The 101,726-nt window shown below is 40.5% G+C and overlaps 6 protein-coding genes and 1 long non-coding RNA gene across 10 annotated transcripts; 5 read left to right on the forward strand and 2 right to left on the reverse strand.

Moving 5' to 3' along the window:
- Positions 1 to 2,543: 2,543 nt before the first annotated feature.
- On the forward strand, positions 2,544 to 10,900 carry slc5a3b (solute carrier family 5 member 3b). Of its 3 annotated transcripts, none has more exons than XM_079356866.1 (2): positions 2,544 to 2,736; positions 6,636 to 10,900. In XM_079356866.1, the coding sequence occupies exon 2, from the start codon at positions 6,895 to 6,897 to the stop codon at positions 9,016 to 9,018; it is 2,124 nt and encodes a 707-aa protein (XP_079212992.1). In that variant the 5' UTR covers positions 2,544 to 2,736; positions 6,636 to 6,894; the 3' UTR covers positions 9,019 to 10,900. The 3 variants fall into 3 exon arrangements, with proteins under 3 accessions (XP_079212992.1, XP_079212990.1, XP_079212991.1); XM_079356864.1 differs by lacking the exon at positions 2,544 to 2,736 and adding an exon at positions 4,050 to 4,412; XM_079356865.1 differs by lacking the exon at positions 2,544 to 2,736 and adding an exon at positions 4,050 to 4,321.
- Positions 10,901 to 19,426: 8,526 nt separating this feature from the next.
- Positions 19,427 to 25,671, forward strand: casq2 (calsequestrin 2). Its single transcript, XM_079358218.1, has 11 exons — positions 19,427 to 20,061; positions 21,738 to 21,822; positions 22,313 to 22,413; positions 22,504 to 22,615; positions 23,068 to 23,141; positions 23,214 to 23,344; positions 23,443 to 23,488; positions 23,681 to 23,735; positions 24,651 to 24,751; positions 24,846 to 24,920; positions 25,068 to 25,671. Exons 1-11 carry the CDS (start codon positions 19,825 to 19,827, stop codon positions 25,350 to 25,352), a joined length of 1,302 nt encoding a protein of 433 aa, XP_079214344.1. The 5' UTR covers positions 19,427 to 19,824; the 3' UTR covers positions 25,353 to 25,671.
- A 387-nt stretch (positions 25,672 to 26,058) lies between these two features.
- On the reverse strand, positions 26,059 to 40,952 carry LOC306832664 (vang-like protein 1). The gene is made up of 9 exons (XM_079357517.1): positions 40,711 to 40,952; positions 40,011 to 40,179; positions 32,407 to 32,835; positions 32,127 to 32,302; positions 31,388 to 31,521; positions 29,018 to 29,168; positions 28,624 to 28,858; positions 27,054 to 27,963; positions 26,059 to 26,980 (listed from the first exon to the last, which is right to left on the reverse strand). Exons 1-8 carry the CDS (start codon positions 40,779 to 40,781, stop codon positions 27,703 to 27,705), a joined length of 1,626 nt encoding a protein of 541 aa, XP_079213643.1. The 5' UTR covers positions 40,782 to 40,952; the 3' UTR covers positions 26,059 to 26,980; positions 27,054 to 27,702.
- Positions 40,953 to 48,832: 7,880 nt separating this feature from the next.
- Positions 48,833 to 98,562, reverse strand: LOC306833280. Its single transcript, XR_013780329.1, has 3 exons — positions 98,456 to 98,562; positions 49,594 to 49,668; positions 48,833 to 48,901 (listed from the first exon to the last, which is right to left on the reverse strand). It is a non-coding gene; the product is annotated as an uncharacterized lncRNA (long non-coding RNA).
- LOC306833066 (ribosyldihydronicotinamide dehydrogenase [quinone]-like) lies at positions 56,402 to 57,830 on the forward strand. 2 transcript variants are annotated; one of them, XM_079358124.1, is made up of 6 exons: positions 56,402 to 56,510; positions 56,639 to 56,806; positions 56,895 to 57,025; positions 57,114 to 57,227; positions 57,309 to 57,410; positions 57,503 to 57,830. In XM_079358124.1, the coding sequence occupies exons 1-6, from the start codon at positions 56,507 to 56,509 to the stop codon at positions 57,800 to 57,802; spliced, it is 819 nt and encodes a 272-aa protein (XP_079214250.1). In that variant the 5' UTR covers positions 56,402 to 56,506; the 3' UTR covers positions 57,803 to 57,830. The 2 variants fall into 2 exon arrangements, with proteins under 2 accessions (XP_079214250.1, XP_079214251.1); XM_079358125.1 differs by having other exon boundaries at positions 56,423 to 56,510; positions 56,642 to 56,806.
- Positions 67,677 to 73,427, forward strand: ackr3a (atypical chemokine receptor 3a). The gene is made up of 2 exons (XM_079357518.1): positions 67,677 to 67,880; positions 70,565 to 73,427. The coding sequence occupies exon 2, from the start codon at positions 70,615 to 70,617 to the stop codon at positions 71,752 to 71,754; it is 1,140 nt and encodes a 379-aa protein (XP_079213644.1). The 5' UTR covers positions 67,677 to 67,880; positions 70,565 to 70,614; the 3' UTR covers positions 71,755 to 73,427.
- Positions 98,563 to 98,967: 405 nt separating the features above from the next.
- Positions 98,968 to 101,008, forward strand: rpe (ribulose-5-phosphate-3-epimerase). The gene is made up of 6 exons (XM_079358237.1): positions 98,968 to 99,165; positions 99,508 to 99,587; positions 99,720 to 99,859; positions 100,030 to 100,164; positions 100,355 to 100,441; positions 100,530 to 101,008. Exons 1-6 carry the CDS (start codon positions 99,044 to 99,046, stop codon positions 100,650 to 100,652), a joined length of 687 nt encoding a protein of 228 aa, XP_079214363.1. The 5' UTR covers positions 98,968 to 99,043; the 3' UTR covers positions 100,653 to 101,008.
- Positions 101,009 to 101,726: the final 718 nt, after the last annotated feature.

Consider the following 101,726-nt stretch of genomic DNA (forward strand, 5'->3'; position numbering starts at 1 on the left):
CTACATTTTCTTACTCAGCTTTAGCTATCAGTGTCAGTGATGATGATTTGTTGCTAGCCTTCACATAATAAAGGTGAGTGTCTATATCTGGAGTGTAGACAGGAAGACAGGAATTAGTGTCCACTAATATGACTGTTGATCTTGGGTTAAATGTACTTCCTATTATTTTTCATTTCAACATTGTGAAATTAATACATTTAATTAATACATATACACTATCAAAATATTCGACTAGCTTTCTTCCTTCTTTATTCTTGGACAAAAGTAGATTCATGTTGCTGTCCCTACACCTTGAAATTAGATTTTATGTTTAGCTCCTTTTGATGTCAAATATACACTGAAAGACTGGAAAGTACAAAGTTTAATCTCTAGATGGCGCTCCTGTGCTGTTCAAATATTTTTAAAACTGTCCAAAACCACATTTCTTCACTTCCTTTCTGATGAAATTACAGTACATGTAAAGATATAGGGAACAGTATTTTCATTTTATTTCATGCCTAACTGCTATGACGTTTTAAAGTTTTTCTTTGTAATACAAAAAAAAGGCCGCCACACTCACAGGAAACTTTAAAAATGTGTCTCTGAAGTTATTTTATTATGAGCTGACATCAGAGCATTTCTTTGTATTCTGTAAGAAATGTGCATGTAATTCAAAGTGACAAGTAACCAGTACACAGAAGCCTGCTCATAGGGAGACATTTTTACAAACCAGCTTGTAAAACCCAATATATTTCATCTGGTGTCTTCTTGTCTGCATAACCAACATGTCCTTTGACATAATCTTCATCATATGACTATTTAGAATGACTTCAAACAAACAGAAGGCAGCTATTGGGCCATTCTTTTTCTTGGTCTTTTGTGTTTAGTTCATGTACACTGGCAGTGTCAGAGAAGATCAGCTAAAATGAAACCTTTAAAAGACTGAATGATAGACTAGAGTATTAACTAATAGATAATATGTTTATTAATAGAAAAGCTATGTTTAGACAGAGTATGAAAACACATTATTTTGAAACTGCGCTCCAAATTTAAGAAAGCCATGACACTGTCATTTATGCAGTAATATCTAAAGTCTGTGCTCTGTCATCCCATCCAAGCCTCTGATGCTAAACAGAGCACTTCCCTGAAATAAATCTTTTTAACCTTTCAAACTTATTGCTGGTAATGCTTTCCTCTGTCCTGTGTTTATATAATCAACTTTTACCTATGGCTTATAAGATTTGAGTTGAATTATTATTAATTAAATTATTTGAATAATTTCAAGATTTTAGTAAAATGTATGAAAGTTCGGCAATGGTCCAAAGGAGAAGCTCTGGTTTGTTATTTACAGTATTTAGGCATCCATTTTGCACAAAGACATTTGCTACTGACCCCCTTTTTGCAAAGAGAAATGTAAATCACAACCTTATTTCTTGGATAATCTTTTACACAGATTTTCTCCCATTTCAACGTGTCTTCTAAATACTTTTTCATAAAACATATTGCCTAATTCTGTGAGACTCGGCCAATTGGCACAATCTAGCCTCTGTTTTTTTCACAATTATACAGAGCACAATTTTGGTGATGTGTGTTTGTGTGTGTGTGTGTGTGGGGGGGGGGGGTGGAAGACATCTGGATAATCACAAGGAAATATGTTTCTGCAGAGCTTTCATGACTGTAAGCTCCCTTATATTTTCCATTCATTTACTGTTATTTTACCACACCTATTCTGACAGGACTATTGTTACACACATCACTGCTGTAGTGGAAACTAAAGTTACATGCACAGACTCTTAAGTCTGCTGTGAGTCTGTTTTTTGTCTGTGAGGTCAGCTGGCTGAAAGACAGCCAGGCCGAGACTAATGTGACATAATGGCAGTGGGTTTTAGGCATGTGTATACTACAAATAGAAAGTGCTTTAAGTCAGTACACAACAGCCACAACAACACAATGGGTTTCTTGTTACCCTCTCCAATGGGGATTTCTATTAGTTAAACAGAAACCTCATACCCAACTTCTGAGATTTAAATCATATTTGGTGGAAACATAATGTCTGGATGGTTAGAGTTGTCCCCCCTCATGTCATGTCAGTGGTGTGAAATGTTTGCAATCACAACAAAGAAAGTTGACCTACTTCACATAAAACAGCAGGCAGCATATCTCTGCCAAAGGCTGTCACACTAGACTGTCTTTAACATTGAGATAGTCATCAACAATAGCATGCAGATGTAATGTGCATCTCGCCAAGCATCTGCTTCCCTAACGCTGTTGTCTGTTGATACCACAGCAATCATTAACTTTACTGTAACAGGTGAGGATGCTTAGTCACTAAGTTAGTAGATGTTTTTTTTAAAGATTGAAAGTATTAATATATCAACGTTTTAAACTACCTTTAGATCTGAAGTCATATTTCAACCCATACTTGAACTGTGGTTAAAACTATCAATAACCACGAGACAGTTAACTAATACGACTTGATATAGATTACTGCTCTTAAGTGGTTACTGCTGTTACATTGAGTTCACCCAACACGGTCAAAACACTGTATGCTTCCCAACACACCTGGATCCAATTACTTGGAGCCTTGGCTTTATGCACAGCTTAAATCAAGACTCCACCCAGTGGTCAGTGTTGGAATTACGCTCAAATATAAATTCAGTGCAGAATAAAAGTATTTTGGCTCCTACAATAGGCTCATATATGAATCATCTTGTGATGGTTTCTACTTTACAAGAAAAAACAGCCAGGCTACATGTGGTAAGCAACAAACAAACCGACTCCTTGAACGTGTTAAGGCAAATGGGAAATTTAGATCTTAGATTGGAAATCAACCAGTGAATGATCTTCGTCTGTCGTGTTGCAGGTTATAAGACACACCACATACTAATTCCCACCAAACGCAAAACTGAACAAGATGATACATAGGCATAGTTAACATATCATTACAATATATTAAAAATTACAATCAAAATAGATTCACAAGAAATACGTTAACTTAGTCTAATATCAACTAATCTGCCAGCTGCTTGCGATCGTACCTGCGTACCACTATAATATGTGTAGTTTATCATGGTACCACTGCGCCTGGTTGTCGCTGAACAACTACGCAATCGGATACGCCGCGCGTGGTTTGCTGGGAAATGCAGTTTTTATGAAATGGAAATTTCCAAGATATTTGTGTGGTGAGTGGAAATTTACTGTGGTTTCTTCCCCGCTGAGATATGCAGAGTTTTGTCTAACGTTTTATATGTTATAACCACTTTAAGATTTCTCTCATCTGACAATGTAAAGGCAAGTCTGCCTGAGTCTGATAACAGCAACATAAGTAGAATAACTACAAATGTTATAAAAAAATAAAATCTTGTTGTATTGGGTTATTTTCTTCTACTGCCAAATTTTATTTTTTTGTATGTAATGTTAATTCAACATCAGTACTGAAAAAGTCTCTGACAATATCTAGGCCTTAAATATCATTTGAAACCCAGAGGGAACAGTTTCAGCTTCTAGATTGTTCTGGATTAAAAGCCTCACCCTTAACTCTGATTAGAAATTCCCTTTTTCTAATCAAGCAGAGGAGGCGCTTCCAGTAATTTCTGTGATTTGCAGCTGTTTACAGAAACTGAAATGAATTATTGTGGTTTAGAAATGCGTTTGTCTTTGCAGGTTGGATAGGAACCTAGAAGTTTATGCATTTGATAGCTACTGTCAGCAGAGGTGGTTTGACTCCTTGATAAATTACCTAGGCTAGTATACATTTGGTATCCCCTATAGTAGCCTACAACAATTGACAATACATGCGAATATCAATTCAAACGCCATATTTATTAAAGTTCAAGTGCACTTCTGTTTTAAGGAGATATAATATCTTAATAGGCATTACTTTGCTAAAACTTTCAAATTCTGTTTTACTTGATGTAACATAAAACTGCGTTAAGACCATAAGACACGCTGTGTTTAGAGTCCTCTGGCTTCCTGATTTCATTGAAAAGTTCTTTTTTGGACACGTCGTTTTTCTTTAGATTACACAAATATAGCCCAAAAGGTCAGTGTAAGAGTCCCAAATAAGAACTGGAGTCATTTCTAGTCCAGTGTTTTGGCTGTCAATACGTAATGCTTGTGCAGCATGAGTGGGTGTGGCGTGGATCTGAATGCCTTGCTTATAAAGAGAGGCAGTATTGTCAGGCAGGCGGGCATCTCGGCTACCTACCTTGAAGCGAGGACAAGACAAACGAAGCGACAGCACGGTGCTGACGGCATTTCATCTCCAACAAGAAAATAATAAGGACCATTGAAGTTGTGCGAGGGAGACAGACACCTCATCGTCATTCACATCTGTCCTGTGGTGCGTTCAGGGTCGTTTTAGCATCTTTAGCGCTTCTGCTAACAAGGTCCCTCTTAAACGTCCAAATGTTTTTTTTCTTGCAGTGGAACCGGTGAGTCTGTGTAAAGCGACTGCCTGCATACCTTACTTTTTTAAATTCAATCTTTAGCAATATGTAGTCTTGTGTTGGTTTAAAGCATGGGTAGCTGTTTCCTTAAGGTCAGTTAAGGTTTCATTGAACATCTTGGTCAAACAGACCTATATGCCTTTTATTGTATTTCAACATCAACCAGGCATATATACATTTTTAACACTGGAGTAATATTATACGTCAGACATGCTTGGAGTGCTACTATACGAATATGAGCCCTAAAGAGCACTTATGAGAGAGCTGGAGGAAGAGAAGCTCCTTCAATGCGCAGCTTTTACAGTTGGATGACGAAGGATCACGTGTGCGTTCTAGAAATTTCATTTCGCCTCAGGTGCGTTCATACCATGTACTGAGTCCGCTTCACGTCTGCTGTGATGCCCGGTGTCCACTCTCTATTGTATTCAGTCTGGGGCTGTCATCATCCACATCTGGCCATTCATTATAGCGTCATTATAATGTCAGGAGCGTCAGTTTACCATATCTGATCTGCTAGTATGTGCATATTATGATTTAAAAGTACAGCCATCAGAATCTAATTTTAAGATGGACAGGAAAACTATTCATTTTAACATTTCTTTTCTTTGTAAAATAAAAAAAAGGTCCGCACGTTTTGCTCCTAATATTACACTTAGGCCTAATATTTAGTCATATGAAGTTTACATTTTGTTCAACATCACATTTATGTCCCAGCTTGCAGTCATGCCCTTTTTTCAGCTTAGGTACCTGTTTAATTTAGTCGAAGATGGATATTGTTTACCACTAGTCATGAAACTTGGCTTTGCTTAAATCACTATAATCTGTTGCAGAAAGGAGAAGTGCAGAAGTATTAATCTTTTGTTTTTCCTGTTCAACCCAAATTGATTGACAGAAGTAAGTGGCCTTGTTGAACTGGCAGCTCTATAACTATTATTTGGCAGTGGCTTGAGCTCTGTAAGTAGGTCTTGGCATACTCTGATTGAGTAGTTTAGGGTGAACACATGGGATGAAGCCCTTGATGAAGAGATGGTAAATGAAAACAAAGACTACTTTTAATGAAATGAATGGTTGTGCATAAACCCTGTTTGTGGAGACAAGTGCGTGATTAAGATTCATCATAGGCTTAAATCCCACGATAGTCCAGACATCCAAGTTTAAGGGTGTGTTTGTGTAAGATTGACACAAAACAGATTTTATACAGGGGTTCAATTTTATTTTACAGTTGTATCACCTCCACCTAGATGGAAAAGATTCATTGCCATTTCCTTCATTTTCAGCATGATTGCAGAAAATCAAATAATCTTATTTTCCATAAAACTTGGGCAAGGGGTGTAGCAAGACCCCGTTTAATTAGAATATTAATTGTAGATCAGATATTAAAATGCAAAAATATTGTAGGAAAAAAAATCCTATCCTTGTATGTGTTGACTTTAGTGGTACATTGGTTGCTCCTGTGGATATTATAGTTTGACAACATATTCTCTGAGTTTACTTTTTTATTCTTTTTCAGGTGTACAGTAGAAGAGATAAAGGATAATTATATGAAGTAAAAAGAATATAGTGTTTTTTTTCCTTTTACTCTTTACATTTTTATGTATTTGTGATCTGAAACAATTAGTGGAATATTACAATATTGCCATACAGTAGTTCCTGGCAGAAAAGGACTGTGTTGTTTTTTTTCAAATAAATCCTTTTTGAAAACTAACTACATTAACCTATAGTAAAGTATGTTTTTTTATCTTAAAGGGTGACAACATATGAGGATGATATTGCCCAATTCAGACAAAGTATTAGAAACATGCTTTAACAGCATACGCCAGGGGTACATATTTTTGACTCCTTGATTTCTTGCATTATGTAACTAAGCCTTTATACAGTGGAATGGCTTAAGTTCTTAGTTGTGTTAAAAGATTAAGGAGGAAGGTCATACGATGGAACACGTAAAGACAGTTGCTTAAGAAATCAGTGTTGCAAAAAGATTATGCAAAATCAATGTGTTCATGTGGTTTTTGGAATGATTGTCAAATTGTATATATTTTTTTGTTTGTTTATATAAAGTTAAGCTTGGGTCTTATCACATTAACAACCCCACTTCCTGTATCTATCTTGTCCTAAGAGAGGCTGATGTAAAAACTGTAAAAGGGTCATTGTTTTCCCTCAGATTAAGGCTCTAATGAGATGTTTCTCTTTGTCTTTGCTGTCTTGCAGGGATATTAACTCTAGGCTTTTCTAGAGCAGAGGCCTACTGAATCCTCTAAAACTAGAACGGCCTAAGTGCTGGTGGATAACCCCCTCCGAAGCACACCTAGTGAATTTGACCAGACGGTGGACACTACAGCTTCCATCCAGACAGCAAACCAAAGCAGTGCATTTTCATTTGCTCCTTTTTTAATTATTGAATCCAAAACTCGACCATTTGACTATTTTCGTTTTTGAAAGGATTTGTTAAACTGTTACATCTTTAAAAATGGGTCCCGGAATGGAGGCAGCGGACATAGCTGTGGTAGCACTATATTTTGTCCTGGTGCTAGTCATCGGGTTTTTTGCCATGTGGAAAGCCAATCGCAGTACTGTGAGTGGCTACTTCCTGGCTGGACGCTCCATGACATGGATAGTGATTGGTGCATCACTCTTTGTCAGCAACATTGGCAGTGAACATTTCATTGGCCTGGCTGGGTCGGGAGCTGCAAGTGGCTTCGCTGTTGGAGCGTGGGAATTTAATGCGGTTCTTCTTCTGCAGCTGCTGGGCTGGGTGTTTATCCCTGTCTATATCCACTCAGGAGTGTACACCATGCCTGAGTATCTGTTGAAACGCTATGGTGGCCACAGGCTAAAAGTTTATTTTGCTTTCATGTCTGTGTTACTGTACATTTTTACCAAGCTCTCGGTGGACTTGTACGCTGGAGCACTCTTTATTCAGGAGTCCCTTGGGTGGAACATCTATCTATCAATCTTCCTGCTCATCTGCATGACCGCCGTGCTCACTGTCACTGGGGGATTGGTTGCAGTACTCTACACAGATGCGCTTCAGGCAGTGTTGATGATCAGTGGAGCCCTAACTTTAACCGTCGTGAGCCTCAACAAAGTTGGAGGGTTCGAAGGCGTCAAAACAAAGTACATGCAGGCAGTTCCCAATGTCTCTGCGATAATGGCCACTGGAAATTTCACCTATTCTCCTTCCTGCCGCATTTATCCCAAAAATAACTCGCTAAGCATCCTTCGTGGTCCTCTTGATGAAGACATCCCGTGGCCAGGCTTCATTCTTGGCCAGACCCCTGCATCTATTTGGTACTGGTGTGCAGACCAGGTTATTGTTCAGAGAGTCCTCGCTGCAAAGAACGTCGTCCATGCCAAGGGCTCCACCCTCATGGCTGGAGTTCTAAAGATCCTGCCCATGTTTCTTATAGTCATTCCGGGGATGATCTCTCGTATTTTGTTTGCAGACGAGATAGCATGCATCGGGCCAGAGCATTGCATGGCTGTCTGTGGCTCTCAGGCTGGCTGCTCAAACATTGCCTATCCACGCCTGGTCATGGCAGTGATGCCAGTGGGACTCAGAGGTCTGATGATGGCAGTCATGATTGCTGCCCTGATGAGTGATCTTGACTCGATTTTTAACAGTGCAAGCACCATTTTTACACTAGACATCTACCAAATTTTCCGAAGCAAAGCATCTCAGCAGGAACTGCTGATTGTAGGTCGGATGTTTGTTGTCATCATGGTGGCAATTAGCATCGCCTGGGTCCCTGTTATTATTGATATGCAAGGCGGACAGACATATCTCTACATCCAGGAAGTTGCTGGCTATCTTACTCCACCAATTGCAGCTCTCTTCCTGCTAGGTGTCTTCTGGAAACGCTGCAATGAGAAAGGTGCATTTTGGGGAGGCATGACTGGTTTAACACTTGGCAGCATACGGCTGATCCTAGCTTTCATCTACCGCCAACCCCGCTGTGACCAGTTAGATGATAGGCCTGCCTTAATCTCCAAAGTTCACTACATGTACTTTGCTGCTGGACTTTTCTGGATTTCGGGGCTGGTGGCTGTGGTGGTTAGTCTCTTTACCTCTCCACCAGATGAGCAGCGGATTAAAACCACCACACTCTGGGGGCTCCGCAACATTGAAACGATTCCCCCGAAGAAACGCGATGAAATATACAGGCTGACTGAGGGAAGCCTCAGTAACGGCAATGAAAGTCTGCACAAGGATATTCCCCCAGATGTCAAAAGGGAAAGGTGTTTTGATGGGGCAGATGTCAAGCTCCTGGTACCATCCACTGACCATGACCAAGGCATCCCAAGTACAGAAACCTCCCCTGCCATCACCCCGGCAGAATGCGTTGGTAATGGGAGAATGGAAGAAGAAGGAGGCACTGCTAATGATGAGAGAGGCAGGTGTTTGCAATTACTGGGATGGTTTTGTGGTTATAAAAAAGAAGCAGAGAGCGCTCCATACAAAACAGTGCAGGAGGACAGTAGAGTCATTGCAGAATTGCTGTATGAACCACCCAGAGTGAAAGCTCTTCTTAACTGTTGTCTGGTCTTCGTCTGCTGTTTGGGGATCTTCATGTTTATTTTTTTCTCACTTTAGTAAAACCCTGCACTAAATTTACAGGGAACTGGCGTGAATGCAGAAGTTCTGTTGGGGATTGGGGCTGTTGCAAACAGTTGAATTTCTGAGATTTGGAAAGCTCTGTCTGTAATATTTACAGTTGTATTTTTTAGCTGTCTAACAGGGATCTAAGCTGATTCAAGATTTTTATTTGTCACATGCTCATATTGATGTGCAGTGACATGTAAGAAATGTTCTAGTTGTTTTTTCAATGATGTAATTTTATTCACATGAAAAAGGTTGTACTCCTTTATGACTATAAAGCTTAATTGGCACAGGGGTGTTCATTTTGTACAGAGCTTGTTAATCCTGCATTCAGAATATCTACTGGGAATTTTTAGAATTGTGTTCAAAGAAAATGTCAATATTTGCCTTACTTAACATATCCACTTGTCTTCTCTTTGTTATGTGAAAGGAAAAAAAAACAACATGTTTTCTGGGATTCAAGTGTTTCATCCACTCAGTGAGAGTTGAATGTGTTGCTTGTGTAGCATACATGTGTCTCTGGTAACCCAAAAAAACCCCAGTTTTCGTTGATAGCTAACAACATTTCGAGTTTTACAAGATGTTATTATGCTTTATATCATCAAAGTATTTAATTGCAATTTAGCTTGTGATCCAGACAGTCTTTTCAAGGTTGTTAGCAGATTACCAATTCAATATCACAAATGTGTTGTTAGAAAGATCATTTATATGATTAGGATTATTTTTTTATACATTGAGTGAACATTTTGACAATTGTGAACATGAGCAAAGTTAAATGCTTTGAAGCGTTGCTTCGCTTGTGCTGGTATTATGATAATGATGGGGTTTAATATACCTACTTATGGTATTACATCAGATTGATCTCATCAAGCTTAAAGTTGCAATCTGATGTTTCAAATGTGAAAGTTTTCTGCAGCACAGAAAAAAAGAGGCACTAAAGATTTTTTTTTTTTTTTTTTTTACATTTTAAAGATGTTTGCTTTGAAGAGAAATATATTAATATAGTATGATACTCTATATATGTCAATGTGGCTTTTGTCCAATCCGTTTTCATTGATGACCAGATTGAAGTTACAACTGGAGTTTTGTGTGTGGCTGTTATATATTACATTTCCAATCCATCGTACAGCTTTCTGATCAACTATTATAGCAGGAGAGAGAGAGAAACAACATAAAGACCAACTGTCATGATTCTGTGTGGGTTTCTATGTTTCTGACTTTGTTTTTCATGTTTAAAAGTGTGTTTAGTCAGTTAACATTGTGTGAAATAAACTTCAGGGCTATCTGTTACTCTGATTTATCTTCTTTTTTTGCAGTGGGCTTTCTTTTGTGTATTTGTCTATGTATCTTGAGTGAACATCAGTGCTGAAATGTCATTTAATCTGGTTTCAAGTGCATCTTCTAAAAACCTCCTGCCAATTGTGTCTTAGTGTGCAATGAGTAAGTGAACAGAAAGTCTAAACAAAAAAATATGGTCCAGTTTTATGCTGAAAACTTTGTACCGTGATAACATTTGTTTTAAGGTATCTTATCAATCCATTTTGTCATGTAGTAGATTGTACAATCGTTAGAGGATGAGGATGCAGAGCAGACATGACGTTTCAAAATTTCCCAAATTTTATCACAAAATGCTTGTGTTCACACATTTATTAATTCAACAGTGATGGATGACTTTAGTCCAAGTCATCAGGGCCATAACTTGACAATTCAATCCTAATTAATGTCAAAAATGATGCACAATAAATGATGATTGATATATCTGTATGTGAAAGAGCTTTAAACATGTCTTTTATTTCTGAGAGAGTACATATTGTTATTTTTATGAACTAAATTTTATTTTCTGAGACTGAAATAAAGTTTTGTTGGGATAAATAAGGCACATGTTGTTCTTCTTCATGATGTGACAGATAAAAGGTAACAGTGGGAGATAATGAACATACTTTAATACTCTTGGGCGATTATTGTAACAAAAAACAAGGTTAAACCAATAAAAATGCTTGGATCCTCATTTTACCAGTTTGTCTTAAAACATCCATAGAGCTTTCAAACTTCAAAGCGAAGGACTATCATAATGGTCTCTATACGTTTATGTTTACTGATTCACTGTTTTCTAAAATCAACACTTTCTCAAAATGTATCTCTTTTAGGAACTCACGAAGAGAACATGAAATATATTCAGAGTGACTCACTGTGACTTTCTACAACAAAATTGTTTCATTACCTTTCATTAAGGATAGCAGGTTGGCTCAAAATTGCTAAAAATGACCACCCTATTTGACATGTTATTGCAGGTATCTTGACTAAGGCAGACAAATTAACAGCTTCTTCTAAGATGAAACCTTTAACTTCCTGCCTGCTCTCTGAAAAGAAGAGCACATTTCTGTTATGATAGTGTAAAGCTGACTTAGAAAGTTTTTTGCATAATATTTAAACATTAACCTATCAAGGACGATAACGACTGCATGTTTTCACATGTGACCTTGATTAATCTCTAATTTTCCTGGAAAACAACATCACTGTCTGACCTTCAGGCAAACTTGAAACAAATGTTGAGGTTAAAGAGCTCACACATTATTTCCAGACTTATCATACACTCACTTATTTGTTTTTCTTCTTTCTAGTTTCTACATTATTTTCAGTGCCTTCATGCTTTTGGAAATAACATTTTGGCATATTGGGCTTTTTTTATAGAGTCTCTAAACTGCAAGTTTAGACGTGCACATGGCATACTATTAAAATACAATATATTTAAAAGTATGAGGACATGCAAGTAATGAAATGTAGTAAAAGGTTACCAAATAAGTAAAAAATGTAAGTGCTTGATATTACATGGATAGTTAAGATAAAATAATTAGCTTGATAAATATAGTTTTATACATAACCATTAGCAGTCTGTGCTGTCTTCACCCAGGTGCTATGACGTATGAGTTAAACACTAACACATATTTAGCTTGTTTGTATATTTGTATTACCACCATACTTACAACCAAGTATTAAGCGATGTCATCAGGATTTAATGCATTTGAGCAGCAACTATGAGATAAGAAATCATTCTGATACGGGTTCTCTTTTCAACAGTTGAGATATTTTACTTAAAACCACACATTTGAACCCGCTATTATCTCCAGAGGGCCAATCAAATTTTAAGAAGTCGGCGCCAGAGAATTGAGATTTGTACTGCATTTCATGAAAAGTAAATATGTTACAATAATTCAGAGAAAGGGGAGAGTGGCTAACTTCCAAAGTCAGATGGATTCTTTCTTTGAGGAACCATGATCACTGCAAAGTGTCCCTGCTTTCCATTTGAAAATACGGTTGAGATATTCAAATGTGAACATTATTCATTACTAATCCAAAGACTTTATCAGTAAATTGCTCAACATTTCTTCAAGTAAATGACTTTAGTTTTTCATGTCATACTCTCTTTAACTTTGTATTCATTGGTATAAAACAAAACAAGCAAAAGCAAAATGAAGGTCTAAAATAGGGATCAGTTGAAGAAATAGGGAAATAGCCTTTAAGATTGATTTTTTTGGTGAACAGAGAACCACTTTCATTTGCCACATGAATCTTGCACCTGCATAATGATAACTATTTTTGACAGTTTATTTTGTAGCTAAACGACTACACAAACTTTTGTACGACTCTGAATACTTCTTTGATCACAGTCTTTTTGTTGTTTACATGAACACATAATAGAACTTATCTAATTGATATTTAACAATTCACAATGACCTGAAATGTGTGTTTCCCTCCAATTATGGTAAGTTTTCATCAACACTGAAACACTTTGAGTGTGACAATGCTCCACTTCACACCAGTTTAAAATTTGAAGCTCACTTGTCAGTCCCATCTCTGACAGACCTTTCTAACTCCACCTCCAACCGTCACCTGACTCATACCCTCCCTCTTTTCCAAGAGGAAATGAATGATATTGTCCTTGTGGAAAAGTACTGGCATGCAGGCCACGCTTTGTTCATTGTCTATTTTGAACAGGGAAAACACAAACAATAGCCTGAAACAAATACTCCACATGACTTTACAGCTCTGTAACGATGATATTATTTCATGGAATTAATTAGGCCTTAAGTGTTAAATTATGTCAGAATCTATATGTGTAACATGCATTTAAAGATAAGTGTTCCCAAATGTAGTTGTTATTATGATATTATAGTATAGTATAGTATAACATGAACTCTGTGGATGACAAGATGGAGTTCCTTAAGGCCTCTTGAAAGGACAGAAACACCCATTAGTTAAACAATACCCACTTTGTCATTTGTTACAACTGGTTTTTCTGTGGCACTGTTTGCATTGTCAGTACCTTCTCCTTTAACATGAATATCTTCTTGGAAATGTTGTTTGTTTTAGGACGACAACATTCACACCATGGAATCCGCTGTGTACAAATACTGTAGCATGTAAACCTGCAATTCAAGAAAATAGTGTAGTTCCAGCAGCTAAATAAATGAAGGCCCCATGACTCTTTTTTTAAAAGTATAGATCCATAGTTTGTGTCAGTTGTTTGATAAGAGGTATTTTACCTCCTTTTTGTATTTATTAAGACTAAAGCAAGAGTCATTAGCTTAGCCTAGCACAAAGACTAGAAGAAAACAAGACATCCAAAACTGCTTCCAGACTCCTTTTTTTTTCTTTTGCAAATTCAGTGCACCACAGAATTTTGAAAAAATTATCATATCAAAGAGAGAATCTTTTACTTTTACAGTTATGCTGAGGTGTAGTAAACAATAAGTATTTACTTGTTTGGTAACTTCCTACTAAGCTAATTATATATTTTTTGTGTCAATCTGCACATTTAATGCTCAGAAATGTAATAATTTTACTTCCCATTGCCTGCCAAGGAAGTATTGTTGAAAGCTATTAACAAACAAGAGTTTTCTTGTGTTGCGTTGTAATGCTGAGATACTTGGCTGGCTGCCTGTAATAACACCACAGACCACAAAATAAATAAGCCCCGGTAATTCTTCACTCTATACACAACAAAGAGTTTACATAATTGCACGGTTGGAAATACCAACAACTCTGACAACAACTCTGATCAAGCAGCTACATCAAGGTGCAATAGTATTGAATTTGACCCAGCACACAGCACATTCAGCAAATGTCTATAACGCCATATGTTTCTGATAGCGTAGGAGCAATGTCATTCATGCTACAGCTTGTTTTAGCAAGGATAAGTGGAGGTTAGGCAGGGTAGTTATGTAACCTAGATGCTTGCCAAACTCTTGAATTTACAGTACTATCCAAAAATGTTGAAATATAAACCAACAGTCAGTACAATAAAAGCCCACATTTTTGCATGTGGACAAGTCTGATACAGTTAAGGCTTGTCTAGTCAGCTGCATCTCATTACTATAGAGCAGTGGCGTCCAAACCTTTTTTCTTGCGGGCCAAAATTGTCGCGTTAGAATCGCTCACGGGCCACAGTGTTTGTTTTTTGTTTTTTATATTGGAAGGACATGAAAAACATGAAAAAGAACATGAAAAAGAAAAAAAGAACGAAATATGCCATCTGATGAGGCCTCGGGCCAAAATCTTCTAATTCTTCGATTGAAGTCAAGGGCCACAAACAATCCACTCAAGGGCCAAAAATGGCCCCCGGGCCGCACTTTTGACACCCCTGCTATAGAGCCTGCTCATGAACACAACCGTTTCCTGGCTCTCAAAATCCTTTGTTGTTGACTATGGGACCTATGGACAGGTAGCTGAGTTGATAGGTTTCTGTGTTAGGATCGACATGATGCAAAGATTTGATGCCCATAGTAAACACAGAATCACTTTGTCAAAACATTGACAGCTTATGTTTGGTCTTTCAGAGTTTGTCATAAAGCTTAGTACTCTGTTAACAAGCATGCACGCCGTGATTAACACATCATTCATAGCCAATGTTTTTAATTCAACTATTTGAATGAAATAAACAAATCTCTGTTATTCACTCTAGCTATGATGACAGCAAAAGCAGCCATGTAAGGAATTTCCTTTCAAACGTACAGCAAACACATAGTGAATGCATTCCTATCATTCTCCATTCACTGCCCTGACTAAGCTGCCCAGCCTGCCAGATATTCGTGCATTAATCCATGGAAAATGGCTTCAATGGCAAAAGGAAATATTTACCACCCGCAGCAATAACATTGGGAAGAATAGTGTCTGTTGGGCTTGACACAATGATTAAGAGTCAAAGAGGCATACAGTATCAACACGGCTGCTAGGTTGTCTAATGGAAACTTTTAGACAGAATAGCCTTAGGTAGCCGAAGCCCTGCTGCACATTAATGTGATCCAACTTTATGCAAAACATTTTGAAGCAGGAGAATAGAACGGTTTGTTAAACCATATATACTTGAACAAAATTGCTTTACTTACATTAAACCTGGCTCGACCAGGACACAGCCCAATCAGTCAAATCTAAATTATACAATATTCCCAGACAACCCTGAGTTTTAAAACACATGAATGTAATTACAGAAGAAAACAGTCACCATTCAAATGTACAACCACTTAGTCGACACCGGTGTCAGACCCATCGTCTGGCGTTCCACTATCTCCACTACATTTGAGTGATTTGATAGTCAAGGTCTATTCTACTGTGCACTTGTACCGTCTTCACAAACTGAAGTACCATGTGCATGCATGTGGAAATGTCATGCTCACTAACAAATCAAGAATAATGATTCCACTGACAAAATGACATGATGCTATTGAATTGAAAAAAAGATGACTCATTAATAATCACCTTTTCTTGGCATTAGCTATTTAATTCCATCGTGAATAACTGATAAACTGAAAATCCAGAAGAGTCCTGGTTTAACATGTTCATGTTGAATGCTGTGACTCACAGAACACTGTGTATGAATGACATAACCTTGATGCCCACAAGCACAAACACAGGCATGATTGAGGTAACAGATTACACTTCACGAGTGGGTTCCTGCTTACACGTGCATAATTAAGTAAGCAAAGTAAAAAACAAAGTGTTGCTGTGTGTGAATGCATTTTACAGTTTATGTAACATTGAATACCAGCAGGGGGTTTATGGTTCATTGGATCCAGTGGCAATGGCTGTTCTGCCTGCCATATGTTACTCTCACTTTTGCTGTCTGGTCAGTCCCTGACCGGTGAAGCTGGATCAGGCCAGGACTGTGAATATGTCAAGTGGCCATTGAATAAAAGTCATTGCTTTGATTTCCTTTGGGGAGTTGTATTACCTTTATGACCTTTTGAAGGACTTTGTATTCACCACAAACGAGGGCCTTAGATATTTTCCTTAACCACAAAGGCATTGTAGTTTAAATTCTGTTCTGTTATAAACATTTAAGATTCTGTTACTAGTAAACATCTGGCAGGAAATTGTATTTGATTTTTCTTTTGAAATGTAATGATGACGTTTTAAACTCAACAGTATAAAGATGCTTTAATTATATTATGTTAAAGGTACCAGCACATGATACAACAGTCTTGTATGTTGGGGGTAAATATTTTTCAGCTTAAGTTGCCCATTGTTTGGTGTTATTATGTTCTAACTTTGTTTATCATTAAAGATCTGCTGATCCTTTATAGATAAACCCTTAATAGGACTACCTCTCAGGTTGCCAGGTACTTAAAATAATGTAAGTGTTTGGACTCAGTATCCTATGTAATGTGTCTCAATATAACCATAAAGTGTTTCAGTGTTAACATATTAACTCTATAGCTACACTTATACTGCAAACATTGCACATTTTTGCATCATACTCGGTTTTTCACAGCTCAGCCCCCCAAAGGCTCTTGACCTGAGTGATATATTTTTTTTCTACCTCATACACAACTTGGAAAGGTAAAAAAAAACCCTGTTAACTTTGATGCCATATTCTGGTCTTTTCTTGTGAAAGCATTAGATTGTTTTCTTCCCTTGGTGTCCTTTCATTTCAACACACACATTGTGTTGTAACACGCTTTATACAGTAACACTGAGCCCATAGAGACATTCTAGATCTTTTAAAAATATTATATTGTGAAACATCAGATTTCTTGCTGAACTGAGATACTATGAAGACGTGCCAAGGCTGAAACTGATTAGAGAGGTGGGAAAACAGATGGGATAAAACAGGGTCATGGGACAATGTGCAGATGCAAAAAAAACAAACAAACAAAAAAAAAACCTGAAATATTTGATAGTACAAACTCTTACCCAATGAGCAGAGCCCTGTATTTGCAAAATATACAACATTGTTTTAAAGACACACAGGGTCATTAGGGTCTTGATATCCCCCCCTTTGTGATGTGATCTCTCCACCACAGTACTTCTTAGACTGCAAGTGTCTATTTTCATTCTTCTCTGTGCTCTTTGAACACTGTGTTAAATTTTTCTCTTGTTTCACTTTGCAGCAGAGAGTTAACATAGCTTCCACCCGCTGGCACTGCAGAGAAAAAACATAAATGATCTTGGAATGATCGGAGGTGGTGGGAATCATCCGCTCCACCATTTCTCTGTGGCTCTGAGGGGGAGAGACGCCCCTTGACCCCCCCATCCCCAACTGCTACAAATGCATGATCCAGTTTCAAGCATTCTTGTAAGCAAACAGACACTATGCCTAAGTGTCATTGAGCAAGACTATGGATTTCTAATGACTTCAGGGTGCTGCTTTGTGGTTGATACTGACCTGATTTCACCTCAAATAAAACCCTGTTCCAATCATTTGCCTCATCAAATATCACATATTTGCCTTTTCCCCACACAAGCATAATAAACAATGTTAAACTCATATTGTGGGAAAGAAATAATTGTATATATTGTATAATAATAATAATTATTATTATTAATTATCAATAATAATAAATATATATATAAAGAAAAACAAAAATGCAAAACATGTAAGCTTAGTTCAAAATGTTTTGCGTTATACCTCCACCTAGTGGAAGCTGCAGTGAAACAGCCAAATATATGGTTCACCCCCTGTATGGGCATATTAGGAATTACAGGTAAGTAAATACAGCCAGCTTTTCTTGAAATTTGTTTGCTCATTGTAGGATTAATTTCCCTGTTTGCATATTTTTGTTACATGTTATTTGACTTTTGGCGCTCCCTCTTCTTGATCAGTTCAGAAAATATGAGGAATTTGTGTGTCAAACATGTTGAAAGTCTCCCTGCACACACACACACACACACACACACACACACACACAAAGTCTAGACCTGCTGTTCAGCCTAGCAGAAAGGATTAAAAAGGTGAACCTGAGCAGTGGTTGGCTGTGTGAACTAATGACCTTGCTTCTCTGAACAGTCAGGCTCGCTGTCATTGCCTCTTGATTTGTTGGCTGTGAGAGCTTTTGATCTACTGAGGGATTTAATGACCTCTTTCCAGAGGTTGATAGATTATACAAAAGCTGAAGAAATGTTCTTTTTGTGGTTGTCTGCACTTTGGATAAGGTTGATCGGGTGAAAACAAATACTTTGAGTTAAACATCACTATGGTAACCAGTAAATTGGGTGTTTTAAAGCTTCATTACTTTTTACATGCCACTGTAAAAGATCACATTTCACATGGCCACTCCTCAGTCCAAATCTGGAAGACACCATTGCAGCTGCAAAAAATGTGCATTGCTATTGACAAAAAAACAGTGTTCCCACATATGGTGTATCATTTGAAATTGGCAATATTAGGGATTAAAGGTGGAGTTAACACTGTATGGTGGGAACACTAAGAATAAGGGTTTACTTTTAAATTGAGTGTTATTCCAACAAACGCAGAGAGACATACACAATTTGTACCTGCAGAGGGCAGAAGAGTCTCCTTCAAAAGCAGCACACAAATTCAACCGAAAAGTGGAGATGAAGAAGACTGAAGAGGAAGGCAGAAATAGAGGTGAGGCTTTGGCTGCTCTAAAAGATGTGTAACTATGTTGTAAGTAAAGATTCAATGTAAAATAGACGAGCAAGGTATTTCATTCGAATTACAGGTTTTTGGAAGTATAAAATCAAAAAAGTCTTTTTTAAAAAACAAGAGCAAAAGATATAAAAATGAAAATTCATTTTGTTACAGTATCAAGTAGGAATACTTGATGCTCATGGTCAGTGTGCACATGACTCATGGAATGATCACGAGACCACATCTGCAGAACGACCACCACACTCAGATTATATGAGGTGCCCTTCACACACCTGTTGGTATCATGACCGGACACCACCATTCTTCTACTCCAGCACAAAACCACACATCCACCGGGTTTTTTTGATACCCACATATCTCAAAATCACGCAACCCATTAACCTGGGTCTCTGCTCTCTCCTCACACATCACTGACTTCCTCACAGACACATCACAAGGAAGGAGAAGAACTGTACTCTGTATCAAACCGCCCACTGTCCTCTACTATCTCTCTTTCTCACTTGCTGATTTATTTTTAGCACTCAAACAACTGGTCTCCTAAAAATGGGCCTGTCCTGCACGGGAAGTGAGAGAGAACTGCTGCTATGTATGGTATCCGCCACCCCAGAACCTCACAGAGCCAGCAGTGTTCCTCTTTTGCCTTTGTGTCCGAGGAGAGAGGGCATGAACGAGGGATCAGAGTGGTTGAAAGAGTTGTCGTGAGGATGCTTGTAAAGATTGGATTACTCTGCAAAGCTTGGGATGCTTAAGAACTGTAACTTACATACCAACTTTTACGTCTAAAACTCTCATTTCCTACATTTCCCTGCCCTCCACAGGGCTTAGGTGACCTTTTTGCTTGTACTGTTTTATTCCGTGAAACTTAAAGCTAACTCGAATTTTTTGGGGGGGTGTGTGGTTTGTTCTGGGCCATGCTCTCCCTGTGGTTGTTTCTGCTCCCTTGCCTGAGCCTCGTGCCCCTGGCCCCAGCTGAAAAGGGCCTGGAGTTCCCACAGTATGACGGCAAAGACCGCGTCCTAGATGTCAATGACAAGAACTACAAGAAAGCCTTGAAGAAGTACAGCATGCTTTGTCTGTACTACCATGAGCCTGTACCGGACAGCAAGGAGCTGCAGAAACAACACCAGATGACTGAGCTGGTTTTAGAGGTAAAGTATTGAGAAGTTATAGTGAGGTTATAATAAAAGGACAGAAAAACTGAAAAGACCAGAGTTGGAGGAAAAATGGTTAAGAAAATAGATTAAATGAGATAAAAGGGAATGTAAGGATATTAGAAGATGCAGTGGTTTTGCAGTGTTGTTAGAGACAGAAACATGTGGTCCATTTACAAGACTTACAGTATGTATACATGAAATATCATGTATTATAATTGTACATGTTCACTCCCATTATTAGGTGGGCAACTGTTGGGTGTTATTTTTTTTTTCAGCAATAGGCCTACATTTTAGGGGCACAAACATTGTTCTTAATTTATCATTTTTGTGGATAATGTTAGTCTATACATAAAAATAACAACAATAAAATAACAGCTAAGCCAATCAGCTGGAGATGTTGTTAATTGATAGGTTAATTTAATTACACAGTTTGAGTCCCATTAGAACAATTATGCACAGTGCTGTGTCTCATGTTGCACACGGCTGAGGGTGAGCTGCTCTCTGATCTGTAAAGGGGTAATCTGATCCCAGTTCTGATATTAGCTTCTCTTATTTTACACAGCACAGCTGGGCCATGTTAGCATAGTGTCAGGCATGGAAACAATGCACCTTGAAAATGTTAAAGCCAATCACAGTCTACAAGTTAGTTACTGCTCATGCTTGAAGCATAAGTAGTAGGCCTAGTGATCACACGGAATATATTTTTGAACGATGTTTTTTAAATCTGCTGTGAAGAGCTTTTGAGAAGGCCAAACAAAAAGATTTAAAACATAGCCTAAATTGTTTAATAAATGCTTGGTGCTAGCAAGTTTCACCGTAGCTATAACCATATTTTCCACTGACATCACATCCCACTCAGAGTGTGAAACTCAAACTGTGGAATAGCGATGTAGTATATTGCAAGTTTATCATGGTATAATGAATATAGCTAAAGTTAGGCCACCTCATGATTGCATTCAGCCATGTCTTAGGTAACATTGTTTCAGATTGGATGCCCTAAAGCTACACAAGCTATCTTCACCCTTTCCCTACCATGTAATGCTCAGTTTCAAGCCACTTAGCAAACAGTGAAGTAAGCTTAGTGGTTAAAAGCAAACATTAGCTAAAGGGTAATTTAGTGTGTTGTTTCAACTTAAAAACAGGTTAGTTCTCTCTCATAACAATGAATCAGATACTCTAATATCACTTACAACCTGAAACAGCAGTATCAAAATCACACCAAACCCTTTACAGGATACCTTTAACTTTGTTCCTCCATGAAAACAGAGTAATATTATTTGAAGAAGTGTTGCATGGACATGTAGCAGGTGAATCTCACACACTTCACGGATCAATTGGCGGAATAATTTCTACTGCTTTGGTTATATTTAGATCAAGGCAGTCTGGGTGATTATGTAACTGCGTCTCCTGTGCCCCCTGACAGCTTAAGCACATCTTTCATATTGCCAACTTTGGTATTAATTCTTTTCTCAAGACCTTACCTGGTATTACAGTCACGCTTTCTTCTGCCCAACCCCCCCTCACACACACACACACAAAAGAAAGAAAAAAAATGTCCTTTGCACTTTTTTAAACTAAGCTGGTAAAGTATGTTTCTAGTGCTCTGAGCCCAGAATAAACATTTTTATCTGACATGATTTCACTCCTGTGTGCTTTCTTTTTCTCTAAAGATTGCAGCTCAGGTAATGGAAGAGAAGGACATTGGGTTTGGAATGGTTGACTCCCACAAGGATGCAAAGGTTGCAAAGAAGCTGGGTGAGTTAATGCACACACTCTTACATGCAATGAACTAACTAACAATGTGTTGGGACCAAAACCGTGCCAATTTATGTCTTTTTGAAAGTTAAACAGTTTGCATGAACTTAATTTAGTGACTTTGACCATACATCTTGTTTGTGACATTCAATATTCAAGCTATTTGCCATAGCTTGATAATTGCCATTATCTTGTGTTCTAAATAAGACATGATTGGTGAATTTAAAATGGGTGAATAATTGATATTTATTCGTGTGTTTGTGCACACTTTAAAAAATGATGCCAAAATCTGTGAAATGATGATATTTGAGATTCCCAACAACTAACAATCTGTAAATGGCAGTACACAGCATTTGAGCTATGCACACTGAGAATGATGTCGGAGTAAAATTGATGCTGTTTGAATATGATGAATCACAGAATTTATTAAGGGTCAAATAACTTAAGGAACACTGTTTGAATGAAATGATATGTTCCCCTTAAATCTCAGATCTGGAGGAGGAGGGCAGTGTTTATGTTTTTAAGGCAGATCGTGTGATCGAGTTTGACGGCTTGCTGTCGGCTAACACCCTGGTGGAGTTCTTGTTGGATGTGAGTAAAGGATTTTTTAGGGCAAATTTCCAGTCCAATGAAGAAAAAGAATACATAGTACTCTTTTCTACTCTCTCTGTTTATCACTAGCTGTTGGAGGAACCAGTGGAGGTAATAGGAAACGCTTTGGAGCTGAGAGCCTTTGACAGGATGGAGGAAGACATCCGCCTCATTGGTTACTTTAAGAACGAGGACTCTGAGCGTGAGTGTGTGAGGCTTTTTGAATGAACATGTATATGTGAAAAACTGATTTGGTTTTTGGTCTGAACATGGCTCACTACCTTGTTAGATGAGCTCTCTATGGCTCATGACCTTCATTATAATCAGGAGTGCATTTTAACCCCCTCATCTCCATGGATTTACAGATCCATTTTTACCACTGCTGTACACCCAGCTGCCACTGCTATGTTCAATCTCACATGCTGTGGAAGAACTGAGTCTAGAGTAGTGCAAAATCCCATCTGACCAACTGTGGGAGGATTAAGCAGAGGTCAAAGCTCATCTATTTCCACTCCCTGGTGTGCAAAAGTCATGTAAACGACCACCAAAAGAAGTACAAACAGATGTGTGATCCGGAAAACAAAAGCACAGTGAACCACTGCTGTCATGAGCACAAAACACAATTTGAATATCTGTTTTCCCTTTGCTCCTCAGACTACGAGGCCTTTAAAGAAGCAGCAGAGCAGTTCCAGCCTTACATCAAGTTCTTTGCAACATTTGAGAAATCTGTAAGTAGCAAACGAACAAATTTACTACGAATGAAGACGTAGTATTTTTGTTAAGATTTTGCGTCTCTTCAGGTGGCCAAAGAGCTGACTCTGAAGTTGAACGAGGTTGATTTCTATGAGCCCTTCATGGAGGAGCCAGTCACTATCCCGGGCAAGCCTCACTCTGAGGAGGAGCTGGTTGACTTTATAACTGAACACAGACGGTAAACAAAAACAAAATGTTGCTGTATTATTTAATTTTTTCTCAAAGTAGAGCTTTTTTTTGTGGAAAGTACCCATACTGTATTTTTTGTGTCATTAGACCAACTCTAAGAAAACTGCGTGCAGAAGATATGTTTGAGACCTGGGTGAGTGATGACTGTTTGGCAGCTGAAATTAAACAACACTTACATTTTGTTTTCTCTGACCCATGTGTTAATTTTTCATTTAATTTGTGTTCCTATTCTTCTACCTCTTCTTCTTCGTACTTCGTACTTCGTACTTTTCTTTCTTTTCTTTCTTTTCTTTCTTTTCCTTTTTCTGCTTCTCCTACTTCTCAGGAGGATGATATTGAGGGCATTCACATTGTTGCTTTTGCAGAGGAGGAGGACCCTGGTAAGAACAAGTTATACATGATTGAGATACACTGAAGATTATAGAACATGTATGCTCTAAATCCCATCCTATTCTGACATTTGATAAATTCCTTAAACTTTAAATGTAAATCTCCATCAGGTCATTAATATTAGTGACATTTTTAATTTAAAAAAAACAAAACAAAATGAAACACTTTTAGGGTATTGCCAGATGTTAAAAAAATAAATGATAAAAGTGAGAAAGGAAACATGAAATTTAAAAGTAATATAATGGCAATTTAAACACTTGCAATAAATAATAAGAAAAAAATTAAAGTCAGGGCAAGGCAAGTTTATTTATTGAGCACGATTCATTCACAAAACAATTCAAAATGCTTTACAGAGTTAAAAACAAAACATTAAAAACATTAAAAAATGAAAATGCAATAACTGCTAATGTAAAGACTATAAGCAGCAATAGTTAAACATTTAGGTAAATGGGCCAGTTTTTATTTATGGAGAGACCAAGATGAGAATATTGAAATTATGTTCATGTTTTTAGGCTTTATATCAAGCCATGGCCACTATGAAGTAAGCTTAGCTTAGCTTAGCATAAAGAACAGAGACAGGAAGAGGAAGGGGGAGACTTTATGAAGTCACTGTCTCTGGCTGAACAGAAAATATAATGTGTTTATTTTTTAATTATTAAAACAAACAATTTGTACAATCACTGAGATCAGCAGAATTGTGCTATCTTTTGACAGACATTGGATCGCAGTTTCCAGTCTTTATGCTAACCTAAGTTACTGCTGGTTAGACCTATTTATAATTTACTGACATTGTGATGTAACGCTCTGAAAGAAAGGAAAAATCTTGTCAAAGTATTTCTTCAATTTAGTTTACATGTGTGCTCCTTGTGGATACTTAATTGATCGATGTGTGAAATTGCTGTCAGATGGTTTTGAGTTCTTGGAGATCCTGAAGGAGGTGGCAAGAGACAACACCCAAGTACCTGAGCTCAGCATTGTCTGGATTGACCCTGATGACTTTCCCCTGGTGAGTTATTCAGTCGCACAGGAAGTCAGAAGAGACATTTAGATCAGCTGCACGTCTAATGGGAACATACTTTTTTTGTCTCGTTGCACTTCAGCTGATCCCCTACTGGGAGAAGACCTTCAAGGTGGATCTGTTCAGACCTCAGATTGGAGTCGTCAATGTTACAGATGTAAGTCCCCGACAACATCTCTGACATGAATGTTGGGTTGATTGAAACATTATTTGACTTTGTGTGTGTGTGTGTGTGTGTGTGTGTGTGTGTGTGTGTGTGTGTGTGTGTGTGTGTGTGTGTGTATGTATTTGTGTTCGTGTGCAGGCTGACAGTGTGTGGATGGAGATGGACGATGAAGAGGATCTGCCCACTGCACGTGAGCTGGAGGACTGGATCGAAGACGTGCTCTCTGGTAAAGTCAACACTGAGGACGACGATGATGATGAAGATGATGACGACGACACTGACGAGGAGGAGGATGATGACGACGAGGAAGAAGAAGACGATGACGAAGATAACGATGAAAATGAGGTCGACGATGGCGACCAAGATGATGAGGATGATGAAGATGATGAGGATGAAGATGATGAGGATGAAGATGATGAGTAAACTGTAGCCTGAGAGAAGTAGATGGTTAACATTCAGTTTTTATTCTTCAAGCGTAGTTTAACAAATGTACAGTTAAATCACTTTTCACAAATCAAATAATTCCAAATACATTCAGAATATTTGCAGCTAGTAATAAAAATAAATCAATTCAATATCGAGAAAATTTCTTTTTGAGCATGTAAATAAGCCTGGAATGGGTTATGGGATTAAAATAAATGATGTCCACTTTGGTGTCTTGAGTTAAGTTTTATCCACTGATAAACATCACACACATGCACATCTCAAATATGAGAAGAGTAGTCTGTGTAAAAAAAAAAATTAAATAAAAAAAATAACTTTACTTCACTCCATTTATTCTTGGATATTGGTTTTTTGTTTATAGATGTGTTATTTTTTTGCTTTTAGAGATTTCACAGGTAGTGAAAGTAAATATATAATATCCAAGTATAAGCGCAGTTGAATCAACATTTTCTATACTGTTCCTGGTTAATAAAAAGTTCCTACAGGTGATAAAACGTGGGAATCCTTTATGCTGCTGATGACTGATTACTTTAGAAAAATGTCAGTTCTCTATCAACTTCAAATTATTTTTCCCCCAAGACTTGCTTTTTTAAAAGCTCAAAACAATGTGAAGGCAACTAAAAGTGGCCCATTTTTATATAAAAACCCTCTGATGAATCATAATAACAGAAGACACAAAAACAAGCACATGACTTGAAAATGTCAATACAAATATTTATTTTTTACAAATAAGACTTTGACACAGTTGTGGTGCCTTAACATGTTCTTGTGTTTAAAAATGATGGAGACAACTCAGACACATGACAAGTCGGATCTTTGACATGTAGGGACACAATCTCTTTTCTTCATTATGTTCCCTTTTCTTTTCTTAACCTCTCATTCATACACACAGTCAAACATCACACACGCACACAGTCAGTCAGTCACAAACACACACATAGTCAGTCAGTCAGTCACAAACACACACACATACACGCACACAGTCAGTCAGTCACAAACACACACATACACGCACACAGTCATTCACCAACACACACGCACCTAAAAACTGCACATGTATATAAGTATAACTGAGGCACATGTGTAGTCTACAACTATTTTCAACCATCAACACTCTAAAGTCCTAAACAAAACTACACCATCAGTAACCATAGCAACACTTTTGTAAATATGCATTTACAGCATGACAGGCATTATAAATACAAAGAGTTTTTGCTAAAAATGCACATACAATATTTATACAAATAAAGAGTTTGATTGGAGCAGTTTTTGTTCCTGTAGCTGCAGATAGGGGGCAGTATTGAGACGCTCAGACCAAATACTGAAAGCAAAAATACTGACATGGAGCTGGGCTAATTGTCTGTAAATTATTCCTTTCAAATGCTTGTTGAAACACTCACCAGCATGAGATAAGTGATTTTTCAGACTGGTCAGGGAGTTAGAAAAAAATGTGTGAAAACTTTTCTGTATAAATCTTCCTTCAAGCTCATGGTGAGTAGATTTCACTTTGTGGGTTCAATTTAAATAAAGAGGAGTTTGTAGCCTAAACATTAGGCATCAAAAATGTGTCAGTGCTACGCTTAAAAAAAAAAAAAATCAAAGTACAGCTCACCAGTGAGACTGAGCAAAGACTTAACATTTTGTTCAGATGATCATTTGTGTGTAATTTGACAATCACACACATCTTTCATTTACAGTCCAGCAAATACAGCGCATGTTAAAACCAAAGGAAATCTCTGATAAGTACAAAAAAAATCAAAGAAATGCACAATTCGGATATAAAAAGTCTATTAAGTATATTCACATATAAATACTGTACAAACATCTGTTATACAGAAATGTTTAAAAAAACTTCTCAAATACTAAAAAAAGAGGAAAGCTAAAATGGTTTATGGTATATTCAATTTCCAGGTCACTATAGTAACGCTAATGGAGGAAGAAGACACACGTTATGACAGATCCTGGGTATTCACTTAAAACACTAATGCATACACTTTTGCACCCTAAATCAAACACACTCCTCCTAAGTCCTGAACTCTCCCACACAGGCACACACTGGCACATGCAAAGATATGGAAGAAAAACGTTTGAGCGTGTGATCCGTCGTGCATAGAGGAATATCTGAACAGTGTTCTGCAAATGTCAGGACAAAGAAATCCAAGCATAATCCCTCCTCTCTTCAGTCCTTTTTATCGCCTTTCCTTTGACAAAGACAATTACACAAAGATACATTATGTAAGAAAATTACATAAACAGAAGTACAAAAACCGTACAAAAAGTGTTTTTTGCTGAAAAATCCAGAAGGGTATTCTTAACAGTGTACGTCTGGTTAAACGGAGGTTTCTGATTGGAGCAGCAGTATAAACTTGTGAGACTTGGGGTCGATGTACTCCTCAGTCAGTCGGATGTAAGGGATGCTTTTGATGGTCACAGCTAAGCTGAAGTCTAGACACTTCAGCAGGAACTCTGTCCCCTCCTTAATGCCGCCAGTGACGGACGCCTCGCTGACCAAAGTCCACTGATCGGCCATCCAGCGCTCAGGGCCGTACTGCAGGGTGGGACCAGGGGCCAAGTATGCCTCGAGGAAGGCCTGGAATTACAGAAACAATCGAAGATACTCCAGTTTGCTGAGAACATCCTTAACACATTTGTTTTAAACATAATGATTTGTTTAAAGCGGGGGTTGTCAAATAATGGGTCGGGACCCAAATGTGGGTCACGGAGCAGTTCTTAGTGGGTCGTGAAAAATGTATTTGTAAGCATTTTTTGTTTTGTTAAGTCTCTTTTTTTTGTACATTTTGTACAACATTTTTGAATAAACTAAAATCTGATTGGTTGAAAAATATCCACAATTTGGGTCAAGATTTTTCATGAAGGAGTTGGCGGTGTTTCCTAAGGATAGACCAGTTGAGAATCACTGGTTTAAATGATATTGACTGTTAATGGAGTCTTTTGGGGGTTCTAGTATAGCTTTCTTTTTCTAAAAACATAACAAATAATGAACTGTGAAGACCAGATTGTCACAATCCCAGTTTAAGAGTAGTTTGAACTATCAAGTTAGTTTTAGCAACTTTTAACAACCAGTTTGCTGTTCAAAAACAGAAACAACAATCTCAACCTGTTGTTTGTAACTTTGTTTACAGCAACAAGTGTTTTCTCTTCTAGATCTTAGAAACGCCATTTCCTGGAACATTTTCAGACTATAAAGACTTGATAGCACGATTGGTGAACAGAGGAAGTTTAAGCTCACCTTAGGGCTCATGTTATTGATGAGGCAGAAAGCGAGGTGCTTCTGGATGCTCTCCATGCTGTGGCAGTGCTGCCTCCTGGTGGTGCGGAGGTATTTTTGCAGAGAACGGGCCATGGAGGGAAATATAGCCAGAGCTGCTTCACGCACATCCATGATGTCAGACGGCGTTGCGCGCTCGTCTTCTTTCTTCATCCTCCGGACATGAGTGAAGGCCTCCTCCACAGCAACGACCAGCCTGACAACACAGCAGTCAACTTCCTGCTAACTCTGGATGCAACTTTTACTTTTTGACAATATGTGGATTTGTCCCTATTAACTTACAATTAAAAGCCCATTGTGTGTGGTTCTTTAAGAGGCGTCAGAGAGGAATGCCTTCATTTGATGTGGGACTCACCTGGCTCTGCGTTTCCGGACTCTTCTCTCGTAGTCGGCCTCTTCGTAGTACAGCTCACTGTGGGCGTTGTCTTTGCGTTTGCCAGCAGCTGTAACCATGGCACGTGATTGATTCCCATTACTGGGCTGTGCTCCTGCTGTGCTCCCTGGGGCTGCACCACAACAACAAAACAGAGGAATAATGGTTTATATGAGATCGTGCTTGACGGAGCAGTCGCTGACCCCATGAGACTCTGATTAATGGGCTGAATCTCAATCTGTATCCTTGACAGGAGAGGTCAGGTGGATGGAAAGCTGAGGAGATTTCACACATCACAGGAGGTTCAAAAGTGTATTAAATCAACGTATTTGGTCTACACTGTGTCCATTTGGACTCAAATCACTCAGAAAATGTTTAAGAGGATCTGGGTTATCCTGCCACGCAGATCATGTGTCTCAGTCAAAATATGAAATAAAAATTCTAAGAAGAGAAAATATCCACATTTCAGCACCGACATTCTGATGCAGAAACCTTTTTGTTACAGCGACGTGGATTACATATTCAGCGTTTTACACTTCAAAGGCCAGAACTCTTGTCTGATCTGTGAATTAACTGGTTTGTGTGAGAGACCCAAAAAGCTACTGGAGCTTGTGTAGCAGCATCTGAGAGATCTTTTTTTTTTTTTTTTTTTTTTGTAGTTGTTTTAGGGGTGTCAGATCTGGGCCACAGAATATAGAGACTGAATGCTGCAGGTCAGGTGAGGATATTAATCATTAATGATCTGATGTGCATCTGAGTGTTCATGCAAACATGCACAGGTGAGAAATAGACTCTGACTCTAGCCAACAACATGGATTTAAAGCGTCCTAGTGAGTACTGTTAAAAGAATACTGTCACATTATTAGCAGAAAGAGCATTTTGAATATTTTCCTTTGGAGACAGGAGTAAACAGCAGCCTTATCTGACAGCCAGGCGTACATATTCATGCTCTGAGAGGAGTGCAAGAGAATGACTTTGGATGTGAGAGAGAGAGAGGCACCGGAAGAAGTGAGAAATGAAATACGGGGTGGGGGAGAAAGCGAGAGCGAGCCGAGGTGGAGTCAGGCTGAGCAGCAGGAAGGAGAAATGTGGGAGTGTGTGAAGAATGAGCGTTACTCTGATGAATTATTTAAGACTTGAAATTCCACGACTCTCTGGAGGCCTTTCTGCTGCTCTTTGATAGAGAAGGGGGGGGGGGGATGGGGTTGGGTGGGAGGTGCTACGAGGACAGCATTTCCCATAATGCATCCCTGCCATCGATCATGAAAACCACAGTATTCTTCGGCAGACGAGGGATTGATGAGCGGAAGGGAGAGGAGACTGTTTCAGAAAGAGTGCAATTTGTGGCATTACAGGAGGAGTGTTTGTGGCCGCAAGGAGGGGACAAATCAAAGGCATTGTAGCACCACAGCTGGAGCGTGTGTGCGTGTGTGTGTAGCTGGAGTGTGTGTACACACGTTATGTCAGGCACAGAGGCTTCTGAGTGCACTAAAGATGGAGTGAACCGAACCATGAAATTGGCTGCGTCCTGTAACAAAGTGCCGTGTGGAGCAGAGCAGAGGACTTTCATCTGTTATATCTGTACTTACTGTCCAAAAGGTATGTTCTCAGTTTGTTTTTAAAAGCTGCTAGTGGAGGAGATGGAGATGGAGACAAGAGAGCATCAGAACAAGGAAGCAGAAAGAGCAGAAAACCAGGTGACCCAGGTGAGGGAAAATCACAACAAAGAGCACGACGTCAAAAAAAAAAAAATAAATAAATAAAAAAAAAATCCCAATATTATACTTTAGGCCCTGATAGAAACATTTTGTGGGTTAAAAGGGGTCAGTCTTTATTCGGAGATTGGACAGTCTTCACTTTGTCACATTTTCTAACTTAATGCATGCAACAAGGACATAAATGTACCGTCTCTCCTATACTCCAAATACTATACGTCTTTGTGATAAAACTACAGCTTCCTATGCATCACAGTATTCTCACTGATTTGTACATTTTTTTCTGCAGGATTATCTGAATATGTGGGCTCATCATCCTGCGAGGTTACACTGCCTCAGGTTGAAAAGCATGACGGGAATTGTCTGTATTTCTAAATAGGAGGAGGGGGCTAGTAGTGGCTAACTTGAGCGTCATCTGCCTGCATCAAGGTGGTGTGAAATCCTTCTACTCAGAAATCCATCCACTTCTGGATCTGTTTATTGCAATAAGGACGAAATTGCAGCAAATTGCAAAACCTGACGATGTCACTCAAATCCGTAAAAAGAAAAGCAACAAATTAGCCTCTGCAGGAGCACTTCAAAAGTTGGAGGATAGAGACACAGCGAGTTGACAAGGGAAAACAAGGAGGTGACTTACCGTCTACGTTATAAACCTTTAACCCGGCCAGGTGTTTGGCAGCCCGGTGCTTTGAAGCAGAGAGTAGCGCCGGGTTATGGAGTGTAAAATCTCTGTAGTAAAACTCCAGAATGGACAGAGCAGCCTTCTGAATGCTGCGAGAGGAACGAGAGAGAGAGAGAGAGAGAGAGAGAAGAGAGAGAGAGAGAGAGAGAGAGAGACAGAGAGAGAGAGAGAGAGAGAGAGAGAGAGACTTTATGGCTTACTCAAATGAGACAACAGCATAAAAACTTCCTTTTACATCCTATCAAGACATTCTAAACCATAACAAGCTCATGGGAGTGTTTAGCTTTGTACCACAGACCTTTCTAATAAGCATTGTTTTCTCCTCACTGTATTGTAATTGCACAAGAAGATATATATATATTAAAAAAAACAGTAGATGCGGCTGTGTCCGGCACTTTTTCCTTGCCCCCCCTAAACGCTGGAAATAGCTCGCCCTGAGCGAACCAGACGACGAGGCTGATGAGTAACTCAATTATTGCCCCTGTCAGTCTCCCCTGTGGACATAAACCTCCAATTACACACACACACACACACACACACACGCTTCGACATGACAGAGTGTAATGACTGTGACCAAGTGCCAGTGTGTGTTTTCTCAGCGTGAATTAGACAGAGAGGTCATATTCACATCTTCAACCCAACTTTTTGATCATGAACTTGAAGTCCACAGGAGACAATTACAGAGTGACTGTACCTGAGCTGTCCTATGCTGTAGTGACGTGTCTCTCCATCAGTGGACCGCATCACACACACGCTGTAGCACGGCTGGAGGTGACGGAGCTCCAGCAGCACCACTGCCAGGTAGTGGACAAACAGCTGGGAGTCGACCAGAGACACAGCAAACTGGACGATACCGTGGTAATCCTCATCCTGATTGGACAAAAACACAAGTTTCATAAAAAAAACTCTTTAACTCCAGTAAATGGGTGAGGATTTTTTTCTAAGCTCTAACAATAGCAAAGTTTGAAACCCACCTGCGCATCAAGGATTCGGACCCCATAGAAGAGCCAGTAAGACATGGTGAGGAGTAGTGTGAGTGTGGTGAGGAAGGCACGGTACACACACACTCGGGGCAGACTGGCTCGACCCTGTCGGAGGAACAGGGCCCAGATAGCCACCAGGAGGATGAGCAGTTTGAAGGAGATGGAGAGGAAGAGGCCCTCGCAGGCGGCCCCACAAGTCTGCAGTCTGTCGGGCCACATGACGACCGGGAGAAGAAGGAAGACGAGGGGCGTGGCCACCACCAGCAGCCCCACGCACAAACCCACAGCCAGGGGGAGATAACGACGAAAGCCTTGGGTCCGGTCCTGAATTTCCTTCCCCAGACCGACCACGTCCTCCTGAGAAATACTCAGTTCAGAGGTGCCTGTCACAGCGGTGGTGGTTTCCCCCCAGTTATCATCCTGAAGGAGCCGAGAAAGAAAGGAAGGCGAGTGAAGGAGACAGTTAGAAACAAAAAAAGAAGTTCAAGTTTTTAAAGCAATAATTATTGAGGACAATCAATACACACTTATTTTTACTTTACAAAGTGCACAAAGCAGTTTCTGATCAATACGTCCAGCAGAAAAACGTGATCATGTCCGAAAGGTCTCCATTTGATTTATAGTGCCCACAATTTAAAAGGAGCTTTTTCTTCATGAACCACATTTGATACACAATGTTTTCTTTTAAGTTCGCTGCAAACACAGTGTCGACCATGTGAAACTTACACATCAGATGATAAACAGAAATCGGATTCTGACAGACAACAATGCCTCCATTATTTTATTTTTCTTCCCTTCTTTGGGCAAGAAAGTACAATAGATGAAATGCTCACTGCAAATAGAGCAACTGTCTTCATGCTACTTGGATATGAGTCATTTTCATGGAGTTTTTTCCTCATTACGACAAACCTTCAAAGTCCCGCTAAAGTAATACAAGATGACAGGCTGAAAGGCGCATGCACACACACACACACACACACCTACACACACACACACCTAAACACACACACACAGAGAAGCATTCCTGTCCCATCATTGCAAATTAGAGTCATTTTTTCCCCGTGAGCCTGCAGGGTCATTTTAAGCATAAATCTTTCCAACAAAGACACACAGACAGTATAAATTCAGGACAAGTCTGCGGAAAGAGGCACATTTGATTGTGTGCCTGTCATTAATTCAGGCAATTAGCGATTCATTGTCCCCCAGAGTGTCGCTGCATTGTACATCTCTCCAAAGACGACCAATCAGAGGAGCTGCAGCTGCACACAGAGACAGATGAGGGCTGAAAAAAAAAAAAAAAAAAAAAAAAAAAAAAAAGACAAGCTGAACAAACAAGCCTTCGTGGCTTCACACACGTGTGCACACACACACATTCACCTAAGCACATCAAACAGCCTGTAAAGCCCCAAACCTGATCCATATGGGTGTGGGGAAGCTGCATGGAATCCAGACAGACTGTGAGTAACACAAACAGAAGACAGCCACATCACATGTCACCTGTAAAGAATCTGTCCAGGCTATCAAAACCTGATGGAACTTCCTCCGATTAAGCAAACTGCTGACATTTGTGGAATGTGAAACATGAACTCAACTGTGCGTTTGCATATTTCCAATCATGCAGCAGGAATATGATTTCTGCCCTTCCTACCGTTCACAGCTAATTAACTCAGACGTGCTGCAGGGGCGGCTGCCGACGGGAGCCAGAAGATGAATGAGCATGCTAAGATGAGGAGAGGGAGGGAGGGAAGTAAATGAGTCAAAAAAAGAGAGGAGGTTGGGGGGCGGGGGATGCAAAGCACTGTGGTGTGTATGTCTATGTGTCTCCAAGCTCAATGTGTCAAGAAGGACGTCAGCTTTATAAGTGTGGTGCCAAGTCCATTTAGAGTCCGATCTCATTCCTTTCACATCTCTCAGCTTTTCTTCCTTAAGCCGACTCATTTATCAGGGCCCTTAACCTTCACCGCTCAGTCTGTGAACAATAAGTCATTCCACACGTCAACGAACAACAACACCACAATCATATCCCGTTAGTCTGAAAGTTCATTCTTCAATCGTGAAAACAGAAATTGATGAAGCTGTGGTCCACGCGCGTAACTTTTGTCTCCATCAAGGTTCACTTAAGCCTTAAGCTCCCTTTGTTCTCATCCAATAAAGAGCTTTCACAGGTAATACTGTATGTATGGCAACTTCCGCTACATGAATTGACATGGGTGATGCAGATCATTGCGTTTAAAGTAGCAGTGTCTGACATGTATATCATGTAAAATAATCTCCAGCTCCTGCAGCTACATGTACGATGTGTCCTTGGGCAAGAATTGCTCCCACTGCTCCGTCAGTGAATGAATGGGATTAGTTACTTCTGATGGTCACTTTCCATAGCAACCTCTGCCATCAGTGTGTGAAAGTGTCGGTGTGATGTGTGGTATAAAAGCGCTTCGAGTCAGAATACTAGAAAAGCCATACCAACTTAAGTCCATTTACCATTCATGAGACTAAACAGCAGTATCCATTAGCTCCAGTTTTTTTTTTCAGGTTTTGAAAAGTTGCAGAAGCCAGTTCTTATTGAACCAGATTTTATCCCCATCCCTGTAGGAAAAGTTTTCTAATTAGTTTGTGTGGAGATTAACTTCATATATGGATTATACAAGGAAATTATTTTGACATTTTTCAGAGGGATGACTATAACTCTTTTTGGCTGTTCCATTTTTAGTTCTGCTATTTTTGACTTATTTTTAGTCCTGGTATTGTGTACACTGGCACAATGCCCTCTTCACAAAAACAAGACTATAAGTCTGCGGGTACAGGAAGCCGAGTTACTGGGGATAAAAATGGTAAGGTAAATACAAAGACTAAGAGCTGATCTTATAAATCAGCCTATCGTTGTCCTGCACCTTCTGAACTGGGCCTTTACACAGACGAGCTTTCACAGAGTATCACTTACTGAGCTAATACACTGTTAAAACCAGCCATTAAGTCTCACTGGATTAATCCCAAAGATTAATGCCACACTAATCAGGTCTGATCTCTATATACTGTAAAGAGAGGAGCACAAGCAAGTAACTGAGAGAGACAGAGAAGGAGAGAGAGAGAGAGAGAGAGAGAGAGAGAGAGAGAGAGAAAGAGAGAGAGAGAGAGCGTGAGTTTGGCAGTCTTGTTATCTGGCAGAGGGTGAATAAGGATTACAGTTAGGCGTGCTGCACCGTCACAAAGAACAACAACACAACAACATTCTGATTAGCAGTAAAGCAAACACACACACACACACACACACACACACACACACCAAGTAGCCTGCCAGCAACTAAACACAATAGCTAAGCTCCAGTAGTCTGGGTGGAGGTTAAAATGACGTCTTCACACTGATGTATTCGAGTTGATGTGTGTATCGGTGTGAGTTGAAAAATAATGGAATTTGTTTCTTTCTGGAACCCTCCGATAAAGTCAGACGTCTGTCTGTTTGTGCTCACAGTTTCTGGCTGCTAAAGGGAAGTTTTTCTTCACACTTCCAAAGCCGTGCTCATGGTGGACCTGCTCTGAGGCTGGCCATATATATACTCAACAAAAATATAAACGCAACACTTTTGTTTTTGCTCCCATTTGTCATGAGATGGACTCAAAGATCTAAAATTCATTCCAGATACACAATATTACCATTTCCAGTTTTTGCTTTATTGAGGGTCTGGGGACTCAGAACCAGTCAGTATCTGGTGTGACCACCATTTGCCTCATGCAGTGCAACACATCTTCTTCGCATAGAGTTTATCAGATTGTCAATTGTGGCCTGTGGAATGTTGGTCCACTCCTCTTCAATGGCTGTGCGAAGTTGCTGGATATTAGTGGGAACTGGTACGCGCTGTCGTATACGCCGGTCAAGCACATCCCAAACATGCTCAATGGGTGACATGTCCGGTGAGTATGCTGGCCATGCAAGAACTGGGACATTTTCAGCTTCCAAGAATTGTGTACAGATCCTTGCAACATGGGGCCGTGCATTATCTTGCTGAAACATGAGGTGATGTTCATGGATGTATGGCACAACAATGGGCCTCAGGATCTCATCACGGTATCTCTGTGCATTCAAAATGCCATCAATAAAATGCACCTGTGTTCTTCGTCCATAACAGATGCCTGCCCATACCATAACCCCACCACCACCATGGGCCACTCGATCCACAACATTGACATCAGCAAAGCGCTCACCCACACGACGCCACACACGCTGTCTGCCATCTGCCCTGAACAATGTAAACCGAGATTCATCCGTGAAGAGAACACCTCTCCAACGTGCCAGACGCCATCGAATGTGAGCATTTGCCCACTCAAGTCTGTTACGGCGACGATCTGGAGTCAGGTTAAGACCCCGATGAGGACGACGAGCATGCAGTTGAGCTTCCCTGAGACGGTTTCTGACAGTTTGTGCAGAAATTCTTTGGTTATGCAAACCAATTGTTTCAGCAGCTGTCTGAGTAGCTGGTCTCAGACGATCTTGGAGGTGAACCTGCTGGATGTGGAGGTCCTGGGCTGGTGTGGTTACACGTGGTCTGCGGTTGTGAGGCCGGTTGGATGTACTGCCATATTCTCTGAAACGCCTTTGGAGACGGCTTATGGTGGAGAAATGAACATTCAATGCCCGAGCAACAGATCTGGTTGACATTCCTGCTGTCAGCATGCCAATTGCACGCTCCCTCAATGCTTGCGCCATCTGTGGCATTTTGCTGTGAGACAAAACTGCACATTTCAGAGTGGCCTTTTATTGTGGGCAGTATAAGGTACACCTGTGCACTAATCATGGTGTCTGATGAGCATCTTGATGTGGCACACCTGTGAGGTGGGATGGATTATCTCAGCAAAGCAAAAGTGCTCACTATCACACATTTAGACAGATTTGTGAACAATGTTTGAGAGAAATGGTAATATTGTGTATCTGGAATGAATTTTAGATCTTTGAGTCCATCTCATGACAAATGGGAGCAAAAACAAAAGTGTTGCGTTTATATTTTTGTTGAGTGTAGTTTGATTTCACTGGGCTTGGGAGGGCTTGGACTTTTTTTTTTTTTGACAACCAGAGTTTGGCATGCCCTGTGTCTGACTGCCAGCTCCCATCTTCAGCCTTCCTTACAGCCTCCCCCCCCCTCCTTATCTCTGGAAGTATTTTTTTTACTTTTCCTTTGCGCCTGATTCTCAAAAAAAAAGAAGAAGAAGAAGAAGAAGAAGATGAGAACTGATTTTGTTTTTGGTATTTATTTACAGAAAAAACATCAACGATATAAAGTGTATCGCCTGTCAGCTGAATAACATTGATCCACATCGCCCAGAACCAACTTGCATGGGATAAAGTTTGTTTTCTACAATTAGGTATGTGTGCACATGTAAAGGTTAAGCAAAGAGAGTGTAAATGCCAAAACAGATCCTTATGTGCTCCTCATATGCTCTGGTGTTGCTGGAGCTGACAGTGTGAACTGAAGCTGTTGCCTTCTGGCACAAAGTCACAGCGTCTCACAAAGCAGCAAAGTCTCAGTAACAGACTTGGCGCTTATTCTATTTCTCCATTTCTCTCTCTCTCTCTCCCTCTCTCTCTCTCTTTCATCCAAACACACACACACACAAGCTGTGGTCCAAAACCGTATCCTTGTGTCATAAACATGCATGTAAACATTGAGGATTAATCATATCAGCTTCCCTCAAAGTGGCGTTTGGCTGGATGCTAACGCTAAACTCAGACTGTGAGACTCTCTCTGGTCTCCGCATCCTGTTAGTGTTACAGCAGCTCGGAAATCCAACAGAGCAGCACCAAGAAAAGAGCTGGCTGTGGTGTGCTCTGGTGGCGGTAATGATGGTTCTGCTTTTTTTGTGCCATTTTGGACGATTTCATCTGGAGGGCTAAAGCAGCACAATGGCAGATTACCTTACACTGCGGACAATGGACGTAAGCTACGAGCTGACAATCACATGACATCGAGGAATGTGGCTGCCCAGCCAGAAGGGGCGACGGTAAAATAGGTCAGAGCGAGCAGGAACCATCAGAAAGTCAGGCTGAAGTGTTTTTTTCGATTCTTTACAAACGTAGTGTAATCTCTTTAGGGAGAGAGTTTTTTTTTTTCACGCACATATCTCTCTTCAGATGCATCCACATTGTTTTCTTCTGTTTCTCAGTAACAGCACATACTCCTAGACAAAACGCGCTTTCTACTGTACAGTACATTCCAAGGAGATCGCAGAGTGAACACCGCCCAAGGCAGAGTTCTCTCTGAAAAAACAGAATCGAAAGACTCTTTTTTTTCTGGGTACCAGCGGCCAAGTGGTTAGTTTGCACACCTGATGTCCAGAGGCTGTAGTCATTGAAGCAGGTGACCGGGATTCGAGCCCAGTCTGACTACTGTGGGCCCAAGAAAGGTGTAAAATGGGCTGCCAGTAGTGTAGTGGTCAGTGTGCATGCTCCATGTGTGGAGGCTGTGGTCCTCCATGAGGGCGGCTAAGGCTTCGAATCCAACCTGTGTCTTCTTTCATTCTTCACTCACTCTCTTTTATTTCTGACTATCCTGTCTTTAATTAAAACCTTTAAAGATCAAACAAATAAACCCTCTTTTTTCACTCTGAGGTTGTCTCACTTTTCTTCCAAGAGCAGACAAACACTGTATGCTGATTACCATCCTGGAGCAAGCAGCAAGTTAGCTTAGCATAAAGACTATGAGCTGCAGAATTACCACTGCTGCATACACTTGGAGAAAACACGTCTTGCATCAGCCATTTCTTTGATATGCAGCTAACGGTCTAAAAAAAAAAACAAGACTCCAGGCGTTCCCAAACAGAAATAGTCCAACATGAAGCATCCAGAGATCAAAGTAAGACTTAACAAGGTGCAATATGTGAGCTAAAGTGAGCCATGCAAGCTGTTTCCAGACTTTGTGCTAAGCTAAGCTAACAGTCAGGTGCTGTGGCTCTATATAAAGCAGACAACTAAAAATCCCATTATCAGTCTTCCCAACTATTTAAAAAAGCCAGTACAAGTATGCTCCAAGCCAAACAGCATGATGACAATATGAATGCATAACTAAGCCAAGCAGAGTTAAATATGCTCTTTTCCTCTTAGCTGCATTATCACAGCTTTGTGCTTCCCTCAATCTACTTAGAAACCTTTCAGAGCTCAGCAAAATCAGCTTTATGGAATGACTTGAACCAATTTGGTTTGCTTTCAAAGCTATCAGGCAAGACAGTTATACGCAGTAACACACACACACACACACACACACACACACACACACACACACACACACACACACACACACACACACACACACACTGTAATACAGCGCAGTCCGTACAAATCTGGCCAGGCCTACAAGAGGGATGCTAATCCTTTGACCTATATGATCCCTTGTCACCATTGTTATTTATGTGTCAGGCGTTGTGCCAATGGGCGGCCAGCTGTGTAGGGACGAGTTTAAAAGGTCACGGTGCAGAGGTTACAGAGGGATTAGAGAGCTCTCTGATTTTCACTTCACTTAAACCCCTCTGCATTTTCTTCACAGTTTCCACTTCCTGTCTATACAGCTTTGCGTCATTTACTAACCCACACACAGTTTGGAGATAAATACCTGCGCGTCGTCTCCGTGCTCTCCTGCAGGTAAGGGTTCGCCCGGCAGCGGGTCTCCGTTATGAACGGGGGATTCCTGCGATGGCGAGTCAGGGGGGTTGATGACGACTGATCTCTCGGAGCGAACGCTGTCCTTACTGCTGGCCTTGTGCCGCTCACGACTGCGATCCCTTCAACAGAAACACGATGAGACTTCAAAAGTGGAACAGGAGGAATACTACAAGATCAGAAATGTAAAGTCATGTGCTCATAAACAAGTTTTGACATTATTCTGGTGATAATTTGCTTCATTTATTGATAATAAAATCAAGCAAATTTGTTGCGGACTTATAACGCCAAAAGCTGGTCAAGAGACAGGAAACTAATGTTCCAGTAGAAAATCACAAATGAGAGAATTCAGCAATCAAATGATCGACTCATTTGCAGAATAAAGTGAGTGAACTAGGTTAGAGCTACTCAGCTGTGACGACCCTAATCCAACAAGCTCTGTGTGCCTCAATCTCTCAGCCCGCTTTGTCTGTTTCGCTTATTTGATTCATTTCTCAACAAACAAACATGTCCCGCATGAGCTGCTAACAAAGACAACCAAATCTCTGTCCTACTTGTATCCATTCCCAGAGATATCACAGGATAGAAGAGAGAGGCAGACGGCAGAGAGGCAGACAAGTCAGGTGGCAAGACTAACAAGACAGGAAGCATACCCATGTCGGTTTGATCTCCCGGAGCGGCTGGAGTGATACGAGTAGCCGGAGTGGGTTGATTCTGTGTCCATTCCAGCGCGGTTCAGGGGCGATGATTGGCCGGCGGGTTGAGGAGAGATTTGGCGTGTGGCAGGGAGAGGAAGTTGGCAACAGTAGTCAGGAGGAGAATAGGGTTGCTATAGAGACCGGCCTCAGGAATCCACGACCACTGATAGTCCTGAGAGCTGCTTCTGTAGCCACATTGACCTGAGAGACAGAGAGATAAAAAAAAAAAAAAACCTGCTTTCAATGTCAAACAAATAAAACATGAGATACAGTGTACACTGTAGAGGCCTGTGCCCCATTTACTTTATTAATGAGGATAGAACAACGAGTTATGAATTCTTCATTCATTCATCATCCATCACTGTGCATCTCTGTGTGAGATCCAACAACAGGCCGAGCTGCTGTTCCGTTCTGAATAAACCCCACACACAGTTCAGGCCGCACCGGATCTGTGGATCATCTACTAGAAGCAAACAAACTCTGTATATAATGAAGACAAGATGGTCACTCAACTGGAAAGCGTCAGCGCTTCACACCCTGGAGAGAGATAATGCTTGTTGTAAATGACAAAGTACTCTCTGCTGGTGAAAAAAAAAAAAACTTGTAATAAAGAGTAATAATTGAGTGTAATCCAATAACACTCAAATGAACTAGTGAGTAACTCTAGAAATATCAGTGCATATCTGCAATAGAAATAGCCAATAACAAAAGTCACTTGACATGCTAAAATATTGGCCAACATGATCGAATCTTTTACAATAATAAATTCTCCATTTGATGAAAACTGCTTCTCTACCCTTTCACGTCCCATTCAAGTCATTATGAGGTCACACTGAGTTTGGTCACATTCACTTCCTGGGCTCTGATGTATGCGGCGGGCTGCGGGAGGATGTCTCAGTGTGCTTCACCGTGCATGACCATTCATTTAGACGTCAATCTACACCCTGTCTGTCTCCTCCGGCTGTTGTCCTGACAACCATCCCCAGCACAGTCTCCTCTCACTAACCAGGTTTATTCTCTCCCTCCTTCTTTATTTACAGGCTCCTCGTTATCCCTGTGGCCAACGATGCGTGTAAACAGTAAAACAGCTCGATCAGCATATTAGAATTGAAGATTATTGTGTGAAAAGGGGAAGGAGAGGACGCTGCGATGGGGGGTGATTTCCATTCAGTTGACACGGATTGGTTGAACGTTATCCTCTCCTTTGAGTAACCATTTGAATAATGTGAGTGGTGCACATTAGACCCACCACTTTACAATAAAGGATTGTATAAAAAATGCATTTAACTGTATGTAAAAGCATTTCCTCTCACTGTCCGAACAATAGAATACCACAGACTAAAGCTCACATTTGTAATATATTGCAGACCTATGTGAAATCCCACTGTGATGGCAAAAAAACATGGCTTCTCAGATACTGACCAGCACAACACACATGATTTTAAAAGCAGGGGGGGACATATGTCAAACAAGACCAGAGCTGTATATACACATGAGAATGAAATATATGATTTCATGAAACATGTCGCTCAAAGCATCAAAGCTGATCTCACACAGCATAAAATTTTAAACAAGGGGCAGAGCCTGGACGGAGGAGAATCTTTATCTTTCATCTTGAACACACATCTGGAGCGTCCACTGTTACCATGGCAACAACAAAAGCAGGAGGGCCCCATCTCGCTGCAATGATCAATCACCCCAGCAGAGAGTAAATTTGAGCGATACACTAATATGTGAGGCTGGTGGGGGGTTGGTGGGGGGGGGGGGGGGGGTCGCACAGTGATAGGGCACAAACAATGGCCCCTCTTCACACCCAGCACCCTTGCTTGGTTAAATGAATGACCCCTATGATTTCGATAAAAGCCGTCAACCTCCTTTGAGTGCTGAACTCTGGACGCGTGGCAGCGGTATGTGGGCCAAGACGATTCCTCCGAGGGGGCCACTCCTCCTCGAGACGAGCTTGAAGAGGCACAGAGAACCAGGCCATGTGGAAAATCGCAGCCAGGGGGTAAGAAAAACTATCAGTTACAAACCGAGGTTTACCATGAATAAAGCATGCAGGGATAACAACGTCTGTTAGAGACCATGAGGCACTACACGACCCCCCCCCCCCCCCCCCCAAAAAAAAAAGAAAAAAAAAATATCCAGTTGTCCTCTGATACAGGGGACTCTCTGCTGAGAAAATGGATCGTCCAGTGAAGCGTGTCAGCTCGGCTGCAGATCATTCTGCTTGGCTGCTCAGGGAAGATACTCACCAGGGCAGAAAGTGACACTAATGTAAAACAAACACTCATTAGTGTGTTTGTTTAGTGGGTGCTGTACTGTGGGTGATACTGTAATTACGCATGGTCAAGCACATGCGGGGACTTGGGTGCATTTTTATATACAGACCGGAATCTTGCAACAAATATGTGTTGGTCTCCTTCAGGGGAGCTTTAATGTCTGATAGGTCGGATTCTCTTTCAGCATTTTTCTCCGCTGATCCAGCTCATGAATAAAAAATGAAGCTGAGAATGTGGGGTTTGACTTTAAGTCCTTGGCTTCAATGATTTTTTTTGCCCCTCAAATCTGGGAAAAACTAGGATGTGTGTAATTTGAGATTTGAGAGAAGTGTTTGGCCTCCTGAATGATGCAAATCACTTCTCATAGCTCATCTAGAGCTCCAGCCAGGGCCTGGGTACCATCGCATCTGTGACCTCCATCACACCCATCAGCCCTCTACCATCCTCCCTTCATGTGTGCTCCGCTCTGGTGGCATCATGCCATAATCTGCCAGATGCAGCAGCTGGCAGTCTGCTTGGTTACTTTACTTCCTTTATTTATTTCAACAACTGAAAGCCATCCATGCTCAAAAGAATCCTGACAGTTTTATTTCTCATCGATCTGCTGTTGTTTGTTTGTTTTTTGGGTTCTCTGATTAATCATTCGTTCTACACGTTGCAAAGTTGTTGAAGAACAAAAAAACTGAAGGACTTCAAATCATCAAGTTGTGCACATCTTTACAAAATGAATGCTGAATTTGACAGCCAATCGGTGTTTCAGTGTAAATAGATCAAAGACAGTGACAGGCCAATGCAGTCCACTGTGCTGGGTCAAAAATTGAATCAAAGAACGGGTAACATAGACTGGGTTATTCACAGTAATAACACTCTCTCCAATCCCTACAGGGACCCACAACAACAGCTGCTAGTTAATGTGAAAGAGACTAACATCTCTGCTAACTGTTTACTATCCCTTAAACTGAGCTAAAGATGAAAAAGTCAAACATACTTTTTTTCTCATGTTGAAGACCAAACCACGAGGACGATTGATTATCCAGAGAACTTGTTTCTTGTGTGTTCTCCTAACACTGTCTCTGTCAACGTTGACTCTTCGTGGAAAAGGATTATGTTTGATGTGCTGAGAGCAAACCTGTGACCTTTGAGTGTCTGGATGGATAGAGTCTCAGCCACTCCCACCACGCAACACACACACACACAACCTGCAGTAAAAGGGAGAAAGTTAAGACCTGACACAGTTCTCTGGAATGCAAACTCTGATCCACTCATGTGGAACTAAATAAAAGTACAGTAGAGCGAGAGAGGAGGGAGAAAAATACCACCACCAACCATTTCTGCTTTCAGAGCACAGCTTTTATATCTGTAAATACACCACTTTCAATGCATCATGCACTACGCCACTATCCGAGCCTTAAAGATCCTCTCTGGCACCCTTAAGGTGGCTCCATATTTCATTACACTTGTGACACACTGCCCTTCCAGCCAGAAGACACATTTTTAAAAGAGAACAGCAACCAAAGCGTTGCCAAAAAACACTTTCTGTGATCACAATGCGCTCACAAGGAGTGACTCATTACATCTACAGAGTCCTTACACCTCTCTGCACAGGACCTTTCAGCACTACTCAATAATGAATGTGCTGCACGGTTACACTGCAGCATCATGACTCTGAGGTCCTGGAGGGGGAGGCATGTGAAGAAAAGGGCTTCTGTTGAGAGTAAGCACCTCATCCAGCTGTGCAGAGATGAGGGACACAGCATCGACCTGAAACGGCAGCTGGTGTAAAAAATGGTTATATTGGGTGGGAGATCTCGGGGAGATGTGACGTTACTCCCTGTTACACAGAGCAGATTCGTTTACAATAGGCTGGCTCTCATTTTACGCACATCCTCAACACCATTAACCACTGCAGGTCAACCTCAAATACTGCCTTAAAAAAAGGTACCGAAACAGGGTCTAATTTAAAAGCCCCACTGCAAGCAAAGCCCTTCATGAATACAGGTAGCCAGACTAAGGTCTTCATCCGCCTCATGAGAAAGGAACCATTTTTTTTTCCACGACGGCAGAATTAAACTTCATCTGTAATTCCTGCGAGGGGATGTGGCTCCTGCTTTTGGCAAAGATGCAGCCGGTGAAACGTACACAGCATCGCCATTTTTGAGTCATTCACCTACCTTTTTTCCTCACATGGGTGTCATATTGCTCCTCCGCGTGCCTCTCGGTGAATCTGCAGCCGCTCCTGCTTCTGCTGAGGCTCGTCTGACGACTGACAGCACGGGGCAACTCCTCACACGAGCCTGGCCATTGTGGTGAGCGGTATCAGAGAGGGAGGCAGCATGGAGGTACAATTACACGTCAAGTGCACTGAAGGCTGTGTTTTCTGCTTAAGACCACAAGAGGGCGTAGTTTACATTAGGTTTAGATCAAGCCTATACAATAGCTAATATAATTACATTTTCTACGTTTAAAATCCTTCTTCACTAAAAAAAAACAAAAAAACAGTTATTGTAACATACCAATGGTAATTTGTTTTCACTGTGCAAAATATGATGTTTGTGCAAATACTTTTCAAGCCATAAAATAGTACTAATCAAGATCATGGAAATTACAGCCTAGATTTCATTAAAATAACAACAACAAAAAAACACTTTTCCAAAAGGCAAAACCATGATGACTGAATTATCAGAACACTAAGGCCTACTCTTTTGTTGTGTTTCATCTCTAAAACATTCCTGCCTGGAACTTGAAGCTTGTTGTTGCTATAACTATTATAATTAATTATATGAAGTTTATACTTCTTACTACTCCTTTTCACACATGTTGATAGATAGATAGATAGATAGATAGATAGATAGATAGATAGATAGATAGATAGATAGATAGATAGATAGATAGATAGATAGATAGATAGATAGATAGATAGATAGATAGATAGATAGATCACAAACCAGGTTAGTGACCACAGCACAAATACAGTTTCAAGTGTTATAATTATTATTCAGTTTTCCCCCCAATAATTTATTATATTGCAGCATACACACATGCATCACTAAAGCACATCTCTGACATGATGAAGCACATTACCTGATCCTGGGACAATGTCTTCATGAAGATCCATGTGTCTACATTGAATAAACACATAATGGGCCTTAAACATTTATACATGGCATCACACGAAAGTGGCAGGAAAGGAGTGAAATACAGCACATCATCCCAGGAGTACTGTTATCACTCAGCTTTGAAATGAAAGTTTGGTGCCTATACATTACAGCGGTGAAAACCTTTATGAGCCTGTGACATGACATACACAGACACTTAGGTCATGATGGGTCACCTCTGGATGATAGGAGACAAAAACTACATAAAAATGTGGAGCTTAAATGGGCAACAAATTCTTTGTAATTTAAATACATTGGCTTATTTACAGCATTCCATCAATTGCCATATAATGGAGTCAAAGAAACCCACACCTTTTCACTAATGTGTGAAAGGGGAGTTTAGTTTGAATAATTGAAAAGGCAAGGGCAGTCATAATGTAAACAAGTAGCAGGACTGGGATTTCTTATACTGTTAGGTACAAATACCTATAGACGTCAAAAAATTTCTGTTGGGTTGAGAGCAAAACAAGACAATATTAAATAGTTTTACATTTCATTTCACATTGATCTGGAAGACAAAGTTATTTGTTACACGATTGACAAAAGAAATACCTGGGCTTTTAACCACATTAAACGTTTAAAATGTGTGTCTGCAATCTTTTCTTCAAATAAACAGAAACAAAAAGGCACTTCCAACATGTAATATTTTATACCTCTCGCCCCCACCAAAAAATACTCAATCTGCAGGTGAATTTCATGTGATATCAGTACGTCTATCAACAGCTGAATACAATAAAGCCATCCGCCTGACAAGTACAATAAATCTTCCTATTGCCATTAATATGACGCAGCCAAAAAATGTTATAAACAGCTTTATAAGGATTTGTAAAATAAATATTGAGTTTCACATGAAAAGGCAAAGAGACAACACACTTATACAAAAGCTTCAAAAGGCCACAAGAGCTGAAACTGTCAATCTACTGAGGCCAGTGGTGTAAAAAAGTTCCACTTCTCTCAATGAAACGTCACAAGAGGGTGGTGTTGTTCCTCAAGATCACTGCATGAAACATCTGGGGAACATTTTAGCAGGCAGTGTTGACAATTAAAGACACTGCCTGAATCACATTAAACCACTGCTTTCAACCTAATAACATGAAAAAACTAAACCTATAGGTAGTCTACATAGTCTTAGACACCTGTGTATCTCTGAGTGACCGAGCTGTATACACACTTTAAAAGGCAACAGCTGTTGCCTATACTGTAGTTGTAGAATTTGACCCACATTGGCTTAATGATACAGAACATTAACAACAACTTTCCCTGCTCCATTTATCAAAATCTGACGTTAGACCCGGCCTCTCTCCCTAACTATTGTACCCAGTGTGTAGTCACGTTGTGTGTTTTGTGCAGTGTGTAGACAAAGGTCTGTCACTCCTGCTGCTGGAGTGGACATGAACAATACCTCAAACCCCTTGGGCTACATTACAAAGCTGAGACGTACATAAAGGGACGAGAGAGGGAGCACAGACCGCTTCTGACTAATGGAGAGATATAAAAAGGGAACATGCAGGAGTTTATATCCACAGTCTGATGTCATACAGAAATGATAAAGCTATATGTGGTAATGTGCACAGCCTGGAGAGAATATCAAAGCACAGAGAAAACCCTCAAATGTTCTGTCTTTTTTTCTCCAGAAATCAGTTTTTGACTAAGTGAAAGGAATCCTTTCTTTACAGATAAGGCAAGACGGGATTGCTTTGCTTAGATATTCTAGACTTGGATTACTTTATTATAAAGTCTTTTTTGACATTACTCCCCAAAATACAACATAAAATAAAATCCTGATGGTCTTTGAATGTGTGCTGCTGACAAGTCGAAAATATTCCAAGATTAGCTTTCAAATGCCTTCCTCCTTTCTTTGTCTGTGCAGCTGTATGTGCGAGTCTCCAGAGAGAATTCAGACTTGTCAACATAATGTGGTCATTTTTGTATTGCACCTGAACATTAAGCCCCCCCCCCCCCCCAAAAAAAAAAACAGCTTGGATGGCTGAACTTGAAATAAAGAAAGACAATTTATCTTGGCAGTAGTCTAATCCCTACTGTCTGGTAGTCTAATATTGATTTGAAATAAATGTATTCACAAATTGGTGCCAAAGTGAAAGCAGATAGGACCAGAATTAAAACAAGGCAGCAAATGTTTGGCTACATGATATAATACACAACAGCTTCATAGTATCGTTCATCCCTTTAGAGACAATAGTCTTCAGTGAGGCCACTCAAACTATTTGAACTCATGACCCACCAATACATTTTAATCCTTTATTTGGTTTGCAGATATCATTCATCTGTCATGATGGCTCACTAACAGTCCTCCTGCTTCAGCCCAGCCTAAACATCCAGCACGTGCTTGAGGTAAGAGATGTAACAAATAGCGAGTTTAAGGATCTCAATCTTCGATAACTTCTTGTCAGGTGGGAGGGTTGGTAGAAGTCTTCTCAGCTCTGTAAAGGCCACATTAAAGGCTACTCCACGGATACGCTCCCTGGTGGCGTGCGCGGATCGATATTTAGCTGTCGCGCGCCGCTTCCTCCTTTTCTCTTCCCTGTTGAGAAAGGGCGCGTGCACCGGGGAGCGCGCCTCGTGCTCTCGATCGACGCGTTTGACAGCTGTGGATCCACACTGCTTGTTCATCGTGTCGTATTTGACTCCAGGGTTGGTCTGGCCAGTCTGGGTTGAGCATCATGATTTGGTCATCAGGTCGGAAAGATCCTGAAAACAATGGAAAATAAAACATGAAAAGAAATGTTTACTCTTAAAATCCTAATAAATACAATCATGCGATGGGTTTATTCTGCTCACTTTCAAAACAACTCGAGTGGATGTATTTTTAAACTCGTGTTTATCACATCTACGAGTAACACTCGGTAGTGTACTTTAAGTTTTATTTCCGTTAAAAAAAATATAACTTTGTCATTTAGGGTGCTAAGAGTCCTAAAATAAGAGGGACTCGTGCTGCCCCCTAGTGGGCGGTATATATATACTTACTGCCTGAGTAATCGGGCGCTGTCCGAGGTGCTAAAACCATGTGAAAACAACAGTACTTAATCCAAATATCTAGCAGACGACTCGATGTTTTACTGATTTAAATTAGAATATATAATTTCCGGATTTTGTCAGTACTTATTTATAGATTTTTTTTTATTAAATCACAACACATTAAAACTTAGCACATCATCAATTCCTTTCTCCCATTTGTCTAGTTTTCGCATTGTCTTAATTAGCAAACGATATGCAGGTTGAGGGATTTCAAGGATTAGTTTAGCCCATGGTCTCCAAAACTTTCTCTAATGAAGTTGTAAAATGTCAATCTTTCAGTTTAGCCCAAACATATCAAGCTGTGCAACAGAGCAACGATTGAGAAGATGTACACAACAAGATAGCAATACAAACAGTTGACTTACCGTTCACATAAGAACAGGTAAATGATTGATAACGCTCACGTGTTCAATGCTTTCATTAACAGTCAGGACAGGCACCTATATCTTCCCATCAACCTCCATGTTGCTTGGTTTGGATTTCATAAAGATGAAATAAAGAGTTGAAAACAGAATTAGTGTGGGACTGGCTCGTCCTCCTCCATCTCCGTCCTCTGACATTGTGTTAAATTCATCAGTGGACGACAGACAAGTTTGTTGCTCTAGCCAAGCGCGAGTTCGACCCACTATCTCATTAATACTGGCGCCGAATGACGTCATTCTTCTTTGTAACTACCCCCCCACCCCACAAAAAAAAAAAAAAAAAAAAAAAAAACGTGTCTACGTACGTCTCGAACTTTATCTGAATGATGCATAGTGTTGCAGAGGTTTCGGTCAAATAGTGGACTTATGAGCATCCTTGTTGTGATGATCATGAATTCATATTTGTCTATCAGACGTGAAGTACTTCTCCCCATCAAGTCTTCTCATTGATTCTGTTATTATGGGGACAAGTGAGCACCTCTGAAAAAAAAGGGAAAAAAAGAAGGTAATCTGGTTGAATTTCTTGCCTGAACACTTCATCAAAATAAAGAAAACACATCCACCATTTCTGCTCTGCCCATAAAAACTCTGCAAAAACAAAACCAAAGAGCTTCTATATTTGTTTGAATTCAATTTCACAGACGTTTCTCAAACTTAGGCCTTTAACATCCATTCACTACATAGATGCATGAAACACATCTCTGGCATTTTCATTTCGCTTATGACTTGAGGTAAACGTCAGTGCTTATCATTACAAACATAATAACCAAAGGGTCTCCACCTCCAATATTGATCACTCAATGATCATTATTGTTCTCACCATAGAAAGATGTAGGGTAAACTACCATTAGACCATTAACTATAGTTGTAGTCTTGCAGTTATAAACACATCATTTCACTTATTGCATTGTTTGAAGTCAACATTAGAGTCATGTTTGGAGCTTTGTGTGCAGTTTAAGATTCAAAAACATTATTTGTGTCTTGCAAGGTCCAAAGCGTGTCTCATAATCAAGAGATGTTTTCAGATGACAGACCATCTGTTTATGCTGAATATTTGATCAGATGAGGGCATGTGATTTCAAGAAAAAAAAGTCAATGAAAGTGATCACACAAGGAGCTTTCTCAGATAAATCTGCCATAATAAAAAAAAAAAAATTCTCATATCTGTCCGATTGCCTCAAACGTAGCTATGAACGGTAACAGTTTACTTTAAAATCCAAAAGGGTTGGACAAATAGGGACATGAAAGGTGTGGCACATCTGATTATTTCACAACAATTATTTAATAAATAAGAATTTCTCTTTCTGTCTCCAAAACATTTTATTGTCAGGGCTTTGACTCATAACGCACTACTATAAAACTTACAAATAACTCCCACACATTTTAATATTCTATTAAATTTCATAAAAGACTCCAGTGTGTGCACTTCTATTTCACAAACAGATCTCAAATTGACATCACTGACAGAAACAAAACTCTTGATTTAAATCCTTTTTCAACATATTACAGGAGCCTTGTCAGGTCCTGCACCCTCTGCTACACCCCACCTCGTCTCTCTTGTGTCCTCTCCTCCCCTTTTTTTTCACCAACTCTCCTGGGTTTAACTTCTCATCTGTCTCAGTCTGTGTACCATCTGTGAAAAGGCCAGGGCCACAAACCTCCCTTTCATCTCCTCCTCCCCCTCATCTGCTCACGCATACATGTGTTGCTGTGTGTTAATGAACACACCTGCACATCTTAGGCCAACACCTTCAGTCCAACTAACACATTTCCAGTTTTGTTTCCTGGTCAAACTCTCTGTCAAGACTGTATCAAGGCTTTGTGTGTTTCAGCTGTTACAAAAGTTTGTTTTTATTTGTATTTGCATCAATAACTGCAGCTTTCACTCCAGGTTTCTCCTTTCTCTGACCTTCTGTCATGTCGGGTTTTTTTTTTCCAGTTTCTGTTACCTCCACGTTTTACAAACAAACACGCATTGTGAATGCAGAAGCGCTGAAGTACTTGCATCCTATTCTGGTCCCAATTTTTCCCTGTCCCTCCCTCAGATCTCTCCTCTGTCTGGTCACCATCTGCTGTCACATATTGCTTCTGCTAATATGGAATGGGATGTCATTCAATCAATCAACATTGTCACCATGGATACAACAATGAGGAAGAAGATGGGAGCGGAGGAGGGAGAGAGGGGAAGACATTCATAGCAGTTTGGCTGCTTTTGAAAAGATTTGAAGCACAATTTATAATTCATTGTTCAAGGAGGATAAGGCACCTCTGACATGAATGTTACGGAGGAATTTGCAGTGCAGAATAAACTTGCTTAAGGCGACAGTGGGTAACACTTCATATTCCAACACGGTAACCTTGCTACCCTGAGCAAAGCCAATTATCTATTGTATTGCTCAGAATACTTTGGTAAGCTCTTCAGGTGAAACAATTATTAAGTCTGTGGCAACATCATCTAAAACTCATATTATTTATGGCTCTTTTGCAAAAAAAATAAAAAATGGGAGTAAACCGTAGAGATTTCAGCAATGTGACAACCATGTAAGCAAGTAGAAGATGAAGAAGTGTACGCATATAAATGTAATGAAGTACTCAAACATACTAGATGAGTCTAAAATGAGCAGTAGACTAGTGTTTAGAAATCAGCAGCTCGTTAAGGTAAATCGTAAAACAGGGCACAACGTTTATGTCCTGCACTTTGCAAAACAATTATATACATATATATATATATATATATATATATATATATATATATATATATATACATATATATATTCCAGACTATTTCCCTGGGACTTTGGAAATAGTCTGAGCTGTAAAGTAGGAGACAACAAAAAGGAAAAGGAAGAAAAGGGAACATGAGTGATAAAGTGTAGCTTAAGTAGAAAAGTAGAGGGATGTGTTAAACACCTGTGAATGACACCGGGGAATTCGTGTCTGAAGTTTTTGTTTGCTGAAATTTTGAGTTTTATCCTTGAATACTTCAATTTGCCTCTTCTTCTAACTTCCTAAACAGAGCTTCTGCTCAGTTAATGCAGTGAGACAGACATTACAGAGAACACCTGTGTGTGCCTCCTCAGGGCCCGAGATCATAATAACCGAGATAAAGACACAGGTTTCACTTCTGTCAGAGAGTGTGCTCTGGAAGCTGTGACTCTTTTCTCAGTGTGTCTGTGCTGTAACATTAAATAAATATGCACAAGCTTCGCCTGTCTCTTTGATAACAATGTGACTCTGTGTTTGGCTGCTTGATGCTGTCACAGTTCAGTGAACATCACTTCATCATGTTGCCTTCAGGGGCTTTGGCTCAGGAAGATTTATGAGCAAACAGAAATGTATGATCTCAAAGAGAATGCAGAAGAAGATGTGAGAAAAGATAAGATTAGCTTAAAGTAACTTAGAAATACAGTAATTTCATCGACAGTAATATACTGTGAAACTAAATGGCAATGTCAGAGACAAAAGTAAAAAAAGAGACATTTAAAGTGGGAAACAGCGATTAGAGTATGAATCATCTTTGCAGATCTTTGAAGAAGTGTCAGACTTGCTTTTTTTCCTTTTCTTTCCCTTTTCTTGCATAAACATGGATTTTTCTCTTAATATTGTGTAACCGTCCTTTGCCAGTACACTTACATGTACATTCACATACGCACAGCTGTATGCTAATACAGACAATTGCACTGTTTTGGAATGAACTGAGGGGAATTTATTGTTCTTTATATCAGATTATAGATGTTATAAACACGATCTGAATCACTGTTGTTGCAGCTGATCTGAACACAACAAATAATCCAGGCTGAGCAGACAGTCTTGGATCACAGTAATAAGGATAGTAATAATACATGGCAGTTATGTGAGGAACTAAAGGTAAGAACAAGATACAATCCTACTGTCTTCGCTTCATGTTTTCGATCATTTTAGATATCTGAATGAGATTATTTTGATAAAGACACAAAAACTGATCAACTTGTCTCAGTTTGTTCCTGAAAAATAGCAATATCTTTTGTGTGTTTTTTTGACTTGCTTGAACATTTCGACATAAAGTTCATTCGCTGGGTTTATCCATGAGGGAGTTACACTTAATCCAGCTTGGTTGTATGCTCCATATCTATGAACAAAACTGGCACCTGTTCACATTCACTCAACACAACAGGTAATGTTTATAATTGACCAGATGTGTCCTCTTATGGCCACTTCTGTTTCATTAAAAAATCACAGCTTTTGGTTTAAGAATAGGGAACCACAGAAGCAGCTGTTTGATATAAAGCTAAGCTCTTGCCTAATCTGAACATTATGTCTTTACCTATCACAAACTTTTTTGAGATTTTTAAGCTCCAAACTTTTAATGATTTATTTACTGTGGAGCAGCTGCTACATTTCTTGGTTCTGAGAAACTGGGATTCCCTTGTTGCAAGTGTTGCAACAAGTTAGCTACTTTGTGTACTGGTCTCCAGAAGACTTTAAAAAAAAGCCTTTAACTCTGCTTTGATTAGATTTTTTTTAAAGTTTCATTCTAGGTAAAAATGTATCTGTAGTTGTGATAGTGAAACAGGGAGTGAGAGCCTGGTTTGGAAGTAAGATATATAAGAGCCCTCTGCAAGCTGCAACTTGAATTATCTTTAATTTAGTATCCTGCCTGGCGTTAGTGTAGTGACTGCGCCAAAACTATCATAATAAATCCTTCAGTGAGGTTTACTTATGGTCGTTCCAGTGATTGGATCAGTGACATTAATCTGTTAAAGGTTGCCACGTTCTTGCTTTACAATCGTTCTCTTCTGCCAGTACAAAACCACAGTTTATGACTCACCATCTGGATGGATATCATTCATCTTAGACCTGACCTCCTCAAGCTTTATGCTTTAATCACAAACTTCATCTCATCAATGTATGCATAAGAAGAGAAACCACGGATTGTCGCCATCTAGTGGTAAAAAAGAATATTTTTTTAAATGTAGTGCCTGTCACTTAACATACCAGCTTTCCTTCTCTCTCTCTCTCTCTCTCTCTCTCTCTCTGTCTCTCTCTCTCTCTCTCTGTCTGTCTGTCTATCTTTCTGTCTATCTATCTTTCTTTCTTTCTTTCTTTCTTTCTTTACTAAACTCGCCATTTGCATGAGCATACACATTGGCTATTCTGCCAGGGGTCCAACACACATATTGTCTTACACACTTCACTTCAGTACTCTGTTTGTGCTGAAGATGAAGAGGCTAGGGTTTCTTCTGATCCACAGTGTCACCTGTTTTCCAAAGAAATTAGAAAAGCGGAAAACTGTAGACGACCAGATAGAAAACATTTGCTTTTTAAGAATCTGTTCTTCAGCTATAAAACACATTTTATTTAAATCACTGCCCTTTCCTGTTTTGACCACACGATGGCACTGTAGACCTATTTTCACACAATAATTCAGCATGTCTTGTGTCTATGCATATGTACCGTTTTAATGCTCCTAAGAACTCTTTCATTACATTGTGGTTTTGTGTAAATCAGCTCACACAGGTGGGCTGCACATGTTGCCTTTATAGGAAATGTAAACAGTGCCGAGAGCCTGCAGCTGCACACATGTAGCAGGCAGTATGAAATGCACTTAAGAGTAGTACATCACCCTGTGCTGCATCAAATCAGTATGGGATCATGTAGCTGAATACATCACAAATCATGAAAACGTATCTCCCAGCCAAACACATGATCCCTTCCTGTCACAACAAAGGGAACATGAGCACAGGCTCAGTATGATGAGATACATAATGGTGTAAAAAAGAGATGAAAAGCCAAGGCTTCATAAAAACTACAGGGACTCATAATTTAAAATTTGAAGAAGGCACAAGCAGTGGTTAGGCGAATAATGCTCCAACCAGTTCTTACTACTCATATTTAATAAGGGAGAAAAAGGACAGACAATGTGAAGAATGATGACAAAAGGTTTCCATATGTCTCTCATGTGGCATATTTGTATGCATGTAATTAGGATTTTCTCCTTAAATCCCCCCTCCTCCTCCTTAGTGGATGCATAGATGTGACATTGGATGGATTTTAAGTCCCAGATGTGTGCCAGCGTACGTCTGCCTTTGATGTCCACTGCTGAATGTTCACTTTTTTTTTTTTACAGGGCAGTATTCGTGAGTGGGCTACGACCGCAAGCGATCGTTTCTTCAGAGGAAAGTAATGTAAAGGAAAACAGAGCTGGGGAGCAGTAACTGTAGAGTGAGAGGATCAACCACATGTGCTTCATGTGGTCTGAAGACAGTTAGAGGAGTGGAATGGAGTGTCTGAACATCTTGTACGCAGAGACAAACACGCACACTCTCAGATGTTTCAGGGAAGATGCAAAGAAGACGTTCATTCTGTCTCTTTATGGTTAGGCCAGAAGGGGAAAACAACATACTGCCAAAATTCATACTTCCCCTTTTTTGACCCATAAAATTACCTACTTTTTCTATTGATAATTGCTTGGAGTACTTTAAGTAAGGTTTTAAACATGACAAAATGACAAACTGAATTTTGAATCAGGAGATCTGCAGAATCTTCCTAAATATATTCATCCATATCTGCAGTTTTGTATGTTGATATAACTAGTCCTTTCTTGACTTTTTGTGCTTTAAAACTTCCACTTCTATGTTGAAAAACATTCAAGTCTTAATAACAGATATGTGGATTTGTTGCTGAAAGTCTGCAGAAGATCCTCCATTGCAACCTGATTGGATGATGACCTTGATTGCTGATTGACTGCAGCTGTGAGAGAGCCCTGCCAGGTGTAGAAAAGCAGCAGTGTCAGCTTTGTTCACCATGAGTGACTGTTGCCTTCTACACAGCAGATTTTAGTAAAACTCATCAGCCACATTTGACACCTTTCTCCAGAATGGGTGAGTTTCTTTATCCTCTGTGCTTGTATTTTCACTAACTGTGTGTGTTACACAGGCTGGTTAGTGTTCCAACTTGAAAAATGTTCATCTGAAATTTACTAATTAAAACATTTTCTGTCCTGGTTTAGCAGCGAAGAACGTTCTCATCGTGTATGCCCACCAGAGCTGTGGATCCTTCAACGCTGCAGCCAAAGACACTGCAGTGGAAATTCTAACTGCTCAGGGCTGCACAGTGGAAGTGTCTGACCTGTATGCTTTGAAGTTTAAAGCTACTGCCACTGCCGAGGACATCATTGGTACGAAATAGTCTTTTTGTTTTTCATGCTTTTAAAGTTACACTTGCTTTGTTATTTGGAGTAACAGGAAAACATTTTGTCTTTGCAGGAGAAGTCAAGAATGCAGATCACTTCTGCTATGCAGAGGAGACCAAACTGGCCTGGGAGACTGGGAAACTGTGTGCAGACATCACTGAGGAGCAACGCAAACTCACTCAGGCAGACCTCGTCATCTTTCAGGTATATCGAGCTGACTGCCAGTAATGCATTTAAGCTAAGCCCTTGGCATTAAAGTAACTTTCAACCCCTCCCCAATCCACTGTTGCAGTTTCCCATGTACTGGTTTACTGTTCCTGCCATCATGAAGGGCTGGATTGACCGGGTGCTCACTATGGGCTATGCTTTCTCACAAGAGAAGCGATACAGCCAGGGAATCTTCAAGGTAAGGCTTCAAATAAAGAGGTGTTAAATGCATGTCAAGGTTGTGGGGTGTTTAAAATGTATTTGCTTGCTCCCTGTGCAGGACAAGAAAGCTATGCTGTCCTTCACCACAGGGTCTCATGAGTCAATGTTCAGTGCTAATGGTATCAATGGAGACATGAACGTAACCCTGTGGCCTCTGCAGGTACTGCTTGTAGAAAATCAGAATAAATTGAGAAATAAGTTACCGTGATTTTTATTTATTTTTTTTAATCAAATGTCGTTGTTTGTTTGCAGCATGGCATTCTGCACTACTGTGGCTTTCAGGTTCTGGCCCCTCAGATCTTTTGGGCTCCATCCCACATTCCCATTGAGGCACGCAGCACCATGCTGGAGGGCTGGCGTAAACGGCTGGAAGGACTCGTGGCAGAAAAGCCGCTCTCCTTCACTCCTATGGACTGCTTCGACAAGGAAAAGGGCTTCCAGCTGAAACCTGAGGTCTCTGAGAAACATGCTGACGAGGAGTTTGGACTGAACGTGGGGATCCACATGGGCAAACCTCTACCACCTAACAACATGATGAAGGCTGGAGTCTGAAGACTGGTCCTCAATATGTTGCTGCCGTCTTAAATTGAAATAAAATTTGCTATATACTGAAGTGTTTGGCCTCTAACTTGTAATTGCAACATGAAGGACTGTCTTGATAGGTAGCACGATAACAAGTTTTGGACCTCATTTAAAGTACGCTACATTTAGGCTGTGCTTTTGGTAGGGCTGTGAATCCTGGAATTAATATGCTATGGCTTAACCTTGACCCTAAATACTTATTACATTTGGTCATGCTCAAAGGTAAAATTTACAACAAACATTTAATCACATAATTGAAATATTATGGAGGGGGTTCTTTAATGCAAATTAACTGGGTAGTTTAGGACTCCTTTTTAGTTTAAGGTTTCTGTGGCATCCAGTTAATTTCTGGTAAACTTAAAATATTTCAAGCTTGCTTTCAGACTATCTGTCTTGATGTTTAAGATTTTTCCTGACCACATGGCAGCTTCATGAATCCCTGACCTTGAGCAATTTAGTCTTTTTCCAACAAATTACTTAGTTGCATTCTGTGGACACTGAAGGCCTTTCTGCTCCATAAAACATAAACGCCTGTGCCTTCCTTGCTCTTTTAAAGAACATAATGTTCCATTGATCCCATCTCATGAGTAGTATCCTCGTTCTGACCCCTCTGATCTGTTGGGCCCCCCTGGGAGAAACGCCCTTCACTCTGCCTGCTTTGAAGAGTGTCCAGCTGAAGCTTGAGTTCATTAGAAACATGCTAAACAGGGGTTTGTCCTGACAGTGGGATCCCACCTGGGGAAACTGCTCCTACTTAAGAGCCAGATCAAAGCTGGAGGGTAGCGATGAACCAACTCTTAAATCTGGGCAGTTCACCGAAGCTTAAACACTTGTTTCTCCCTTTGGAATTGAATGCTTGGGTGAGCTAAGTTGAGTACACGGTTTAGTCCTGGCATGCTTTCTTGCTAAAGCTAAAGTGCTCTGTACCTTGTAAACAGACTTGCTGATGACTAAACAATCTGTTTGTGAACAAGTTTGGGCTGCACGAAGAAAACATAAGTGGCTGAGCACTTTTCCCAGAGAAGCCGCTTTTGTTTGGGTATGGAGGAAATGAGATTGGGGGAGGGGAGGGGAGGGGAGGGGTGTGAGGGGTGGGGGGCAGACTTAAAGGAAATGGCCTTGCACTCTTATGTCCAGACCACAGCCTGTGACATGTAGGAACTGGATCGGTGTGCACATTTCACAGCTGAGGTTTCACAAGGTCACACTGTGTTTGTTTGTATCGAGCCAGGTCCAGTTTCATGATCACCTGTATCTGCAGCCAGGTCGTGTTCGGATCATTTCCTCCTATTGCTCTCAAAACACAGAAGAAACTCAATGATCTTGACTTTTCCACGAACCAAAATAATAGTTTGTGCATGTGTTAAATATTGTGCTAAGGCTCGAGGCCTCTCGGCTAATCACTCTCACCATGTGAGGGGTGATAGATTTTGGACTTAGCTTTTTCTATTCACATTATTTTTCCCAGACAAAAAAAGAAAATATGTTGGAGTCAGAATGGCTTGGGAGTCATTTCGTGTTTATGTATGTAAGGGTTATACCACAGTCTGTGATCTCCTGTCCATCCTGCTCTGCCATTGTCAATCTTAGTTCTCCCACCATGGCAGCAGGGGAAGGCCATTTTTGTCTGGTTCAATGGGAGGAAGTGGGCACCGTCTTGTGTCGGGCATGAGACAGAGGCTCAAGACAGGCACCCGGCTTTACTGACGCACGAATTCACATGATCATTATAAAACAGTTTAGCATTAAAAATGAATTTGTAGAAATCAATACAAAAAGATTCATCCTTAAAGCCGTGAGAAAACATCCTTATGCAATCATTTATCATCATTTTTTATTGTTTAAATGTGCCATGGACATTCTCTGATATTTACTGAAAGAATTTATCAGTTATATGGACAAACATATTGTAAAAAAAAAAAAAGTCCCACAGCAGCCCTTTGCCTGTTTGCACTCTGTTAGCGTAACCATACTTATTGTTATTATTACTGTTAGCCAAGCCAGGCAGATGTAATTCAAAAAGCAATGAGCAACACAGACTCCAACTTCTAACTGCTTAATGAGCTGTTTTGTCTGAGTTTTCTCATAAATATGATTTATTTTCAGTAAGTCTTGGACACTTGATGAGACGCTCAACTTTGATCGAGTTTCCACAAGCTTTAAAAGTGAGGTTAGACTTGAGTAATCGTTTTAGGATTCAGTCCCCGTGCCAAATGTGATTGATTGTTCTCCGTTGACTTTTAGTTGTTTTGAGTTGGCCCTAAATGGGTTCCTGTGTTTGCGCCAGATGTCATAGGGTTAACAACGGGCCACCCATTAAACATTATGACCCCAAACAGACAGACAGAGAGAGAGACAAAAAGAGAGAGAGGGAGAGAAGGGTGGAGTGCTGGAGACAAAGAAGTTCGCTGAGAAGTTGAGCAAATGATATCAACAATCCTCGAACTCTTTCAGAGGAATCCAATCTGTTGAACATCATCAAAAAAACACAGCTCTTTAAAATGTGACCTGTGTGTGTGTGTGTGTGTGTGTGTGTAAAAGACTTCAACATATGAGGAAAGTGAGGCACAGTTAAGGGCACTCACTTGTATTAAGAGTGGCAGCAGGAAAGGTTTGTAATGAAGAAATTCACTGAGTTTACTTTTATGCTCTAACTGAAGTTCTAACTGCCCCCCTTTACCTTCGTATGACAAAGTGTCCATTGTACGGTCCCGGTGATAGAGACAAGTAAAGAATTCACTCTGACATCTGAGCACAATCACCCCACAAACTACACCAATCACAACAGCCTCTTAAATCAAGTTTGTCAAGTCTCTACGCTCCTTGTTTAGGAGAATTTTTTAAAGATTTATAGTTAAACTTTTTATCAATCCTACAACAGTTCGGACATATTTCTCTTCAGGGAATAACCTGGTAGACAGACTGCCTACCTAGTATTTTACTAGAATATTTCAGGTTGATCCACCTGCGGGAGATGAGATGATTCTTCTGCATTTATTCTCTCAAAAACTCAAGGCACAATCTTGCACAAGTATCTGAAAACGTGCATACATAAAAGTAAAATCTCCCAGGCCTCACAGCCTGAACAGCTGCTAAGAAAAGATGATTAAAAAAAAGTTGGACTATAACAGCTGTGGAGGAACCGGACCACAAATAGGGCCAAGGAGCTCTTTACGAGGTCCAAAAATGGAGAGGAAAACATGGGAAAACAAATAATAACAATCACTGCCTCCTTCCTCTTTTCATGAACTCGTGCAGGATGTGTCTTTCATGCCTCGCTCTTTTCATCCTCTACTCCATCCTTCTTTTGTATTAGTCCTCTCCTCTCACCAGTGAGAAAATACACAGGAAACTTTTACCACAATGGGACTTTTCACACATCTTCTGCTCATTAGGGATTTGAACGTTCACTGGAGGTATGTTCTCAGGGGAACAGAGCCTAGTCGTCACACATATAAGCAAACATTTCCACAAATCTTACTTCTGACGTGCCCTTCACTCAGCTGATCTGACAGTGATAGGGCGCAGGCCAGCCTGCACTCTGCAACTTTGAAACTCTTAACACGGAGGGCCTGCCATCGTGGCTTTGATGAATGGACAGAAATCAGGCGATTGGCCTCCGTTCAGGCTCTGATGTATGTAGTGCCTGGTACAGAGAGGCGGAAAAGCTGTTTCATATTTACAGGCTGAGGTTGAGAGTAGCTGGGAGGTTCCAGGGAGAAGCTTTTGGTGGTTTGAAGCGTCAGTGTCAGGGTTAAGTCAGCCATTAGGCTCCTCTCTAAATCCTTTTTTAATCTTTAAAGAGAAGCAGATTTTTACTATCTGTCCAACACAACCAAAGCAGCGATCAAAGAAACAAACGTAGTGAATGGAGTACATCCTGCCCTTCACTCCTGTTTGATGTGCTCCTCCTCCTCCTTTTTCATATCTATCTCTGATTCAATCTTTCTCAGAGATTTTGTTTCATGCATCTATCACTGTCATTTAAATCAACATTAAAACAACAAAAGATGACAAATGGTCTCATATGTTTTTCACTTGGAGGGATAGATCGAACTGAAGCTCAGCGTTAGGGATGAGACTATGAAGACAGACTGGAGAGTGCGAGTGTCCCTTACTTGGAGCTCTAGGCACATCAGGCTCAAATCCAGATGCTGCCTGGGTTGCCACATCCTGATTGTTATCCTCCCGCAGTGGCGTGTTCAGTGGGGAGACCATGAATGAAAAACACCTGGGACTAAGCAAAAATGGCTTGTGGTCATTTTCTGTACGAGTTGCTTTTGGGATTGTGATTCACCATCGTGTGCAATGGGGTCATTTATAGAGGACACGATATTTACATTGTACCACCATTTATATCTTTTTCCATTTAAGTGAGTCAGGCTCCAATCTGCAAGCATGTTTATCTACGATATTTATTCCATCATCTTGCTTGAGTGCGGTGGAGTCGTGTTTATGCCCAATGAAGCCCACAGTGTTTGGTTTCCCCTCCATGCTGCTCGCGCTCATATAAAGCTTGACATTTTCTTGTTTGCAATTGTAAACACACTTGTCTTACTGTTTAAAATTGATGTAACTTAAAAGTTTCAAACTGAAGTTGAACCACAAACTTGATGCGAGTGGCGCTACGTCAGCACTTGGGCTTGGAAGGCAACACCTTAAAATAATGCAGCTGATGGAGCTGTTGCTGCAGGCTTCTCCAAAAACACCAGCGCATTCCAGCAACCCTGATGGACCATTTTTCATTTAGTGTGACAGGACAATAGGGGTGAAAGTTAGCCACCTTATCTGTGAACTCTATGTCAGCAGCATGGAAAGGCAGCGTGTTGGAAGCATACATGGGGATTGTTGGGATAGGATTACTAGATTAGAGCTTCAGCCCTCTGGGAACACAGTGAGACGGACACCTTCTCATGCAGCCTGTAGAAAGATTCTGTCATTCTCTAATCCATATTGGACACTCTGTCCCCCGGAGCAAGACTTTACTTCAACTTTTACCCATCTTCTACCTGACCTCAATGACCTGACTCGTATTAATGAACTTGGTGTGTGTATAGTGTGTATATATGTGCTGAAAAAGGGGGTTGAACTGAAACCTGTAAGGCTTGGGGGAGCGGACACAGAACTTGCACTTTGTTTGAATTACTGCTGCGTGCAGAGATGATAGACAAAGTCAATGGACTGTATGAGCCAGAGCCGGTCATGGCCAACAGCTGAGCATGAAGGCACTGACAGATCCAATGAGGTCATTGCAAAAAAAGAGTATAAAGAGAACAAGCTCTGCAAAGCATCCACAGTACAATGTAAGAAGGAAATACTTTTATGCTTTGGCCAATATCTCAAGCCATATTAGCAGTATGGTTTAAGGGATGGCTGTCTGTTGGTCTTTTTTCTCTGGTCTTAACTAAAATATTGTATCTGAACTACTAGTTTGTGGATTCCAATGAAACAACCATTCAGAGGATGAATCCTCTAAAGTCTCTTGACAGCAATCAAATGAAGTAATGTGTTATTTGGTTTGCAAGCTTTCTATGTCTAATGGTACTTTAATAGAGTACCATTAGCCGTGGTTATATTATTTGTTAAGTGCTAATCAGCAAAGTGAAGATGCTAACATTTTGAGCCAACACACTGAACAAACAGTATTTGCATTTGCTTGGCATCTTGATGCTAACGTAATCACACTGAGCATAGGGTTAGGGTTAGGGTTATGCTAATGAAAGCATGGGGCATGGGGAAAGTCCAGCACAGCTGTTACCATAGCTTTAGCCTCTTAGACTTGTTTAGTAACAGAAGATAGGCTAAAAGGATACTTGCACATGAAAAATGTCCCAAATACTGCTAAAGCCACAAAAGAGTTATCATCAGACTCAGCTGCTCTCTTTTCAATGTATTTCAGCTGCGAGTTTCTTATGTTTTCCAGAGTGTGCTGTTTTTGTTCACTGCTCTCATCAATGTGACTCTGTGCCACAGTAGGCAGCTTGTCTAAATAAAGAGAAAGCTCTAAAAAGCTCACTGTTTACTGCCAGTCTTAACATAGGGTGGAGAGCTGCTGTTAGCAAACAGCTAATGAACATACCTAGTATTTAACATCCAAGAGTGACATATTTCCCTCATGAGAACAGAGCAGCATTAACAATGTTGATTTATAGGTAGAGTAAATTTAACATAAACTCAGTTTATAAGCCCTTTTTTAACAAAGGAAAAATATTATCCTACAAGAATTTTACATGTTGGTACAACCTGAGTCTAGTAACCCAAAGTGGTAAGACTTTGGTTTTGGAGGAATATTTTTTCCTCCATTCATGTTAACACAAAGCCTCTTGCTATTTTCTCTTTTTCTTTTGCATGTTTGACATATGAGCAGTTCTCAGGTTTCATAGACTTTCATAGGCCGGTGTGGGAATGCTCTGTCAACGTGAGGAATGTCTTGATGGCTACATATCCCGACAGAGACGCAACTTCTCTGCCAAACACACACCTGCATGAACACATCCCTGAGAGAGACACAAAAGATCTCCTCATCTCAAGCTTGCAGAACATCAGCAGTGACAAAACACTGGCTCGAAAAACCTCAGACAAAGTCCAAGAGAACAAAAGCCTGCCAATGTTTTGAGCTTTTAAATGTTTAAAAGGCCCCGTTGCTCCCTCGTATTCACATACTCCTTCACAAGCTCCATCCGCTTGTCGGGAGCTTTCAGCCTCACTCACGCAGGCCCTTATGCTCCTGAAAGATAACTGTGAATGAATAAGTAATTAAGTGAAAGATGAGTGAGGTTAGAGGACCAGGGGAAGAGGAGGAATGTGAGGGAGAAAATGCGAGGGAGGAGGGAGGCTGACAGTTGATGGTAAAGATGTGGCTGAGAATGAGTTTGAGAGGGACCCTCTGAATGGAGATTTGTGTGAAAATAGATTGTGTCTGTCAGACCCCCCACGGTGACTCAGAGCTTGACTACAATAGAAACTGCAGTCATTAGGAATAACTCTCTCTGTCTTTCTTCTCCAACACCCTCCACCCTCCTTTACGTCATCGGCACCCTGTTTACCTCTGAAAGTCACAAACCCTTTTCTATCTCGTTATCTCTGGATCTTTATGTTTATCCGGTTTGAGTCAATGCGTGTGTTGAACTTGGACTTCTCTAAGCTAAATAAATTGTTAAAAGAGGCTGAACTATATCAATACACTCAAAACAAGAAAGGAAACAAAGTTGTGACTGAATAGTGGACAAATACAACTAAAACCAACATGCCAATAGAGCAAAACTTGTTATCCAAGTAACAAAATCTTTTTTTCATGCATGCTTTCAACCATTTATATTTAATGTATTTAATGAGAAACTTAACTTTTTGAAAAGAAAAGAAAAGACGAAAGAAAGAAATCTATCTGCCCTTTCATTGGAACTTACAGTAAATGAACTAAAGCTAAATTGCTAAATTGTTGGTAAAAAAGAAAGACTTCAATCAGATTCATGGAAATTATTTAAATACATTTAATTTCTCCCCTCGAATTTGTTTTTGCCATTTGCGGTAAATTTGGTGTTATTTTTTTGTTTTATGTCAGTGTTTGTTGCTTACCTATTTGATTTCAGTGTATCTGAAGTAATCCATTTTATTCGAATTTAACTCTTAACAAGGATAAAGTTTTAGTTTAGTGCATGGCAGTTGTATGGTTTTCTTTCAGACAACACACACCCACACACACCCACACACCCTGCTGTTCCCACTCTGGCCTCCCTGTGAATGAGGACAGCAGAACAGGGGCTGGCAGCAGTCTGCAGGGCGACGGATGCTTATCAGAAAGGCTTACAAATCCCCCCTGATGCTTCTGATACGGAGGACAATGGGTATGCGTGCGTAGTAGGAGCTCTCTTTAAAGCCTCATTGAAACCGACTTCACTTCTTTGCTCTGTAATGAGGTCAGAGGAGCTTGCTGGCTGTATTTTATCATGAACACAGGTCATAGAATCATAATAAACGTCAGAGGGGTGACTTGTTAGAGTCAGCAGTATCTCTTCTCTAAGCAAACATGCTGGACATACCTTTCTAAGTTAAGTCAATATTCAATCTGTACCACACACCAATACAGTTTCTTTCAGTTGTTCTATCAAATATAGACTCATGATTTGACAATTGAAACATAGTGTGTTGACTTTAATACATTACACTTCTTCTTCCTCTTTTTGTGTTGGTGTCTTTGTATTGAACTTGGGCTAATTGCCCTGGTGGGAGCAGCTGTGAGGCCACCAGAGTTGCAGGTGAGCTTTCAGCAGCTGTCAGCAAACACATGAGGCTCCCACAGCTTTGTGCTGCTTCCAAAAGGATGTGCCCGAAATGAGACTGACTCAGGCTCAAACCACCGTGAAACAACAGGGCTTTTGCAGCGGATTCTGGTGCTCACAGTTTCAGGATAAGAACAAAAAAAAAGGAAACAACATCCCCTTCCTACCTCAGTTTGAATAGGTTGTTCATAAATGGATCCAAGTAACAGATACTGTACGTGCACATAATTAGATTAGAAAAGGAAGAAAAAGATTGTGAAAACACCTGTCCTTAATAAAAGAATACTCATTACAGTAATCATTACTTCCCAACTGTACTGTCCCTATCGCTCTCTCTCTCTCTCTCACACACACACACACACACACACACAATCATTGATCATGGCTTTGTCATATATAATGCATAATGCATGTATACCTAACAATCCACTCTTGTTGTTTGTCTTTTTTGTAACTGACCAAATATTGTGCTTCTTCATTTTAATGCAAATTACACCTGAGCATGAAAAATAAATAAAAATGTTGTTGTGCATATACATACGTTTAACAAAGAATCTGTTTTTTGGTTGCTGTTCGTTATTAACTGGGTGTTTTCGGTTTCCTCTGTGAGACTGGATATTGGGTTTAACCCGTTTGTTGGTTTTGGGTGGAAGCAGAAGACAGAAGATGTGGTTAACTGAACGTCTGCGGCTCTAGTTTCATATTTAGGTAGCTAGGGCGGGGTGCTGCGGGGGACACAAGGAGGGGCCCCTGTTGCATGGTTTAATGTGATGTGTATTGTACATTTTCACTGATTTTAGAGCAAATGCTCAAAGTAAGTATGAGGCACTAATACAGCCGAAGTACAACCCTCTTTTTGCACTGTTGGCTTTGTAATATCATTATATGCTTTAAAAGGGTATTCCATATTATGCTATATGATAGATACCTGCATGCATTATAAAACTTAACTATTATAACAAAAAGTGAAATACAGTACCTGTTTAAACACACATCAGCATCAACACAGGTCATTTAAAATGTCAATATGTTGCACTTAATGTCCAATATTTTTTATTTGTTGTGTATTCGGACTTCAAATATTGAATATAATTTAAATGATTACTTTAAAGGAAATGAATACAAACTTGTGGAGGTTGAGTAGCATCCATTAAGTAACACTGTTACAGAGCATATTTTAAACATTCAGGGAATATTCAAAGTTGAATCCTTCTTCAAAGTTTGTAACCTACTGCATATATATTCTATAAAGTATTTCAATTTCGCTTATGTTATAGTTATATTCCTTCCGTGTTCGTTTTTTAATACAATGATAATAATACTAATACTTTCGGTAAAAAAGTGTGAAATGCATGCCATGTTAAACATAGACCTGCATGTATATGCAGGCAGATAACATCAAGCAATGCCACTGGGTTGAATTTGTTTTTTAGTTCGTCAGCAGGAAATTCTACTATCACATCTTTTATCTTTTTGTTGTTGGTCGAAACTGGCCGGACGCAGGCTGCTGTTCAATAAGCGCCAGAGGCGAAGTCATGTCAACACAGAGAGCATTAAAGACCAGCCTTGGAGGCGTAGCTCTTTCTCCGAGTATCAGCAAGTGCAGAACGAGGGACAGGCTCAGAGTCACTGAAGGAGGCGGAGGACAGCGCGCGCAAGTTCCCTGCGAGTGGGGTGAAGTTATCCTCGTGCACACAAGAAGAAAACACGAAAACAGACCTGATCTTTAAAATTTGATTATTTACCTAAAGAAGAGGAATCGAAAACAGGTAAGCCAGTGAAATGGAATCGTGAGTGGAAAGAGAAGGTGCAGTTTCTCGGGTTTCTAACTACACCCGATGAATAACAATACCTGCGTGCACTGCAGCTTACATCCGATAGGCATCTGAACGAAAATGTATTCTACATCAACAACAGTTAACGTCTTCATCTGCTTTCATATGTGCAGCTGCAACTCTAGAAACAAAGTTATATCTCAACATCGTTCCAAAACGTGTATGTGGAGTTGATGGATTTCTCTTTTTTTGTAGTTCTCCATCTTCCAAGCCTGCATCTTTGCTGTTTATTTGCCTCACCGTTTAAACAAGGAGTCAGGCTACTGTATACTGAGTCGGCTTCTGATAAGAGAAGTTTGTTTCCAGCCTGATATGAATCAACAATGGCAACAAAGGCATTGTGGGCCAGCTGTGTTTCCCGTCTGCTGAAGTCTGGGAAAGCTACTTTATTTATGCGTAATGAGACAACATCTCACCGGTATTCCAACCGATTTTTTCCCCTTTTTCTTAAAGAGCAAGTCGATTTTATCCATTGCAAGTGGAAACTGACAGCAGCGACTTCAGACAAACATGCTGCACCTGCACTATTCTAGTCGACGGCATTAGCACATGAAAATGGGCTTCAATCGCTTTATTTTGTGTGTATTGAGTAACAAAAGACGTTTTCAGCTAATTTGTAACTGGATGCCCGCTGATTGTAAAGGGGTGAAACAGGGTGGGAGACAGGGTGAGAGTGAGAGAGAGTGAGAGAGAGAGAGATGGACTTCTCGTGCTGCCTCTCTTATCTGATGCTGTGGGTGTTAAAAGGTTAATTAGCTTGAAGCCTGTGGGGCTACCTGGCACCTCCAGGTACTTTCCATATAATATAAGTGGTATTTGACAGAGACCATTGTGTGGGATTATCCCTGCACAGAAAATCCCTCTATTAGAATGAAGAGCACCTTTCATATGTCAGGTTTCTGACATTTCTTGAAATGTCTTTATCGCAGGCAGAGATGGTAGAAGTATTAGACCAGATACTGAGTAACGGTGGCAATACCTACCTGTGAAAGTGATTGAAAATCCTTATATCCACTTTAGCCAGGCAAGGACTTATCTGTGAGAGTATATACTGTATTTATTTTGACTTGCAGTTAAAGTGGCAAAGTGGAAGACGTAATATATGTTAAATACTTCCTCAAAGAAATCAGAAAAGAACATAAAAAATGTTATAGAATGCAGTTACCCTACACACGACACATGTTATATTATCACTTACACGGGCTATTTCATTATCATCAATAATGGTACATCAACATGGGAACAGGCATTTTGATGCAAGTGAAGCTTATTTGCAAATGTTCTGGCTGAACTTGTATTTTAAACAGATTCTGTCGAGTAAAAGTGAAAAGTTGTGTCAAATAAATCCTCAAGTAAACAGATAAGAGACACCAAAGGCAGACATAACACAGACTTTACAGCAGCACATCCTAATAAGATCCAGGTGTCCTTGTATAGTATAATTATATTATGTCTAACTTTTCTTTCATCATCCCCTGAGACTTTGTGCCAATTATCCTGTGTACAGCACAGTTTTCCTTCACAGACAGATGTCTGACACGCTCACATTTCACTGCTTTCCGGCGTGCTGTGTCACTCGGTGGTCAGTGACCCTCGTTTTAACCTTAGTCGGACCATTTTGCAGGCGTCAAGCCTCCCGCGGATCTCTGCACCCAATTCACTCGGTGGACGTACGAGTCAGCCAGGGGCAACAGCGGGGTTAAATCGCTCGTGTTCTGGTTTTGATCTATTACCTTTCACCTCTGATCTTTCACACTGTGGTAGTCTGCCAGCTCGGGGAGCAAAAAGAGACATCACAGGAGAAACTGTGAAAGCATTACAGTGTTGAACTTTTTAGTGGCATGTCAGGCTCACAAGAATCATTTAGGTATGCCAAGCTGCTCTAGCTTACTGCCTCTGTGATCTTACACATTACTTCAGTCACCTTTCCAGCATTAATGTATCCTGTATTTAAGATTGCCTGCATGTGTTTCTGGGTTATAGAAATCAGATGTTGTAAAAAATGACGTATTTGAAGTTATGAGCAGCGTTTTCTTTGATCATGTGGGTGGTGACAGCTCCCTTCTCCCCCTCTCCCCTGATAGCAGAAGAAAAACATGGATTTAAAAAAAAAAAAAAATAACTATAACAAGAAAAACGTTCTTTAAAATGGCATCAGGTTTCCCACCCTGACCTACACTTTATCTCGGAATGCCCAGAATGCTCCGGAAATACACCCTGTTTGGATTTCTCTATCCCACTTCCTTATGTGTAATCTGCTGTCATTGCGAGGGGAGCTAATGTAAACATTTATTGTACTGCCCTTTGACTGCACATCAATCACAGAGAACTTCTATATGCGACATGGCAACAGAGAGCCTCTATTAACTCATGAAAGCAGTGTTTTAACAAGTTAACCACATTAAGATTCTTCAGGATCTGGTGGCATACCACAAGTGGCTGTATGTTTTATTAGCTCAGCATAGTTTAACTCCACATGAGTAAAAAAAGCCAGGCTTTATATGGGAGAAAATTGCTCCTTAAATATGAAACCAGAAAGTCAAAGTTCAGCTGTTTGATCTTTGTCCATATAAATATATGCAACAAAAATGATGACTTTTTGTCTTTTTTTTTTGCAGGATTTATCCTAATCAGAGGTTGTCGGAGGTTTTTCTCTCAGCAAAGAAAAATGAGTCTCAGCCCCAGTGAGCTGGAGGACCTGTGGGAGTCGTTTGGGGACCTCAACTTCTCCTTAACCTTTAGCAACATATCCAGTGTTGATACAATGGTGTGTGCTACGGCCTTTAACCGCAGCGCTCTCCTCTACTCCATGTGCGTCCTCTACACTTTCATTTTCATCGTGGGCCTGGCTGCTAACGCGCTAGTCCTTTGGGTGAACATCCGAGCGCAAAGGGACTCCACCCATCGCCACGAGACACACATGTACATTGCCCACCTGGCAGTAGCAGACCTGTGTGTGTGTGCCACCCTGCCTGTGTGGGTGAGCTCACTGGCCCAGCATGGACACTGGCCTTTTGGTGAAGTGGCGTGTAAACTCACACACCTGCTGTTCTCCGTCAACCTCTTCGGCAGCATCTTCTTCCTGGCCTGCATGAGCGTGGACAGCTACCTAAGTGTGACAAAGCATGGAGACCGTGAGGGAGGTGCACGCAGGAAGCTAATCCGCCGTGGAGTTTGTGTTGGCGTGTGGCTCCTGGCTCTTGTCGCCTCCCTCCCGGACACTTATTTCCTAGGTACTGTGAAGTCCACCCACGGGGACACCATGCTGTGCAGGCCTGTGTACCCGGAGGAAAACCCCAGGGAGTGGATGGTGGGCGTGCAGCTGAGCTTCATCCTGCTGGGCTTTGTTCTCCCCTTCCCTGTGATTGCAGTTTTTTATGCCCTGCTAGCCAATGCTTTCACCCGCTCTACTTCTTCTCCTTCACCGTCTTCCACAGTGGAGCAGGAGCGCCGTGTGAGTCGCAGAGTGATCCTGGCCTACATCGTGGTGTTTCTAGGCTGCTGGGGGCCGTACCATGCTGTCCTCCTGGCTGATTCTCTCTCTCAGCTGGGCCTGGTGCCTCTGACCTGCGGCCTGGAGAACGTGATCTACGTGGCATTACACCTCACCCAGTGCCTGTCCTTGCTCCACTGCTGTTTCAACCCCATCCTCTACAACTTCATCAACAGAAACTACCGCTATGACCTCATGAAGGCCTTCATCTTTAAATACTCGACAAGGACGGGCTTGGCTCGCCTCATAGAGACGTCCAACATTTCTGAGACTGAGTACACTGCTGTAGCTGTGGACAACCCACCACAGATTTGAAACTGACAAAACCTAATTACCTTTTCTTGAACACTGATTCTTAATCTGAGTATAATGCAATATAATCCTATTTTAGAGCTGATCTGTTTTTATCAGACTCCGTCCACTTTGTGAATTGTGTTTGACATTAGATGACAGTAAAAAGAAAGCAAATCCAGCATCCTTTTCTGCTTGAATCATGTAGAGAAGCTTGAAGACAGGCAAATATCAACTTTGATTGCCCGATATGAAAGCACTTAGAAGGCAGTTTTGTTTTACCAGCTGTTACTGAAATCACATGCGCGTTGTCACTCATTTGTAAAGCCAAAACAGTGATTGTAATTGTGTACAATTATTGCCTGTACTGTGTGTGTATGGTTGCATTATAGGACGTATGTTGTGTTTGATTGTGTGATGTTCATAATCTAATGGACATCAATTGTTGATTGTAGATTAATAGTGTTATTTCTTTTTTTGTGTATCCAGTTGTATTTATATATTGTACATGATGCCTCCTACATGTTGTAATTTAAAGTCTTCACACACTGATGTCTGCTCAGTGCTCCACTTCATACTACTCTGCCTCATGATGTTAGTCCTGCTGTCTCAAAATAACCTTTTTTCAAATCAATTGAATCCCTCAGACAAATAATTATATTATTTTAAATGTCTGAGAAAGAGTTGGGTAAGAAAATTGACGTCACTCTCATGTCTGTGTTTATTAAGCTATAGTCTGCTTCTTAGCTTAGTGAAGAACATGAAAAAAGCTTGAGTGACTAGACTTGAGTAACTAGAACTCTGCCTACCAACATCTCTGAAGCTTAATAATTCACATGTTATATTTTCTTTGTTTTAACTGTAAACAACTAACAATACAATTTAAATGTAATTGGGTTGTTTTAATATTTATCTGGCCTTTGTCCATTGTTTTTTTCTTGTAGCTTATAAGCTATCAAACCCATTTTAGCTAGCATTTGGCTTAGAGATAAAAGGAATGTATATGTCTAATTTTTAGAGAAAAAAAAACCCCAGCCAATTTCAGAAAATACCAACCTGTTACTTAAAAAAAATACGGCTAAAGTGCTAGATTGTAAATGATTTACATTTTACAAGCAGCTAATTTTAAGCATCTGTTTTCTTTAGCTTTACATCTGGCTAAACATTGTCCACAAGCTTAAACTGGGACTACTGAGAAGCTTAAAGAGTACTTTGAGTATCCAGGTGGTAGTAGTCTTGATGTTTCAGCACATAGGCCTATACATGGCAGAAGGTTAAAACTTTTTATGACCAAATAACATCAAACAATAGCTTTACTACTTCATTGTAGACAGCAGCTAAGGGAAGCAACAATGGATTGTTGATTAGGGACCAAAAAACATCACTGCTTTAATTAAAGTTGTGTCTGTCTGAGTGCATGTGTGTGCTGCAGCTTGACAAAAAAAGATGACATCTTGTCACAAACATTGAGTGGTAGTTAACTCACCGTCTGTTACAAACAACATCTTTTCGATACACTGACATTTTTGTCATGTGATTGGTAACATATGTATGCTTTTACACTGAAAAGATTTCATGTAGCGATTAGAGAAGACTGGAGACATGAACATGTGTCTACATGAACAGAGGCATTCCTTTGATATTGTAATGTGTAACGTGATTTTTATGTATAAAAAAAAAACTGAAAATGTTTTGCTTCACGGATTTCTTTGGATTTTTTTTGTCCAGGTAACTCAGTTTTGAATATCTTCCATGCCTCAAAATGACTCAAATAATGTGGTTTAAATGGGAGGCACCAATGGAATGTGTTTTGGAAAAGCATTTTCTGCTCCATTTGAGGCATTGAATTCATACAAGAACCAAACCAAAGTCATCTTAAACACAACCTCACTTTGTGCGGTTTATCCCAGCTGGCAAGTAACTTCTGCATTGTACTCAAGGCAAGCCTTGTCTCCGCTTGAGTTTTACAAACAATACACTTTACAATTATTGTCGCTATAAAATCAGACAGCAAAAGCTAAATAAAAGTCTGTCTGCCATTTCTTTTAACATTTGGGTTCAATTTAAATCAGTGTGTTCTCTTGAGTTGAAGACAAAATTAGTGTCATTTATGATTTGTATCCTCATGTAGTGAGAGAAGTTGTTAATGTAAGGCATTATACGGCTGTCTTTGTTGCCTGTTGTACCTCCAACTGTGCTTTTGTAGGAGAAAATTCAACCAAGCCATCAGCCCCGGAAATGAAAACAGAAACAAAGAAAGAAATGGCCAAAATTGCAGGTCTTTAGTTAATCATTCGAGGCACGAGCTTCCTTAGACTGACCACAGGCTAACAGACAGACAGATTATGATTTAGGCTTAGTCAAAGCTATTCTTCAAAAACATCAGCAAAATGTAACTTTTAACTCCAATGAACTTAGACGGTGAAGGTTATAATCCAGAACTCAAGGGTTCAAAACAGCCGTTCACAAACCAGAGTGCAACGTCACAAAGGCACAATGGCCACCTTTTATACAGTTTATGATGTCAACCCCCAGCTTTCCTCCTTGCAATTAGCTTTAAGGCTCATCTATGACCATACTTAAGCTGCTTCAAGCCCCGTCCCCACCCCGTAATGGGAGGGAAGACAATCTTGGTGGCCAAGTGGCAACACTACAATGTGTAGGCTAAGGGATGTGGTGTATCCCTGGGAAAACTCCTTGCCAAGGTCAAGCCTCATTCTTGCCTCAGGAGAAAAGTGGTGACGTACTTCTTCCAGTGTCTCCTCCTGTTCTAAGGACATGGTTGCAGTGTGTTGTAACTGAAGAATCACTGTCATTTACACAATAAAAAGAGGTGTGTGTGTGTGTGTGTGTGTGTGTGGGGGGGGGGGGGGGGGGGGGGGTGTGGATGTGGAAGGGACTATGCCCTTCAGTGGTTGTTTTTGTTGTTTAACCCTCGTCTTTCTACCATATGAAGATAATTAAGGAGATACGTGCCGTTCCTCTTCCCCCGCCACCGACCTAAAGATTTTTTTTCATTGTCTGGTCCTGTCTCTATTTCGCTGTAATTTACTCCAATGAGGAAGCTGTGAAAGGATTTCCACAGGTCATACCATGTGAATGAGCTGCTGATTGTAGCCTAGTACATTGCCTTGATCTTGAAACGCTCCTGCCGTGTGACGGTCACCTCTGACATCACCATGGCCTCCCTCTTCTTTCTTCTGTGAATGATTTCCTACACACAAGCCCCTTTCATCTGACCTGAACCCCCCCCCCCCCCCCCCCCCCCCCCCCCCCCCCCCCCCCCCCCCCCCCACAATATCTTCCTGATGTTGCAACCTGCTGATTGCCTGCTCCAGGTCCAGTGAACTTCCACAAGCGAACCCACAAAACACAAGATGAAAGGTGTAAATATTGCAGCCACTGGAATGCAGCTGTTTTTTTTATTTTATAAAATGTGGTCAAACTACTTGTGTGCCCATTTCCAAACATTTTTTTAGATACTATTATGCTAGATGCTGAGGAAATACTCAGATCAAGCTGACTCTTGATCCAACTATCCAGCTAGAACGTTTATTCCCCCTAATGCAGGACCATTGACTCTATAAAACATGGACATATAAATAAAAATTCACAGAATAGGACAAGACATTACACCATTGCAAAATCAAGATTAATGTACAAAGCCCGTCAGTCAACGCAGCCAAACTTTCTAATCGTGCAAATGTATACATAATTCTTTGTCAAATATCATCAACACAGAGTTGTAAATAATTTATTATACACAGTGTTTACAAATGAAGAAATGTGCTTTTCAAACGAATGTTGTACTGCTGTAAAAATGGACATCTTAATATCCTAATGGGGAATACTTGGCTTGTGAAGTGGCACAGCCACAGGAAACATACATATACACTCATGCATACACCCACAACGGACAAAGATGTTCATATAAATGCGCATTTATTTACGGGGGGCTCTTGTGTTTCTGACCAAATCCCATAGCATTTTTCCATCATACGACAGGTTTTGGTGCTTCAGTCATGCCTGAATACACTCACCCTGAAAGGAGCATTAAGACACACACATTCGCAGCCCCCCGACTGAGGAGCCGGTGTTTTGCTTGGCATGTTATACGCTGTGAAGTGTTTTGCTTCCTTTGACAGTTTGCCAGTTATGATTTGCTTTTTATTCTTCTCTTGTTCTCACTATGAGCTACTTGTATGCGATGTGTCAAACACACTACTGAACCAGTGCTCTACACTAACCAAAACAATCTACTGCAAATACACTGAAAAACTGGAAACACATGGAGAACTAATGACTCTGAAAGATTCTCCTCACAACACAGGCACACTGTTTGTGGTTGGGTTTTTTTATTACCTGGAACGCACACAGTGATTTAATACCCTCTCCAAACCAAATGACAGATTTACAGAAAAGTTTATGAGATTTAAGAGCTCAGCAGTCCTAGTTTATATTACTGTTTGTGTATGAGTTACTGCACATTCTTAATAGGACTAAGACTCTAATTTAAAAAACAGAGGAAATGGGCCAGAGATTGAGTAGATAAGGGACTCATGTTTGACAGCGTGATGATAGTCTATGGTTCTGCTGAGGAGAGATAGCATCCATGAATGATGAAACACAGAGGAGGTGCAGAGGTGAAGAATTTAGAACTAGATTTTTTTATGTTCTCCAAAGGAGAAGAACACCTCCACAATGTACGAGGACACATTTTGATATCTTGCATGGCCTATATTTACACAAGCATTTTTAACTGTGACTTAGATTATTACTGGCCCATTTCCAAGCAGTTACAATAAGTTCACTTACCAATCAGGTCTGTGCCTGCTTCCCTCGGTCTGTCAGGAATTCCACATGACTTAGGGGGAATAAAGGGTCTTGAATTATTAATGAAAGAGAGTGGGAAAGCAGCAGCAGCTGCTTGTGCTCACAGGGAGTTTTTGGTGTGAATATAAAGAAAGTCAGAGGGAAGGGTTAGTTTAGCACTCCATGACTCCACTCCCGTCAGGAGAAGATGACAAGTGCTCACGGCCAGGTGTTGGACAGATGTTCAGTCGAAAGGGTTAAAGGAAACATTAGAATCACAAGACAGTCCGACCTGAGTTTGGATCAAACATTACCGATGGCTCACATCAATTTACCAAGTCATGGCTTATTCAAACTTCAAGGAGAGGCCTGAAAGCAATAAGCTGAGGGCAGATTCTTTGTGTGCTCTGGAAAACATCAACACAAACTGAGGTCTTAAGACGCAACGTTCAGGACCGCTGATGATACTGGAGGGGTCTGTGAGAGCAGATGATCCACGTTCAATATATTTTCTTTTTTAGACAAGGGGAAACGGAGCGAGAAGTCAAACAGCTGGGAGACACAAATCAGGTTTGAAAAGGCCATTCAAACGGCTGCATCAGAAATAAAAGATAATAGACAAAAAATATTTTCACCCTTACTTTAATCGGTCCCTCTCAACACAGAGCGTTGGCTTTATACAGTTTAGAGATATCTGTCTCCGTCATATCTGCCTGAACTCCAGTAAAATGGAAGAGCTTTTAGTGCAGAGTGGAAACAGTTGTGGGGTTTTTCAGAGCAAATTGAAAGGCTGTTTCTGTGAAGAGATGTGTATGTTAAAAACATGATTATTTAATTGCTTCCATTACCATGATTAAATATCATCCTACGGGGCGTCTCATAATGACAACCCTCAGCACTGTTATAAATCTGGAGTGGAGCTGCTTTTTGTATTCAAGTGAACAACGCATAAACGATTATAAAAGGTTATATATGTTGGTGAATAATTTTGATAAGGAAAATTAATCAATTTGCAGTTCTAAAAAATATGCTTAGAATTTCTCACTTTATAAAGTTAAATTACTTTTAACTTTATCTGATAGAAGTTCCCTCTCAAGCTCTTTTTTTTTGTCTCCATCAATTCCTGATGGAGATATTTGACTCTTTCGTTGCTAAATGCTCTTTTGTCAACAATTGCAAAATTCTGTCGGATTTATGTCCATTTTCTCTTTTTTAGGGTTTAAAAAAACCCCTTAAATTAGCTTCCTGCTGCTGTTAGAACAGGTTGATATGAGCACTGAAAGTGAATCCTGTTGAATATGGACTTAAAGACACTAAGCAAAATCTTAATTTCCCCTTATAATATTATTACAGTTTAAAAGGCAACATGGCTGTCATAAAATTTTTCAACAGCCATTTATTTTTTCAATATGCTATGTTATTTTTGAAAACAATAAAACATTAGCTTTATGGTCCCAGTCCACTTGGCTCTGTTAAAATATCCATTGGAGCTGGCGGCCTGTAGACTGCATCTCGTCTTCATATTTATGATCCAAACACAGATTAGACAAAGAGAGCGCCAAAATAAGCTTCACAAGCACCATGATAAATGAGTCGGGATGTCCTCTCCTGTTACCCACCACCCCATGTCTGATGGTGTTCAGCCCCCATCATAAACCCTCCCACAGCTTATTGTTGGTCTGAGCACTCTAATCTCTTCCAGATCCACTAATGTAACTGTATAGGCGGGACACCCATGGATATGAAGGCCTGTGATATTTAAGGGTTGGGGTGTACTGATTTACACCACCACGCTGCGTGCCCGAGCTACAGATCCGCTGTTTAGACATCACCTAATTCATCCACCGTCCTGTCGGCTTTAAGAGCTCAGAATGATGTGCGACTTTAAGTTCAGCCTGCACTCCATCAGCTCAGCGGCACGCTCGCGTCAGGGCCGGTGATGAAACTTCAGAAGACGTGTTGTAGAAGAGGAGGCAGCTGCTTTACAGCTGAAGGATGCACATAAATCCATACAAACCATTAGCCTGTGGTATTATACTAATATTTGTCAAACTTTTTAAACCTCCAGTAATGTGCTTGGAGTTAACAAGTTGATTCAAACTTTTCAAATAGCTAATAATCCACCAAAACACACAGAGTCATCCTTCAATTATTGACATACTTTTGATCTTTTATTCACTAAAACATTCCCTAAACTAGATAGAGCTCTGTATTCTTACAATATAATACATGTTAGATCGTTTTCTCTTATTTTATAGCTTTTGTTTTGGAGGGTTGTTGTAACATTGTACATTTTGAAAATTGCTCTATGATTACATATTATAAGGTTAAACATCAAAACAATGTTTTCTTAACTCGAAAAGCTACAATATGCTGAGCTTAAAAGCTTATTTTTAGTACACTTTATTTATCACTGTGTTTCATCACTCAGATTATACTTTTCCTTCTTGCTCTTTGAGGCTGACTGCAGGTAATGACAGCTTAGTTTGTCTCCTGATGGTTAATAAAGACGTCGACACTCTTTAATCTCTGCTGACTGCGTGTGTTCACAGCCACAGCTTTAATCAAAATAAAGATTTATACGCTTCCCTGAAGTGACAAAAGAGCACCAGTCTTCAGCACCCTGTGATGTTTTGTCTGTGTTGATGTTGGAGCAGACACGTGTCCTCTTTTTTTGTTGCTGTCTGGGGTCAAACTTCATGTTTCACATTGTTTGTGTTTCATGTTTTCTATGCAATGTTTCACATTGTTTCTCATAATAAGATCTTTCACAATTCAAAATTATAAAAAGTATTTGTCTCTCTCCCTCCTCTGTTTTTCACGATCAGATTCATGATCGAAGGATCTGATAAGTCAGTCGGTGAAGTTTAATACAGGTAGACTTTTAACCCCGAACATCACTTTTTCTCCTGAGCAGGTTAGGTGATCAGCATAAGTTAAGAAGTTACACTTTATTAATCCCACGAGGGGAAATTCGGTTTTTTTTACACTCTGTCTAATGACACACACATAGGCCGAGATACACACTCATGCACAAACAGGGTTCCAGTGACATGCATTAATGGAGAGGTCTCAGAGTGAGGGGGCTGCCCACAGCGAGCGCTCCAGAGCAGTTTTGGGGTTCGGTGCCTTGCTCAGGGGCACCTCGGCAGTGCTCAGGAAATTGACTGGCACCTCTCCAGCTACCAGACCAATTTCCGAACTTGGTCCGTGCCGGGACTTGAACTGGCGACCCTCCGGTTCCCAACCCAAGTCCCTACAGACTGAGCTACTGCCGCCCCAACATGGTGATCTAAAAAAGTGAAGCAGCTTTGTAGCACTATAAATGTAGAGTTTACCTTGATTACCACAAACCCGGCTTCATACAACGGACCCAGGAGCCTCTCAATCATAGCAACAACAAAAGATGTATTTTGACATCATGAAGTTAAATGGAGTCACACTGTAGGAACTGTTAATCAATTTAAAAAAAATTCTTATGAAAACCGATCTGACATGGCTTGGGCAAAACATATATGTCACAGATAAAATCTTTTATGAAAGTTGTATTAATGGCGTGTCTTTTAACACTTTATTTACATTATGTGATTACATTACAATGATAGACATTACAAGTAATTTATGCTGATCCTTTTATTCTTCTTCCCTGAAATGATTTGTCCCTGTTTGGAATTTGCTGGAAGCTTTTGCGAAAGTCCCGTAAATCTTTGGAAAGGAACCAATACTTTTCACATTCCAATGATTCAAACACAAGATGTCATTATTCCAGGAACCAAAGAGACACTCATTGTAACTTCATCTATATTTATGAGGTCGTTGTTTTTGGGTTTTTTTAAACACCAAATTCTCCAAGTCACGAGTGAAAACTGGAATCCCACAACGTTAGAGTCAGCAGCTTTGGCTTTTCATCGGACTACAGCGCACACAATGGACATTTTTGTATTTCTGCCTTCTGATATTCTCATTACAATCGGAAGTTTAGGCTGACAGGTCATTTCCCTGAGACAGCCTTTACCTAACACAATCGTGCAGTAAACCAAGAAAATGAAGATGGGACGAATGCATTCATGTAATTTGAATGTTTAAGCTCATGCTCTTCATCTGCAGTATTTAAACACACACCTGGATCTAACACGCTGTTCTATGTCAAAGCAACTATCAGAATTATAACCTCTCCCATCATGACATTCTCCGAGACGCGACAGCACATTGTTGATAAGTCATTTGTCTTCCATTAAGTCCAGTAAAGAATAATAAGTGCTGCCTTGATTATAACTATAACACTGTGTGTGTGTGTGCCACATGACAGAAAACTCCTCAAACAAACACGTTTGTCAAAGTTAAAGAAAAACGTGTTAAGTATAAACACATGCTGCCTCTTCCCAACAGTCACTTTTAAATCTTTTTATAATTAACAACAGCGTGAACTTTTCCTAACCCTAACCACGCTCGGGGAGCGCCACGTCACAGCTATAAAACAAAATAATTGATGCTTTTGTTCCTGCGAAAAGAGCTGTAACAGATATAGCACGGAAAATGAATAGAATGCTTCTAATGACCTTTTAACAATTAAGTGTAATTTATGACTTCGCCAAATGCCTCCTCATTTTGTTTTTAATAAATCAAGATCATAGTTGCATGCATACATAATTGCAGGTGAACATTTCTGGTCGAACTTGACAGAGACATAAAGTTGTCCCTTCTGTGGAGTAGCTTCATTAACCAAAACAACTAAAAAAAAACAACAACCTGCAGCTTGTTTAGTAACTTTATTAGCCGACATGATAGTTGTTGCATTGCTGCATCTCATCACAGACTCCCTATTGTGTCTACAGACTGTAAGCTCAATGATTAATGTCACCAAAGACGTGCCAGTGTTTGTGTCTGTCTGTCATTAAACAAAGAGATAAACATATCTGTGTCCTGTTTCTTCTTCTGGAAGCAGGACACACCGACTCTGAATGGTATCGGTTTACAGGGAGTTTCTCTCCCTGCGAAACACATGAACACACATGCATACGCGCACACACACTTTTCGCACCCTGAGGTGAAACGCATGTCTGTATGTCAGTCAACAACCACCTCAGAGTGTCTTGGCTCCAAGAAGAGGCGCTCGTCATCCTCCCAGACACCTCCGTTGCCCCACCACCCCGCAGGAGTGAAACTTCCACCGCTTCATGAAACTCACTCAACTCTTCTTCTATTATCTTATTAAGGTTGCAGACGGACTCACTCCAAAAACCTCTGATTCACTCCATACACCCTGCTGCGATAAGACAAGAATCTTAGTAAAAACTATGTAAACACACCTATGCAAACAAGATTAACTTCATTCGGCTGTTTTCAATATAAACTGTAGCTTTTTTTTCTCCTGAAACTGTTTCTCTCTCTCTTGCAGTTGGACTCGATACAATGACCCCAACAGCCTAACTGATTGCTGTTTCTGTAATCCTTCTCAAATGTGCGTTTCCCCGCCTCTGTTTTCCTAAGCTTGGTTTCACTGGGCTCAGTAAACTTTTGTCCTGCTTGACGGATGAGTTTGTAAAACAGCTCCTGAGAAATAAAACAAAATCACAGAGAGATGAATGGAGGAGGAAGTTGTAAGTTTCCGGGTGTGGATGAGGGTGGCTTTGGGTGGGGACACGCCTTCATGTCTGTGTATGTGACACCAAATCTCACCATTCAGCAGCACAATTGACCCAATGAAAACATGCTACGGATTGTATTCCCCCCTGGCCTTTAGTTATGAATAGAAGAATTTTAGGAGCTGAACTCAGTTGTCCTCGTCTGTCCCCTTTTGACCCCTGCAGTCCCCCTCACGGATCTATGACCAGTTTTATTTCCTACAAGTCATTATTAACACAGCTGCAGCGACTTCATTGTTCAAAAACAAAGGTTATGAAACAGCGCGCTGGAGAGGAAATTAGCACTGTATGGCACTGAGATGCATTTGATCAAAAATAATCAAGCTATATTTGAGCCAAAAATCAAAGAAAATAATTGGCATTAACAGTGAAGCACGGAGATTTACCCAGCATGAAAACACGAAGACGAGATTCTCTCAGCAGAGTTTCTTTTGCAACATGTCGTCTCATTCATCCTCATTAGCAGCATTGTCCAATTAAGTTACCATCCCGACATGGAACATCAAAGGATCCTAATTTGGAGCTCGGAGCTGAAAAGTTTCAGCAAGATGACAGGAACGTCAGAGGGAGTAAGTACAAGATGGAATGTAAGACTGAGTCCTAATTTGAGTGGAAAACCCCGACAGGGAATGAAAAACCTTTGAACTAGAAACAAAGACTCATGAATAGAGGATCATTTACTGTCAAGTGAGATATTATATATATATCTTAGTGAACTTTTAATGTCAGGTCTAATGTTTAAATCATATACTTTATGTGGAAAAATGCACACAAGGTTCAAACTAAAGAGAGGTAAATAATCATGTCTAGAAGTATCAGGACGATCCACCCCTTATCTGGACCGCTCTTTCTGTTTGGGGGGCGTGGAAGATTTGAGCTGGTCTTAGCTGTCATTAGGCGAGATTCACCAGTCAATCACATAAAGAGACCGACAATCAGCCAAACTCACACTCATACCTTCGGGCAACTTAGAGTCTCCGATGGATCTAACGAGCATGTCTTTGGACTGTGGAAGAGTCCAACCAGGAACCTCCTCGTTTGTGGTCCAACAGCGCTCATCACTGAACCCGTCTCAGGAACTGACTGAGATATTCAATCAACTGTCAGATCAAATATCATGATTCATATACTGACACTAACGGTCAACTACTTAGACGTTAATAAAGGTCGCCGGTTGTGGTCCTCCAAGTCCAGGGTTTGAGTCAGACCAGTGATTTCTTTCCCGCATGTCATTCCCCATTCTTTCCAATTTCTGACTCTATTCACTTTAATAAAGGCATAAAAAGCACCAAAATAAATTGTTAATGGCCTCAAAATCTCTTAAAGGCACCAAGTAATCTTCCTCAAGGCCTACACAGAAGAAGAATGATGTCAGTGAAACATTTGAGAGGTTATAAATTCTGCCTTTTCAAGCATTCATCCGAATAAAAGGCTCATTGTTTTACTGTATGAGGGAGTATTCTCAATAGACTGGCTGGTTTTGACAGGTATCACATTTTTTCCTTCCACAAATCGTACATTGTGAAAGTGGTTAAGTTGTCTAAGTCTTGTGGTCGGGTCTGTTAGCTCTTACCTGTATGTGGTGTGAATTGATGGATGAAGTTTTTCATTGAGGTCGATATGTCACAAGTAAATTCTGCAACCCCAAACGTGACTCCACATCCCGGCCTTACACTTGGTATATAGTTTGTAACTCTATGGGGGGGGGGGGGGGGGGTTGAACAAACACCAGTGTGAGGGAGGAGGTGTTCATAGGTGTGTGTTTCACCACTCTCTGTTACAGTATTAAATAGCTTTCCTTCCCATATTTGTCACCGTGTAATCAGTGAAGATCAAATTACACCTGAAACACAACATCCATCGGTAACATGTCAGTCATTCACAACCAAACCAATACATAGACCCAAACTCCATCATCCATCATCCAAAACTGTCCAGAAGTTACTCAGACATATGAACAGATTGCAGGTCAAGAACTTCCAGGCGTCATCCATCACCTCTGTCCCTTCATGGCTGGGACACACACACACACACACACACACACACACACAGGTATGAACCTGATCCACACCAGGCCAGAGACTGGACGACACACAGACCTAACTCTGAGGGTGCACAAACACAAACACACATAAAAAAAACACAGGTCACCTCCGAGCACACACAGGTGCCCTTTCACATCGCTCCAGACTGTAAAAAAAAAAAAGCTCGCCTCCCTCCCCGTCATTACACCGTTTAATTAATTTCACTCCTTAATCCACATTCTTAATTACGTCCTGATACGTTTTCCCACTTCTTTCCACAACATTATCACCACACACTTCCCCTCCTCCTGCTGCTCCGGTTGTGAGGATTATGTTTGCAGTTGGGTGTATAAATAGTGCTGAGTAGGTGGCCTTGTAATGGAAGCACAGATATACACATATCAAAAGGCACAGCTCCCTTTTTGCAAATCTTACACACATTAATCAGGGCTTGTGTTTTGCAGATGTGTCCAAGCAGATGTGTGCGCTGCCTTCATCATATATGCGCTTGTAAATGTGCGGTATGCACCCATGCACGGCTGTCTGGAAATGTGTGTATATGTCATGCCAGCGGGTGAGAACATGTGGCAGAGTTTACACTTTCACACGAAAGGAGGCTCAGTAAAAGCTTCAGGTAAGCTTGAAGAAGAAGAAAAAGATAAAGATATCCTTTATTAATCCCATGATGGTAGATTATTTTTTACGCTCTTTGCACATTTTATTTAGATATGCTGCACACAGAAATGCTGAAATAAACACACATGCTCAAACAGGATCCTATGGACATGCACTAATGGTAAGGTGGCTGGCTCAAGGGCACCTTCCAGGAAGTGAACTGGCACTTCTCCAGCTACCGGATCAATTTTCAGATTTGGATTGCACTGGGATTTGAACCGTCGACTCTCCAGCTTTGAACCTAAGTCCCTACAGACTGAGCTACTGACGCCCCAAAGACGGTCTATATACGTTGCTCAATGAGATATGTTCTTCTGTGCGTCATCTTCTGAGCGGTAAGGACTCGTGAAAAGCACGGATACAAAGCTGTTCATGACACACTTCGAAACATTAGCTTGTCCATCAGCATCAGTCATGAAAGACTTAGTGTACTTTAGGAGACATTAAGTCCAGTAATTCTCATCTTTTCCCATGACCTGGTTCTTATTATGACTGGGTGAACAGTCTTTTAGGAATCAGATGAAGGCATTGGGTAGCTGTTAGATAAAACAGTAAGTACCTGTATTTTTTAATTGCTATTCCAACAACTCTGCTCCAGTTTAACTAATTAACTCCACAAAATGTGTCCTTGTATTGTTTCAGTTACCCAAAGATGCAGTTAGAGATCTTTCTAGCGGCTGTAAGCGCCCTGAATGAGAGCTAAAAACAGTCTAGTGCCAAAACTTTCACTTACCAGGCCAGCTTGACCTTTTGACCTCTGAAAGTCTTTCAAGCCTCTTTCACACGTGCGCCTGAAAATGCGGAAACGTCCTTAGACACTAAGACAATAAAGTCTAAAGTCTCCTGCATCTCCTGACTGGAAAATCCTAAAGGGGGTTTATTTGGTAGGGTGCTGTTAGGGCTGGACAATTAATTGAGTTTCAATATCTTTTTTTTTTCTTCTTTTTTTTAAAAATTGCAATACAAGAGTCAATACACTTACAAAACAAGACGAGAGACAATTACATTACAAGACCGTGTGTGTGTGTAGGTATATATGAGCTTGTGTGTGTGTTAAATAGATTTTGGATTGAGATTTTCTTCATGGAAAGTCAGAGTAGGTAGAAACAGAAAAAGTTTGAAGAAAGATGGTCGGAAAAAAACATGATTTATTTAAGAAAAGAAAAAAAAGGACCAAGAAAAAAAATAATTAAATACATGTAAACTAATTGTAGTGGGGGATGACAACAACAAAAATGAAGGTTATCTTGGTTGTATTGGCGAGGAGAGGGGCAAGAATAGAAATTAGCCATGATGATAACAGAAGGGTCATGTTTGTAGAGAGGTGATAACTGATATCCAGATGGAGTTGTGGTCATTGTCATTTTAAAAGGAGGATGAATTTTCCAGAGGTATGTAATCAATCAGTACGTTTTTTTTTCCCCAGTGTGAGATATGTGTGGAGTTTCTTGATGATCAAGTTTCAATCTCAATGACAGTGTTGGCTTCACGCTCATGAAAACAAAATGATCGAGATCAAACCATCATGTGCTGCATGCCTCGTTGGGTCATTTTGTGTGGAGATTGAGTCATGTGTGGTAAAGTGTTGTCAGATTTTGGTCACATGAATAGTACATCACCACCATAACTGTCATGCATCTCTTGTTTTCAGAATATGTAGAGTGTTAAAGTTAGATGAAAACATGATTTTTTTAAAATCAATTTCAAAATAATTCCTTCCATAATCAAGCAGCCGTGGCTGCTGTTTCCTTATTTAAAAATACAAGGCCTGTGTACCAAACATGGAGTGTGGAATGATTGATGTTCGGCTAGGATCTTGTATCTGCGTGAGTCAGCACGATGAAGGTACTGCATGAAAAAAGGGGCTGACAGTTTGTGTTCAGTAATAAGACACAGCGCTGAGTCTTACCTCATTTCTTTCACTTTCTGGGAGTCAGCAAGGTCTTGACGTGTTGCTTACGTGCTGCCTCAAGCGAAGTCAGAAAGACGAAGTATCCGATTACACGAAGCAGAAGCAATAAGATAAATCTCACTGTGATGTTAAGTTATCTAAAAGACGGTGTGGTTGCATCATGTTTGGTTTAGTTACCGTGTTGTCTTCCAGCATGAGTCAGAATGAAGCCAGGGAGTGACAGATGCAGCTTCAAATGTCTTAAATTGCAGGCTGAACTGACGAACATGATGTCACTGAGCTGCGGTCACTCTGCTGGGACACAATATTGTCTCGTGCGAAGAAGTGGGATTAAAGCTGAAGACACCGTTGCGGCCCAAAGAGAGCCAATGACGTCGCTCACACTGATGCGGACCCCACAGATTCCAGACGTGACATGTATATTTGTAGATTTCAGACATGTGGCAGTTACTTGACAGACATAAACATACATGAGCCGGCTGTGTTGGCTGCTTCACCGAATCAGAAACAAGCTGTTACACAGCGATGACGCTCCATCGTCTTTCAAGTTGCCACATGCTTTTTATTTATTTAATTTTTTTTCCTTTTGCAGCCAAATATTCCAGCCTGATTTCCAGCTGGCTGTGAGTGGTACTGTTTTGTAGATTGCTAAGCCTAAAACAGCTGTTGGAGGAGCTGAAAACTACACTTAGAGGGAACCTAAACAGTAAAGTTGTGGTGAAAAGGCGATAAAATGTTGCAGAGCTGGCAGGAATTACACAATCTGGTGATAATTATCGAGGAAACCTCTCGAATAAAACGTTCATTTTATCCACAGTTATTCAACGATTGTTCATGGAAGCAGCTTTAACGACTTCATGCATTGTGTGTCAACTATCATTCCATTTGTCTGCAGCAGCACAGATTGCGTGAAAGCTGTCTGGCAAAGAGCAACGATATCACGGTCAGCTCGAACCTGCACAAACATCTGGACACGATATCTTCACGTTTCTCGGGAATGACGCAGAAAGGAAACTCAGGAGTCCCACCCTTTCCAAACCCGCGTCGTCTCCATCCTCCTGATCTTTGCCACCACTGAACATGTCCAACCCTTCCTGAACATTTCACACAACCTTGCGCAGTCAAGGTGATGCCGATTATGGTCTGTGTTTATCCATAAATCACTCCGGGGAACACATCGTAGAGACAGCTCTGGTCAGGACGAGGAAAATTGGCCCCTCATGGCAAGAAGTTGATTTTTTTTTTTCTGCTTCCAAGACAGATTATTGAGAGGTTGCCAAGGCGATGACATGAATCACTACTTGTTTTACTGGTTTTACGTGAGGATGCAATTCACAGGTTCCTTCTATTCTCTGCCTGCAGGTAAAGTGATACTCCCAACGCTCACCAGCATAAACATAGCTACAGCGATCGCATTCCTTTGGGAAAAGGAGTTTGTGGAAAGTTATATTCTGACTTTGGAGAACACAAAGGATTGGACATAAATCGGAGTAAACGGAGAAACGGACCAACACAAAAACTCACATATCACTTTTACTTTCTCACTTGTTATAAGGACCAGTGATTGGTTCAAATTTTCCCCCTGACAAAAGCGCCAAGAAACATTGTAGAAGAGCAACTGTGTGAAAAGTAGAGATGCTCTTTCAGATTCCAGATTTGGTGTGGTTGAACTTTGCTTCACCTCCAGAGGCAGGGGCAGGGACGCAGCAGGAAGAAAAAAAACAACACAGAAAACAGGCCAGGGGAAATTCCTGTCAAGAGATCCATGCGTGTCTTAATACCGCAGGAATGCACAAGCGAAATGTTCACGACTGTCATGACGTCAAGTTCAGATCGAACGCGATGTGGTCCTGAGCAGTGAGCTGGTTTGTTATCGCTGCTGTTGCTGTTTGTTTCTGTTTGTTCGTGAAAAGCAGCAGACATGTCAACATGTCGTGTTTGTTTTTTGTTTTCCTTTGTTTCATCGCACTGTTACGCAAGGCTTTAACGTGCACCGCTATGCTGTTTGTTTAGAGGAGTCAAGTTTTCAGGGAATCACAGCAGAACATGTGTGGTCTCTCATTTTGTGGACGTCCATAAAAAAACATCCAAACACCATTAAAATCACATCCATCTCATCATCTTGTAAGAAAGCAAATAGGAGATATTGGTCGGGAATATTCGAGTAGTTTAAGTTCACATGAGGACACGATGTTGCGAACAAAAGGCTGATTCAGAGGCAGAAAGCGATCCATTGTTGACAGGCTCAAGTCAAAGTTTGGCTTCAGGTGATCCGGCATCCAAAGCAGACGAGGGTCAGTCAGTCACACAACATGAACAAAGTTTACAGTCTGGTGAAAGATGCAGAATAGAAGGCTGCTGTGTATTCAGTGGAGTTTCTAAAAGGGGGCAGGTGTGCTGGTGAGTGAGTGAGGGGTACGCACTAATGGCCACGACAGCTCAGATAGGAAAACGACTTCCTCGTATTTTTTTCGAGCTAATGTGAGAATGCAGCAAGTGGGATGGGCGTGGTGAGGTTGAACTCCGTGCACGTAATTAAACCGCTTCATTATGTTTTACTATTCTCCAGCATGTTTCTGGCATTGTGATTTTTGTCGAACAACATGTAGCGTTAATGCACAGGCAAATGTTCTTATCACAGCATCGATAGTAGACTCTGTTGCTCCGTCTGTCAGGGATCGTCTCCTGCTGTGAGGCGAGCCATCCTCCTGAAATAGTTTCAGGAGTGCATATGTGAAAAAGCAAAAGAGAACACAATGTACTGATAAGCACGTTATAAAGATACTGTTCATCAAGTGTTTGACTTTTAGAGAGGCAGAAAGGCTAACTGTTTGCACTTGTTTCAAGTCTTTATACTTAGCTAACAAGCTGCTGTAAAGAGCTTTACATTTATTATGAAGACTTGATAACAGGCATTAACTCTATTTTAGATCATTTGAATTGTTTTGATTAAAGACCTGTTTTAGAAAATGTCAGACATTTACAAACTAAAAATATTCATCCCTGCCCAATCATTCAGCTCAACATAACATTTAAAAAAAGATGCATTAATGTTTGCCTTCATACTTTGACATTTTTCTTATCTTTATTTTATGCAGCATGTTGTCAAACAGAACAGTGTTTCACTGTTTTCTATCACAGCACAAGCTATCAGAGCAAACATTAAAAAAAAAAGGTAATCCTGGAGAAACATGTTTACTGTAATTAATGAAGTACCCACAGGATATGCAAATATACTCGAGGGAAATCCACCCTAATGAACCACTAACAGCTTTCTTTTTCCAGCGCTGCACCTCACATAACCCAGAGAGCAAACACCCTGAAAAACAACACTGATTTATAACGTTGCTGGGTGGATCTCTTCCAACACTGCCAATGTTTCGATTTGTCTCTCGGATAGTTTCTGCATTAGCGTGAAAAAAAGATTTGTCAAGGCTCGTGTAGATTTGTGGTTAGTGTTGAACTCCTCCCTATCGGGCCTCCACTCCTGTTGATGGAGGAGCTCGTGAAATGTGCTGGCACGGGGCCCATTGATCCGCACTCAACTCAACTCTGATCCATATTTTGATGTGTTCTATTCTTCTCTTTTTGAACGCCCTGGGATGTTTCCTGGCAGAGAAGATGACATATACATTCACCTTCCCCTATAGGGCTGTTTTCAAGTCTTTATTGCTCAGGCTTCAGGAGGCCAGGTTAAGTGTTCAATTCAACTCTGAAACGGTGTTTAACGCTTCACTTTTAACTGCCTTTCTTGGGTGACTTCAGGTCCAACTAGAACTCCACACCATCTTGACACAAAGCTGTGCGTATAGCCCAAATACGAGCAGCTTGCGCATATATAGCTATTGCTTTCCACTCCCGCCTTTCTCATCTGATGGTCACGTAAAGCAGAGTCCATTATTAGCTGCTTTTCATGCTGGCCATCTGCCAGGCTCCTTTGGTTGGCCACTCAAAGAGGCCAGCACCAGCCAAAGCCTGCAGCGTTCCCATGCTAAACAAAAACACATCAGCAAAGTCAATATTAGGCTTTTGTGCTGCCAACCCGCAGCAGGAAAAGAAGCGAAAATACCTCAAGGATATCTAAAGGCTGAATGAAAACACTTAGATAAAAGTAGGAATGCAACACAATAAAAAAAAATCTGAAGTCCCGTAGGTGTGTGTGTCTCCAGGGGGCTATATCCCATCATGCTCCTGCTCTTACTTCCAGCCATTCTCTATGTGAGGTTAATTGGATAGCAGCATAACACGCTGTTTGTGTGTGTGTGTGTGTGTGTGTGTGTATGTGTGTGTGTGTGTGTGAGTTCAAACAGTCACTCACACCAGCATTTTTTTTTTTCTTAATGGAACGAGTAATGGGCCCTGATATCAGAGCTCACGTCTCCTTGACTTAAGACTGAAAGACTGGCAGCAGAACAGCATCTTGTGTCAGTGGGGAATATTCAATGACTCTGTTGGTGACGTTTTCCTCCCGCTGTTCTTTATCTACTGCTGCTAATCCAGTACAGAACACTGCAGGAGACGCATTTGTCAACATGACATCTGCTATTTTTTGGAATCAAATACCAAATAAAAAACTGAAGCTCTATGACAAACAAACACTTAAACATGAATCAGCAGGAACATAACTAACCATCACAACAGAATCGAGGCGGGGGGGGGTCTATATCTTTTTGCTTTACTTCCTTGTGGTCGTCTGATTGTGATTATTTGACCTGTTGTGAAAGCCGCTGCTGTCCATCATTTGCATCTCTGACCTGATGCTTTGCATTGTGGGAAAATGATGTTTTTTTTGGCATACTCCGGAGCTTGCATTTGTTTGCAGACTGCATACTACATTTTTGCCAAATCAGTACTTACTTAAACTATAGCAGTAGGCTATTTTGCTAGCGACTTCGCCTGCTCTCCTACCTGCAGTCACCCAGAGGACTTTTTAAACTCAAAAACAGGAAGAATGTATTTCATGGAGACTTACTGTGCGAATATGTTTCGTGCAGCTACATCTACGTGGACCCCAGTTGCCTCTCTTTGGGAGGGCAGCAGTTGAAATCCCTATGACTTGTGACTGCAGGACAAGTATTTTAAAAAATGTGTTAATGCTGCTCGGTTCCTACGCTCTCTCCACAGTGGGCCCGACAGCTGTTGAAAGCAGCAGATGGGGTCAGGATTCATAGTCCCACTTGGATCATGTGATAGTGATGGTTCTCACTTTTTTTGGGGGGGGGGGGGCAAACTTATTATATCCAAGGCGATGGGCCCTCCGCTCAGCGCCAGAGATTTTCCTTTACGTTTTTTTTTTCTCTCCCCACAGCTGAGTAAAGTTCTGCAGCTGATGTTCCATAAAGTTGAACTCTTAGGAAACATCTTGTTTCACAGTTCAGCCTGCAAACTGAGGACACAGACATGAGAGCTTTCTGATGTTTGGATCAATACATACTCTTGAATATGTTGTCAGATTTACTTCAGCTTTTTAAGATTTTAAGACTGTTGTGAAATAGCGTGCGCATCATACAAATGTGTGTTTAAATGAGCCTTGAGGGTATTTTATACAAGCTACTGTACTCAGCTCAAGATGTACTAAATACAATATGAAACCAGCTGTAAGTAAAAAAAAAAAAAAGTGTTGAATTAAAAAAAAAAAATCTCTCCGTCTGATCTTGGAATGCAATTTTATTAGAGCTGAATTTTCCCGGTTTAATAAACCCAAACTCAGCACTGAAGAGCACATGTTGTGAGAAAATATTAAACCCTGCTGTGTTTTTTATCCAGCGGTCCGCCTGCATCAACAATCTTCAAATATTAAAGATTAAATCAGGGGGATTAGACTTCAAGCTGGAAGGTAAGCTTTGCTCATGCAGACCTACTCCACAGGCGGCGGCTGGTATTAAATAACAAAAAATATTCCAAATAAATCTGCCTTTCCACTCTTTAATAAGCACATGCGGTCATTTTGAAATGTCACCGGTGCTCCAAACGGCCCTTTTGAAGTGGCACTTTGCTCTCATAAAGCTCTAAATTATGACTGCCGGAAGGGTCCATTTCACCCTGAGGGGGCTTTTCACAGCCAATCATTGTTCTGTGCTGGTCACTCTAATGCTCTGAAGTGTGCTGTGTGGTCAGGGTTCATGCCATTGAGGTCAAGTCACAGAACACACACCATGACATTACATCAGTTTCATAGCGTTTAAATTGTTGATGTAAAGGGTGTCATGCTGGTCCACATGATTGTTCCAATGTTGACATGAACTGTTTTCAAGTTCAATTTTCCTTCTCCTAACGTTGTGGAACACTTTGCGATACGAAAATACACCAAGCAACGCCAAAATCATCTCAGGCGACGGCCTCAACTTTGGAATCTGCTTCGAAAGTCGTAATTCAATATGGTTAATGATTTCAGGTCTGAAGGCCAAACTGAGTCATTGTGGCTTCCTCATTTCCTGTCAGTAATGAGAAGCCTTCCAAGACATCCAGTAAATAGCCGTAATTGTCAAGGCTAAACACATTCAGAACAGCCCTTGATAAGTCAAATTATACCTTCAAATTACGACCCCAAAAGATCCCTGTTTGTCTCGATGGTGGCCCTTATGGTGATAAGAAGTTATAGGAGGTTTGTTTCAGGACGTCACTTGAACCACACTTCCTACAACACCGATATAGCACTCCACAAACACATGGGCTGAAGTGTTTGTCTGTTGCTTCAGAGTTCCTACCTGGCTGCAGACTGTAATTTTGAGAGGGGGAGTGGAAACCTAATCAGTCATTTAATAATACATCAGAGGCACACACAGGCTTTCATTAGTGGACCATAGGCACAGCTATCATCCTGTTAGGGCATTCATCAATGAATAATCATGACCTAACAGATTCTATCTAAAATGATGTGCGAAATGCAAACTCAATAATAGTAATCATCTCAAGCCGCAGAAAGAAGCCTGGTACGCATGTTCACTATGGAAATGGAGGAAGGAGATGATAACAACGGAGGACGTAGAGTAAAAGACGCAAAACTGCAATCAACTAAATTGAAGATGGCAACATGTAAAAAACATGTTATGGAACACAGTAGCATTTAAAGACAGGCGAATGGAAACAACAATGTCAACAGACTCAGATAATGTAGATAAGGTAGCAAACGTTGGTCCGCTTCAGTGAATGATTAGCAGCAGATGTGTTCATCTTGTCTCACTTCACCATCAGTAGAAATGTTTGTTTTAATGTGAGTAAATAACTTAGGTTTAAGATTCTGTGAGAATTTTAAAATTGTGTCAATTTTGGCGCCCCCTGTTGACAAAGTGGTATGACCCATCTCTATGCTGAACTTGGGAGTCCTGGAGTAGGGATGGACATCTACGGCAAAATAATTACTTGAGTACTCAATTACTCGATAATGTTTTTTTTAGATAGACAAACAAAGAAAGTGTGGTTACCCATGTTACATTATATGTTTTGAACTATTGTGGCCTAAAACAAAGCACGGACAGGTCACAGAGTGTGAATGAAACGTTGCTCTATCCAATCCCTTTCCATGTGGAAGTTGAGTTTTTTTGCTTTCTTTTAACAGTCAATCTTTGCTGATGAATATTAACAAAGTCTGTTTGCATAACATCAGAATTAATTTCAGTCTGTTTCATAAACACATAAAAACTCCTCACAAGAGCTTTAACTCATTTTATTAAAGCTACATTAAAGCCTTGATGTGGATGCAGCAAACTGTAGATTTCAATCTTTGTTCAGTGTAAGAAACATATCATTTCTAAAAAATAAAAAAAAAGACTTTTTTTTCAAATCAATATTTTGTTGAGAATGATTGATTCCTTACATAAGTAGTCTTTGCGTTTGGGTCCTGCTCACCCGGAGTGACGTCTATTCTAACTGGCTTCACCAGGCAGATCCCGTCTGTGTAGGGCTCCAAACGACGTCATCAATGCAATATGTTGGCGCCTGAACTACACTCACAACATGAAGGCGGAGAAGCATGGTCCATAAATACAGCCAGTGCATATGACCAGTGCACTGTCAGCCTGAGGACCAGATTCAAGATGTGGAAGCATTCCTGCTGTGCTCGTTTCTTATCGTACTCCCCATCGTTATAGATATCCTGCCATCAAATGCTAAAAGTTTGCATGTTTAGCGTCAACTATAGGGTCACATGCTCCCTGTGACCTCTCGCTAACAGGAAAACAAACTTGATTGGGAGCGCTGACCTTCAGCAGAGGGAGACTGCACTAACCCCACCTTTCCCTCCCCCCCGCCCGGACCCCGACCATGCTGATATAAAGCCCAGGAAGGGAGGGAGCTGCAGGGAGACACGCTCCACACGCTCTTTCCGACCATCACAAGGAGTCGATTTAGCGCTATCTGTTTGCTCAGGAGGCTAGAATCAACTGCTGGAGGGAAGCAGGAGGAAGGTTTCAATCAGGATAATACATCAAAAGTTTGGAGGTGAACCAAGTCTTCCGTCACCGACAACTGCACAGGAAAAAGACAGAGCAGAGCAGCTCCGTCCCTCCCCTTTCTTCTTCCTGTGTCCTATAGCAAAGATTAAAGGTCACATTAAGGCAGCGTATCCAAAGTGACAGCTCACATGCTGCTGAATGCAAAAAGTACACATCTTAAATTGTACTTAAAGAAGGCACAGGAGTCGTAATCACACCCCTCCCCCTGCAGATTCACAATTATGAGGCTTTGTGATCTTTGGAACTACAATCCCCCATTGATTATTCATTCATGGTCTTTAAACGGGGAATTCAAGTGACCGTTAAACAAGTTCAAACATGTTTAATACCTGAAGCTGCACAGCTGTTAATTAGCCAACTGTAAAGGCTTTATACATAAACCTCCAGGGCGCATATGAAGCCAACTTTATGAAAAAGCTGAGACTTAAAAAAGCAAATATTACTTGACTAGACTGAAGGAAAAAAAGCAAAAGCACTAATTAAAAGTTCAGCAACTGGAAACTAACATCAAAAAGGCCCCCCAAAAGAAAAATCTTACGTACGTGTGCACTTGGATTTAGTAGACTGTGAATGGGCTCGATTATCTTTTCGACTTTTTGGACAAAAAGAAAAGTTATGTTTTAATTGTCTTCGCAGATGACTGAGATGCAGGAACGCATGTAACGAGAAATCTTTCATCCACAAGCTCATTACCCCTAAAGACCGCACACGCCACCAAAGAGTATTACATGTGCGGCACATTTCACACAGTTCAGGATCCTGAGCACGGCGTTTCATTCGGAAAGTTCCCGCATTAAATGTTGTCAAAGAAGTTTACAGAAAATCAAGGAGGTAAATCTAAATCCACCATTTTTGTTTGACACCAGCAATAGCTTTATTTCTTCTTACATATTAAAGAAAATTCTGCTTTTTTTTTTAGTCTTTAAGTGTTTTCTTAACATGCTTTCTGCTATAGGACATAACTGGCATGCAATTTACATTTAAATAAAAAGACAATATCAGCTATGAGCAATAATAAACAGCTTGACAGAATCCTGACAATGACTTGAAGTCACATGTCTTAGCCGGTCTTCCCCCACTGAACAAAAACAGAAAACGTGTCTTTCCTCCAGTAAGCAGAAGCCTGTGTCTGACTGCTGTTCGAGCTGTTTACAATAAAGGTGAAGAATGTGTCCTACGTCGGCTGCAGGATAAAGAATGACCGCTCTTAAAGACAAAACACACATGCAGAAACCAGGCTGGTGCAGTGCATCAACCTTGAGTGTGACCTCTGTGGAAATGGACTGTTTAACCAAAGATGTGTCACTGAGGACCCCTTACTGTTTAAAGCATCTTAGTGGAGAAGATAATCATCACAGAGTCACGCCATAAATGATTTTTTTCTCTCTCACATGGACAGAGTGTAAGCTCAGCCGCTTGCAGCCATGGCACTGTTCCACAAAACTTAATACCTTCCTCAGAGGCTCTAGAGGCCCTGTTCTTAGTGACGCCAACTTACTCTGCATCAACTCTGCTCACAAACCGCATATTTCATCCTCCTGTCGGCTCGAGCGCGCCGTGCCACCAGAGTTTCCTCCACAGCCACAGTGATACAAAAACGCGGGTAAATCTCCTAAATGTCAGATGCTGTTGGGCCAATCTGGGTGTATGAGTGTGGCTCTTTGGGCTGAGGCTCTGTAGAGTACTGCAGAGGCTTTTTTTTTTTTTTTTTTTTAAACCTCAGCCATCTGCTTCTTATAAATCACAACAACTTACACTCGCAACCAAAAAAACATTCCAGCAGATTGTGTCCGAAATTATGGTGACCAACAAATAAATCACACAAGAATAACTCTATCGAAATTGCATCAAAGATCCTGCAAACTTTATGCAGTAAAGTCGTTTTATACAGGTGTTATGAGACATTTATGACTTACTTAAATGTGTACATTTCTATCTTGAGCTAGCACTTGGCATGCTCGAAAGACTTTGGTTTTATTTACTTGGTAAGCTTGTTTTGTCATGCATTTATATTGAAACAAACAGCACAATACATACTTTTGTTGACTGTAAGAGTCCTGGTGTGCTTTCAGTTCCATGAGAGGTAATCCTCCTGTAAGGAATACGATTAATCACAGATTTTTGGCAGACAATTAAACCCCGCAGGCTAACCTGTTCTCTATCCATGCATAGACAGCTTGCATCAATAAACCTAAAAGCCCAGACAACTTGAAATCATTAAATGCTTGTGTATTTAAGGCACCAACGCAGAAGTAGTGCCTCGTATGCAAACTGTCAATCTTCTCATTTTGACATTTATTGTATATTTTAAATTCATTTTTTATTTGCTTGTCAATGTTATGTGATGGCACAGCAGAATGCCAGAGACAGATGGAACCCAGAGAAATGTTAAAAAATTAAATGAGGTGCCAATTACAGAGAGAAAATAGACACAGGGAATGTGCTGCTGGATTATTTAAAATAAGAAATGGTTCAATAGATTTGTGCCTTCTTGCGTTTAGCAAACAGTATTCAATTAGTCCAAAGTAATCCAAAAACAACCAAAAAGGAAAATATTCCACAAGTCCTGACTTCTCAGGTGACAAAAACACAGCAGACAATAAGAGGATGTTGCGTTACAGGGAGAAAAAAAAATTAAATAAGTTTTGACCCCATCGTGAAGCCTGTTTAACTGTATTATTCTCCTCATTCAAACACGCAGGTACTCATATCTGTCGAGTAAAGAAGAGAGTTCCTCACTCACATGAGCTTGGCGTCCCCTACTGTCAGAAGTGTGCACAATGTGAACCAAAATAAGGGCATCAAGTTACCTACGGGCATTTATGGTGAAGCCGGATGCTCAGATATTTTTCCTTCAAAATAAACGTGTAATAAGATAATATTTGTGTAAGGTAATTACTAAAGGCAGAACAAATTAACTTAATTTGTCCACTGCAGGGGCTTTATAAATCTGATATTTTATTACGGTTAAAATAATGGTCCCATAGAAAAACAAGAAAATACACTGGATATCATTGAAATGCATTTAACAGAGTCACCACAAACATCTGTCTGTGGGTTTACGAAACACTTCCATCATGTGGGGAAAAGAAAGTAACACATGCCTAAGTAATTAAAGCTAAAGCAGATTTCAGCTCGCTACATGCAGCTAACCTAGAGCACAGAACTAATGAAATAAACTGCTTTGTTGTTCGTGATGTTCACTTACAGTTTTGATGCAGCTCAATCAGACTTCTTCTTCATCCACCTCATCATTTTCCCATATCTGTGGCCTACTAACATCATCAATGCTTGAATCAGCAGCCTCTGATCTTAACCATCTTTCACTTTTCTTTGTTTACAAAAGAAAAATGGTTTTGAACCAAATTAAAATGTTTTCCTTGTTGCGTGATCAAATGTACTCACTACCGAACCGCTTCTAATCTTTAAATTAAGAAAGAAAAGTCCTGCTCAGGAAATACAACCTGCAGTAAAGGAAACCAAACAATCTAATTATTCAAAAAGTACAGAAAAGAGATCATCTGTATCTCTAAAGTCCTAATATTTCAACATACTACGAAGGGCTGCTATTTTATCCTCAAATTTTTGAAATAGCACAAATGTCAGGATTTATCTAGCAGTTTAATAATGATGATAATAATAAAAAAAAAAGATTTATGTATCGTACAGGGTTATTTTATTTTAAAGGTGCTCAGCGGAAGTTGTCCACCTTGTTTTTACTATTTGTCTCTACGCTGTCAGGCTGCAGTGCAGAGACAGACAGGCGGATAATAACAGCAGTCAGGGTACAGCATGGCGTACATGGCGAGAATCGGCCCGTCCATCCTGAGCAGCAACCTGTCGTGTCTGGGCAGCGAGTGTGTGCGGATGATGGAGTGCGGGGCGGACTACCTGCACCTCGACGTCATGGACGGGTCAGTTTGTCTGGACTTAAGTCAGCCCCACATGAACTAGCATGCTAACGACTAGCGAGCCTATTGAAAGTTCAGTACGTGCGAGCTAAAGTTGGCTAACGTCAACAAGCTATGCCAGCGTGCCAAAAGTTAATCTGAGGGAAGGAAATGTTTGTGCATTTTTTTGTGCATGCTAAAACAGAAGCTTCATAAACCTCAGTGTTAAACATAATGTCTTGTTTAAAGTCTTATTGTGCCTCTTCCTTGAATTATGCAAGACGTACCGGTAAGTGTTTGTGCAAGGTGAGGATATTTCATCAAAGCAGGAAGTTAACAATCTGTTGTTTGTTTTTTTTCCTGCAGACATTTTGTGCCCAATATCACTTTCGGACATCCAATGGTGGAGTGCTTAAGGAAGTCTGTAGGCCAGGATCCTTTCTTTGGTGAGAGAAAACACATGATCCCCAAACATATGTTGACATGTACTTCAGAAACATCGACCCTGGCTCAGTTCAATCATACATGCTGCAGCTGTTGGTAGAGCAGTCTTGTGAGTTTCAGTGTTAATGTTGCAGACATGCACATGATGGTGTCTCGGCCGGAGCAGTGGGTGAAGCCCATGGCTGCCGCAGGAGCCAACCAGTATACATTCCACCTGGAGGCCACCACCAACCCAGGAAACCTCATCAAGGAGATCCGAGAAAGTGGCATGAAGGTGAGGACATTATCGCGGGACACGTGCACAAAAAAAATCTTTTTGTTTTGTTTGTCTACAAGAAGATAACTTTAAAGCTGTGTAGGCACAAAACAATGAAGACATTATCATTGGGGTAAAGTCCTCAGGCGACTTCACTCAAGTGTGTTTTACCTGTGTGTGTTCTGTAGGTGGGTTTGGCCATAAAGCCTGGAACTACTGTTGAAGAGCTGGCCCCGTGGGCTAACCAGATTGACATGGCTCTGGTCATGACTGTTGAACCCGGCTTTGGAGGGCAGAAGTTCATGGAAGACATGATGCCCAAGGTAAACAAAATCCACAGGACAGGGAAGAAAATCACGAGGAACTTGCACTCCAACACAACATCAAATATAAAAACACACCTGTAGAAGGTCACAGGATGTTTGTATTTATACTGCGGCATCCTTTTGCAGTCCTTTTTATTGTCTAAAAGCGGTGTAGGTTTAGATCTTTATTCATGTGCATGTGACTCAGGTGAGCTGGTTGAGGAGTCAGTTCCCTTCGTTAGACATCGAAGTAGACGGAGGGGTCGGACCTGACACCATTCACAAGTGTGCAGAGGTAAGAAATGTAAACGCACGCTTCTGTCTGTTTTAAAAAAAAAAAAACAGGTTTTGTGTGTATTTGAGTGTATTTGTGTTTGCTGCAGGCTGGAGCTAACATGATCGTATCAGGCAGCGCTGTGGTCAGCAGTGATGACCCTCGTTCTGTCATTGCTCTCCTGCGCACCGCGGTCGCTGACGCAATCCAGAAACGTTCACTGGACCGCTGAAATGTGCGCCACCTGTCCGTCCCAGAAACACAACACACAGCAGCCAGCGGAAAAGACTTTAAACATTCATATCTGGAGCAGAAGTCAAGAGTCGCGGTCAGAGCAGGGGCGCGTTTTGGCGGTGGCGTTAGCTGTCGGCTAAACCAAGATCACTTTGATGTGAGTGAAGTTGCACCGTGCCTCGACAAAACTTTTTGAACTTGGTCCTGCTCTGCCACAATCTCCTCTCTGAAATGGGGGCTGAGGTTAAGCTGATTTCAAATCTCATAACATTCCTGAATATTGTCTGATTTACACTGTAAGTTTGAAGTTTAAATGAATCATGGAATAAACGATCCAAGGAGCATTGTGTTTAACACGTCATCACTTTTCTTTATAATTTTTCTTACCCTAACCCATGTCCATTTGAAATATTCTTTTGATATCAAACAAAGTGGCGTCTCTTTTCTGTTTTTTTTGACTCTTTTATTGACTACTGAGCAAGAATGTTTACACACAGATTTCATGAGATTCAGTTTCCAGAATGAAGAGATTCAAATAAAGTCAAGTGTGGAAACCACAGACAACCGTTTGCTTTTTGTCCTCTACATTAGAAAGCGGTTTTGACAGACCTTTTAAATGTAATTATTAAAAAGCAATGTACTGAATGTAACCTATCGATCATATTTTAAGTTGGCAAATGACAGGATCCCGATATTCAGCCTTTTTTTCGGATTAAAAACCCTCAATCTAAAAAAAAAAAGTTTGTTGTAAGAACAACTTAAAAGGGAACTGACTGTTTTGATAATGACAAAAAAAATTGCATAATTAAAACATTTCAGTCCTGTTTAAAGACCAAAGCAAAACAAAACTATTAAAGAAGAGGCAGACCACTGGGATTCCACCTTGTACATTAAATTCTTTTGTATTTTTAGATCCCGAGGGAAATTCAAATTTTGTGGTACTTTGACCCGTGTGTTTGTTAAAGTCACTACGTTTTTTTACTCCTACAGATCAGAGGAACATATTACCCTTCATCACAAGTCCTATTCCTTATATGAAGTAATCAATAAAGTTGGTTAACGTTGTGACTGC

This window comes from Symphodus melops (genome assembly GCF_947650265.1).
Source record: "Symphodus melops genome assembly, chromosome: 12".
NCBI classification, from domain to species: Eukaryota; Metazoa; Chordata; class Actinopteri; order Labriformes; family Labridae; genus Symphodus; species Symphodus melops.

What these genes read in the sequence shown, in the direction of transcription:
- slc5a3b (XM_079356866.1), top strand. Translation starts at nt 6,895, where the DNA reads ATGGGTCCCGGAATGGAGGCAGCGGACATAGCTGTGGTAGCACTATAT.
- casq2 (XM_079358218.1), top strand. Translation starts at nt 19,825, where the DNA reads ATGCTCTCCCTGTGGTTGTTTCTGCTCCCTTGCCTGAGCCTCGTGCCC. An exon ending in TGACTGAGCTGGTTTTAGAG is followed by an intron (nt 20,062 to 21,737) that starts GTAAAGTATTGA and finishes TTTTCTCTAAAG; the next exon opens with ATTGCAGCTCAGGTAATGGA. An exon ending in TTTATAACTGAACACAGACG is followed by an intron (nt 23,345 to 23,442) that starts GTAAACAAAAAC and finishes TTGTGTCATTAG; the next exon opens with ACCAACTCTAAGAAAACTGC.
- LOC306832664 (XM_079357517.1), bottom strand. Translation starts at nt 40,781, where the DNA reads ATGGACACAGAATCAACCCACTCCGGCTACTCGTATCACTCCAGCCGC. An exon ending in GGGAGATCAAACCGACATGG is followed by an intron (nt 40,180 to 40,710) that starts GTATGCTTCCTG and finishes TTTCTGTTGAAG; the next exon opens with GGATCGCAGTCGTGAGCGGC. An exon ending in TCAATAACATGAGCCCTAAG is followed by an intron (nt 27,964 to 28,623) that starts GTGAGCTTAAAC and finishes CTGTAATTCCAG; the next exon opens with GCCTTCCTCGAGGCATACTT.
- LOC306833066 (XM_079358124.1), top strand. An exon ending in CACTGCCGAGGACATCATTG is followed by an intron (nt 56,807 to 56,894) that starts GTACGAAATAGT and finishes TTGTCTTTGCAG; the next exon opens with GAGAAGTCAAGAATGCAGAT. An exon ending in TAACCCTGTGGCCTCTGCAG is followed by an intron (nt 57,411 to 57,502) that starts GTACTGCTTGTA and finishes GTTTGTTTGCAG; the next exon opens with CATGGCATTCTGCACTACTG.
- ackr3a (XM_079357518.1), top strand. Translation starts at nt 70,615, where the DNA reads ATGAGTCTCAGCCCCAGTGAGCTGGAGGACCTGTGGGAGTCGTTTGGG.
- rpe (XM_079358237.1), top strand. Translation starts at nt 99,044, where the DNA reads ATGGCGTACATGGCGAGAATCGGCCCGTCCATCCTGAGCAGCAACCTG. An exon ending in TCCGAGAAAGTGGCATGAAG is followed by an intron (nt 99,860 to 100,029) that starts GTGAGGACATTA and finishes TGTGTTCTGTAG; the next exon opens with GTGGGTTTGGCCATAAAGCC. An exon ending in TGGAAGACATGATGCCCAAG is followed by an intron (nt 100,165 to 100,354) that starts GTAAACAAAATC and finishes CATGTGACTCAG; the next exon opens with GTGAGCTGGTTGAGGAGTCA.